At 39.7% G+C, this 144179-nt stretch overlaps 3 protein-coding genes and 1 non-coding gene across 6 annotated transcripts; 2 read left to right on the plus strand and 2 right to left on the minus strand.

Annotated features, from left to right (window-relative positions):
* Nucleotides 1–2177: 2177 nt before the first annotated feature.
* LOC149281365 (testican-2-like) lies at nt 2178–61032 on the plus strand. 3 transcript variants are annotated; one of them, XM_089499383.1, is made up of 10 exons: nt 2178–2363; nt 50042–50087; nt 51616–51730; nt 52519–52633; nt 54083–54200; nt 55318–55440; nt 57025–57243; nt 59286–59348; nt 59941–60078; nt 60887–61032. In XM_089499383.1, the coding sequence occupies exons 1-10, from the start codon at nt 2178–2180 to the stop codon at nt 61030–61032; spliced, it is 1269 nt and encodes a 422-aa protein (XP_089355509.1). The 3 variants fall into 3 exon arrangements, with proteins under 3 accessions (XP_089355509.1, XP_089355508.1, XP_089355510.1); XM_089499382.1 differs by having other exon boundaries at nt 2178–2354; nt 57025–57252; nt 59280–59348; XM_089499384.1 differs by having other exon boundaries at nt 2178–2354.
* A 13113-nt stretch (nt 61033–74145) lies between these two features.
* Nucleotides 74146–74275, plus strand: LOC149281366 (small nucleolar RNA SNORA35). Its single transcript, XR_016278050.1, has one exon. It is a non-coding gene; the product is annotated as a small nucleolar RNA SNORA35 (small nucleolar RNA).
* A 29779-nt stretch (nt 74276–104054) lies between these two features.
* On the minus strand, nt 104055–123118 carry LOC149281367 (peroxisomal leader peptide-processing protease-like). The gene is made up of 7 exons (XM_089499403.1): nt 123086–123118; nt 119384–119995; nt 116922–116992; nt 110357–111340; nt 108871–109001; nt 104933–105118; nt 104055–104272 (listed from the first exon to the last, which is right to left on the minus strand). Exons 1-7 carry the CDS (start codon nt 123116–123118, stop codon nt 104055–104057), a joined length of 2235 nt encoding a protein of 744 aa, XP_089355529.1.
* A 1296-nt stretch (nt 123119–124414) lies between these two features.
* LOC149281368 (small COPII coat GTPase SAR1A-like) lies at nt 124415–126897 on the minus strand. Its single transcript, XM_089499381.1, has 6 exons — nt 126840–126897; nt 126628–126747; nt 125840–125905; nt 125292–125395; nt 124843–124974; nt 124415–124531 (listed from the first exon to the last, which is right to left on the minus strand). Exons 1-6 carry the CDS (start codon nt 126895–126897, stop codon nt 124415–124417), a joined length of 597 nt encoding a protein of 198 aa, XP_089355507.1.
* Between the last annotated feature and the right edge of the window lie 17282 nt (nt 126898–144179).

A 144179-nucleotide genomic window follows, 5' to 3' on the forward strand; every position in this document is an offset into this window, starting at 1 on the left:
CAACTTACCCTGCAGATGCCACTGGTCTCCCTCCCTGTTCAATTATTTAAATGTCCGTAAGAGCGACTTTATTGCCTTACTTTGTCAAAAGATATCAAAATAATTTACTTTACTTTGATTAGTTTTGGGCAAGTCCCATGTCAACATCAGCCAGAAAAGGTTGAGAGTACAGAATGGGTGGACACAAATATGCAGTCGTTCCACGAAAGCTTAAAAAAATAACCGTGCGACAGATCTTTTTATACTCTCTAGACAGAGCAGCAGCGGCACATACTTCTGAGTGAACAGTGGTCCAAGATTCAGCAAGCACCATGGGCAAAACTATGGCTGTAACACTATGGCTGTGTGCCTAGGCACAAGCAAAGCATAGAGAAAGATAAGAACAAATATCCAGGAAGAAGAACAGCTGCATGAGCACTAAAGAGTCATAAAAAAACTCCCATCACACATACATGTGTAGCTGGATTATTATTATTATCTGCCTTTGAGGGAACACTACAAACCAACCCTGATGTGGGATGGGGAGTCTTAAATTCATACGACGTCAATAGAATAGAGGCGGTGGTGTAGGTGCTTAACATATAAACCATAGGGCCAGAATAAGCCAGTATGTTCCAGATTGTTTCTTTCCAAACTTGACTAACCTGACATACGACCTCCCAACATTTCACATGGCCAATAAGGGCATAAATGCTTGTTAGGTGATGTGGTTAAAGATGTGGCTTTGGACAGGGCTTTACCAGGACTTATTATTCTTTAAAACATCTTTATGGAAACACTCCGCCTATCATACGCACCATCGTTTCGGCCACCATGTACGGAAATTTCTTCCATTTATTTCCACTGATTGAACACAGAGAAGGCAAAGAACACAAAGAAGATATAATAAAAATATCATCTAACTTAAAAATTATTGAGAGGCTGAGATGTGGACAATGGTTTGCTTTCGTTATTTCCTTTGCTAAAGATACCCAATCTCATTGTTTCGGTTGTGACGTGGTGATGTCACTATGCTTCTAGTGACATCACTACCTTTTTTTGTAAATGGCCCCCTTAAGGAGAATGCGGCAGTTCCTCTCAGCACAAAGTAATTATGGTGAGTGAACTGGTAAGCTGCGTAGACCTTATTAAACATTTACTTATAAAGCAATAACCAATTCCACTGTTCTGTAACAGAAGCAGGCACAGCATTATTCAGACATGTTGACACAGGCAGAAAGTGAGAATAAAATGTAAGATCTTGCAGTCTAATGCAGTTTCTCTGTACCTGTCTCTGGCGTACCCCCAAAGGAGAGCATTGCAGATAATATGGACTTCCACCGATTCATTTATGGTTTTATCAGTCAGTGGTTACAAAGTAACTATTGTTTGTGGTATTGTCAATGTTTGTGGTATTTATGTTTTACATATCCAATGTGTCATAAATAAAGAGTCATTGTGGCGCCAATTGGTGGAAGTGGTCCATTCAGTATGCACAGGCTATTAGTTGCTATGGAGACTACACCATTTGTTGAACTCATTTTATACCCCTTCTATATTTTACTTTAATAAATAATCAGTACCTTACAAAAAAAAAGAAAATATAGTTCACTATTGGACCAAATTCAGTCTCATTAAAACATTTAAAACCATATTTTCGTTTTAAACAGCAATAAGAAGGAACTGAAAGCATTAAGCTATACCGGCATGTGTGCATATAATATGAATGGTGTCTCCAGCCTATGGGTTTATAGTACGGTAGGTCCCTCCTAGGACCAGAGCTGTTGTATTCCTCTCAGCCGATGCAGTATGGCAAACAGATAATGTTAAGGATAGAACATATACCATGATTATAAAGACACGCACATCATATAGTGTTAGGCTTATGTGTAATGCACATTTCAGATCACAGCCTGTACCATTTCAGCAGGTAGCCCTTCCTCCTTTGCCCCTGCCTCCCCTCCTCCTGTGTAGCGTTCTGGCGCAGACTCCCTGCCCCCCCCCTCTCCTCCAGTCCGTGTGACTGCTGCCAGCTCTAGGTCTTTCTCCAAGGCAGCTGAGCGGCGAGTTTCAGCAGAGAGCAGCAGGTCTCCTCCTCCCTCCATCATCCCTCTATCTGGATCTGAGCATCAGCAGCCAGCCCAGGACCAAGAGCATCCTTTCTGCCGCTCTCCCCGCATCAGCCAGCAATAGCCAGGATGAGGAATCCGGGAGGATCCTGTCTCTTCCTCCTGCCCCTGTTGTTGCCCCTCGCTTGGACTCAGGGAGACGGAAAAGAAGTGGAGAATACAGGCAATTTCATGGAGGATGAGCAGTGGCTGTCCTCCATCAACCAGTACAGCGGCAAGATCAAGCACTGGAACCGCTTCAGAGATGTGAGTCCAGCCTGTGCTAGGGCAGAGGAAAGGGGGGGGGTGAACAAGGGCAGAGGAAAGGGGGGTGGTGAACAAGGGCAGAGCCGGGGTAACTAAACACAATACTGGGGAGGTTAAATGGAGGTAGGGCCAGGTGTGACTTTAGGGGTTCACAAGATGGCTAGTCCTAATTATATATAGGAAATACAAGGGTGTAAGAACTAAGGGCAAGTTGAAATAACATGAATGGTATATGTTTAAAATTCTGAGTGTTTAGGTGTAAGTGGTTGCATGGAATTAGAACCGGTCTTGGAATAAATGCAGAATAAATAAATTGCCTTTAGAATAGAATATCGCTTGAAATATGGAAAACCGGGCTATATGAGATGGAGAGGAGTGCATACAAATCAGAGGGTAATTGCTGGGGTATCTAGTGTAGGAGAGGTAGATGAGGTACAGTGTTGGCGGCGATGAGGTGGAAACAGATTACACGGAAAATAAATGCAGTGAAAAATGGTTGTTGGTCAGGGTGAACTAAGCCCATTTGGTGCATAATAGTTTGATTACTGCCCCCATTTATGCTAATATTGATTAAAGGCGTAAAACTGTGGGATTGGGGGCAATGATTACCCAAGTTATGATAAAATTGTTAACCATAGTAAATACTGAATATATATTCATACAAAGTTGGCAAATATGGTGGCATAGGGAAGGGCAGGTGCAGAGAGGTTTGTGTAAGGCTGCAGTTGATCACTATGCATAACTGTTCTAAGGCCAGGTTGGGTGATAAAGTGGTTTTCTTGAAGGGGTAGACAGAGGGGATACAGGCAAAATTAAACCGGGCAGGTATTTTCCCAAAAAGAGGTCTTGTGCAAATGGCAACACATAAACATTACATAAAACACATAAGTGTTGTGCTAGATGTGAACTACTGGTATGTGGGTCACTTCATGGGTATAATTTATGGAAAGGGCTCGTGGCCCTGACCTAAATAGTGTCCTAGACACTTATTTTCATTTTTCTTTGGATTAGATAAAGCTCAAAAAAAAAGTCTGTATCCAGCATGAGTGGAGTAGTACTGTGCATATCTGTTACATTGCAGAGTATTATATTGTGGTGTTTCTACACAATGTGATTATCAAGAATAGATGAACTATGATTAGGTGGGTAGGAAATACTAGGAGATTTATAACAGAGTTGGAGGTAGAAGAACATGCTACAATATTGCTTAAGACATAATTGCGTGACTACAATAAGCAGCTGTGATGGAGCTTGTATGGAAGACAATGCTGAAAGACACTATATAAAGTACAGTGTTGAGTGGATGGTTAAGGATTGAAAAATAATTCTAGAGCAGTGTAGACAGGATGAGCCGAGTAAGAGTTGTTCACTTTGCAGGGTCCAAAGTCAGGGACAGCTGAAGGTTAGACAAGATGGGGGAATATATGACAGAGAGACAGTGGTGAGAGCTAGAACAGGCTATGGTCAAAGCAAATTGCTGTGTGCTGCTGCGTGATTATTCTTGTGGAGTCTCTATTTTAAATGTCATACTTACAAACACATGCATTATGTTTCATGACAAGAACACAGTCCAGGGTTAGATAACATGAAGATATTTTTTAAGATACAATTCCATCACCCTCAGCCAGAAATCGGTTCGGCCAGACATCAGCCAGAGTGTGTAGTTCAACAAATGCATAAAGGTGGAGGGCTGGTCCCTGGAATAACAAGAATCCCTGTTTTTTTTGTTTTTTTTTTACTTACAGTTATCATGCATTGGTTACTAAAAAAGATCGAATATGAATGGTTAGATATATAGGTGAGATTGGGCCACAATGTGATCACCCCCCGTATGGGTTCACAGAAACACTGCCATTAATGAGTTGGGAGCAGGTAAGCGGGCATGATAGAGAAAACAGGAGTGCAGTTAGAATTGTCTGTCCACAGCCAGTGTAACAGTTTAATTTTATACACCCTCTAACAAATAATTCTATATACGAATACATGTACACACACAATATACAAGTAATAAAACAATAGCATCTATGATGGTAATAAAAACAATGAAGGGTCAATGAAGGGTCAATGGCGTAACAAGAGAAAAACAATATCCATCTCTACTAGCATCGCTAATGAAATCAGTGCAAAATGGAGTTAAGCTCCAGGATGGATATATACAAATTGTTTAGAGAATTGTGCTGGCAAAGTCTTTGGGGATTAAATGATTGCGTCCAGGCTGATTGTGGCATGAGATAGAAAATAGCTTATTATTATTATTTATTTATTTTTATAGCATTATCATATTCCACAAGGTGTCTTACATCATAGCCTTATCCAGGGTGAAATATCAGCGACAGAGCATTCATTTCTTAGCTGCCTGGAGTTCTGAAATCCTTCAGGCGGAATCTTCCCAGTTTATTGACGGCTCCTTTGAATCACTAACACAGGCATCTACTCTCCAGAGACACTTGATTTCAGTCTAAACAGCTGGCACTACATCATCACATATCATTATAATATTACATTGTATCTCATCATTTCCAAGCTGGATGTAAGATCAGAAATACAATCAAAACAGAAGCAAAAGGGGCAGCCTTAGAGAGAAAACTGTTCTGTATCCTCAGCTGCTGTGGACTACAATCATGCCCCTATAACGTTATGCCAAGCTAAAGCCAGAGGGGACTATGACATAAGGCAAATTTAATTAACTCTTTCAGCATGTAACTGATGTGCTATGAACTCGGGCACTCAGAGGATCATTATCTAATTTAAAAAAACAAACAAAACACATTATATATTCTGTATGTGGATTAGTTATAATATGTCAAAATACCATAATACTGTTTTAAACTGCAATGACATGTCTTGATTCGGACAATACAGCCAAACTAATATGTACAGTTACGGATCTCTTTACAACAAGCATGTGTACTTATGGCATTGGCATTAAAAGGGTTATTTATCTACTTAACTGACAACCCACTGTTTCTATTAATAATGATCTGTATTAGATCAATAATTATTTATCAGTTTGCGGAGATTCATGGGTAAGAATGTAGGCAATACCAATGGACAGACCTTTTATGGATTTCAGAGGGGAACATTTGCACATTAACGCAAACAATGTGCTCCTTATTCTACGAGACCCTGAATATTGCATGAGGTTCTTCGGTTGGTTAAATTGCCAAGAAATTGTCCCTTCTGTCTCCTCTGCATAATAAAGAGAGCACTATAGCTGATCAATGCTTCCCTACAGTATAGCTCTAGGAGCTTCAATATATAAACACAGGAGATTGCCTCTTGCCTACATTATTGAGCAGTCCAATTATAATGTGAAAAATGTCAATAAACCCAAAGGAGGAGGAAAAGGCTTGTACTTATGCAGTGTCTTTGCTCATTTGAATCCCATAAAGCATACCATGACATTTTTTCAAATTCCCCTATTTCTATTTATAAGCTACAAACAGGACTGATTCTTGAAAACTACCATTATACTGAATTTGCTGCCATTCAATTCTAGAGAAAAAGGCATGGTTGAGATTTCAGAGGACAATTCAGTATGTCATAAATGCAACATAGTTTTTTTTAGTGAGTTTCCAATATAGTACAATAGTTAAGTAGACAAGACACTACTGTACATAATGGGTTTTCCCAAAAGCAATCATTAAAAGATACCAACAATAAATGCATTTTAACGCCAATGGGTGGATATTAGCCTATTGCATGAATACTAATGATTTTATGTGGGACTAGAATATACCTGAGAATGATAATCTTTGAATATAAAAAACTGTTAAGTAATACAGTTTTGCACCTGCATAAGGTAAAAACAAATGGTGATTGGTCTGTTTTGTAGACTGTACCTCCAAAGGTGGCAATATAGTTTGTTTTATCAAGAAATGTTTTATTGATGTTCCAAGTGAAATTCTGTTAAGCAAACATTTGAATTGAAAATATGATGTATCATATAGTGTAAATAAATCCTATTTGCATAAAGTTTGATTCTTTTGCAATATATCCCACTTTAAACACAGCTACTGTAATTATGGCCTAATGAGACATACATGTTTAAACCAGATATGTGAATATGCTATGGGTTTGACAGTATGCACCAGTAACAGCTGAAGTTTGCAGTATTACAGGAATTCATTTTAAATTGTTTAGCATGATAGGTAGTTACATTACAGTAAATCATATACATTACTTACCGTGAGTTTATATATCCCACATACTGTAACATTGATGTCTTATAATTGGAAAAAGGATTTACTGTAGACCGAAAACTCAACTGAGGGCTATTCTTGAGTTGCAACTGACTGTGCATAGGCCATCTCCCATAGGCAATCGTTGATCGCCTCCTAAACTCTTTTAAAGACATGGCCCGTGATGCCGATCTCAGTGTTGCTGAATGCCTCGACACGTCATTGGTCATTAAGGGGTTACTGTAGACACACATCACTTATTCCTATTGACAGCAATTGGGAGATTGACAAGTACCAACAACAAATTTTCAGTAGTTTGTAGTCAGTCCCCATAAACTAATCTGACGGCATGCTACCGAATTACCATGAGAGGTAAAAACGTGGTTAGTAAATTGCACATGGCATTAGCGGAGATGTATATTCAATCCTAGTGATTATTGGCAGGTCCAGTATTGGTACCAGGGAGCCCAGCCAGCTGCCCACTGCCCGAGCAGCAGTGCCAGTTGGGGGGGGGGGGGATCATGGATCTCCCTCCAACTGGCTCAAAATGAAGGAAGCGCGAGTTCTATTCCTTCAGCCTTCTGCCTTAATTGCTCCCTGGCATTGTGTGCATCATACCCCAACGCTCACCACTGAAGCAGCTCTGAAGAAGCAAATCTTGGGGAGAAAAGGAGAAAGGGGATAGATGAAAGGGAGAAAGGGGATAGATGATAGGGTGAAAGGGGAGTGATAAAGAGAAAGAAAAGGAGCGGAAGAGATAAGAGAAAGGAGAGGATAGGGATAATCAGAAAGGGGATAGGTAATAAAAATAGAGAGATAGGGATAAATAAAGAATAGGAGAGATAAGGAGAACGAAGAGAGAAAGAAAAATGGAAAGGGTAATGAGAAAAGGGAGAGAGAGTGTTTTTGTATTTTGTGTGTGGCAAGTATGCGTTTTTGTATGTCCCAAATTTTACTGTTTTAGACCTAAAGGGAATATAATTATTCACTCCGGCACTTGTTAAATATTGTTTTTAATAAAGAAATGATAGTGTCCTTCGCCTGAGTCCAGCAATTGTGGTAATGTCTGCCACGAATCAATTAGTTGGTGTGTTTGTATGAGGGTGTCATAGTACAGTTTTAGACTTTGTTGGGTGTCAGTGTATTGTGTTAGAGTGTGTGGGGGTGTCAGTATTAGACCTGGCGTCTGCAAACAGCGTGTTAGCCTATTGTTTGAATGTGTGTTTGCATATTGTTTTATAGAGTGTATGAGGCAGGAAGGTGCAGAGTGACATGCAGAAAGCAAACCCACTGTGCAGTTAAAAAAAACTGTACAGAGAGCGGGGCAGAGCAATTACCGGTATTTCCAGTACCTAGGTGTGATGCACCCCGAGTACCAGGCTCAACTGCCGCTGTACAAGAAATAATTGCTCTGCACCCTACTCTGTATAGCTTCTTCACTGATTGATCCAGCTAGGCTTTATAAACATTGCCATCTATGTAAAATAATGGAGGAGTGGAAGAAAATATTCTTGCCTGGGGGGGGGGGCCACTTGGTCAAGTCTACCCCGATTATTGATGGAGCAAACAAAAATGACTGAGCCTACTGGAATAGAGCAACCACATGGCATGGTGATAAAATACCAATTTATTTAATTACTTTCACTTATAAAGAGAGACGCACAGTATTTCTGCCCCAGGGCTCACAATTGTGCCTATTTATAGAGCTTTTGAAAAATGAGCATTGCTGTTTTGATTGGCAGTTGAGATGTTCAGCTAACGACCTGGTTGGTTAAGATATTATGAGGCTGGCTCACTCCTGCGTCTTCTGATTCTGTCGCTGTGATGTATGACTGCTTCTTCCCGTTCTAGTATGTGCACACCTCAGCATGTATACCACCTGTAATAGATATATAGTGTATAGTGAATATAGTAAAATGAAGATCACGTGATAGCGGTCAGTCTAGACCAGCTGAATAAAAGCCATTATATACAAGAACATAGCAGGGCAGAATGTTTTGTTGTAGTGCTGAAATGGAATCTGGTTACAGACAAACATGCTGATAGTTGGCAATAAACCTTATCAAACTGTGTTTTACAATTGTGTGCTGTATTATCCTTTCAAGATGTTTCTCTTATGAGATGCACATGGACAAGCTGTTATTTGTCCACACATCTTTGCTACAATATGCAAAGGATCACAAATGGACCAAATAGAAATGTATCCAAACGAAATGAATGTCCTACATAATCAGTGGGTATGAGCTGGACACTCAGGTTATACGTCCTCTGAATGCTCTGGCAAAGCAGATATCAATGTGTTGTTCATTCGTCAGACACTTAAAGTAGGTGGAAGAAAGACTTCATCGTTCATTCCTGTGTTGAAAATCATGAACATCAAAAATGTTACAGGTATGATTGACATTCGATGAAAGAATGATAGACTCTTAGCTTCCTATACTTGCATAATTCCAATATAAAAGAATCCACTTGTCATAGCTATTGATATGCTGTTTTGAAATTCTCAAAGCTTTATTGTGATGGCTACAAGTATATTTCTTGTTTGTCTTTTATTTATCTTTTAGAAAACAAGTGCTTCTTAGGGAGCAGAGGATTTTCTTTAATTAATAAAAAAGGAAACCTAATTCACATCAAAAGTGTTGATTTGATGGTAGGTTATACTCATAATTCTCCTCCTGGCTCCTAGACGCATGTTTAAAACTCTGGAAAAAAGTAAAGCCATGCACTTGCTCTACTATTAGACCACCAAAGTCAGTGGCCATTCAGCATCCTGAAACAATACATTTGTACAATATATCTTTGCCTCTGGCCCACTAGACTATAATCTGAAATATAACTAGATCACTATGTGTAAATGCCACTGCATATGTACAAAATAGTCATTTGCAAACTACGTGCAAATGCTGAATTCACAAGTTGTAAAAAGTAAACATACCACACCTCACTAAATTCCCACAGTTGGCATTGGCCTGGCTCATCAAGAAAGGAGGAGTAGAAGCTGGAAAAAAAGCAGTCTCAGGCTTTTGGTCCTACATTCATGCACACATACATGTCTTCTGTGGCAGGATAGTCCAGCTTGGCAAGCCATGCACAAGCTGAGCCTAGGGTCAGGCTTTGCCATGGCTCTGCTTTTATTACACATTGGCTAGCTTGTTTCTGTTAGGTTCTTCTACATAATTTGGCATCGACTCTCAGGTATGATGTTTGTTTCTTGTATTATCATTTGATTTAATGTGTAGGCAGCCTTTAGCTCTCAAACTGCCAAACTAAAACTCCCATGATCTGTTGACAGCTATTTGTGGTCCAGTGTTATTGTACCTGACATTAGAATGGGTGAATGTATTTTGTGCTATTAATGGTTTGCTTTTTACTCTTTTGGCTCCTGCCACGATGGTGCTCAGGAGAGTGGAACTTCTTCTGTTCATATGGTCTAGATGGCAGTATTGTCTTCTACTCCTATTTCAATCTCTGCCTGTCTTGGAAGAGCAGGTTGGCTAGCATGCCTTAAATACTTCATAACAAGTGGAAATGGAAGGAAAGCATCTGGTGTGCGTTTCTGCACAGACTGTATGATTTATGCATTCTGAAAAAAACGGAGATGAGTTAGACTATTGGATCATGAACAAGGTTTCAACAATACTTATTCAGAAATTATATATTCCTTCGCCAAGTATACTCTTTAACTACAGGGCAACTGGTGTACTGCGTGTATGCCGAGTTATGGCTCTGCTAAATAAAAATGGGTAGGTGAAAAAATATTTTACACAGATTATCTCACTGTGATATTTATGATATTTTGAAACATCAGGGGATGGAAACAATACATGGAATTATTTACCCTGTTGACAAGGGTTGAGTCAAACATTTTTTTGACAGAATTCTGTCCTCTAAATATATTTTTGTCTCTTGTAACATTGTGATACATGAAAAAGACCCCGATCCAGTAAACTGTAGCCTATGATAATCCTTTCATTACACCCAGTTCTCCAAAAAGAAATTACAAAAAAATGTCCTATGCTTCTTAAATAGAAGAGTGATTTTTTCCATGATGATGTCACAAATCCTGTGCAAGAAGTACACTGTATTTACTTATCACGACTCTTAGAAAGATTACTAAGATTACTCTGACTCAACCTTTATTATAAACCAGAAAAAAATAAAATGTCAAGAGACAGTTACATATTTGTTTTTCTTCCGTCTATCATGCCTCATGGCACATTTGTTTTTCTATTTTTTTCCCTGTACTTCATTGATAAACCCACCACTTGGTTTAAGTGGTGTTACACTACTCTTTAAGGGTGAATGGCACTTTTATTATGCCCAGTCTTATATAAGAGAGCACTGGTCTGATTTATGTGACAACTGAGAGTAATCTCAAAATTACTTAAAATGATCCTGCCATGGAAAAACAACAAGGGAGAATTTTAAAGTTAACTCAAACAAAAGGATGGCATACCTGAAAGAGTTTGGTAGGATCATGCCTTATTCTTGACATATTTCCAGTGATACTGACCCCTTATTTACCAGTTTTGTATGCATAGTTTTTTTAAATAGTTTTTTCAACAATGTTTGAGACTGTAGTATACTCTATATTAGAAATACAGATTTGCTTCTATTTAGAATGAAGGGGATTTTACTTGCTGAGCAAAAAAAAACAAAAAACATGACATTAAAATGAAGTAAAGTACTTTACTGTTAATGAAATATATAAAAAACAAACTTAAAAATACTGCTTTAAGGGATTTAATTTTTCTGGGGGTGGACCAGCTGTCTGTTTGGGATGGAAAGTTTTTGATACTGTTTTTCATCTCATACCAGATATTTAATTTGTGTACGATGGATGACTCAGTACAACAGGATATGATAACAAAAAAGGTACAAAATGAAATACTACTTTTGATAGTGGCTGAAGGTTATCTTTTGGCTTTACATTGTACATGTACACTGGCACTCATATTTTGAAATCAGTGTGTTTACTAGTAAATAGACCCTCTGGTAATCGTATTTAACAAAATGTACAAAAATAACAAGGGTTGTTGATGGGTCAATGTAAGAAAGTCGTACCAACTTCTTTTATTTTGATTAACTCATAAATAACAGGCAGAATATAGGTCCAGAATGGGTAAACAGGCAGTTTTTGTCATTAAATGGGTACTCCTCTCTTAAGTAGTAGTTACCTCAGTACCTCAGAATCGCTGGATGTCGTATATCTTGATTTTTCCAAAGCATTTGATACGGTGCCACATAAAAGGCTGGTACATAAAATGAGAATGCTTGGGCTGGGGGAGAATGTGTGTATGTGGGTAAGTAACTGGCTCAGGGATAGGAAACAGAGAGTGGTTATTAATGGTACATACTCTGAGTGGGTGACTGTTGCTAGTGGGGTACCACAGGGGTCAGTTTTGGGTCCTATTCTTTTTTTGGGTCCTATTCTTTTTAATATACTTATTAATGACCTTGTAGAGGGATTGTATAGTAAAGTATCAATCTTTGCAGACGATACTAAGCTCTGTAACGTGGTTAACACAATAGAGGACAGTGCACGATTACAAATGGATCTGCATAGGTTGGAGGCTTGGGCTGGGATGTGGCAGATGAGGTTCAATACAGATAAATGTAAGGTTATGCACATGGGGAAGAAAAATCCAGGCTGGGAATATGTATTAAATGGGAAAACACTGGGGACGACTGACATGGAAAAGGACTTAGGAGTTTTAGTTAACAGTAAATTTACCTGTAGCGACCAGTGTCAGGCAGCTGCTGCTAAGGCAAATAAAATCATGGGGTGCATCAAAAGGGGCATAGATGCCCACGACAAGGAAATAATTCTACCACTGTACAAGTCACTAGTCAGACCACACATGGAATACTGTGTACAGTACTGGGCACCAGTGTACAAGAAAGATATAGTGGAGCTGGAGAGGGTTCAAAGACAGGCAACCAGAGTAATAAGGGGAATGGGAGGACTACAGTACCCAGAAAGATTATCAGAATTAGGGTTATTTAGTTTGGAAAAAAGACGGTTTAGGGGGGACTTAATAACTATGTATAAATATATAAGGGGGCAGTACAGAGATCACTCCCAGGACCTATTTATACCCAGGACTGTATCTATAACAAGGGGACATCCTCTATGGCTGGAGGAAAGAAAACCTTCTTCTACACCAGCACAGATGGGGGTTCTTTACAGTAAAAGCGGTGAGATTATGGAACTCTCTGCCAGAGGAAGTGGTAATAGTAAACTCAATAAAAGAGTTCAAAAGGAGCCTGGACGTGTTTCTTGAAAGCAATAATATTACAAGTTATGGATATTAGATTAATAGGGACAGAACGTTGATCCAGGGATTTATTCTGATTTCCATATTTGGAGTCGGGAAGGAATTTTCCCCCTGGTATGGGGCAATTGGCATCTGCTTCATAAGGGTTTTTTTGCCTTCCTCTGGATCAACACAATAGGGACACAATATGTATATAGGTTGAACTTGATGGACTTTGGTCTTTTTTCAACCTTATGAACTATGTTACTATGTATTAAGAGCTCCTTTTTCATTGTTATCCAAAGGTGCACAAGAAAGAATGAATCTAGTGGTGCATCTCCATTCAATTTAGAACCATTTCTGTGGGCAGAGTGTGGGAAGGCATTAGGTGAAACTGAAAGGTGGGAGGGGTGGTAGAACCCCTGAAAACTATACTAGAGGATTGTAATGTTACTTAAGTTAGAATAGATGTGCATTTGTATATTGATTCCATCGATACACGTGAAGACCCCAACACTTGTACCTGAATGCTCAGTCTTGTGAGCTAGAATACACAAAGTTCCAACATTTACACATGTTGATAATCCAGATCTGACCACTCTGGTCCTCACCCAGAAATGTCCACATCACCCCAGATCATCCACTCTTTCCACTCAGATCCCCCAAACACAAAATTTAGTTTATTCAATTTTCGTAAACACTACCGAGATCTAGAATTACAACTCAATTTACACCTGAAGATGGACATTATTAGCCCAGTGGTTATGCTTGAAATCATTAATTCTTCCAAATCCAAATAAATATGCTAATATTATCTACCGTCTCAAAAAACATAAATTTTATTGTGGTAACAAGTGCCTACTCTCTATTTTATACCAAAGACATAAGTATGGTAATCTTAAATAAAAAAAGATGTACAGATTTGATTCAAGGATATATCTGAAAATAAATGTTTTACCTTTAGCCAGGATGTTCATAATTTTGAAGGGCCAACCATCTTAATCTCATTCAGCGTGTGTGCAATGTACAGGAAACGCGTTTTCCAAAGTACCTTATTTGCCCTGATTATAAGATGACCCCCCCCCAAAATTTGAATATTAATTTAGGAAAAAAAAAAAGAAAAAGTCTGAATATAAAAAAAAACAAACAATCTGTGTTCCAAGAAAATGAGCACAACAAGGGTGGAGTCAAAATTTTTTTGAGAATTTGGTCATCTAAATATATTTTTCTCTCTTGTAACATTGTGATACATGAAAAAGACCTCAATCCAGTAACCTGTACCCTATGATAATCCTTTCATTACACCCCGTCGTCCAAAAAAAATTATGAAAAATCACACAGAAAAAAAAAGAAAACTGCCTTTGTAACAGATTAGGAAAGAAACTCTGTTTAATCCCATATATGCCACTCTGCCTCCCTGACATGCATTTTAACCCCTATTTGCCACTCCCCCCAGGTATGCCTTATACCCCCTATATGCCACTCTGCCTCCATGATATGCCTTTTAACCCCCATATATGCCTCTCTGCCTCCAGAAAACCATTGAACCCCCCATTTTAACCCCTATTTGCCACTCCCCCAGGTATGCCTTATACCCACTATATGCCATTCTGCCTCCATGATATGCCTTTTAACCCCCATATATGCCTCTCTGCCTCCAGAAAACCATTGAACCCCCCATTTTAACCCCTATTTGCCACTCCCCCCAGGTATGCCTTATACCCACTATATGCCATTCTGCCTCCATGATATGCCTTTTAACCCCCATATATGCCTCTCTGCCTCCAGAAAACCATTGAACCCCCCATGCCACTCTAAACACCCCCCCTCCCGACATACCAGTGCATCCCTTTACTTGTGACCTGTGTTCAGACACCCTGGACGTCTGTGCGATGCAGACCTCCGCTGCTCGTGGCCATAGAAGCCCCGGCGGCGGCGGCGCCGGCAGCAGTGGAGGTTGTCCATGCACATGCCGCAAACATTCACTGTCTTTGGGATGCACACAGACAACCTCCGCTGCTGCCGGCACTTCTGCCGGGGCTTCTATGGTGGAGCATCGGAAGGTCATGTGATGCCAGCGCTCAGTCATAGAAGCCCCCAGAGGAAGTACAGGCAGCAGCAGAGGCTGTCAGAGAGGATGATCCGGGTCCTCTGCAGGGCTGCGGGGGATCCGGATCTTAGTCTTCCAATCAGACCAATATTTGAGCATTTGCTCTGAAAAAACCTTGTCTTATAATAGAGCAAATACTGTATATTCAGACAACCTGGTCAGTGACTGCTATTTGATCACTTTAATCCTCACGTGTGATTGGTGCTTTAGGCCTCAACTATTTATACATTAAATAATAAGATTATGGTGAGTGAAGTAATAATAAGGTACAGCAAAGAATGGAAGCTGTTGGTGGCATTTAAATCTATGTATCTAATCCTCCTCTATGACATTGCAGCAATAAATCTGGAGGCAGAGAGTATGTGTTAAGGGATTGACTGCAAATGAGCTTTCAGAATTTAATACTTCAGTTTAAAACATTAAGCGCTCTACATCTTTATAGCGTTCACATGTTCCATTGCCTAATCTGTAGAAGTAAGGGGTTTCTCTTAGCTAGTTCTCATTTAGAATTTGAAATGAAATGGTACAATTTTAAATTGCATGACACATTGAAGTCATCAACATTTTCTGCCAAGGCACATTAATTCGCAATGGCATGTATTCCAACATTTAATATGGTTAAAGGGAAACACATTGGTTTCAGGGGATATTTGGGTTGATGCCAGAGGAGCCCCCTGCAGGCGACCAATAGAGTAGTTTGCACGACCCTTTAACTACTGATGGCGAACCTACGGATTTCCGCTCCCGTTAACCCCTGCGATGCTACGTACACAGGGCCGGGCTTAGGGGTGTGCGACCTGTGCGACCGCACAGAGCGCCATGGCAACAGGGGCGCCTGCCCGGGACTTAAATTAAAACATAGGTTTTTTTTTTACTTTTTTTAAATCCTCCATGTTAAAGGATGTTAAAGTTAAAACAAAAAAACCCCGATGCATTAATTTAAGTCCCGGGCAGGGGCACCAAGCGGTTGCTCGTGAAGTTTTCACTCTCCCCTCACTCTCCGTGACTCTGTCGCAGTGCCGGCATTTCATGCCGAGCACCGAAATATGATGTCGTATTCCGGCGCTCAGCTGTAAACGCCGGCACCGCAACGGAGTTCTGTAAGTACATAAGGTATGCTAGAAGGGGAAGGGACCAGGGAGATTAGTAAACGAAGACGAAGATTCTTCGTGTTGTGTGTCTGTCTACGTTTTGCCTCCACCATGTTCGTATGTTCGGTATTCGTTCTGAACAACAAAAACGCACACTTCGTGTTCATTTTCATGTTCGCCCGAATACGAATGCACAAGTCTAGTACTTATGTGTCACGCTATACTGCTCTCCAGTCCCTACCCAGCTCCTTAGAATTGCCTTTGCCTGTAGAAAGTTTCCGTGCTTGTGATTGGTAAAAAAAAACAAAAAAAAAAACAGATCACATGGTTAAAAAAACAGGTCACATGCACAGAAGTACATCGATGGCCTGAAGCTGGCCCAAGCAGGTCTGCAGCATGCTTCATTAAAGCCGCTGTAACAAAAGTAATACTGTTTTGTATGTTACATACAAAGAAGACCATATCTTCATATTCAAAGACGACAGTGGCTTATTAAGTATATATATATATTATATATATATAAATTTACACAGGCCAAATACAGGAACAGCAAGGAAGCAAGCTGAATTAAATATAAAGAAAATAGCAGGCTTCCATGTCCTCCTGTTTCATTATTGCTAACCATCTGCAATGCAACTTATTGGAACTGCTCATTAAATTAATATTTCTTAGCAGCTATAAAATTAAAATAGATATTGAAAGAATGTTTTTTTTCCTGTTTAAGGTCAGACTATGGATTCACTGCCAATGTAATAATATATGTGTGAACATAAATAGCAGAATGACTTAGGGAAATAAAGAAGACAAATGGGCCGACCAGTCAATAGTATCCAAAAAAAGACTTGCTGTTTTAAACAAACACTCTTGACCTTGTGTTTTTAGATGTCTTCTACTTACATTTCAATATATAAAATAAATAACAAACCAACCTTCATGTTGCTTTTACATTTTCATGGGGCAAACGGTTATTCCTGTACCTGTATAGGTTTTCTACCTATGAACAGCACTCTTCCATGGTGAGCAGTCTAGTATTGAAAGCATTAAAAGGATATTTTTACTTGACACCCCATTAAAGAAAAACGCTAATTAAAGTACACTGTGACAACATTGTGTTGACATTTGCAGGGATATAGTGGAGTAGTTTGCCACAGCGTTAATGCAAATCCCAAGCTATGAGTATAGGGTTAACTGCACCTTTAGCACAGCAGTCGGCAAAATCTTTCACTTTTGATTGGAGGCATACCTACATACAATACTTTGGCATTAAGTTACCCCAGACACACAGTACCTTAGTCTAAATTAACTTTATATCTAGATTGGCTGAAATTAAAGCAGAAATGCTTAAATGGCCCACATATAAATTATCAGGGACCAGTCGAATCGCTAGGGGGGCAGAGGGGTGTTAATTTATATATGTTTTGCAAATATTTGTGTGCGAGTATGTATTATGTATATATATGTTTTCGAATTGCCCCCCCTTTTTGCTGGAGATACCACTGTTAGGGATTGGAGAAATAAATGTGGTTAACATTACTGTATAACCAAAATACTGTTCTTTTTTACAACACTTTCTGTCTTATCAATAAACAGGTTTTTGTTAACAGATGTCAAGCAGACATTCATCATTTTATACATAAAGGCAAAAAAGACAGATTATCAAAGGAATCTGTCACAGTCCACAATGAGATTGAGTATTCTACCTGTAATACATTGTTGCTAAGTAGCAAATTTAGCACAAACAAGTTATGTTTCACCTATCCTTTGGGAAAAAAGTTTGGATGTGTATAGAAAATAACTACACAAGTCAGATAAATTAGATACTACCAACAGCATGTGCTTAATGTATATTTGCAGTATAAGTTTGAAACTCTTACCCTCAGAGAGAGTTTCACGAGCTGCCCAAATTAATTTGTGAGTATATTTAATCTTTTGATAGAGCTTTACTGAGATCTTTTCACCAATTGGTAGAAACAAATGGAATCCACATATATAAATATAAATAGTTGCAAGTATTTATTTTTATATGACAAAGGAATAATAGGTATAAATGTTATTTAATTATAAATATAAATGTAATTATATAAATTTTTTCTTATTTTCTACCATTAACAAAATGTAGATCGCATCTATCACTTTCATGTGGTCTGCGATTACAGAGATGAATAATTATTGTAGAAACACAATCTACAGAACATGATGTTTTCAAACTGATATATGTACATTGTATACTTGCATGACTGAGTTAAATATGAGTTTAATATGTAAAGAATAGAGAATTTTCAATATGCAATGTATGTTTCAAAAAAAAAAAAAATTTACAGATTAAAAAATACCCCTCCAGTACTTTAATATGCATTCTTCAAAAAGTAATAAAAAATAAGACATAATTGAGACAGAAGCAGTTGCCCTCTTCCCCCCATGGCAGCCAATCATTGGCACGAAACTGCTTCCTTTAAAATCAGTAGGGACCATTTTGCAACCCCCCATATATTCGCAAGGGGACCCCATAAAATTGTAAAGGGATCATACAGCTTTATAGGTATTAAAGTGCATAGGATGGCTGGAGGGTCCCTTTAAATAAAGCCCATACTATGAAGTTTGCATGGAAACATTGGGTAACCATTGAAAATCCACCTGTTATATTTATTATAATGAGTCCTCTTTTACAGTGTTTGCTAGATTTCTAGCCATAGAAATAAATTAGAAGCATTGGTTTGTTACACTTTCTGGATTATCATTTTGTTCACATCTTGCAAAGTCGGCAGTTAAATTATTAGTTACTTATTGTAGAGTTAAACAGTCCATGCCAGTGGTTTTTGGTTGTGATTTCATAAACAGCAGCCATGGAATGCATGCAACTTAATAAAGAATATCTTTTGGTTGCCCGTTTAGTGTGGTTTCAGAATCACTTGAGCTAAATGTTCTTTCCTTCTGAGAAGTAGTGAGTGTATCTCACATATGAGATAATTAAATTAGATTACGAGATAATTTGACATAATTGGAAACAGAATATTACATAACACTCCTGATAATGATACATATAAGCATGACTAAGATATTTCCTCTAAGATAAAAATGATACACCAGCTCATACTTGCACAACTCAACTGCTGAGAACATTGTGTCAACAATCATTTCTGTCTACATCCAATGTTTTTGTTGGCTTTTCATGAAACTATTAGGAAGTTCAAACACTTAGCTTGTTATGCCCTCAAAAGAGGATGGAGAAGAGAGGCCATGCAAGTAGGATACAAATTTATTATAATGTGAAAACAGATGTCAACAAATAAGGCATTTTTTAGACGTGACTGGTGGAGGAATCTTTTCCAAAGCCATATTGACACCATGGATACTATTCATCTTTTTTTCAGAATATTATTGTCACGTACAAGTAGTTAGGAGACACCGTGGTCAGGTAGGACTCCAGGACAGAACAGGTATAACAAGCCGAGGTCAGGATTCCGGAGAGCAGGATAGTCGTATAACAGAGCCGAGGTCAGGATACCGGAGAGCAGGATAGTCGTATAACAGAGCCGAGGTCAGGATTCAGGAAATCAACGAAGTCAGACAAGCCAGGATCATACACAGGAATATGGAATCAGGAAACGCTATCTGGGCACTAGCACAAGGCATAGACAACCAACAGAAGGCAAGGTCAGATAGAACTGAAGAGGTTTAAGTAGAAGCCACAGAGGAAGTTTCAAATCTCCCGCCAAACCTCATGACGTCACTTCCAATGTCCGGGAATCACCACCATGATGAGTGTGGCGCAATCTCCCTTCATATATGCCTGCAGTTCGGGAGTTCACCACCAGAGGGCGCGTGAGTGCCGAAACCGGACACCGTGTTCCAGGAGGTCTGCCTCTCCTGCGCGGCAGTCCAGTAGATGACGGCGGAGGCGGCACTGTGTTGGAGGGAGGTCTCCCTCTCCTCCGTGGCGGCTCCGGTGCCCGTGCGTTGGAGGGGGGTCTCCCTCTCCTCCGTGGCGGCTCCGGAGGTCGTGCGTTGGAGGGGGGTCTCCCTCTCCTCCGTGGCGGCAACGTGGGATCTGGGGGCAGGTAAGTAACAATTATATGGTTTATCAAAGAGATATTTGGGTTTGACCTAGAGATCAGGGTAGACAGCAAACATTCCAAGTCTAAAAGATTAAGACAGCGTGTTAGGACAGGCACCTTAGGATCCAATATAATTTGTTTATATATATATATATATATATATAAAAAAAAAAACAATCACACATAAGGTCAAACTAAGATACTGGATGTCAGTAAACGGACCTGGAGCATCCAATGTAATGCATTTGCATGGGCATTGTTCATATAGTTGAATGTTTCTTAACACGTTGGGGGTTATGAAGAAGCATTTTGCAGAACAGTGTAGTCAGCCTAGCAACAAATTAAATGTTGTGTAGATTACACAACAGTGTTTAACTCACTGAAGGCTTTGTTGCCCCTTTAAAAAGAAGAGGTTACTTCTCCCATAAAGGCTGTTGATATGGTTGCAGACATTGGAATTATTATTAAATCACTGATTCCAGCAGTAAATGGTTTTGTTAGTTCTTCACCAGAGTGTAATTTTGAGCCTTCCTTTCTGGACATACAAATCTTTTTGCTAAAGGCATTTTACAAATCTTACTGGACAGGGTTTGTTTTTGCTGCGTTCATTTTAGGGCAATGAATTTCTATTTGGAATTATATTGGGGGGGGTTCCCAAAGGAGGAGGTCCCTAACATCTTCTGGCCTGGGTAAGCAGGCACTGGCAGATAATAGGCATATGTAGCCCCATGGAGCAGGACTAGAGACCTAGAGTTAGGACGGTCAAAGTGGTGTAGCAGCAGAAGTAGTAGAGCACTAGGCCTGGGCAGGCAGACGCTGATAGATGATAGGCACATGCAGCCCCATGGAGCAGAATTGAATTTTGACAGAGCATAAATCTCCCACCACACGATTATGTAGTCCATATAAGCACATGAACAGGATTTGTCCATTGTACGTAAGAAGCCTTATTTGTGTGGATTAAAATTGTTTCTCTTCTGCAGCAATCTGTTCAATGGGCTGCTCAGAACTCATGAATAAACCATGCTTCTTACTCTTCATAGAAGACATATGGCTTTTACAATCCTAGTAGGCTGAATGAAAATCCTCTACATTTATATCAAATGCCTACATCCAGGATTAACAGTTTATAAGGGCAGAGTAAAACTAGAACTTAAATATGACTGGAATTTAGAATTAGTATTATTTCATTAAGCAAATGTACTCTTAAGCTGATGAGGTACGGATAATAACAATCATGAGACAGCTGCTATTGTTATGAAGGTATCTGCACTTTTTTTCAGCAGACTATAACACTGTAATATATAGAGAAAATGCATTCATCTTTGGTTTCTTAGAGCTGCAAATAACATGCTTCCAGAAAACCGGACTCAGAAGGGAAGCATTTTTATACTATGGTGTGTATGAGTCACAGTCCAAAGTGACTGGCAGAAATAGATACATTCGTACAGCAAGACAATTAACTAATAACTTCACTTTTCTGTGCAGGGAGCAACACAGACCAAGTTTTCTCTCAACAATATATAAATTGTATCTTCAAGCACACTTCCCTGCGTAAAGATCTTTGCTTTAAAGCAGCATAATGAATTGTGAGTATTGTGATTCAACAGTGTCCACGGGATCTCTTGGGGTTTCAGCCGACTCTTATTGCAATCTGAACTGTATTTTTATCATCTATAATCGTTGTTACAAAAGAAATAATCCATGGTACAGTTCCATAAAGCCATAAAATGAGAACCACTCGCGCAATATTAGTACTGGGCAACCCTCAATGTTTCAAAACCCTGAGTTGTAGTCAGGGCTAGGCAAAACATAATTTTGCCACCTCTGGCTCCACCCCTCCCATTTTGCCACACCCACTCATACCTCGCTCCCACTCCTCCCCATAGTGACCGTGAGCCACGGCCGTGCTTACTGAATGACCGCGGCCGGCAGCTCATGGCTGCAGCCTGCACTGCCTGCCTCTCATCAAGTGACTTCTAATGAAACTGGTACAAACACATATTTCAAGAAGGATTTAAGAAATTATAAATCTGATGTTTTAAAACAACTGGGATTGTTATTACTGTATCAGAGGCGAGTCACTGGTAAAATATAGGAAGCTTCAGTTTCATACTGAAAGACTGTTGACAAGTCTAAATCATGTATAATGTACACACTTCTAGGGTGGAGCACAATAAAAATCCATCAAGGGCACCAGGGAGAATGGTGTTAGCAAGTCTGTTTCACTAAGAAGTAAAAGTATGGTGCATTCAGCAAAAAAAACCACAAAATTTCTTTAGTGATTAATGGGGAGGCTAAGAATAAAATTTGCTCTTGATTGGTTAATGCCAGATTAGCCCCCTGCCGGCGACCAATAGAGTTGCTCTTACACACCTTTAAATCCTGGCTCTATTTTACAAATTCTCGTATTAACTCCCAGTTGATTCTTTGCATGCTTATTTTGCTCAGTGCATTGGGAGGGAAAACATGCTATATACCACAGGAGGGCTATAGAATCATCTTAGAATATTAATCTCTGTAGCACAATGTAAACTATATAAAAATCATTTTTAAAATATATTTATTGAAGAGTTTGTGTACTTGCTAAACTTTGAGCTGGCACAATCAACAGATGAAAATATACGTTTACAAAATGGGAATTTAATTGGTCATCTTAAATAATAGCAAGCAACAAATGCTCGAATCCGAAGGGCAAGCAATCACCACTGGCAAGGACACGCATTATTATAGCAAAATAAATGACAGCGTATATTAGTGTAATTTGGAATGGCTGGCATGCAGCATTACTCATAGCTACATAGATTCTATAATATTATATAGAATGTTATTAAGTCTTGTAAGCTTTTGTCTGTGTTAAGTTGACTAGTAGTTTAAGAATATCATATGTACACAAAGTAATAGATCAGCTAACACCGATAACACTGTACTGTTAGCTATGGTCAAGCTTCAAAAAGCCATCCCTTTTAGGTCTTTTTAATATATAAAGCCATTTAGAAGCTTCAAGTTTATTATTATGCCACTGAGGACATCAGTTCTCTTAAATTTGTTTCCATAAGTCATGATTATCAATTTCAAAGTCAGCAATATTAACCATTCAGCGGTAAACGAAAAAAAAATAAAATTGTATATTTATCATCACAAACCTGGTGAGGCAATCCTTTCATCATGCACATAATGGAAGTTTGAGAGATGTTCATAATCTACCATTAGTGTATATTTACTAATTTACTGTAAGAGATTGAATGCCACAAAGGTATACTCTCCTTTGTAATGGAGTCTGCCATGTTCATTTTGGGTGAAAATTAAGACAATTCCACTTCTTCAATCAAGCTGTGTCTCTGCAGAAAGCAGTGACCACAATGCTGCTTAAAATGTGTCAATTTGTTGTCATTTCTGTTTGAACATATATTTTTCTCTGTATTTGTACCTGACTCCAAAGGATCCTTTATGTCCCCAATCCTTCTCATCTGCCCATCTTTCTCCTATCTCCTCTATTCAAGTCAAGCCCCTGTCTTTCATCATCCGTCTTCATTTTCCTATGGTTCTTCTCCTTTTATCTTGTTATTAAAATTACCAGTTGCTGTTTGTCTTTTAAAAGCGAGTGATGGTTTCTTTAGAAACACATGAAGAATTGCATTTAAGAAAATATAGCATTATGAAGATCAAAAATAAATCACTTGGTAGTTTCTGTAAGCTTTACAAATATATTATAGGTTAAATAGTATATTTTTTGGTGAGATACATGTGCAACAATCAGAATAAAAGGACTGCAAGAGATCCAAAATAATATACTATGTAGCATGATACTTGTTCTTCTTCATCTTACCATGTTTGACAGGCCACGGTGTGTCCAGAACTATCTTTAATACAGCTGACTGCAATTGGGTCTTTAGTAACCAAAGATAATTATCCCTGTTTGTCATCAGTCCTGATTCCTACTAGAACTAGGATAGTTATTTTCAGCAGTTGCCTGCAGATAAATTATCTGCTTTATGGGACCTACATTTCATACGCATTGCACTGTTTTATGTTTGTTTGTTGTAGGCTAAACAGTAATGGGGACACCAAGTAATGTGCTCCTATTTACAAACCATGGAGCTGATTCTTGTCTCCAAAATGAGAGAGCTCTTCTATTTCAACCAGAAAGTTTCTTGCTTTCTGAAAACATCCTACTCATGAGGAGTGGCTCTAGATTTTAAGGACTTTGATTGAAAACATTTAGGAAGGAGAAAAATTCCTTTATTTTTTGAAAAAAACAAATAATGCTAATGTGCTGCTACACTTTAATATTTGCTGCTATGCTATAATTACACCGATAAATTTGTGCAAGTACCAATAACACTGCCCTGAACATCTCTTACATGGCAGTTGGCATGGCACAGAGAAGACTATGTGAGAGGTAAACATGAAGGAGCTGTTTGAGAGAGGGTTTGACCCGGTTACCCCTAGTTGCGGTCCATAAGGCCCTCACTATATCTTCAATACTCAATACTACTTTGTCAGATTTGGTATGTACCCAGGTGTGTCTAAAGATCAGCTAGGACCCTGAGCATTTGCCCAACATGCCTATGTGATATATTGTGGGCACTCTGTTTGCTCTTTTTTCTCTCCCTCCGGGTCAAAGTCACCTGAGCTTAAGAGGCAAGAAACGGAAATTATCTCCATTTAACTACCTTGCATTTTGTTTGTGAAAAGCTGGTATTTACAATGATGTTTGTGCCACCCTACAGTGGTAAAAGGCACTGTTTTTTTTAATTTTCCTGGATTACTTTTAAGTTTGATATATGACAAGACCTTTCACCCCCTGTAGGACACCTATAAAGGATAGACCCAGCAGGTTTTAAGATGCCTTCTTGTCATGGATGTCCTAAGCAACTTATGATATAAATCCATATTTTGTTTTATCTGCCCTAAGCCAATGGAAAAGAGATGTTTTTCCCTCTGCTTGATGAATGTTATTGTTTATGCTGTCCAAGGTTCATTTGCAAAATTGCTCATTAGAAATCACAGCATAGTGTACAGCACGACCGCTTTTACAGAATAGAAAATGAAATAATTTAATGCAAACTGCATGGCAAGTGGGCATTAGCTTTCACAATCATTACCCAGGAAATGAATTGTAAATTCCAAAATCAGTGACTGTTTTTTTCTTCATATTTATTCATTGAACTATGTTTTAATATTTTATTTATTTTTATCACATCTTGCCTACCATATCTGTGACAACGCTTGTGGAACTCATTGATGGCTGTGGGTGAATCCACCATTAGTTTATTGGCCAATATCCCATTTTCTGGACTGCTGGAAACTAAAGATTTATATGCACAAAGAAAAAGAAAATACAGCCTTCCATGGGTGAAATGTCAATAAAACCACCTATCTGCAAATGTGGGCAGAATACGATGAGATATCATGGACAAGGGTAGGCTATAGGCTTTGTAGCAGACATTTCACTGGTGTTCATTGTAACTGTCACCGGTGTCCTAATACAGATAATATACTAAAGCATGAATCTATCTAATCTATATATCATGCTAGCCAACAGTGAAGGAATATAAAAAAAAAACAAAAAAAAAACTACAATATGCTTATACATCAAACTTGCAGACATCCAGGTAAACATGAAATTTAAGAAAGATAAGCCTATCATTTGCTTTCATTCCTAAACCTGATATTTAATCTATAATATTAATTTGTACAGTACATGCTCTCCTTGTGTTTAAATTATCCCAAAGACATGACTCCCACTTTATAGACATGACCTAGGTTTTAAGAAATGTTTCATCATACCCTACTCTGTCTTATTCAAATGTTTTCTGGTGAAATATACTTATTCCATACATTCTGAATCCTGATATAACAGAGTTTTTGTATGCCATTATAGAGAGATAAGACTAAGATCCGAGATCGGTACTCGCCAGATGGCACAACATTATTTATGTCTTGGTACAAGGAAAAGTAGAACTTATATTGTGACCTTGATTGGTCTGATCTTCTATGGTTGAAAACATGAGCATCATTGTTGCTGTGGACAGATCTTTCCCCATTTTACATTTTTGGACATCAATTTTTGCTTCACTGCCCCAGTTTAATTGAAATATAAGCAGTATTTCCATGTATTACATGGTGATTGCTAGTCGATGCCCTGAATTCTGTTAAATAAATCATGGGTGCTGGTTATGTGCCTACGCACAGATACCTAGCTTTTCCCTCCTTTAGTGTGGGTTTGCCATATCTGTGCCGGGGAAGACCTACTAGACAGACAAGGCTGATGATGAAAGAAAAGAAATACTATGCAGGACACAGGTATCTTAAACCCAGTGTCCTTCACTGACCACCCAAAATTGGTCACTACAGCCCTTTGAAATGCTGTTAATGTTCTCTACAAAAAAAAAAAAAAAAGTTGAATGCAGAACATCTGCGACAGTTGCTATTTTTGAAACCTTAATAGAAAGAGAAATAATATTTTTTCACTGCCCAGTAAACCAAGAGCCAAGGACTCTTTCCTATAAACCCTCTAGTATTCAGGGCACCCATCTCTCTGTTTTGGCTTTGTGAATGAATGAATGAATGAATGAAATCATCTTTTAGTATGCTTGTTTTGTCCCTGTGTAACATCTGTCCACAGGGTCTGGATGCTGCAGTATTAGTAATCATGACAAGGGGTGAATGATTATTGATTGTGATGAAAATGCCATTTTAGACAGGGATAATTCATTGTTGTATTCTTAGTTCTGACTGCGGCGCTTACCTCTAATTTGTCTTTTCCCAGATGGATGGACCTAGCAACAGAGACAGCCGATGTCTGCTTAGAGACAGGTGTCTGCTTAAAGACACAGTCGCAATGTATTTATTAGACTTGTGCATTCATCTTCGGGCGGACATGAAAACGAACACGAAGAGTGCGTTTTCGTGTTCGTTCCGAAGACACCCCGAAGAGAAGACAGCGGCGGTAAAACGTAAGCGAAGACGAAGACACACAACACGAAGATCTTCGTGATCGTCTTCGTCTACCACTCTCCCCGGTCCCTTCCCCTTCTAACTTACCTTGGCATCGCGGCAGTTCACGGAAGTGGAAATCCGCAGGTTCGCCGTCACGGGTTACAGGGCAGTGCGAATGAGCCTATTGGTCGCCTACAGGGACCAATTGGTTGATGCCAGAGGAAGACCCTGCAGGTGACCAATAGGCTCACTCGCACGGCCTTTGTAACCCCTGACAGCGAACCTATGGACTTCCGCTCCCGTTAACCCCTTCGATGCTGCGTTAGATAACGGGAGCGGAAATCCATAGGTTAAAGGGCCGTGCACGCGACCAATAGGCTCACTCGCACGGCCCCTTAAGGTGCACCAGGAGCCTAAAAGCTTTAAAAAGTTAACCCCTAATGAAGCAACTTGTCCGGCAGATCCCACTGGTATCCCTGTTCTATCATTTATTTATTAGGGTTTTAAAAGTCTGTACGACTCTGTTGGTCGCTCGTACAGACTTTTAAAACCCCAATGCTGCAACTTACCCGGCACATCCCACTGGTCTCCCTGTTCTATCAGTTAATAAATGATAGAACAGGGAGACCAGTGGGATCTGCCGGACAAGTTACGGCACCAGGAGTTTAGCAGTCTGTATGAGCGACCCTATTGGTCACCAGCAGGGGGCTTGTCCGAGCCCCCTGCTGACGACCAATAGAGTTGCTCATATGGACATTTAAACTCCTGGCGCCAGAGCTGCGTTAACCCCGTATTAACCCCTTAACCGGAAAAAACGAAGAAAAACCGAACACGAAGAATGTCCACGAATATTCGCCCGAAGAGAAGACAGGAACAGGCGAATATTCGCGGAATACGAAGATTTTTTTTTTCCTGAAGACGAGCACGAAGACGAACACGAACAGCCCCCTGGTGCCCAAGTCTAGTATTTATATTTTAACACATATCAATGCATTTTACCTTAACATAAATGCAGCTTTAAAGCATTGGTGGGAAAAATGTAATGTCTTCAGCTATACAGCATTAAAGCTGGGCAGTTATTTTCACATTTAAATTGTTTTTTTTTGTGAACTTACAAAAGTCCAAGGGTCGAACGTGTCTGATGTACCAAATTCTATCAAATCAAGCACCTTAATCTCCATTGAAAAGATTAGGAAGAAGTAAGAGATTCATTTTGAGTTAATTCATACTGTTAATAAATTACTTTTTTTTCCCTTCTTTTTTGGTGCATAATTCCCTCAGCTTGCTCTTTCATTTTGATATTTTAGTTTTTTATTGTAGGTTTGCAAAAATCCAAAAGACAAAGGTTTATTCGGTTGACTTAGGGAAAATAAGGATAATTCAATAGGAAATCGACATTTTAAGTGAGTCAGGTTTCTAGTAATGAAAGGGCCATTGAAAAGAGCTTTGCCATTTTACCCTGTGTGGAATTACTTTTCTGGAGATTGAAGGCCTTTTGAGGATCGTTGCTTCAAAACAGTGTGGACCGAATCGGCTTTTAATGCATTTAACGTTTTTTTATGGTTTATTGTAGCCTATATGTTGTAAAATAACCTTTATGGCTACTCAAACCTAATTAAAATTGTATCATTAACTTTGCTTAAGTAGATTTAGGACCTGCATCATTGCAATGTTAGAAATTAAACATCCATGTGGCATTAGCATTCTTATGTTCCAGACTGTGGGTGCAAAGGGCTTATTATTTTAACACCAGTGTAAGTATTTCAAGCACTTTAATGAATAAACTATACATGGTCAGTGGATTTTATAATTTTATTTTACTTTTATCTAAAAAAGGCTGCCATGCAATTTGTTCAGTGTTGCTCTTCCAGCTAGTTATAAACCTGCCTGGTGTAATGAAATAAGTGCTTTGTGGCAGATACGTCCACTAATTTATAATTTTTTTATGCTCTCTGGAAATTGTTTCTTTCCCTTAGTTGACCTTTTCATAGAACTGTTTAAGTCTCTTTAAAAATAATTTAAAGGGAAATTTCCACCATATATTAATATTCCTTACTACAATAGGGCAATAACTGAGGGATATGTACAGTTTATGGTCAACATTATTGGCACCCTTGGATATTTTCTTCTTCAGAAATGTGACTACTTTGTATTACATTTATTTGTATAGTGCCTGGAGATTCCATAGCGCTGTTACAGCAGCCAGTCAGAGTCAGTAAAATATTTTTCAATGACACACAATAGCAAACTGATACAAAAGTAGGAGAGCCTTACTCTTGTGAAACAGTAGGAGATGGCTGCTTGGATAGGGATGAGTTGGCCAAGTCAGGATGATCTGTAGAGGTTGTTGGTCGGTCAGATGGCTTGATCAGGATGCCGGCTAAGTATTACAGAGAAAGATTATACGTTTCTCAAAAAATTGGGTTTTCAGAGTGATGACATTCACCTTATTGAAGGACGCTATGTGTCAGAACTCTGGTAAGTAGGTCAGGTAAGGGGCTCCATGTGTACCCCGAGATGCATAACAACAAACAGGTAAGTACAGAAGAATCTCACACAAGATAAGTCTATATTGCAGTGTTCTAGCTGGATATGAGTACAAACAGGTCTGGTAACACAGCAGGTTAAAGCACAGGCAGAGTACAGGCTGTAGGTAAACACACAGGTTAGAAAGTCTCTGGACAGGGTGCTGTGGCTGGAAAGCTCACAGACTGGACAATGTGGCAAGAACACCACTGGAATATTTCTGGCAGGGTACTAGACAGGAACACGGCAGGAAGCCCTTCAGGCAGGGCACAAAATGTAGTTTGCATGGGTACACTATTCACAGGGAATAATGGTGGAATGACACATGGTAAAAATGGCAAAATAGCTCAAGTATTTGATTTACGAAAAGCCTCTGGTACTGAAGGGGTTAATACACATACAAGGTGGAAACAAAATATTATTAAACCTTGACGCTGCAAGTCAATATAATATTCCAGTCCCAATAACCTTCCTAAAATGTGGGGTCCCGCACCCTTTTAGGGGTCTCATTTAAGTCACCCCTTGGCTACTACTGCAGAAACAAGGAAGCGTTAGCATGTAAGCTTCTGGCACATTCTCAGTAGAATTCCCAGTAAACTCACTTAAGCAGCAGCCCATCTCATGTATGCTAGTAAAACATAAGATGCCGTTATGCCCATCGATTCAAATGGGTGCTCATCTCCCATTGACTGGGATGGTAGTTCTTTTAAGCATGGGCAAGGAATGTAACGTGCCCTGCAGCCTGTTTTCTATAGATGCCTGCACCAATTTTCATGCAATAAAATGGACTAGACCCCCTGCAAATTAGACTCCAATATGCATTTAACACAAAAACAGAAATGTAATGTTCCTTTAGGGTATAAATTCTAAGCTTGTCACAGTTGCTAACTTGCATAGTAAGTAAGTGTACGTGACGGCCGTTTTCTATTGTTTAGTAACACGACATGACTTTTTTGACTTTTATCTATGAAGTCCAGCTGTATAAACTCGGTTATCCCTGACATCCCTTTAAAATGTACAATATTTACTTTAGAAGCTGTCATATTTCACATGACATTTCTGCTTGTTTAACCTTTCAGTATCCAGAGACATTCCCTTGCACAAACCTCTGCCCACCTCCTTCACATTCAGTCGCTCAGTAGTTGGCAGTGCCTCAGTGCTAAAAGGGGCACCTTTATTTTGCAATATGTGGTTAGAGTTGTGGCCAGCAGGCAGGATTTATTATCACTGGGGATGCCAGTGTGTGCTAAATAGATGTTAGGAATACATATAAAACCCATTGAGTTCTCAGGTATGCTGGTTATCCTCTGGCTCGCGTTGCTTTACTTACTCAACATTTGTAAACCTTTACTGCAGAGCATTTCTCAAAATCTACAAAATATAGCCAAAAAACAGCATCAATTCTTCTAGGCACACTAGCACAAAGTAAGGGATTTTGTAGGCATAAACTTAGGTGTATGATTAAACAATTATACCAACCAGATGCTATGGATCATCAGTTTAAGATGTAGGTTGAAAAACAATGATTAACTGAAACAAAAACAGCTGTGTAAAATGAATAAAACTGGATGAGGAACAGCCAAATTCTCTAAAAAGGCGAGTCTGCTGAAGACAGTATATTGTCAAACGTCATACACCATGTCATACTACCAAGACGCAAGGTAGTTTTGCTGCATCAGCAAGGTCTCTCCCAGACAGAAATGTAAAAGTAGACACATGCTTCCAGATGTTCTGGCCTAGCTCTTTTGAAGAAGCACAAAGAAAAGGGCAATGTTGAGGAACGTATACACAGTGGTCGGTCAAGGAAACCTAGCGCATCATGCTTACTTTTTGCAATCGGAAGATTTCCAGCAGTGCCAGCACCTCAGCTTTGACAGAAACCAGCGGGACCCCGATACACCCATCTACTTTTCTGAGAATTCTTCATGGAAGACTTGCAGCCAAAAAGCCATACCTCCTATGTGAAAACACCAAGCGACTTAACTATTAATGAAAACACAGGAACTGGGGTACACGAAAAACGCAGCAGGTGCTCTGGACTGAGGAGTCGAAATTTGAAATAGCTGGCTGTAGCAGAAGGCAGTTTGTTCACTAAAATGAGCGGTACAAGTGTGGGGCTGCATTTCTGCTAATTGAGTTGGGAATTTGGTCAGAAATAATTGTCTCCTCAATGCTGAGGAGTACAGGCAGGTACTTATCCATCAAGCAATACTATCAGGGAGGCATTTGATTGTCCCCATATTTATTCTGCAGCATGACAACAATCCCAAACACAGCCAAAGTCAATAAGAACTTTCTTCAGCATAAAGAACAAGGTGTCCTCGAAGTGATGGTATGGCCCCCATAACATAGTCAGTTATGACTTCTAAACTCAAGATCGTCAAGGCAGGGATTACATGAAGAGAGAGAAGAAACTGAGACTGCCTAAATCCACAGAAGAGGAGTTCTCCACAATGTTTGAAACAACCTACATACAAGTTCCTTAAAATACTGCAAGTGTACCTATAAGAATTGATGCCGTTTCAAAGAGAAAGGCGAGACTGTGTGCAGGTTTATTATGGATTATATATAGCCTTAAATCTAGCTAAAGTAAATAACCCACATCTTGCCATAGATGTACCCCATAGACATACTCTGGATTTCCTATTAGGGGGAATAACCAAGAAAATTCTCACTATACGAATATAATAACATTTACCAAGCAGGTCATGTACACACTTCCCATCAAGCAGTGGATCCTCTACATTCTAATAAGGTTAATTTGTGAGTCAACCCTTCATTGCAATAAGCATTTCTTTAAGGATTAAACCTCCTACTGATGTATTTTTCTTCACATATTTAAGTATTTTTCCCCTTTCATATCCTGATATCTCTCTCTGCCAGGCTATTTAAGAAGCAGTCACTTGTGTCAGATGTAATAGGTTTCCTGTCTTCTCCAGCTAAGTGTGACAGTGTATCTCACAGAGTTTCTCCTTGGAAAATGTCAGAACCATTCAAACCTTAAATTACATTAGCTCTGGGTACCTGTCCTGCTCCAAGCCCATGCTGTCCTGTGCAGTATTAATCCAAGGCACTGTGAGACTTTATGGTGATAAAATTATAATGGCCTGTGGAACATTTTAGTTCTGTTTGTTGTGTCATGCTCACCTAGGCATACCAAATTAAATGTGCTAACTTGATAGAAGCACTGGTTTGTTATAAAAATAATCCCTGATCATTGGTGGGTTCTTTGGGGTTTTCAAGGACACTTGAGGCTGTTATTTTAAAGGTAAGATATGCTGCTGTAGGTTATGTTCATTTCTCAAGTGTACTACACATGCAGGTCAAATGGAGATTAGGAAATAGGCTGGGGAAAAGTCAGGAAATGGTACAAAGTACAGCAACATACTTATATTTTGTGCTTGTTTATAAATAAGTCAACAAGGAGAGTAACATAACAGTTTGGTATCTGTTTTGTTAATGAATCAGTAGCACACATTTTTATTGTAATAAAATATTGAACACTTATTTTCTTGCAAGGAATACTATGTATATGAGAATCACTGTATTTGACTTCATCACCTTGGGATGTCTATCCCATGGCATGGATAAGGCCAGACTGGGTTTCCTCTTAACATAGCCAATATGTTGTATGTGAGTTGCTTGAGCTTTATGTAGGAGCAGGGGATTGGAAGAAAAATGAGACAGAAGGTCAGATTTCCATTGAGTAAAATAAATTGAATGCAAAATGAACTCCAATATGCAAAAAAGAATTTAAAAAAAGTGAAGGGCTAGAGAAAACTGAAAAGCAAGTACAGTACAGTAGGTTGAAATGCATTATTGTAGGTATTTCCAAAATTATTGAATAAAAAAAAATTACAACCTGCATAATGTCATTTATTTCTTAATATGGATTCTTTGTTAATCCAAGAATAAACATTAAGATAGATGTATGTTTATTGTCATAGAAAAAATAGCAAGTAAATGTCAATATCTGAGGAGATAGAAAAGCAAGCGTTGGATCTATCCTTTGAATATCACAATGCTGCATCTAGGTTAGTTTAACATAAATAAGATTATTATAGGTAGTGTTATAATAATAAATGTTATTTTGTATTCTGTATATATATTATGACACTAACAGGCATTTGTTTTGAAATTAACTGTTTATAAACATATTAAAAACACACAGGTACACAAACATACCCATACACATAAGCAGGAACACACCAACTACCCAGACAAAACTAATATACTAACATAGCAGCTGAACACATACAGATTAAAACAAACAAAAAAAAAAAAACACACTAACATATCCAGACATACACACATATGCAGACACATAAGCACTAACATAAAATATCCACACATATTAACATACCCTTGCAAACTCACTCAGACACACACTAATACACCCAGGGGCGGGCTGGGCAGGGGGGCAATTGCCCCCCAGGCGGCCTTGAATCCGGGCCGGCAGGCTGGCCAGGCGGCCGGCAGACGACCATTCATGGCAGCCGCAAAGTTAAAAACTAAGCGGCTGCCACCGGGACTGGCCGCCGTGCCGGTAGCGTACCTGGTGGGGGGCGGTCCGCCTGGAGTGCCGCTCACTGAGGGGTGCCGGCACGCCTCCGAAAACGATGCTCGCGGCAACTGTGGCTGTGCGTCGGGACTTGATGTCAAATCCCGGCGCACAACACTGAAGCCACGCCCACCGTCTTCCGCACACCGGAAGGACAGGACACAGAAGAGGAAGAAGAAGAGGAAGAATGAAGAGGAGGAGGAGGAAGAAAAGTGACAGTGCCAGAGGAAAGGTAGGAAAATATTAGTAAGTGTGTGAGACTGATGGGTGTTATGCTGTAGTTTATGATGAATGTTTGTGAATGAGGGTTTCAGATTGCATGGAAGTGTGGGGGGATAGCATGGCATAGGGAGGCTGTCTAGGCATGATAGGAGTGTGATTGCTGTTATCAATTTTTTTATTTTTTTCGTCCTATAATTCAATAACAGTATTAATAGATATATATGGTTGCAAACAGCAATCAGCCAGTACATGCTAGAACCTGGGCATGATAGGATTGTGATTGCTGTTAATTATATATATATATATAAATATTGTTATTGATTTTTTTTTTTGTCTAATTTTGGTGTTACTTTCAATAAAGTATTTTAAACGTTTTTTTTTCGGTTTTGGCCAAATTAATGCTGAATTTTCAGTTTAGGTCCAGAATTTTAATTTCGGTGCATCCCTACTATATACTAAGCCAGTCACTGAAGTGGTAGGCCTACACCACATCAATGTTTGGCTTAGTATATAGTGATAGGGGTTGTACTGCAGTATTGTCAGTGTCTGGCTCAATGTATAGGCACACATTGACAGTGGTACAGCGTAATCCCTAAGTATATAATGACAACAGTTATGCTGTACCACCGTCAATGTGTGCCTCAGTATATAATGATAACAATTTTGCTGTACCCCTGTCAATGTTTGCCTAACCATAGAAACTATGCCGTTTTCAAGTGTGTGTGTGTGGGGGTGCCACATACAGGATCTGCCACAGGTGCCAAATACTCTAGGTACACCCGTGCATCATGCAGCAGTCAGACCCAATGGCCATTCCTCAGATCTACATCCCACGCCTTAAAAGGGGTGGGATAAAGAGCTGAGGCACGGCTATTGGGCGGAGCGGTGCGTGCACGCCGGCCGCTTTAATTTCATTAGGCGCCGGTGGAGTGACTGCTATCAATGTCACTCGCAGCCGCTTTGGTGGCGCAATGGGCCACTTGACTAGACTTGCCCCCCAGGCCTTAGGCTGCCAGCCCTCCCCTGAATACACCCAAACCACAGCGACACATACACTAACAAACATACAGTCACCACACTAAAATACCTAGACACACACAGTCACCACACTAACATACCCTGATACACAGGCACCTAGTTACCACACTAACATCCCCAGGCATACACACAGTCACCACACTAACATACATACCATTGTGAAGCCGCAGCCTGTCCTTAACTCAGCTCGCAGGATGAGCTGCTGCGCTACTACCATGAGGTCATGCAATGTGATGTGACTCAGTTTAACCCCACCTCTTCCTTAACAGCACCAGAAAGAACAAGGACACCTCCTCAATGGTATGGTGTTTGGTGCTTGGGAGAAAATTGCCCTCATTTAAATCAATGGAAGTGTTTTCTGCACATGTGCCTGCTATATCCTGCATGGCAAATAGCTGAAGGGGTAGCAAAGGGACAAATGCAATGCATCTACAGTAGGGGAATTCTGCAGAATGCACGGACGACCACAAGAAAAATTTAAGGGGACCATACAGCCATCGTATATTTATATCTCTTATAGAAAAATCAACATTCAGTTGTATTAAAGCATACATCAAGAGTGTTCACTGAAGTGCTTAAGGTATAACATAAAATAGTAAAATAAGTTCTTATTATCTGAATGAGACTAGATTGAACCCTTATCATTTGCTTTGTTAGACGACGCTTGGAATTTCAGGCATATTTCTATTTAATTCTGCCAGCCTGAACACAATATCAGTAGAATATATTACGAGGCAGTCTCTAGGCTGTGGGTTGTCATGGGGACTCTAGTTATTAGAATTGCTGTTTAGTGTTTTACCGCAGCCACTGCCATGGACTCTGTAGTGCTTGGTGAGTTAAGAGTCAGAATTTGTAGGGTTCAGAGACAATTAGGCAAAGAAGGTGAAATATATAATCTAAGCTGACCTTAAATTGCTTTATTTACATTTATATCTTGTGTTAGAGGAAAAAAAAAGTCAAGGGAGCTTGGTTGTCCGCAGCCATAGTTTTTTCTGTCTTCAAACAAAGAAAAAACTAATACCTTACTGGTAGATTGATTGACTTTCAGGAGATTTATATTGATTCTTTTGGACACTTTCAATTCATATTTTTATTTTCTGTGCTACATGACTTAATACATTGCAAGACTAGCTGTCTGTAGTGTGGAGAAAAATATAAAAAACACACAGTAGTGTAATATGCCAATGAACCAGTGAATAAATACTATATGCACTCATAAAATAAGGATGCAATATGTGCTCCAAATGAAAAACAATAGGTCACCAAGTCCTTGCAAGATATCATTACAGAAGTATAAAAGACATAAAGCAGCACTATAGCCCAATAAGAGCTACTTACAATGTAGATCGTTCACACATGCCGTGAACAGAAAATGCCCAAAAAGAACCAAAGAGTTCACACAGACTTAGTTCCAAGTAGCCAGTGGGTCCAGGGAAATAATATCTATTACCTCTCAATGAATATCGTCGGGTCCCAGCTTCCTCATAAGAAGCAGATACAATGCTATCCGATTCTCCCAAGGAAGCATCTAGACTCTCCCCAGTCAGACATGAGCTTTTACTCAGCAGTGCCTTTGTAAGCGAAGTGATAAATATTGGCTCCCCCAACTCACACCAAGCTTTGCCCACTTTCAATAATTTCCTGTCATTGTGTTTGTTCCTTGCTCATTTGCTGCTAATGCGTTGTCCCCAAAACAAAAAATTTTTTTATTAAATGAGAACCAACAAAACCAAGCAAATAGAAGTGCCGCTAAATGGGGAATAATGCAAAATCCTTATATAATCAAATATGATGCGAAAAATGTACAAAACAGGACATAATGGGCTTTCAGAGTAAAGTTCTGCCATGTAGTTGTCATCAGTTGAAGGTCTTCCAAACATTATGGTCTTGTTTGAACCTAAGCATTCCTAGGTAAGAACAGAATTCCAAGTTATATATATATATATATATATATATTAGGGTCTTCAAATGTGTATAGTTTTTGATGCCTTTGTAAAGATATTCCGACTGTCTTCTATGAAACAGTATTATCATAATACTGTCGGTTTATCATAAGATTATCTGAATCAATAGATGACTGAATTCTTTTTGCATTTAATTTAATTTGATTTTTAAATGTAGCAGGCCACCAGGAGAGTGTAACATATGGGGGGTTGTTTAATGACTGAAGATATATTGTTAATGCATTTATAGGTGCAGCACACACTATAAACCTTTTAAGAAATGGTTAGCCATCAATAATCCATATCCATTGTTTCAAACATTGGATATCCAGATTCAAATGTAATCAAATGGTACTGAGGAGGTTAATGGCTAGGGACATCTTCACTAACTGAAATCTAAATATGAGTTTTGTAATTTTATGTTTATTATAGATAGAATAATGCTGGAATCCACCTGAAGAAGAAGAGACTTGGCATCCCAAAAGCTTATGTACAGAAACTTTACATTGTTTTCTATCTTGGCCCAATAAAGGAATCAACTCTAACTTAAGACTCCTGTTCCGTCTGGAAGTGTAACGCTAATTTTCAGACTTCAAAAAGGGGTAACGGCCACCCAGAATTTAAGATTTTCCCAGCACACATATTAATATGTTAATCAAATGTAATAACCTGCATAGTGCGATTTATATAGCGTGAGCATTTGATAGCCCTAGAGCACAAGAACAAGGTATGCCTGCTTGAAGACTCAGTGAAGGTCATCTTGTGTAATAATTTATCACGAAGTATGAAAAATCATATCATAGAAAACAAACATTAGAAATATCTACAATTGTACAAAAAAATATATATTGAGCAGGAAATATGATGGCTTAAATAAGCACTTGTCACATTTCAAACATAATCATACATTTTGGAAACTGTTGTTTTAGTAAGCACAGGAGAAAATTATTGCTATCATTAATATCTTATATTTATAGTTACATATTTGACAGTATTATAAACTTGGCCAATTTAATTTTAAACTACATATGTTTTTGGAAGGCTTTGATAATCTTAGTGACTGTAGAGTGGACTGTTTGTTATATATAACAGTGGCAATAATGGAGAATAAAATCATACTTCAGAGTATTTAACATGTTAAGGAAGGAACATCTTAAAATATTGGATTTTTCATTATATTAGTTATTATCTAAAAAAAAAAAAAAAAAAAAAAAAATTGCATTCAATATTTTACCTTGCATTCCAGAAAACTTGCTTTTGTCTAGATCTTTATACACAATAATCATATCTACAAATTGAATCATTCTTCCACATTCCAAAACATTTTTGGACATAAGCCACAAAATGTTGAGAGCTCATATGTATGTGGTCTTCTATCTTGATATAACTACATTGGTCAAAGAGAAGATGGAAGGTTATTTGGCCAGCATTGCATTATTATTATTTATAGCGCCATCATATTTCACAGCACTATACGATTGGTAAGATATAAAGAAAAGAGAATAGTCTTTCTGTGTTGGCCAGATAAAAAGGTATGACCTCCTTTCTTCAGTCATGACTCTGTTCTATCCATTTTACAGATTACTGATGCTCAATGAATCCAGAAATCATTGTTCCAGAATCAAATTAGACTATTTCAAATGCACAGACACAAAAGAGACCCCTATACCATTAAGGCATAATGCAGAAAAGCCATTTATATGTCTCTCTTCTCTCAGTTCTCACTTCATTGCTTCAGGGTTTATTTCTCATCTTATTCTTCCAACGGTCAGCTGAGTGAAAGCATTTAGTGGAAAATTAATATTGCTTTGAATGGAAATTCAGAAACCATGTATTGGAGTCCAATTAGAGTAGCTTGCCCCAGTTCCCCCCTCTAATCAATCATTACGAACACTTAAGAACAGCTTGTGGTACAGGTTAAAAAAAAGGATTCACATTTCAAAGTATGGGCAGCAAAAGAGATTAAACAGCAGATATTTTATTTTCAAAAGAGGAGGTACAGCCAAATATATAAAACGGATTAAAGTGAAAGAACAAATTAGAATCTTTGAATAACTGGAATATTGCAGATTCTACCTTCACTGTGACTTTTAAAAGATAGTATGTTCTCAAACCTCTGAAAATGTGGAGGTACTACCTCCGATATCTCTAATGGTGATTCCGCAGGATGACCATGGTCCAAACAATACAGCTTGGCAAATGGCTTTTCTCTATATTACCGTTTAGATAAACCTCAATAATTGAGGAAGGAAGACTGCAATTCCAATTGTAAGAACATTGGCAATGAAGTCATGGAGAATTATCCCATCACGTTCTGTGTGGGATCATGCAGCAAAACAAGCGTAAAATATCCAGATTTACAATGTTATTAATACACCTGCACTATTAACTAACACATGACCTCATTGAGAATGATGTCATTTAAAACAAGGTCAGTAATATAAAAATAAGTTATATGGATTATTCAATATACTAACAGCCATTGTATTATACATACTGTGATATGCGCCCCTCATAACTGAATATGAGGGTTCGCCAGTGGTGTGTCCAGAGTGTGATCTTGGGAGGAGCATTGACACTAACATATACCCAGACACCCATACTAACAATAACATATGCAAAACACACACACACTTATATACCCTGACACACATACCCACACACTAGCATATCCAGACACAGAGATGATCACATTAGTGTACCCAGACATGCACACTAACATACCCAGGCACACACAAACACATATACACACATTAAACGTACCCAGACATGCACACATATATATAGTACCGTTCAAAAGTTTGGAGTCGCTTCAAAATGTCCTTTTAAAGAAAAGCTTTTAACATCAGTTATCAATCAATAACATGTAGCTGGAAATAGCTGATTTTTACATTTTCCAATGGCATGTTTTTTGTCTAATACAAGTTTAAGTTTAAATCTGTAGAAAAATTATTTTGCTATTATGTCAGCACAGCTAGAAATGTCCTTGTTTCAGTATGTGTGTGTGTGTATAATATATATATATATATATATACACACACACACATATACATACATACACACACATATATATATATATATATACACACATACATACATACACACATACACACACTGGCCACTTTATTAGGTACACCTTGCTAGTACCGGGTTGGACCCCCTTCTGAACTGCCTTCGTTCTTCGTGACATACTTTCTACAAGGTGCTGGAAACATTCCTCAGGTGTTTTAGTCCATATGGACATGATAGCATCACGCAGGTGCACATCCATTATGTAAATTTCCCATTCCACCACATCCCAAAGGTGCTCTATTGGATTGAGTTCTGGTGACTGTGGATTCCATTGGAGTACAGTGAATTCATTGTCATGTTCAAGAAACCAGTGTGAGATGATGTGAGCTTTGTGACATGGTGCATTATGCTGCTGGAAGTAGCCCTCAGAAGATGAACATGGTCAGCAACAATACTCAGGTAGGCTGTCGCGTTTAAACGATGCTCAATTGGTACGAAGGGGACCAAAGTGTGCCAAGAAAATGTCCCCCCACAGCATTACACCATGAGCAGCAGCCCAAACCACTGATACTAAGCAGGATGGATCCATGCTTTCATGTTTACACCAAAGTCTGACCCTGCCAACAGAATGTCACAGTTGGAATTGAGACTTGTCAAACCAGTCCTCTAGGGTGTTAAAAGGCACAGTCTTGGTGAATTAATAAAAAGCCACAATTTATTGTATAATTCACTTCAGCAGTCAGTGACAGAAGCCTAAATCCCAAAATCCCTACAAACAAAATCCTAGCTCATCTGAGCTCTTACTAACATAGATGTCCCTTACTAATCAGGGTATAAACTAAACAAAAACACAGACTGCCACTTTGTTGCCCATCCATCCTTGCTCCTTCCAACAACCTCCTTTTTGCTTCCGTCTACCAGCCAATCTTGTATTGCAGTCACTGCAGCTAACTATTTGCAGCTGAGCAGTGCTTTAGAGTCAGCCTAAACTACTGGCCTGGATTCTATTTCACTCCAGGGTTATGTAAACTGCGGGGTGGAGCAACGGCTCTCTCCGTATGCTCCACCCCAGGGGCCCATATTTAATGATGTTGTTATAGTGCACACAACACAGTCCCCCTGGGGCTAAATATCATACCACTCTCTACAATTCTTAGGGGGGGGGGGGGACCTGCACCTTAACACAATTTATATGAAAAAAATCAAGCAAATCCATTAGCAGATCGGGGGGGGGGTATGTTAGTATGTGTTTATGTCTGTGAACGCTTTAGTGTTTATCCATGTGTCTGGTGTCACGGTAATCCCCCGAGGACACGTGGGGCTAGGTTTAAGCTTGGGAGGGGGGCTGTAACAGGTTCACCAAGAGAGCTGTAGTCACTCCCAGAGATCATCCAGATTGTATCCTCCTTTTGTCCCCGAAATCACTTCCACCACCAGTCAGCATGCACACCTTGCCATGTGTACCCAATAAGTAGACAACTACCTTCAATTTAATACAGCAAGAGTGAACATCTTATTGTTGTAAAATATAGCCTCCTATATCCACATAATTGCATTAACATAGATAACAGATACATATATACTGCCTTTAATTCCCCTGGCAGCAATCCTAAAACGGAAAAAGTAAAGATGTATTTGTATTGATATAAGCTAAATTTCTACCTTTGCACTGCCCTTCACATTTACTAGCAAATGTACAGGGAAATTTAATTTTAGCGCAGCATTTAAAATAATTTTATATTCTGGACCATTTCAATATCACTGTAAAGAGAGGAGCTGCCACAACCACAAGGGATTCTGGGTATGCGCATGTAAACAATGTCCACAACGATCACCTTTTGCCTCTATATCCACTTTATACATGGATCCCTTGAAAGTAATTGCCCTCTGTACAAGACAGCCTTTAGACAAAAACTTGGGAAAGAGGTGCAATAGCCAGATCACCACTCATGGACAGCTGTTTCGTCCTTAATGGGACTCGTCAGCATGAGGTTGTGATACTGGCTTAATACTTGAGGCTTGGGGTAGCACAAAAAATCCCAACAAAAGTTATTGTTGGTATATTTTTTTTGAGACATTGTAAAATGCTGTCTAATGCATTTACACGTAATTTATTGTTCTCTTACTTATTTAGTAGATGTGGAAACCTATTTTGTATGGTTTACAAATTAAAGAAAACAATATATTTGAATTAGAAACCCATCTTATCTTCCTTATACATCATTGTTCCTCTCCAGTAAGTTATCTCGTACCTATGGATATGTTCCTACCTTTTGTAGATTGATTTTGTAAGGCTTTGCATTGCTACATTTTGCTACAAAGCGCAACTTCCCCAGAGTAAAATACATTTGAAAAGCTCTAACAATTTTTCAAAACAACAACAACAACAACAACAACAACAAACTATAGTTAACGTTTATAAATTAGTTACACTAAAAGCTAGAAAGGAAATTGTTATAGTCTAGAGCTATTAATACATTTTCTCAAAGTTCCTGCACCACAAGTTTTAATTACATCTGCTCATGAAGTTTAGATTATTTTGCTGAAGTGTCAAGGTCCCCTTTCATTTTATTCTGCTATCAACACGTTGCTTTTATCCACACTTTCCGGGAAATGGCTGGACACAACGTGGCAAACATAGATAAGGGCCTAAAACTGTGATATGAATAACTATAGGGAATGTGTGTGCAGAGCACTGGCATGTAAAGCCAGGAAAGTGGCTATGGTCATTTGCAGCTACCAAATAGCAAAGGAAAAAAAAAATCTGAATTCATTTTGCATTTTCTCATTCCCCAAGGTGGGCGATTACTTGTGCAGCAAGCAATATTAAGTCATCTGAATACTAATATAGCAAATAGAAGCATCAATATTTGTGTTTTTTTAAGGCCTTTTGGTGACTGGTTGGAGTTTTTCAACTGAAGCAGAGATAGTTGATGCCATAGACTCACCAGATTTTCGGGAAAACAGTCAAACTGTTTATTAATGATCCATGTTAATTATCAGACTATATGGTATGATAAAGGGAGGTAAGGCGATTAACACACACAAAAAAAAATATGAATTGGGACATGCTAGAGCATGGTTATGAAGGGGAAATAATGCTGGGTATAGAGATGGAGGGAGATGATGATAGGGGATGGAAGTGATGATGAGGGTAGGAGGTATGAATATGGTGGTTGGAGGACATATGAATTATGATGTGAGTTGGTGTGATGATGGTCAGGGGCAGCTCTTCAGTTATACATACACACACTCTCTAACACCATACATATGTACCCACAGCCACTCCAACACCATACACTTGAACATACATATGCACAACTACCCCAACAATATATACATACATGCACACACAACCTAAATACTATACTCTTACACGTACATTTTTCTTAATAGATCTTGTTAAAATACATATTTGAAAAATGTTATAGGCATTTTTGTTAATCTGTATATTTCGTATTTGATCTATGCCTGCAATGCAGGCTTTGCATGTGTCTCTCAGTTGATCTCTATGTTTCTATGTGGTTTACATTTGATCTATACCTGTAAATCAGTGTTTGCACATGGTATTCAGTTGATCTGTTTCCATTTGGTTCTCATTTGATCTGTACCCGAAGAGCAGGGCTTGCATGTGTTACTTAGTTGATCTCTAGGTTTCTATGCGTTTCTCATTTGATCTATACCTGCAATGCAGAGTTTGCACGTTACCTTGTTGATCACCATGTTTCTATATGGTTCTCATTTGATCTATACCCAGAATGCACGGCTTGCCCATGATATTCAGTTGATCTCTTTTCGTGTGGTTCTCATTTAATCTAGACCCACAATGCAGAGTTTGCACATTTTATTCAGTTGATCTCCGTTTCCATGTGGTTCTAATTGTGGCTGCTGCTTGCCTGCTACTATAAAAGGTGCAGTGCGCCTGCCTTGGCACTCCCTTGCCAGTGCTGCCCCCATGTTTGAACTAAACAATGACACCATGATTAATCTCATGGCTTCTAAAAGCAGCTTGTTGCAAGGGATATTACTTACTTAAAACTACTGTGTGTGTATATATATATATATATATATATATATATATATATATATATATATATATATACATACACATACACACACACACACACACACCACAGTACTGGCCCATGTTCAAAACTATTATGCCGCTTGCTTGCGAGACACTTACTTTATAGCATGCCGAAGATATTTACATATTTTGACCTATAAATGTTTTTGAACTGTTGCAATACAGCTTAGAAAATGATTTTAAACATAAAAGGGTTATTAGGACTGTTATAAATTAATTATTAACAATTGTTTTGCAAATGTTTATCGCTAAAGAATAATTTGCACTCTTTTGCAGTGTTTATGGCAAATCATTTTGCACATTTTTTGCTCTAATTTTTTTTTTTTTTTTTAGGAGCGCTGCAAGTTTATTATATACTGCAGAAGTGATTTCTGTGTTTTTAAGTTGTTTTCAGTAATTGTTAAAAAAAGTTGAAAAGGGTTAATTTAAATATTAGTTTGCATTAGTTGGACAATACCAGTTGGTCCCCACCTATTACATCGTATCATAGGCAACAGTGATATTAAGAAGTATGTGTTTTCAAATGCATCGTATGTATGCATCAAATATACATTTAAAAATGCATGGTTTGTCCCTATTCTGAACAAAAAAATATTTGGGAAATACCTGGGAAATCTCTGTTTGGCTACCCACAGCCCCCCTGTCAAGATGTGGGTAGGAAGAGGGTGGGGCATCCCACAACGCCAATCTGCAACCTAAAGTGACCTGGAGAAGCCCGAGTTCCCTGGTATGTCCATACATGTACAATTTTGGGATCGTATGAAGATTTTTCAGGGGCTGTTTTTTTATTCCTAGTATGGCCCGGGTGTTAGGAATCTTACTATTTTGTTAATATATGGTGTAGTTGTATATTGAAACTAACATTATGTATATTTTTCCTTTCATGCTTCGTTACTGTCTGGGACCAGGAGGTGGAGGTCTGTATTTAGTTTTTTCTTCATATTGAATGTTATTTACTTTTTTTTTTTTTTTTTTATTCTTTTTACTCTTTTCAAAACTGACTGGATTAGACCGCAATTATATTTTTCATACGCACTCAAATCAGGCCTCCAAAGCTCTCAGAGCTTTGTTATGTTTTGATGACACCAAGTGATCTTTAACCTATTGTCCTTCAGTTAATAATTTCCTAAATACCAAGTAGTAATGAGAAGACCAGAAAATAAGTTTAATGTGCACAAAATATTAAACGAACAAAAATATATATATATAAATAAAAGAGTCTAAAACTGAGTTTCAAAACGGACTGATATGTGAAGGCTTAAACAACAAGTCCTTTGTAAACAAAGTAAGTTTTTAATAGAATTATATCTCAGGCATGGGATACGGTCCCCACTGCACCTACAGATTCAGGGCCCACATAACAGTAGTTTGATTTGGAGCCATGGGTTCATTAAAGGCAATTATCTCATGGTGTTTCCTCTAAGGGATCATTTAAAGCGGCATTTATAGCCAGCTTATTTGATCCTCTGCCTGCATCGAGCCAAAACCTGTGTGAAGGTCGTGGACATTTAGTCCAAAAAGAGCCACAAAGCTGTGAGTTAATTCTTTTGTACAATATAACAAAGGCTATCTATGATAAAGACATCTGCCATTTCACACAGTCGTTTGTGTGGGCATGACAGTTTCTGATAAAATAATCTGATAATTCAATTTATGGAACATTGCCCTTCAAAGGACAGAGTAGGTATTTACAGTACCTTATTTACAGAAGGTATCCATTTCTTGACAGTGTCTTGTGTGCATTTTTTTTCTCTCATCACAATTTGCATGGATCAGGTACCTAAGGAATGATGGGCCATGCTTTCCCTTTAATGTTATAATATATAATGTTTTATGCTCATATACTTACTTTTTCAGTAGGATTAGTAATATGATAAATTATATCACAAAACTCTGTTGGAACATATTGGATGTTCCTTTGGTGTTTAGTCACTAAAGTGGGGTTGCCAGGAAAGTTGTGATCTTGTATAACAACATAATAAGTGTCATGGAGCTGGATAGTCCGACCGACTACCTCCGCTGTCTTGTGCTCCCTTAGCCTGGGACACCACACTTTCCCCGGTTCCCCAGTCACTTGCCGAGACTCAGTGTAGGGTAAAACCAAACAAAGACTGATTTATTTCTCACACACAGGACTGGATATATCCAGCAAAACACACATTTACATAAAAAACAAGATATTGGGACACAAACCACCCCCTTAATCTGCCTCCCAGAGACAACAGGGGCAGTAACGGGATTAACAATACAATAGGGGGGGAGACTGATTTATACAACATTAAACTGAAAGAATGGTGGTCACAACCCGGTGGCAGATCCTGGCTGTCTGCTGGAGATAATCCCCTCAGCCAGTGATGAGATGATACTTCTGGGGGTAGCCACAGAAGCCTTTACAACCCCAGGGCCCATAGTCAATAGGGAGGAGGCTGGCAGTCAGGCCTCCCCAGTGATGGAGGGTTCCGTCACAATAAGCATACTGTTTTGTTGGCCCGTACCCATGACTAGGCAAAAAAAAAAAACATCACGTTGCTTCTTTTGAGCTATTCAGAGGTGGACATGATTGTGTGCTTAAGATTATTGTCCTGCTGCATAACTCAACTGTGATTGAGCTTTAGGTCACAAACGATGACTGGACATTCTTCTTCATGATTTTGTTTTAGGGAGTAGAATTCATAGTTCCATGATTTATGGCAAGTTGCCCAGGTCTTGAAGCCTGAAAGCAGCCCCAGACCATCACACTACCACCATCCTGTTTGACTGTTGGTATGATGTTATCATAGAATGCTGTGTTAACTTTATGCCAGATGTAACAAGACCCATGCCTTCCAAAAGTTTCAGCTTTTGACTCATCAGTCCACAAAATATTTTCCCAAAAGTCATTGGGGTCACCAAGATGTTTTTTGGCAAATGTGGGACAAGACTTTGTAATCGTTTTGGTCATCGGTGGTTTTTGCCTTGCAACTCTCCCATGGATTGCATGGGAGAATCATGAATGCTGGTCTTCACTAAGGCAAGTCCTGCAGATCTTTACATATTATCCTGGGATGAGTCACATGATACGTTCTTGAAGGAATTTTGGTAGGCTTGCCACACCTGGGAAGGTCCACCACTGTTAGAAATGGCTTTGTAACCCTTTCCAGACTGATAGATGTGAATTACTTTGTCTCTCATCTGTTCTTGAATTTTTTTAGATCGCTGAACCATGTGCTGCTTTTTGAGACCTTTTAGCCTACTATAGTTTCTATCAGACAGGTTCTATTTAACTGATGTTACAAATCAACAGGGCTGGCAGTAATCATGCCTTTTTGTGTCTAGCGAAATTTAACTATCAATTACATTTGGTTAATTGATTTATTTAGTAACTAAGGGGGCAATTACTTTTCAGGTAGGGTTGAATATCTTTTTTCCCTTCTATTCATGAAATCATTATTTAAAAATTACATTTTGTGTTTGCTATGGTCACCTTTGTCTAATAGTAAATTTAGTTTGATGATCTGAAACATTTAAGCGCGACATATGCAGAAGCAGAAGCAATTAGAAAGGGGCAAAATATTAATGATGCAGTGGTAAGCAAAGCAAAACAGAATTTGAAAGCACCAAATAGTAATTCAGTCCACGTAATCTTTTGATTTGAAAGCCTCTCCTATACTTTATTTAAAACCTCTATATATTTCAATATTCCAATCACATGAGTGTTCTTTTAACATTAATAAAGTGCCATAAGGAAAAAAAAAAAAATTGTAGCACTTGTAAAGAAATTTCTTGAAAAGTTAACATGAGCGATGACACAGTATGTTTAGAATTATTTTGATGCACCTGACAAAACACCTGAAGTTTCATTTCAGAAATAAAATCCAGCTTGTATCTACAAGTCCCTAGTGACAGCAAAAACAATATTTTGTGTATGAATGGGTTGACACTAACAGCTGTACTGTGGCAAATCAATAACCTATCATACTTGAAAAGATGTTTTTAGGGTTTAAGTATGTTGCTACAGCAATAACAGGCTTGAGCAGGTGGTAACCATTGTGTGGACTGCCATAGCATTGATACAACAACAAGGGGTGTTTACTTTAACCAAAGTGCAAAGCTAACATCAGGGGTTTTCAAAGTTTCTCTTCACAATAGCATTTGTACACAATTATTATTATTGTTTTTCTTTTATTTATATAGCACGAGCTGTTTACCAGCACTTAATACAACACATAAATTCAAGGGGTATGACAAGACAAGAATTGACAGACTAAGACAAACCGATACATTTGGTGGAGAGAGCCCTGCTCACAAGCTTACAATCTAGAGGGAAACACAAACATCACTCCACTTGTTGCATTAGCGGACGTGGTCTCACAAAGTAGGTAGATGTAACAATAGCTAAGTATCTTATGTCAACACCTTAATGGCCTTTGGACTATAATTTGAGAAGCAAGAAAAACTCAATATAAGCTTTCAATATGCACAATCCACTTTTATTCTATTGTAGTAAAGTAACTTTTAGGACACTTCTAGAGCAGCAGAGACAGCGGGAGACCCAATATGTTTCCAGGATTTTATTGCACCAACGCATACAAAGAAAAACCTACTCCTATTTAGGAGGCTTACTAAACAGTAGCCTTCCCTGACTAACACAGAACTGACCAGCTAAGCTGGTTTCCAGTATAAAAGAAAACAGAATATACTTCCCAAAAGTCATCTCTCCTACCAGCCCACCTTGTAGGACCCTGAAGCTCAGGTACACCTCCTGTTCCTTCTAAGATGTGGACAAATTGCAGTAGGCTGTTCACAGTCAGAGAGAGAGGCTGTTTCCTCCACCCTGCATTTATCTCAGTGCAGATTTAAACCTGGGGCACCTGTGTTAATTGGACCAGCAGTTAACCCCTTAGTCACTGGGATAAACTGCTCTTTCCAATCTCCTGCTTACATAGAAGCCATCTTTCACCCTGTCACGTTACGTACATTTGCCAAAAGGACTGTAAGGACTGTTGAGAAATAAAAGAACATTTTATTGGACAAGGGCGCACTAAGGTGGGTGTTGTGGGTGCACAACATTAATAATTAAACTTCTTGCCTTTGTAAGACATTATATTATATTTGAATAATATTTTCTCAGACTTTTCCGGCAACAACTTCTTGTCCTCTCCAAGGCAGCAGTTTACCACAGTGGACAGCATCTAGGCATTGGAGAAGATGCCTCAAAATTAATTATTCCCCAGCTAGGTTCAGGTTAGGATACAGATACAAGTATTATAAATTATTTATGGCAGTTTATTCTGCTATAAGAACAAAGTATTTTTTTTTGTATTTTATTTTTTCAGATGTCTGCTGTCTCAGGCATTCTCAAGCACACACAACCTCAAACAAAGAGGAATCATTGAACTCAAACTCCCAAAAAGTTTACCTTGTAAGGCTTCATTGGAAGAAGTTGAAATTATTGTTCTGTCATGATATGGCAGCAAACTCAGATCGCTGCTCTTCTATATTGGTTTAAAATATACATGTCATCATGCGCCAACCAGTAACCATTCCACTATATGGGCTCCAACACTCTTCACAAGCTACAAATATGAAATGTCCCATCTATCTGATCATCTATATGATTTTATTTTTTTTTGAAGTAATGGAAAGAAATAATTATTGTGGCTTTTGCTTTTACTTTTAGGATGATTATATCAAGAGTTGGGAGGATAATCAGCCAGGAGACGAAGGTAGTTAAGTATTTGCATTAATCTTCAAAAATCTAATTTGCACCATTTTAAGGACATTTTTATGCCTCCGTCTTTTTCGCTCTTTCTTTTCTTTCTGATCTATAGCATATTTCTCCCCTGATTTATCTGCCCTTCCCTTGTCACTTTCCTCCAATCTGGTTTAACAGCAAACGTGTTCTATGTTGAATTGAATTAGGCTGTTCATGAGCTACACTGGAATAGACAAACCTGACCATGCAACCGTAGCAGAAAGTTAATGTGATAAAATACCTGGTTATTAACATCTCCTTATTTCATTATTAATTCTGATTCAGGTTTTCCAGTCTAACCCATAGAATTCACATTTCAATATGATTGTTAAATCGAAACAATTCAAGCTCTGATTGTACTGCGACTTGGCCTTTCCTTAGGGATAGACAGAAGTATAGATTGATAGAAGTATCCATTCACAAACACTTATTTAGTAAGTCATTAGTGCCAGAGGGGATTTTAGTCAAATCTCTGTCCTGAAGCCTGGAGGTGTTTACCCTTGCTTTTCCCATACTTTATAACACAGGCTATTTCTGGTAATTTGACATTTTCAGTAGCTCTTACTGATGTTGAGTCTGTTACGTTTTCCCACTGGCAGGCTAGGTACACGTAAAGGAACGGGGTTGTTGTTATGCAACACTTATCAAGACTGTGATGGGAACTAAAGACCTCAATTTATTCCTGATCAGAGATTGCCTCTATAAAATTATCTTAAAATTATCTTAAACAGGTTTACCAATGTCTCTCTACCTAATAGAGTACAGCAAAAAATAAATAGAAAGAAAAAGAAAGCCATTTAAATGATTGATGTTATATCTACAACAGCTACCTTTGTCTTCATAAACTCTTTGTAGTTTTTTTGTTTTTTTTAAGAAGCCTTGTTGTTTAACCAAATTCTTACTTCTAAATAAAACTTTCTATATTTAAGCTTTTTCTATATCATGAAACTTCATCCATCCATAACACTATGGTCATCTCCTATATAACAGTTGGTCCTTCACATGTGCTTGATTAATAATGCCAGCGCCTGTCTGATATTTACTTAATAAAAGAGCACTTCAGCTCTATTTTCATGTAAATTGGAATACATTTTTCATGGACTACATTCTCTGATTTGGACTACATGCAAAATTGACATTAAAGATAAAGACACATGTTTTAGTATATTAGAGAAGATCTCAAAACTCAGTCACTCATTAGTAACTCAGAGATTAGTAGGAGAGATTTAGGTCTGTTTAAAGGAAGTGTTGTAGAAGATGACAGTGGCTATATTTCCAAATAAATTCATTTTGAGTCTTCAAAACACTAAGAAAGTGAATAAGCTAATAAGGAAGCAGAGCTTGTAGACGGTGGAGCCTGTAGTAAATATTATCATGCAATATTAATTGAAAGAGTCAAATTAAAGTCCAAATTGATGTTTCCATTGTTGCCTTGTTTTACATACAACTTTTTTATTTTATCAATAAACCTTTTCTAACTTTGTATGTTCTGTTTTCAGCTCTTGACACCACAAAGGACCCCTGCCAAAAAGTGAAATGTAGCAGACACAAGGTTTGTGTTGCCCATGGTTACCAGAAAGCCATGTGCGTCAGTCGCAAGAAGTTAGAGCACAGGTGAGAGGCAGTGTATATTGATGATGTTCTTTTGTGAGAGGATGTGTCGAGCATATACATAAAGTAGAGCTATGCGATTTTACAGCTGGAGGATTAGAGTGATTGATTTTATTGTTCTTATTATTTGTGTTACATGTACTATACTCTTTCAATAAATTTAAATTTAATAATATACTCCGAATTCAGGGAAAAGCAGGGCGGCACTAGCAATGACAGGGCAACTTAAAGCCCAGCGTCTACACACCGCAGGACCTGTTCTGCCAATGGAGCAGAATATGGGGTTAGTGTGTTGCGCTGTCAGGCAGCGTCCCACTGCGCATTTGCCTGGTGTGCCATATGGCCAGTCCGGGGAGAAGTAACATTGGGGTACATGTACACAGATAACTCAGTTGCTACCAGTTCTTAAGATGGATGTTGCTGAGGGATCCAATATGTTGCAAAGGCTTTGAGGACAGAAACAAAAGCTAATATGTTTATTACTCTTTGCCTTTCATATACTACTATCCTTGGTTTTATTAAGTTGCAATATGTTATGTTTGTGTAAAGCACATAAATAGCCTTGTCATTTCTTCGTATATATATCCTGTATGGGGAGAAAAAACTTTGAGAACTTTCAGAACTGAAGAAAGTAACAGGTCTAAGGACCATCTATTGGCTTAGAAAACTGACTTTTATGTTATTTTTTCTCATGCCTATTAAAAAACAAAAGGTACATGAAATCTTTTCTGGACGCCTTTCACAGAGATGATGTTCTCCCTACTTAACTCTCTAATGCATTCCTTGAACAGAATCAAGCAACCTAATGTGAAACTCCATGGAAACAAAGAGACCCTTTGCAAGCCCTGTGTCGTGACCCAGCCTGCATCTGTCTGTGGCTCTGATGGCCACACATACAGCTCTGTGGTTAGTAAACATTGTCATATACAAAATGTATAGCCTAAGCTTGCTCTGCATAAAAAGTAGCAAATGTATCATGATTATGCTACATGATTCACAAATATATTTATATAAATAAATTGCACGTTTATGTAACAGTTTAGTGATTGTATCTCATAATTTGTCGTTGGTTTAGGGTGTTTTTGCCTTTCCATGCATGCACATGGTATTTATTTCAGGAGCTTGCTGTGTGTTTTGTTTTCTTAGTATAAATATATATTTTTAGTTTGTAATGTACGGGTAACAATGTATCTATTTAAGTTACACATAAGTGCAGCACACTCCATTGATGTTGCTTTACACTGATTTCACTAAATTTTATTTAGTTGGGTGTTGGATTACAAACAAGCATTTACAATCAGTTTTAATACCAGTTAAGGATTAGACAGGTCACTGAAGCACTTATCTTCTATATTTTTATTGAAAGTTATTGAAAGTGGCAATAATTAAATTAATAATTTTCGATAAAAATATAGAAGATAAGTGCTTATATATATATATACCGTATTGGCTCGGATATAGGCCGCCCCCGTATATAGGCCGCACCCTAAAAGTTTGGTGCTTTTTTAAAGAAAAAGTTTTTTTCTTTAAAAAAGCACCAAAAAAACATGCTGCCACTCTGCCCCCCCCCGAGATATGCTGCCACTGTCCTCCCTGCCCGAGATATGCTACCACTGTCCGTCCCCCCCCCCCGAGATATGCTGCCACTGTCCTCCTCCCTCCCCGAGATATGCTGCCACTGTCCTCCTCTGCCCCCCGACTTACCGGAGCTGACTCCCGGGTGTCTTGCGGGGCCGGCGGGGGACATCTACGCAATACGCGTATACAACTTCCGGTGCCGGATGTGCCGGCACCGGAAGTTGTATACGCGTATTGCGTAGATGTCCCCCGCCGGCCCCGCAAGACACCCGGGAGTCTGCTCCGGTAAGTCAGGCGGGGGGCCAGAGGTAAAACGCATCGTGCGGTTAGACAACCGCACGATGCGCTTAGACAACCTCCCGTGCCGGCACCCCCCCCGTGGGAAGTGCTGGCAGGGGAGGCTGTCTGAGCGTATCGGGGAGTAGGATGCAGGTCCCCTGCACCGCTGCGGGGGATCTGTATCCTAACCCCGCTGCCTGCCCGGCGCCCGGGACTGCATGTCCCGGGCGTCGGGCGCTAGACCCCGAATATAGGCCGCACCCCCACTTTAAAGACTTAAAGTGGGGGGAAAAAGTGCGGCCTATATTCGAGCCAATACGGTATATATATATATATATATATATATATATATATATTATAAATTCTTACCTCATTATTTCAAAACTAATCCAGCATCTTCTACATCTATGGTTAAAAATGTAAATATTAACATTTTTGAAACCCTTTGTTTGGGGTCAAGGACTTTCTAACTGCATACTGTTATTCCTCCTGAATCAGTGCAAGCTAGAGCAACAGGCATGTCTTAGCAGTAAACAGCTGACTGTAAGGTGCCATGGTTCCTGTCCATGCCCGACTGAACAGGCTACTACCACCACGGCAGACGGTGCCAAACAAGGTAAGAAAGTTGGTATAGGAACATTCATGTTTCATTGGTTACTATCTGGTACTGAGGTTATAATAAGAGCAGAGGTTCCCAACCCAGTTCTCAAATCATAGTAACAGTGCTAAAATTATCACATTATCAAAAATGATTAAAAAAATTGATCTAATCCCCTAGATAATGCTATATTTTTTTACGACTGCAGTTTTAAGGAATTCTGCATGTTCTCACTAAGTAAGATTTTATGGAGGTTGTGAGGTTTCAAAAACCCCTTGTGAAATATCTGTAGAAAGTGTACCCTCAAATATTATTCCTACTTCTCCATATGCTTTTTTTATAGTGCAGCATACATCAATTTAAGAGTATAATACTGAATATATTAATCTGTCAATGTTTGCAGGTCTGAGGTTACATTATATTAAGGGGTTTTGGGTAGGTTTTGAGCTGGTAAAAGTGATGGTGCTGGGTTCACAAATGACCAGGTAGAGTAAATGTTAGGGCAGATGTAGTTTAATGGAGTGGTTAGGAAGATAAACACAATGGTGCAAATAAAGTTATATATTAGGGTTGCAATAGAAACATCAGTAGAATAATGTAATGTTTAATAAATGCATTAAATAATATATTGAATTTGTGGCAAAACACAATTCTTCTCATTTCCTTTGTTTTGTCTTTGTTTAATGCAATAAGTTTTTATTGAGATTTTCAGAAAACATTATTTTACATAGGTACAGTAGAAAAAGTATAATACAATTATTATTTAATATTGTAATAATAATAAGATTGTTTTGTCTTTGTTAATCCCTAATTGGTTTTATCTTCCTTTTGAAAAGTTCAGAAAGTCAAACATGTAATTTGTCATTCCTCTGCCCTGTGGATCACAGATCCAGCATTACCTTTCTTATTTGTTTGCATACAGTAAAGACTACATATTTTGTACACGTGTAGTAAGATACAGCTAGTTATTGCAGAATCTGTATACAAGCTTTCTTAAATCCTGAAGTTCTACTGTGCTGTCACCCGGCTCCCAAATTTGACAACATTTCTTGATATTGTCTTGTAAGGTAGCAGTGAAATCCATGTCTATTTGTGTGTATTTGGAAATGCATTAACTCATCTTTACTTTTTACAGGTGAAACATGCACTGGTCAAGACTTAGCTGATCTGGGCGACCGTCTGCGAGACTGGTTCCAGCTCTTACATGAGAACGCCAAACAGAACAGCTCCTCCAATACAGGAGCAAAATCCATAAATGGTACTAAAAAACAATTGCTTACTCTTTGATCAGTTGTGTGATGTCAACGCTGCTACTCAATCTGTCAAGGTGTATGTATGAATATTGAATCTTGGTACTAACTTTCAAAACTGGTATTATCTCCATAACAAATTAAAGGCATGGTCCAGTCAGCTGAAATATTTCTTTGGTTTGCTATGATCAACTTTTTAAGCTTTACACAGGAATAATGTTTTAACACATATTGCAGTTACTTGTGCTATAACCACAGTGAAAACTGAAACAAATACTATCTTACTCAAACCAGCATCTGTTAGCATACGCCATATACAAATATGTACAAAATATGAAGTGCACTACATGCCACAAAGCACTGATTTGGGCTCTTTAATCAATTCACCAAATCAACCCAAGCTTTTTGCTGTTTAAAGTATTCAAATATTGTAGTCTGTACTGTAGCCAGAACGATGTATTGAACCCTTTACATAGCCGGGTTAATAGCACTTAATGCTAAATGTAAAAACCTTTTTCTCTCTGTTCAAATCCCAATGATTCATTCTATAACAGAATACATTTTTAGACTGCATTATGTGAGTTATCCATTATTGCTATAATCCAAACCATAATCGATTAACTTAAATGTTTAGTTTTGCGTTTCAAACATGCTGTACCATTGTTTTTTGTTTTTTTCTGTAAGACAACCTAGGTCCTTATGTTCGTGTCTCCATTCATGAGCATGGTTCAGACATATGTAGCTAGAACTGAGGGTGTCTATACGGAGACTTAGATGAAGCATCTGGTCTGGAAAGCAGTTCTCTATTAAACTGGGCCAATAAGTTATTGGAACATCTCACAATCCAAATAAAACAACTTTGGAGAAATGATTCATTACTTAATTAGTACCTCGTTAGTAAGGCAAAACATTTCAGAAGTTAATTATCAAAATCTCATTGCATGACAGTGGCACAGTACTACAGCCAAGTTACTTTAATAAACATTATGTATTGGGTCTGTCCATAAAATGTGAATGTAATCTGTAAACATCCTATGCTTCCAAAATGAAATTTCAAAGATGTCACTAGGCTGTGAGAAAATTTCCAATAATCCTGGGAAAAATGATAATCTTCTGCAAATTAAGCGCACAAATATTTGACGTGAAATGTATTTATTGTATTCTGTTTTAATTGTAATCTTTGTGCTTGTTGACCCACTTTAGCCTAGTCACAAGGTTAAGTTATCTATTTAAATATAAAGGAAAGCTCTTAACATGAAGAATGTTCTTAAGTAGCTTTAGCCAATAACAGTGTCTCAAAAGTAGCCTTGTATAACCCCTGTCTAAATCAATTGTAAGAGGTTTCCCAGTTCACAATTAATACATTTAATAAATTAACAAGCGACCTGTCCCATTGCGTCATTGGTAATTAGCACAGGGAATCATAATGGAAAAGTCAGCTGGATTGTACCTCTAGCCAACTTTTCTTATCAGTGTTAGGTTACTCAATAAATCATAATATGGTTTTATACCATAGTATGAGTTTATTTGTGTAAAAAAAACTTGAATATGAAGTGAAATTAGACTTTTGTAACTTTTTCCCCTCTAAACAGTGCTGGATAAGACTCTAGTGGCCAGCTGCAAAGACTCCATCGGATGGATGTTTTCCAAGCTTGATTCCAACAATGACCTTTTCCTGGACCAGGCGGAGCTGGCAGCTATCAACCTGGACAAGTATGAGATATGCATCCGGCCCTTCTTCAATTCATGTGACACCTACAAGGATGGACGAGTCTCCACTGCTGAATGGTGCTTCTGCTTCTGGAGAGAGAGTAAGTCAAAAAACCTCACAAACCTGGGAAGTGTTTTCTTTGGTTAACTTTTGGATTGCTAGTGGGGTGAACAACACATTAACTGACCCCTGAGTAGCTCTTTCACACAAACGAATAAAAACCTAGCCAGAAAACACATTTCTCAGAATTTTTAATGTATTTCTCTGTGAACTACCGAAAGTTATGGCTGACTGGCAGGTAAAGCATTTCAAACACCCTGTGCATTGGTACCGATTCCTAAAGTAAAAAAAATGTCAAATGAGGGTTGTGCTGCCTAACATGTAAACCATGTTATAAACAATTAATATATTAATACATTATTTGGTATAGTACGGTGCTGATACTTTGTAGTTTTGTTCTTGCGCTATATGATACATTGGTCACTGAGCAGCTTAAAGGTAAGAAAACCGAAGCAAAACATTAGAATTACTGATTATCCTTGAACAATGCATTTTTAATTCAGATTTGTACTTCGTTCCCTATAGTTTTCATATTAAATTGATTATTGCTGTGTTCTTGGAATAGTTTTCCCTGTGCAATGGTTTTACGGAGTTGTAAAAGTGTAATATATCTGGAGGGATTATAGAGTACTGGGTGTGACGGGACGACCTGTACCCCGACTGGGTACATCCGCCATATCGTACTTCCTTCTGCAGAGACACCAGTGGCTAACCCCTTCAGCTCTGGACGAAACTAGCGCTGGCGAAATGAAGAGGGACAGCAATCTAATGGAGCCGTGCCGGCACTGTGGCTAGGCAGAGCTTAGCTGCTCAGTGCTAATATTGTCCTGAAAAAGGACAATAAGTTGTCATAGCAGCCAACCCCAATCATTAGACAGAACTAATATTGAGTTGGAAAACATGAACTGAGTTTATTTGGAACAGCACAGCTATTTATACACATAAACATAATTAGATAGTATAATCCCATCACTACCAGACACCCTGGCGTCTTTTTTGTGGTGATCCAGAGGGAGCGGCGTCAACCTGGGGGTACCAATGTTATGTTCCAGAAAGCGATCCTGAACATCAGGATCCTGAGCAACAGCGCTGGAAGTGTCCCCGGGAATAGTCCGTGCAATAGCCGAGCCAGAGTTCCAGAGCTGCGCCTGGGTAACCCCAAAGATGGGTAATAAACCCAGGTTTCCAAAATGAGCTACTCTGTAACCACATCTGATTGTAGCCCACCACGAGTTTAGTGTAACCCCAAAAAAGTGGGACAACGGATACCCGTAACAAGTCTGCTTAGGGCAGACCAGGCAGTGTTTTCCGGTCACCCTGTGCCCCCAATGAGCACAGGGTGACTTAGACATAAGAGGAGATGGGGCAGGCAGCTAAGGAGTCACTCCATGATTCCATCTTGGCCCCCCTCCCAAACTCAAACCTACCCCCATGTGTCCTCAGCTTTAGGGGGTTACCGTGACACCTGATACTACATATGCTAAAAATGAACGGACCCATAGATTATATAAATAAAAATGCAACATACAAGAATGTAAGTGCAGAGTGTGCATTAAAGGGTGGCAGATTTATGTCCTTAGTTAAACAAATTGTGTGTGTAGAGGTACTGACAATTCTGCCAAAGCTAGTAAAAAGGCAAAATTAGAAAAAAATTATACATTTACAGATGAAGGCACTAAGGTCATGCTGGATTGAGGTTATGGTTCATTTTAGGGACTGGTTGGCTAAGGTTGCATTAAATGGATTTTCCTATCTTTCCTTGTGAGCCAGTTAGGCAAACATATCAGGTAACTTCATTTTTGGCCATTAGTCAACAATACATTCCCTTCTTCCTTACCGATATCCTATGAAGTCTAATGCATGTACTGCAACCTTTGCCAACAAAAAAGTAACCACATTTCCAGTCCAGTGTGACCCTTGAAATTTCCCCATGGTGTTTCATTTTACAGGACTTGAAACACCTTGACTCATAATATTTCTTGTAGCCGCAGACAGACTATAGTCTTACAATTTATTTATACTTATTGATACAGTAAGTTACCAATTTAAGTTAACACCATTGTTAATATGTACTTGTTGTAGAGCCACCATGCCTTGCAGAACTTGAAAAAGTTCAAATCCAAGAGGCTGCTAAGAAAAAACCAGGTGAGTGAGCTTGTATGATTCATATGTCAATGTTACAGAATGTCAAATGCAACTCTACTTTTTTTTTTGTTTAATAATCGGTTTATTTTCCATTTGAAATACAAGTTTAGTGAGAAAAGGGCATTGCATATTTAGGTTGTCACTGTGCCTTTCTTTCCACAAGGTTCCTAAATGATTCAACAGTATGATTTTGTGTTTTGTCTTAATACACATACTTCACTTTTTATGTATAAAATATAGTCATGTCTGGTGGTTTCTGGTCTGATCCACTTTTATAAAATAAATTTAAGAAAACTTTACTACAGTTTTACTCCATCTCTACATCAATATCTAAAATTGTTAGATATGTACTTTCCTGTGATTTAGCATATTGTGGCTACTTTTTCCCAAAACTTCAGAACCAGGGGGCATGACCAGAAACTGTAAAACAAGTCATCTTGTACCCCTCAGCATTTGTTGCAAGTAACTGCTATTTTATAATCTATGAGATCATACAAAGGCCCCATGAACTATATTTCTATATAGATATGGGGTCTGTCTTGCACAGAGCCTACTTAAGAAATGTTAAAGAAATGTGACATCTCTGTTACAGGTGTGTTCATTCCCAGCTGTGATGAAGATGGGTATTATAGGAAGATGCAGTGTGATCAGACAAGTAAGGAATGCTGGTGCGTGGATCAACATGGCGTGGAACTGACAGGAACAAGAATACACGGAAACCCAGATTGTGGTAAGACAAGCACTAAACTTGGAGCTTAATTATGTGACCATCTAAACCTAGTGGTTGAAAATGTACGGTTTTTGGTTTGAGTCCCTCAATAAACACAAAGTAGCCAATGTGGAAGGTGCACTGAAAATAACAAAAAACAACTTCTACAAGGTAATGTGTACATTAAGACCAATACCTCTATTGTTATGGAGTTTTTAAAGCAAGTATTTGTATTGGATTTGACATTTTACCATAGCTCTTCAAATAAGCTCTTCTATAAGTTAAGCTCAAGTGAAACTAGACAGAAACAGGAGAATTGACACTGGAACAAGAATTTGGAATTTTGTTTTGAAATGCAGACAGGAGGTCTTTTTTTCAGTTTAGTCATTTTTAGCAACATGCTCTGGCCATAAAGAGATAAATCCCGATCTCTTCATTCCACTTACTACAAGGAGACAGGGTTGAGAAGGGTCACATTCATTTACACTCTCACTGTTGCTTAATAATTTAGTGTTTGCATCATTTGCCCATATTATGGTTAGTCAAAAAGTCAACTGTGGCAAAATAATGTATCTAACACAAATAAGCCATTTCTAGTTAATACATGTTCAGTGGTTTGTTTTGGCAAACAGGCCTAAACAGTTACATTTTAAGGAGTAATGTTGCAAACAGTTTTATAATGGCCTTGGATGAAATTTGAGAGATTTGTATATTACACACAAATAGGTAATGTTTTGTTTAGTTCTGGGAATTTTGGTAGCTCTACCATAGACTAAATAAAATTAGTAGGCTTAAAAAATATATTTCTTTTTTCCGTCTCATGTGGCAGATGACATGGTTGGATTCTCTGGGGATTTTGGGAGCGGTGTTGGATGGGAAGATGAGGAAGAAAAAGAGACAGAAGATGCTGGGGAAGAAGCAGAAGAAGAAGAAGGAGAAACAGGCGAGGCAGATGATGGAGGCTATATCTGGTAGAAACATACTAGTAAAGTCCTGCCTGGGTCTTGCAGCCAATTTGGAAGACTGCAGTTAATAGTAATCAGACACCACAGTGATCAGGAAAAACAGCTGAATGTACATTATATTTCAACAGAAATTGTGTGTGTGAGCATGCAAGTGTGCCTGTTGATCGATTGCTTTGAGATTGCAGCTCATGCCCCCTCCTCATACTAATCTAGATGAACTGTTCTTCTGCAGAAATTCAAACATGTTTGTTATTTTCCTTACAAAAACCTTAGGGGTGTTGGTGTTTTTACATTCCATCACATTATTTCTAACTCCAGATTTAAGCACACAGTAGACGATTCATAGACAATGAAGACAGGAAGGTTAAATAAAAAGTTAATTAAAGAAAAAAAAATACCAGTATAAAAAATCAGTGTTAACAATGCAAATAGGGAAGGCTTTGTTATTTATTACACTAATGTACTAAAGGTACATCAGGTGTGAATTAGTAAACTATAAAAACCTAGAACAAGTAGTGGTGGAAATCTACTCCGGTTTATCCCAGTGTGGCTTCCTCTGGTTTACGGAGTACACAGAACTACATACTGACATATAAACGACTGGAAATAGGGTTTTAATATATCCAAACATTACGCATCTGTGCATATTGTGAGTGTCTGTGTGTATCAGCACAAATGTATCATCCATTTTAATATTGCTATTGGTGACCTCTGGGCACTTGATTAAAGTTTATTGCTCTTTTTTGCATAATGCACAACTTTATGATACAAGTCTTATTAAGTTATAGGTGTGCTCTGTTCTGCATGTAATTATTCAGTCATAAGGAATGGTACTTCCTTTTCAACCATGTTGCATAGGATCCTTTCTGAAAGGTAAAATCCTAATCTTTACATGTGACTTATTTACTTGCTATATTCAGCTATTCTAACTCATCCTGATGTCTCTGCAAACTCTATATTGTTTGATTGGGAAATTTACTCTTCAGGGATTCTAGAACTAGGTTGTTAAATTCAGACCTCAAAGATCATGATTTTGTAAAGGTCTTATGTAGTAATCTTATGGAGACCTTAAATTAATCCCAAACAGAGTTCTTAAAACCTGTTGTGTTGGCAGTCATTAAGGCCTGACGTTTAGCATCCCTGGTAAACATCAGACATTTTTGGAAATATTTCAAGCGACATTTATTTTACCCTTTTTACGCCAACCCACTTTGAATAAGAACCTGCATAATATATATATATATATCTGCATTCCTAATCTTGCCATATAAAACATATGATTTAAAATTAAACATCTAGGCAAAGTGAATTATTCGGGAAGCAAGACGAATGTATGTGATATCCAGAAATAAAAGTCACATTGTGATCGATGTATGTACACTCTTTATTGATTTTGTTAACATTTGCCATAATTTTTTATTTACATAGCTTGAATGTTGTAATTACACATTGAAACTAAAACTAAAAATAAAATCTGGGTTTAGGACTACTTTAATATTCTGTGCTCCTTGGCATTAACAATATAATCTTGTTGTATAATCATTGTGTAGTCGGCCATTCTGCTCCATACAACCACTTCTTCCTCATAGGGGCAATCATGAAAGTGTAGCAGTTGAAGGATTTTAGGCTTTTTATCTTTAGCCCAGCTGAAGATTCAAGGATTAGTCCTTAGTGCCCAGTAAGCAGGCTGTGAACTTACTTTACAACTACTAAACGTTGAGTAACAGGTTACCTGGTGCTTGGCATCTTATTGAATGTGCATTACAAATGTTTCTAACAGTAACCCATTGATTGTGGGGCTGCCACATTAATTACAAAAATACACTTTCATCCAAATTATAGGACTTTACAAATTACCTTCATATTTATAGTATGTGACCAAAACTGAAAACTCCCAATCCATATAGGGCAAGTGTTGGAGTAAATGTGGGGAAATCACATGAGTTTATAGTATAGCCATGGCAAAACTGGGGCATTCCTAAAACAAAATGGTAAATTCAGAGCTATCATCAGAAAAATACCAAACCACAGTTTTTGTTGATGCATATACCCAACATTCTTCTTTAACACATCTCACATTTGTTCTCACTAGAACCTACAACAGTTGTTTTCTGTAGTTGGTGCTATTGCAGATTCTAGCACATGCTTTTCACTCTTTTATGGTCATACTAGTCAAGATCCCAGGTGAAACTTTGGACTTGCATCATTTTAAATTGCATAAATCACCAAGCAGAACGTACATATGATCCTAAATTTATTGATTATACTACTGTGTTGAGAATGGATAAAAATAAAACCATGAATTGAAGAGTGTCACTGGATTAGCCACTCAAAGAAAAAACTAATTGAAGAAATTGCATGATTAGCTTACATAAAAAATACATGTTAAAATACTGCATGAAATACAAATTAGCCCCTGTCTAATTCTGTGACTAAACAGAATATTAATCCATGTTAATCACCAAAGAAATTGAGGAATAAACCACAACCAGCTGGCGACCAAGTTAGCACATCAGGCAAATACAACCATCATATTCACCAAGAGGGCCACCACTGTTGTGGAAAAAACAATATTAGTCTTCTTAGCAATCTATTCCGGGCGGGAGGGTGGGAAAGTTCCAGATCTTCTCCCTGCCTGATCCTGGTTGAAAAGGAAGTAAGGAAGAGCCTGTTTATATACCTGCTTGATACAAAGTTGTAAACATGACCAATGAATAAGAGGGACACAAGGCATTCCTGCATAGGCCAGCAGTCATATCCCCCTTCCCCATTGGTTCAGGGGGGCCATTGTTATCAGACTTTTGAACAATACAACCTAAAGCATGTGGTAGAGTTTAGCCATTATGTTTTCACTATACTAAGTTTAAAAAAGACAAAGTACTTTTTTCCCATTACGGATACCTTTTAAAAGGATATTTCCAAACGTGGCCATCCAGCTGCTCATGAACCTTAAACTCCCAAGTTGTGTGGCCAACCAGCAGAATTTATAGAAATGTTTGCAACGTTCACCTGCATAATACTGTAAAACTCTATAGTGAAAAAAGTTCATAGACCACAGCTAAACATCATTGCATTTGGTGGTTTCTCCTAACTCTACCAAAGTTAAATGTTGTTTGTGGATATCTGCTCTAAGGTTGTTGTTCAGCCCTTTGCTTTTTTCAGCTTTTTTTAGCTTTGTATTTGATTTATAGATGATCAAAGCATTGTTGTGGCTATCACTGAACTACAAAAAATAGAATTTGTAATTGAAATAGTTATGGTTTCCATTTATTCTGTACAGAAATAGTGTTATCCTCTCTATATTTTTAAGGAAGAAACCCATATTGTGACTGTCCATGAAAAAAATATTGTAATCAGACTAAAATGATTAGAAAAAATGCTATTGGATCAGGAATTCACACAAGTTAAACAATCAGAATGTTTCTATATGAAGCAGGTGATATTTATATATTTAAAACATCATCTTGTTTTGAAATGATTTCATAAACTCCATGTAAAAGGTAAATGGATAGGTATAGAAAATAACTTCAGATAACTTCAGATAAGATGTACTTAAGGGCAATGGCCGCATATGTGTAGATCTTGATAGGATTATTTGTGAAACATGTTGCAGGCATTTTATATGGCTGCCTGAATCAAATGTAAGGATTTTTATATGCCATATTCTACTGTGCATGGATGAAAGTGAGACCAAAACATTCGTAAATTCAGGGAGCGTCTCTAATATAAATCCTGGTGTTTGAGATGGCACAATTTAGAATATTGGTAACATCTCCTAACCAAAATGCTAAATTTCAGTTTTCAGTTTCCACACATTCTCTCTTCACAATACAGGATCAAGCCAGGGGTCGAGTCAAAGCTGTGTCTCCTAGGTATAATACTGAGTAACAGAGTATCTAATTTCAAATATAAGGTGACCATTAACATCATTTTATTTGGAAGTACAGGTACATAAGTAACTTCTGTAAGGCCAGCTATAACGTCCATGCAAAATATTTTCCCCTGAAAGCCTGATCATATTTGAGGAAAATGCATTATATGAAAAAAATGATATTCAATAAAGACCCTCCAACATTTATGGAAATGTACGTTTGGTCACTGGAGTTTTTAAATGGCACTCTTATTTACCATAACCTTATGTATTATTGTTTTTTTTGTTTTTTTTACACAAAACCATTCAATTAATATTTTGGCTAAGAAATTTCCTTTTTTGGAAAATGAACCAAGCTTTGACTGTCAAGTTTTCTGTATGTAATATAATGCTGGCACAAGAAAAAAAATTATAGCAGAAATAGAATGCATAACATTCTTTTTATGGTAAAAAATGAATATATGAAAAAACATATCATGTCTGTTTGCGTTATATTTTAATGTGTGTTGACTTATTGGGATAAGAGGTATGTCTTCTTACAGTCACAGAAAAATTGCATGCATATATTTGTATAAGCCTTTAATATACCTATTTATTTTGAAGGCTGTGAATTGAATTTATTTGATTATGTGCTTAAACCTTACACAAGTCCTAACTGGAACAAACTGCTTAGTCAGAAATACAATGTATTATCTTGTGCAATAACTAAGTTAGATTATAAACTAAGTGCAAGTGCTAGAACTTCAGTTTGTATGATTATTAAGTGCTAACATCTATACTGTATCTATACTGTATCTCTCAGTACATTTTGATGTTAAAAATGTTAGAACGTACAAACAGGGCGCCAAGCTGAAGCTTTCAACAAATCCAGATTGCAAATGTCGTTCACCAAATTTCTGGCGACCCTCCCTGTGTCTTTTACTGCCTATTACTTATGATCCAGTGAAACAAATATACACATGCAAAAGGTTAAACATATTTTTAAGAAAAAGGAAATAAAACACCATAAAAATTGTTGTGTTGTGGTTGACATTGCCTTTGTTTTCTCTTTTTAGATGTGTAGAGAGTGAATAAAATGTGCTTTTTAAAGAAGGAATTAGAGATCAATTATAGCAACGTCCGGTAGATGGTCTTATCACTGTATGATTAGATGCCGGGGTCCCCATCTTGCAATCTGTTCAGACGTATGCCCCAATCACTGGGGTGCAGTCCTCTCATAGGCATGCACTGGTACAATTCATTTTCCGTTTTATCTTTTATCTTTATTATTTTTTTCTTCAAGCAATGGCTATTTTCACTCTTTTTTAAGGTTGCAGGTTGCGAGTAAAAGGAAATAGAAACAAGAAATGCATTTTTCTCAATCATAGTTTTTATTAAATATGAAAAAAATAGTTTACATGTGAATTAATATTTACTAGTAAAACATTTTTCCTATAGTGTAGTCTTATATTCAGGCTTCCCCCCCCCCTAAATTAATATTCAAATTTTGGGGCGTCGTCTTATAATCAGAGTCATCTTATAATCGAGTAAATACAGTAATATTGGGGAAATTCTGTCCTGCTCTACGGGGCTGCATATGCCTGTTATCTGCTAGTGTCTGCTTGCCCAGGCCCAATACTCTACTACTACTACTGCTGCTGCACCTTTTTGACTGTCCTTACTCTGAGGGAACCTTTTTGAGGAATTCCAGTCCTGCTTCACGGGCTGCATGTGCCTATGATGTGCCTGTGTCTGCTCAGGCCCAGTTCTCTTCCGCTACTGCTGCACCTCTTTCACTGTCCTTTCTCTGGGGCAACCTTTTTTAAAAATGTCTATAATATTGGAAAAATTCAGTTCTGTTCCACGGGCTGCATGCCTTTCCGAAAAAAAATAGACCTCCGAATTTAATCCGAAATGAATGGGCGTAAAATTATATTCTTTGTCCAAAAAGAAACAACATTTTTGAAGCAATTTTGCTCGCATGTCTAGTATTTAAGGTGAAAACAATAGAAGACTACTCAGCTAGACATAGAAGTACTTATAAAGTGATTCTAGTTGAACATTACATTTATCTATTTTAGGATTATTGTAATTTTTATGCATTACCTTAGTATTCATGAATCATATCCTCAGATGATTGACCGAGAAACCACTTTAAAGTGATAACGAAGAATTCGATAGTGTTATTGTAGGAGGGAGCTATAGTTTATGTAATTTACAAAGGTTAGTAATTTACATAGGCTAGGTCTTTCTATGTTAGCAAAAGCAGGTGAGTTATAACGAACTGTCCCATTCACTTCTGTACTATGGCTTGGTAACCTGCGTTCTATTTTAAGTAAGGATCCAATGCTTCATGGTAGTACCATGTCCTATTTCTCTGTTGATCTGGCAACTTGTATTTCTACTTTGTATTTAAGCTGTGGGTCCTGTTTTCCCTCTATGTATTGCACTGGATCAATGCTAATCTGACAGACTCACAAAGAAACCTTTATCATTAACCTTAGACAATCAGGTGATGCAAAATAAACACGCATCATAGTAGGTCCTCTGGGAGTTGTGAGAATGATCTGTTGTTTTGGTGATTCACTTTTATTAAGTTAAGCAACCTATGGAATAAGGCTTCCTTACCAACATTAGTAAGTAGCCTTGCAGAAAAAAATGTATTGTATCCACCGTTTTACTCATATTGCTGTACATTTCACATTCCCTGTTCATGGTGCTGAATAGACATGCAGCAATGACACAAGTATACATGACCCTTGCACTCCCCATACCCAGGATGTTCCCCATTTCCCAAGCTCGAAATAAAAGACAGACACCAGCAGGATTGGATTTAGAAAAGGCCGATACATTTATTTAACAAATGTCTCGACATAACTTTATTGAACATCTTATAAATTATTGTAAAAAACACTTTAATAATAACTTCTGTATAAATACTATACAGTCTTCTGTACATCTGTGTACATACAGCTGAGGGTTCAAAACCTAAACACAGAACTTAGAAGAAACCCTTAAGATGTTCGGTATGAATGATGTTTTCCTATATAACATTCTGGCTCTTTATAAAAATCCTCAAGCCAAAATTATAGGTATGAATTTAGACTCCGATTTCTTTAACATCAATAACGGGACAAGACAAGGTTGCCCGTTAGCCCCATTATTATATATTCTCTCCATAGAACCTCTTGCGGCTATCATCCGTCGCTCGTCTAAAATTAAAGGGGTATCAACGGGTCCAATTGAACACAAAATAGCACTATATGCAGACGATATCTTGCTTACTTTAACTGAGCCAGAGACCTCAATTTTGGAAACCTTGGAACGTATTAAAGAATATGGTCAATATTCAAACTATAAACTAAACATAGACAAAACACAAACAATTGTTTTTAATTTGGATATCCCCAAATTACTGACTTTAAAGGATAAGTTCTCCTTCCTAGAGAGAGGAGAATTTATTGATTACTTAGGTATTAAAATTTATAATAATTTAGAAGACATAATAACCTATAACTATATGACTTTATTAGAGAGTTTGAAGACCCAACTGGAAGAGTGGCAACGACTAGAAATTTCCTGGTTGGGAAGGTTAAACATACTTAAATCATATATAATACCTAAACTAATTTACTTATTTAGAACTATCCCATTATTTGTACCTTCTAAGATCTTAAATCAATTTGATAGCATATTTTCATCATTTGTTTGGCTAAACAAGAAGGCAAGAGTATCACGCTCTATACTGAGTAATAGCTATGCTCGGGCTGGGGTGAATTTCCCCAATACTCAAAATCTACATAAAATCTGTATGCTCAGTCATTTCTTAGCCTGGGATATCAAACGCGACCAGGATCTACCTTGGTATAATTACGAAATATGGAAATGTAATGGTTTTGATCCATCCCACCTTTTTTGGCATAATCCAAAAGTTCTAAAGCACTTAAATATTATTAATCCTTTAATTTTAAACATTTTAAAAAATATGTTTAAATTTAAAGAAAAATTTGGTTTTGCAGAATCTTGGTCATTGGATATGCCCATAGAAGCGTTACATCTATGTATCAAAGATATAGATTTTAAATCTTGGAAGGCTTATGGGATAATAAAAATAGTAGATATTTATTCTTCAGGGGCTATCAAATCCTTTTCAGAAATACAAGAGAAGTTCTCTCTTCCAGCTAGGGAACAATTCTCCTTTTTAAGATTTATAAGTTTTATTAAAGCTAAACCCTTGAAATCAGCAACTACTTTAGATGCATTTGTGGAAGCTCATTTTAAAAAAAATCTAATATCCAAAATAGGTACATTACTAGAAAAGCAATTATTAACAGAAAAATCCAACACTATTTTGAAATGGGAGGCTGAATTAGACATTTCTTACTCACCAGAAGAATGGCATTCTGCCTGGATTAAAACAAGGAAAGCCATCCATTGTATAAATCTCCAGGAACAATACCTTAAGATCCTCCATAGATGGTGTTACACTCCCACAATCTTACATAAAATGTTGGGATCAATTCCAAATGTATGTTGGAGGTGTAATCACGAACTGGGCTCTATGGCTCACATTTGGTGGGAGTGTAGTAGTTTAATTGATTTAAAGAGTAAAATTATGGACCTGTTCCAAAAGATGTTTGGTATGCAATGGGAATTAACTCCTCAAGCTTTCCTCTTTCATATTGATGTACCTTACAAAATCAAATTGAATTTGGATTTAATTATTAATATTTTAGCAGCAATAAAAATTTGTATGGCCCGATGTTGGAAATCAGAAGTTGTACCAGCATGGTCACACATCATAAATCAAATCGAATACCAACATCGGATGGAGAAACATTTTTACAGAACACATAATAATTTAATAAAATATGAGAAGATCTGGTTACCCTGGCGAAATATATCACTGCCTATGGTTTAATGATGCCTTTCTTCCTCTCCTCTTATTTTTCTTCTATCTCTTTCTTACCTTGGCAATTTATATTTCTAGTCATACTTACTCTGCAGAGCATATCCCTCGAAAGCCTTTCGCTCTGATTAAATCTAGGGCAGTTGTTGTTGCCGTCCAGGTTTTGAATGTTGACAGTTTGCTTCCATACATGTATTATCCTCACTATGTTACTCATTTGTGTGGAAATTTCCTGTGTGTATAGGATGAAGAACCTTATTCTTTATTTTTAGCTGAAAGAAATACTGTCTGTAATGAACGTACAAAAATTTATTAAAAAATTTATAAAAAAAAAAAAAAAAAAAAAACCTAAACACAGACAATGGCACAGTACCCCCTTCCGCCGGATACCAACACCAAACGACCGATAGGGGAGCGCCACCTTCAGTTTTTGGTTAATCCTGTACAGGTAGGGCATTAACTCTAACCTCTAACCAAAACAATCAACTCACCACTCCCATTATCCTTCAAACTTCTCCAGGGAACTCCTCCGCCATCAGCAAAGAAAAAGTATCCTGCAAAAGAAGCAGAAAAAGAGGGAAAAGGGGAAAGAAAACACCAGCCAACGTGGAAACACATGGCCAAAAAACAAGGGGGAGGGCAGGTGGGAAACTGCTCCTGTGGTGTTTAGTAATTGCCCCCTGCACGTGTGCTTGGAGGGGCTTTATAGCCCTGTCGCCTTCCCCCTAGAGTCATGTTCCTTGTGACTTCCTCCCTCGTTCCCTGTGCATTCTATCCTCGTGCTAACCCTTGCTGGGTTAACCCTTTCCTGCTCTAATACCATGTGCACCGTCCTGTAGTGCTGGCAGGATCATGTTCCCCTTAGGCCTAGTACTCCAGGGTTTCTTTCAGCCCCAGCTGAAAGAACCAGCGATTGTTAGATGGTGGTTGTCACTGAAACCCGTACTCGAACTGAGTAGCTCCACCGTAGAGATCTTCCTTGCCACTGAAAGCTCAATTGGTCAAGGGAATAACCCTTCATATTCCTCCCAAGCACCAGCCAAGACTTAGTGTAGGCACAAACAGAACTCTATTGAGGACAGCGCAGATTGTTATGCACAAAACATAATAGGATTAGCGGTATAATCTCATCAACTACCAGACAGCCAAGTGCCTCCATACAGCTATATGGCCAGCAATGCCCACCCGACAAAGAGTCACTATTTCGGGGTGATCCGAGTGGCGTCAATCCCTGGTTACCAATGGAAAATTCAGGGTCCGAGGATGTTATGTTCCAAAAAGTAACGTGATCCATCGTCGGGACCCTGAGCAACAGTGTCAGGAACTTCCCAGGGAATAGTCCGCGCAGTAGCCGGGCCAGTGTTTCATAGCTACAGCTGGGTAAGCTACGGTCCTAATGACTGGTAATAAACGGGGTTTCCAATTCACTCTGTGCCCCAATAAACACAAGGTGACTTAGACGTAAGAGGGGACTGGGCAGGCAGGTAAGGAGTCACCCCAGGAATCCACCAGTACCCTCTCCCAAAGGCAAAGATACCCCCATGTGTCCTCAGCCTCCAAGGGTTACCGTGGTTACAAGGGAGAAAATCTGCTAATTATAGTCCAAATAACATTGTCCCTCTCTGATCATGGCCTTAAAGGGACTCCCATTTTATTATTTTTAAATAATTATAGATATAGAATATATAATTAACCCCTTGATGACAATTGCCGGTCCGGGCACGTCACGGAAAATCGTGACGATTATGACAATTGACGTGCCAGGACCGGCACGTCTTTAAACGGGTGAAAAAATCGATCCGTGATCGATTTTTTCACTCAAACGGTGTTGCTCTAATGCCTCGACATCGAGGCATTGAGCAACACCAAAAAAAACATTCCCGGCCCCCCCCGATCGCTCCTAGGAGCAAATAAAAAAACATGTTTGAAAGACTGCACGTCTTTCAAACATGGCGGCGCCCGCCCCCGAAAAACGGGTTTAGGAAGCGATCGCGAGTCGCTTCCTTTGCTTAGCTGGTGTTGCTAAGATGCCTCAGTATCGAGGCATCTTTGCAACACCTGTTTAGCAAAGGAAGCGACTCGCGATCGCTTCCTAAATGCTCAACTTACCTTCCCGGTGCCGGCGTCTTCGAAACACACGCGGTGTTTCAAGATGGCGGCGCCCATCAAGCCGGGGGGTGGAGCCTGCTGTCATCATCGGGGGGGGTGTTGCTGGATGTCATGGACATCCAGTGAATAACACCCCTAGTGGTCAGATCACTCATAAGAGTGATCATGATTTGCTAAATCAAAGGCAATGTTTTCTAAACATTGCCTTTGATCAGTATTGGATCTGCCTCCCTCCTTCACTTGTTTCTAGTGAGGGAGAGAGACAGATCGGTGTGTTTTCTGGTATTTCAGGTATTCTCTAATAAAAAAATATATATATATTGATCCAAAGGCTCTTATAAGAGCCACCCATATAATATTAACCCCTTCATTGCCATTGATCACTGCATAAACAGTGATCTTGCATAGTGGCAATTGTTTTTGGGTTTGTTTTTTTTTTTACATTTTTTTTTACTTTTTTTAGTTTTTTTTTTAGTTTTTATTATAGCCATTAACCCTTTCCTTCCCCACTATTTTTGCTGCAATTGTTACCATGCAGCGGTATACGGCTGAGGAGGCGTATGCCTTTTTGGCCACAGATTCTGAGGCCACTGATACAGCGTCAGATTTTGACGTTGGTCAGTTCACAGATACATCTAGTGATGTATCTGTGGCTGTTAGGACGCCTGCCACACGTAGTCGTGGCAGTGCACCAGAGGCATGGGTAGCGCCTAATAGGTACAAGCCAGCTATCCCTCCTTTTTCTGGAATTCCTGGCATCAATATTGATGTTACAGGATTCACTCCACTGCAATTTGTGCAGGTTTTTTTGGGAGACGATGTCTTGGGAGACATTGTCACACAAACAAACATTTATGCCCAGCAGCACCGTGCTGCTAGCCCTAATTCTTTTTGGGCAAAACAGCCATGGACTCCCATTGACGTGCCAGAATTTCTTAAATTCTGGGCACTCACAATGTTAATGGGCATTATAAAAAAGCCCTCCATCCGCTCCTACTGGAGCACCAGCCCCATCTTTAGTACCCCCATTTATGCCCAAACTATAACTAGGCAAAGGTATGAAATGATTCTTCGTTTCATGCACTTTAGCGACAACAGCCTGTGCCCCCCTAAGGAGCACCCCCAGTTTGATAGGCTCTACAAAATCCGCCCCCTGATTACCCATCTCGCTGCCAGGTTTCCAGAGGTTTATACACCTGGAAGGGATATCTGCGTGGATGAATCCCTGATGAAATATAAAGGAAGGTTGGGATTCAAGCAGTATATTCCTTCCAAGCGCTCTAGGTATGGAGTGAAGGTGTATAAGCTCTGCGAGAGCGAGACAGGATATACTCATGCCTTCCGGGTATACGAGGGTAAGGATAGCTACCTTGACCCTCCAGGTTGCCCAGACCATCTGGGCACCAGTGCCAAGATTGTTTGGGACCTAATATTCCCCCTTATGAACAAAGGCTACCACTTGTATGTAGATAACTTCTATACAAGCGTCCCTTTGTTCAAGCTGCTGTATTGTTTCGATACGGTAGCTTGCGGAACCCGCCTAGGAAAGGGGGAGACCTCAGCTCTACGCCAAGAGGAGCTTTTGGCATTGAAGTTCAGGGACAGAAAAGAGGTGTGCATGCTGAGCACCATCCACGATGAAAGAACCGTGGAGGTTTCTGTCCGTGGCAGAGCTGGGGTCACTACAAAGCCAGTGTGCATCAGGGCCTATAACAAGCACATGGGTGGAGTTGATCTGTCAGATCAACTCCTACAGCCCTACCTCATTATGAGGAAGACAAAGGCCTGGTACAAGAAGGTTGCAATTTACCTAATGCAAATTGCAACCTATAACGCTTTTTTGCTGCACAAAAAAGCAGACACTGGGCTGAAGCTGTCTTTTTTGCAGTTTCAGCTCGAAGTAATTTCAGGTATCTTGTACCGTGATGCACCTGGTCCCCAAGTAGTGATGGGAACCAACAGAATTGGGGCTACCCATTTTATTTTTAAAATCCCCCCTACAGCAAAGAAGCAGAATCCCCAAAAGAGATGCAGGGTATGCTACAGCAGGGGGCAAAGAAAGGACACCACATTTTACTGTCCAGATTGCCCTGGAAAACCTGCATTCTGTGTCGGTGACTGCTTCAAGCTGTATCACACAGTTTCCCATTTTTTATTTTTTTTTGTTCCTGCTCCATTTTTGTATTTTTTTTTTTTTTTGTTACATTTACAGTTTTTTAGCTTTTATTTGCTCCTCCATTTTTAAGCGTTTTTATTTGCACTGTCAAGTGAACCCTGTGTCATTTCCGTGGCATGAGGGACCACTTAAGGTGCTAGATCAAATCCCTTCTTGGAGATAGGCCAGGCTTTCTTGTAACCTTTCCCTACTGATAGTTGGGTACAAGCATTTTTCTTTACCCAGATGTAAAATTCCTACTGAATTTGAATTGCTCATGTTCCAAATGTGGCCCTTTTGCCCAAAAACAATCTGACAAACCCATGCATGTGGGGTATCAATGTACTCAGGAGATGTTGCTGAACACATATCGGGGTGTTGTGTGACAGCAACATATACCAGGAGCTGTAATTTCACACCTGAAGTACAAAGTATGTGAAAAAAACACCAAAAACAATTACTATCACAAACTTTGACAAGGGTTGGTGGTAGGATTTGTGCATGGAAAGGGTTAAACTATCAGCATCTAAAATACCCTGGGGTGTCTAGTTTTCAAAAATATATGGTTTGGTGGGGTAAATTTAATTTGCTGGCTTCAAAGATGCCCCAAATACCACATAGAGACAGAATTACCAGATTCAGAGAAAAATGGTTTTGAATTAGCAAAACTCTACTTGTACTTATTGCCCCATAACGTGTAGAAGAAAGCAAAAAAACATAAAAACATTGGGTATTTCTAAACTCGGGACAAATAGTAGAATCTATTTAGCAGGTTTTTTCAGTAGTTTTTTATGATGAATAAAAGATTTTTCAAATAAAAGTGAGAAAATGTGTTTTTTTTTCAATTTTTCTTCATATTTTATTATTTTTATTATAGGAAATTACATCATATGAAAAAAATTATGGCGTCTGAAGAAAGCCCTTCTTGTCCTGAAAAAAACAATATATAACTTGTGTGGGTTTAGTAAATGGGTTAAGAGAAAACTACAGCTAAACACAAACACCGCAGAAACGACAAAACAGCCATTGTCACGAAGGGTACAAAAAATAGAATCAGCCTTTGTCACGAAGGGGTTAAATAATTTTATTATTAGCATCACAAGCTACCTCTCACATTTTACGGTTTAAAAAATTATACCATTGTTCATTAACAATATTTATGTGCATACAAGTGTTTGCCACAATTAAAGCAGATTGAGAGTAGGAAATAAAAGGAAATGAATATAAAATATGAAAAAAGAGTATCAACATGGTAAATGAATTCCTTTGTAGGGTACAATGGGGTTTTGAGGTTACAAGACTTAATCTAAGATAAGATTAAAAAAGTCCCTGCAGTTCCACATTTGGAAATCTGACAAAAATCTTACTATATTACAACTAAAATTATATTTTTTAATGAATGATATTGGATAATATTGTAGTCTTGGTTGTTTTAATCATAAGAAAATCAAAAAAGCATTACCAATCATAATTTTGAAAGTTTCCGATGGATAACATTATAGGATTTACCAGACAGGATTTTCGCTAACATGACACAGCATGTGTGACACTAAATACGGCAGGGAGTTCTCAAATCAAGTTCGTTTCAGGTGCATTAGCCAAGTGGAGGTTTTAGGACTTGTATAACACAACAGGAACATCATGGTAGGGAATTAGGTGAATTGAAAGAACTATCTATGAGTAAGGCTTTCAATGCTGTCTGTCAGTATTAAGCAACAGGGAACTAGCTTCTTCCAGGAGCAGAGTTCGATCAAAAGCTATTTAACACAAAGATGTACAGTGAGATTCTAAAGCTGTTATTAAATATGGTTTAATATCTCATTAGCTTATCTACTGAGCAGACTTGGGTGTTCTCAGAGAAACAAATAATTACCCTTAAAGCTGCTGTTCCACTAAGGCTAATTTTGCACTCTAGTGTGTTGAGCAAAGAACAGATGTACCATTTTCTTCTTTCATCAGTAGGTTTGTTCACATAAAACAACAACACAGAACTTTAAAAAGCATTTTCAATTTTTATGGGAACAACCTTTCAATGACTACATTTTTATGTCTTGGCAAGTAAGTGTTTCTGGGAAAACTGATATATGTAACATGATTCTGGGAAGGGTTTGAGCATTCAGCAGTACTAGGAATGATGTTTCTAATGTGCATTTAATTACAATAGCTATATCCACAAGAGTATGTGGGCAAGCATATTTAATGATGTTGCATGCTTGTGCATGCTTGTGCTATGTGTGTATGTAGTACAATATGCATATAATATATTTTTCTTCATACATACATACTTTCAGGTAGAGAAAAACACAATTAATTCAAATGAATATTGGTCAACTGGATATGGTAATTGAGGTTTCCATAGTAACTTCAGCTATCCACCAATGATAATGCAAACAAACCCCAAGTACATAATTTATCCTTCTATATGTCATCAGGCAAGATGTTTACCTCAAACCTCAATGTTGGAATGATTTCAACACCTTTAGTCTGAGACCACTTAGTTTGGAATCAATACCGGTCTGTAGGAGGAAGGAGTGACATGTCAACATACTGCATCATGTAGCCTGTGTCTTAAAATCAAGGCCCCACAACTGTCCCAATTTAGGTGGGACAGTTCCGATTTTGGGGCTCTGTCCCTAACTCTGTCCCAATTTGCTGCCCCATGGGCGGGCCGGTGGAGCACAGAAACTGCGCAATTTGATAAGCAGCCGGTAAAGGTAATAGTTACAGTTCTAAACAAATAGGGGCAACAATACACAATGAGAAGAAGGCTGCTGGCTAAAGGGGCTGCTGGCTGGGGGCATACATACACAGTGGGGAGAAGGCAAGGGACACAAGGTTGTGGGGGCATTAATAAACAAGGGGGGCTGGCTAGGGGCATAACATCTATACTAAAAGGGGGCCGGCTGGTGGTATAAATACACAATGAGGGCTGGCTGTGGGCAACACACAAGGGGGCTAGGGGTATCACATAAAGGGTGGCTGGTAGGGGGCATGAAAACATAATAGAGGCCTGACTGGGGCAATGCACAAGGTTGTGGGGTCACCAATACACAGGAGGTCAGCTGGGGCCATTACATGATAAAGCAATACTAAAGGGATTAATATAATTTTAAAGAATTTAAGAATGGGAGGGAGGCTAACATTAGAATTTTTTGTAATTCTAAAAAAAAATCTCTTCTGCTGTGGACTACTCTTCCAATGATGCTTAGCCAGAATCATGGTGGATACCTGGCTGGCTGAGCATCATGGGAATTGTTATTCACAGCTAACATCTGCAGCTTTATCAACTGTTAACAGCATTTCACATGATGCTCAGCCAGCTTGGGTGTGCTACATAGGTGCTGGTTGGGGCATTGCCTGGATGGGCAATCTGGATGTTTGGCAAGGCCTGTGGGTGCAAAGTGGTGCTTTGGAAAGTTTTGTTGTTGCAATCAGGTACTGTGGGTGTAAGGGGCAATAATGTAAGGAGGGCAGGAGAAATCAAGTGTTACTGTGCAATATTACCTGGCTAGGGCTCTGATATAGATAATGCATGTTACTGTGTGATATTACCTGGCTGGGGCTCTGAAATATGAGAATGCATGTTACTGTGTGATAGTACCTGGCTGGGGCTCTGATATAGAAAATGCATGTTAATGTGTGACATTACCTGGCTGGGGCTCTGATATAGAAAATGTATGTTAATGTGTGACATTACCTGGCTAGGGCTCTGATATATGATAATGCATGTTACTATGTGATATTACATGGCTGGGGCTCTGATATACGATAATGCATGTTACTGTGAGATATTACCTGGCTAGGGCTCTGATATAGATGTATCCTTTGAAGGAATAATGAAGATGATTTGAAGATGCGTGAAGAAGCATAATTGCCTGTCAACCAGTGCTACCCATTTCCAAAAGCTGCAGCAGAACACAACAGTGAAGAAGTGGGTGCATGTGGGTGTTATTGCCTAATTTAGGCATTTCTAGACAAGCCTGAATACATAGCTGCACCATTTTGGAAGCAAAGCTAATTGTAATTTTCACCTGATTTCACCTATACCACTATGAGTTAAGGTCGGCCTCTCAGTCCCAAAAAATGTAATTAATATAAAAAAACCTGTATAAGTTGTGTTACTATTTTAAAACAAACCATATGATAGATTTGGAGATAGCTGTATACACAATTTTAGACTACCTGTTGTGAAACTCATTACGAGCTTCTTGGAGACCCATCTAAATCTCATGGAAAAAAAAAGTTACAAACTTGTAAAACTGTATTAAACAAGCAGTGTGAAGGGTAGGTCAGTAGCATTTCAGTGTAAAAAAACAAGCAAATACCAACTAAATGGGACTGATGCCTTATCCTTAGCAGCATTGGGGAAAAGTCAAGGGTGTTACTTTAGATGTCTCCATCTCAATAAATGACTGATTTGTCTTAGCTGTGAGCCAAAGTACCAGCGCTAGCTAAAACACTGCCAAGTTCCAGCTGTATGCCTAAAACCGTAAATATGCTCAATGGAATGTGAGAAACCAGCATGAAAAAATAAGCTGGTCACAGCTTCTGCAGCCCTAAGGCAATGACAGCTTATCAGCTCCTGAATTCTCTGTTTATATGACATGAGTGGTAATTCTTAAGGCTGCACGTCTGCTGCTTGGCAACAGCAAGACTGGATGCAAAGAAAATCCCCATATGATTCTTTTGCCTACAAGACAAATACACAGCACTCACAAAATACTTGGCACTTATAAGTGATGATGTAGCCTGTGCCATTCTCAGCACTTCATACACACAGATTTTCAAAGATGAAAATGTAGAAGCCAATTGTAAGTTCTCGTGCAAAATCACCAAATAAAGTTTCCCTTTTCCTCACCCCAAGTTAAATGCCCTACAGGAGAGAATACATGTACCTGCACCTCCCAGGAATCTGTTTAGAGTCCTTCCATTGATTTCAATGGCATAATTTTCCTCACACAGCGTAAGCCGTGTGGCTGTTAGGCGGCCATCTGGCCACATGCGAGGACCCAGTGCTACTCTACCAGCCCTGAACCAATGAAATCTGCAAGTGAGGTAAGGGGGGTGCGGGAGGGTGAATGAATGAATGAGTGAGTGAATGTATATTATAAGTGCTTAGGGGCAGGAGTGCACATGCAGGCTAGTTAAGGGGCATAGGTGGCAGAAGCAGGCTACTTGAGAAACAGGGGTGGCACAGGCAGGCTGCTTAAGGGACAGAGGTGACACAGGCAGGCTGCTTAAGGGGCAAGGATGGCACAGGCAGGCTATTTAAGGGGCAGGGGTGGCACAGGCAGGCTACTTAAAGGGGCATTGGTGGCACATGCATGCTACTTAAAGAGGCATTGGTGGCACAGACAGACTACTTTGATGGCACAGGCAGACTGCTTAAGGGGCAGTGGTGGTACAAGAAGGCTGCCTGCTCCAGAAGCAGAGGTGGCACAGGCAGGCTGCCTTTTTCAGGTGCAAAGGTGGCAAGAAGAAACAAGAACAGTACGCAGAGCAGGGAGTGTTGGCAATTCACTCCAACATCAGGCAACACCAATGTAGAGTCAATTGCCAACACTCCTGGCTCTGCGTGCTGTTCTTGATTCTCCATCCTACACTAAGTCTTGACTAGTGATTTGAGTGAAAGGTGGTGACATGAACCATGTTCCTTAGCTCCTTCAAAAGCTGGTAAGTGAGGAAGCAAGGTTCTGATGGAGGTAGCAGGGGCTTCTGTCACATTGGTGGCAGAAGTGGGATGCTTCCTTCCAATGGGAATGTCCAAACCACCACCGAGACTAACAGACCTAATGACAGCGGAGATGTGACACCATCGGCGGCAGCTATGGTAGAAAAAATGAACCAGTGTCCGGAACAGCTAGTAGAAAAGTTCCTATTTTACCTCAATACGAGTTCTGTCTTGTTATTGGGGTGAGTAAAGCACTGTATTGCTGTGTTACAGTGTCATTGATGCTCCTGAGGAGTTGCTTTTCATGCTGTCTTTGACGCTAGCTCCATCTGACGATCAAAGTCTTGTATTCCTGGTGGCCAGGCCTGGACTGGGACAAAAAATAGGCCCGGGCATTTCAAACTGAGCAGCCCATTTTTATGAAAAAACATATATGTACATACACATACATAATACTTGGTCATTCAACATGGGAAACCTGAAGCCACAATTTAGTGTGACTAATCCTTGAAATAAATATTAGAGAGTAAATAACAAAATACCTTATCTTTTCCACTAAATGATTTCAGGGCCTTGAATGTTTTGTCCCCTGAAGTCACTACAAATTCAGGAGGGCGTTTTATCTCTGGATAAGTAAAAATGAAATAGTTCCTACTGTAAATTAAGGAAACACATAACCAAACATACACACCAGGACAGGCTTTTCCACACCGACACCTAGACACACACCCCAGGACAGGCTCTGCCACACCGACACCCAAATACACACCAGGACAGGCTCTGCCACACCGACATCCAAACACACACACACCAGGACAGGCTCTGCCACACCAACACCAGACACACACACACACACCAGGACTGTTAAAAAGGAAAAAATGGTTCAGCACTCAACTCCCAGGAAGCTGGGTGTTAGCAGGAAAAAAGGGACAGCATAAACCCTCTTGAAGTATACGAACACAGAAAAGAATCCCAGCACTCCAATCCGTAGGTTACTTTATTCAGAGAAATCAAAACAAAAAAAGCAACGTTTCGGCCAAACAGGGCCTGTTGAGCTTGATTGGAGTGATGGGGTTCTTTTCTGTGTTCGTACACACACCAGGACAGGCTCTGCCACACCAACACCCAAACACACACCCCAGGACAGGCTCTGACACACAAACATACACACTAGGACATGCTCTGCCACACTGACACCCGAACACACACACTAGGACAGGTTCTGCCACACTGACACCCAGACACACACACACACACACACACCAGGACAGGCTCTGCCACACCGACACCCAAACACACACACACCAGGGCAGGCTCTGCCACACAGACACCCAAACATACACACTAGGACATGCTCTGCCACACTGACACCCGAACACACACACAGGGACAGGTTCTGCCACACTGACACCCAGACAAACACACCAGGACAGGCTCTGCCACACCGACACCCAAACACACACACACACACACACACCAGGGCAGGCTCTGCCACACAGACACCCGCATCCTGAGGGTTTCCACAGACGGTTTCACTTTGATTTATGTGATGGTCGCTGCCTCCAAAACAGCCTGTCTGTGGCATCTTTGCCCTCAAAACAGCTTGTCTGTGGCATCTTTGCCACCAAAACAGGCTGCCTGTGGCATCTTTGCCACCAAAACAGCCTGCCTGTGGCATCTTTGCCACCAAAACAGCCTGCCGGTGGCATCTTTGCCCCCCCCTTACACATCCATGCTATCACACACACAGATAATCATTCACTCATTCAGATATTCATTCATACATTGATACTCATTAATTCCCTCATTCAGATACTAATTTACATATACTCATTCACAAACATTAATTCACTAACTCCTTCACAGATACTCATTAAATCACTCACTCACTCAATCTCACATACTCCTTCATACAGCCTCCCTCACCCCCTTACCTGAACTGATGATGTACGCGCGGCTCGCGGACTTCCGCGGACAACCTGTCCTACTGCAAAGGGGAAGCAGACGCACAGCAGGGTCATGTGACGTACGTGACGTACGTAATGTGACGTGACTTTGTTGGATTCCTGCGTCCCCCTGGTGGTAGGATAGACGCTGCTCGCGCGCGTCTGCCAGGTAAGTAGCGGGTCTGGTCTCAGTTGCTGCGGGCTTAAGGGGAAGGTGCAGACACTAGACACCCCAGGGTATTTCAAATGCTAGTATTGTAACTCATTCCATGCACCATATCTACCACCAGTCTTTGTCAAACTTTGTGGTAGTCATTTTTTTGCATTTTTTTTCACACACATTTTACTTCAGGTAGGAATGAACAGTTTCTGGTATATGTCATAAAACATATATGTGTTCAGCAGCATCTCCTGAGTAAAGTGATACCCCACATGAATGGTTTTGCCTGGCTGTTTTGGGGGGAAAAGGGCCACATTTGGGGCATGCGCATTTTTCAATGTTGAACTTTGACATTTGGTGATCCACAGCCCATGCCCTATTTGGTACATCTTTGAGCCGGGTCATTTCAGTGTGCCCAATAAAACCATATATTTTTGAAAACTAGACACCCCAGGGTATTTTAAATGCGGGTATTTTAACTCTTTGCATGCACACATTTTACTACCACCATTTTGGAATTTGCAGTAGTATTTGTGTGTGTATTTTCCCCACACACCCACTTTATGTATGAATTTACAGCTCCTGGTATATGTCGATGTCACACAACACCCCAATATGTGTTCAGCAACATCTCCTGAGTACAGTGATACCCCACATGCATGTGTTTGTCATTTTTTGGGGGAACTAAAATGCCACATTTGGAACATGTGCATTTTTCTAATTGGAAATTAGATGTGTGGCCATCCTTCCCCTTGTGTTAATTGGGACATTGTTGAACCCGGCCAATTCAATTTGCCCCATCAAATCATACATTTTTTAAAAGTAGACACCCCATGGGCATTTAATATGCCAGTATTTTAACTCTTTCCATGCGAGAATTGTTTTAAGCTAATGTGCTAATTTTAGGACTTGCTCACAAAAATATTTTTTTTATATATATATTATATTATATATATATATATTTTTGGAACTTGAAGGTTCCCCTGATAGTGACATCAGTGGGAAATTATTTTTACAATTTACTGTTTTTTTTAACAATTTTTTTCTAATTATTATTATTTTTATTTTATTTTTTTATTTATTTTTACTAATCACACTGTGATTAGAAAGCTGGGCTCCATTGACTTGCATGGTTGAATGGAGTACCTGTATTCAACCTGCAAGTGGAGCCAGAGTTCTCTAGAGGGTCTGGAGACCATGTAGCGAACTTTTTCAACTTCATTGTTTTTTTACAGGACAGCCCCATCTTGTGGTTGATAAAAACCCACTCGCAGTGGCGGTTGTGACCGCTCTCCAGAGCGGTCACAGCCCGTCCTGGGGTAAGTGTTTGGTGTCGCTGAATGCCTTCTGATCGAGGCATTTCAGCAACACCATTGAAGTTTAGGAGGTGATCGTTGATCACCTCCTAAACACTTTTAAAAGAGCGTCCGCCACCAGACCATGTATGGTGGACGTTGACGCCCCGGGGAGGGGCCAGACACGGCCCCTAGTGCCGATCACGGTATTGCTGAATGCCTCGAGGTCAAGGCGTTACAGCAACACGGTTTAAAGGCATGACGGTCCTGGCACATCAATTGTCGCTAACCCTTCGTTTTCAGGTGACGTGCCTGGACCGTCAATTGTCATTAAGGGGTTAAATATTGAGGGTCTGCACCTTGTGAGGCAGGCAGGACCGAGATAAGGGTTCAAGTCAGGGAACCAGAGAGCAGGAACGCCGTAGAGCAAGCCGAGGTCAGTATACCAGAAATCAGGAGTAACAAATAAACAAGCCGGATCAGCAACAGGAAAACAACCAGAAACGCATACTGAGGAATAGGCACTATAGGAATATGCACGACCATCAGAAAGTCTGAGGGTTCCTGAGTGTCTTAAATAGGCAGGAAGGTCTTGGCACCAATTTCAAATGTCCTGTTACGTCACTTCCTTCCCGCGGCCATCTTGAGTGTGGTGTGCACGCAGCCTCCCTATATAAGGCGAGGTAATTTCCACCAGCGCCACTAGAGGGCGTGAGGAGGACCGCGTCTGGATGGAGGAGCCAGACCTGTCTCCAGCTCGCGGCAGCGGCTGCTGAGTGGAGCCGGAGGGTCTCCCCTTCTCTGCTGAGGCTGCTGTGTGGAGGCAGGGGGGTCTCGCCCTTCTTTGCAGCGGCTGAGGCTGTTGTGGAATGGAGACGGGAGGTCTACCCCTTCTTCGCAGTGGCTGAGGCTGTTTTGGAACGGAGGTGGGGGGTCTCCCCCTTCTTCGCAGCAGCTGACGGTCTTATCATTGTGATGCCATAATGCTATCATCCTCTTAAAATTATGACATCCTAAATGGATGTTTTGGTTGTGATATCATAATGTAATTATTATCATATCATTATGAGATCCTAAATAGGTGTTTAGTTGTGAAATCATAATGCTATTATTGTCTTATTGATATATCATAAAAGAGTTTTTGATTGTGACATCATAATGTTTTAATTGTCTTATGAGATCGTAAGGAGGTCTTTTGATTATGATGTCATAATGCTATCATTCTCTTATCATTATGAGATCCTAAATAGGTCTTTTGATTGTGACATCATAATGCTATCAATGCTGTTATTGATATATCATAAAATTATTTTTGATGATGGCATCTTAATACTTTAATTGTCTTATAATTATGACATCATAAATGGATCTTAAGATTGTGCTCTCATAATGTTATCATCATCTCAACATTATGACATCGTAAATGGGTGTTTTGATTGTGATATCATAATGTAATTATCTTATCTTTATGACATCATAAAGGGGTGTTTTAATTGTGAAATCATAATACTATTATTGTCTTATCGATATGATATCATAAAAGGTTTTTGATTGTGACATCATAATGTTTTAATTGTTTTATCATTATGAGATCCTTACGCGGTCTTTTGATTGTGACATCATTCTCTTATTGATATGATATCATAAAAGGATTTTTGATAATGGCATCTTAATACTTTAATTGTCTTATAATTAGGACATCATAAAGGAGTCTTATGATTGTGATGTCATAATGCTATCATCATCTTAATATTATGACATCCTAAATGGGTTGTTTTGATTGTGATATCTTAATGCTTTAATTGTCTTATCATTATGAGATGATTAAGAGGTGTTTTACTTGTGACATGATAATGCTATAATTTTCTTATTATGACATCATAAAAATGGTGTTCTGAATATTACATCATAATGCTTTAATTGTTTTGCAATTATGACATCAGAAAGGGTTCTTATGAATGTAATGTCATAATGCTATCATCGTCTTAACATTATGACATCAACAGGCAGAATATTCGCCTGTTCCTGTCTTCTCTTCGGGCGAATATTCGTGGACATTCTTCGTGTTCGTTTTTTCTTCGTTTTTTCCGGTTAAGGGGTTAATACGGGGTTAACGCGTACCGCAGCAGCTCTGGCGCCAGGAGTTTAAATGTCCGTATGAGCAACTCTATTGGTCGTCAGCAGGGGGCTCATCTGCCAATGGTTGATGGCAGACGAGCCCCCTGCTGATGGCGACCAATAGGGTAATGCTCGTACAGACTGTTAAACTCCTGGTGCCGTAACTTGTCCGGCAGATACCATTGGTCTCACTGTTCTATCAGTTATTAACTGATAGAACAGGGAGACCAGTGGGATCTGCTGGGTAAGTTGCTGCATTAGGGTTTTAAAAGTCTGTACTAGCGACTCTGTTGGTCGCTCATACAGACTTTTAGGCTCCTGGTGCTGTAACTTGTCAGGCAGATGCCATTGGTCTCCCTGTTCTATCAGTTAAATGTCCATACGAACGACCAATAAAGTCGCTTGTACGGACATTTAGCTGATAGAACAGGGAAACCAGTGGGATCTGCAGGGTAAGTTGCAGCATTGGGGTTTTAAAAGTCTGTATGAGCGACTCTGTTGGTCAAACATTATCTTACCATTATTATATCATGAAATTTTTGATTGTGACGTCATAAAGTTCTAATTGTCATTAGATGTCATAAAGGGATCTTATGATTGTGCTGTCATAATGTTATAATCTCAGCATTATGACATTGTAAACGGGTGTTTTGATTATGACATAATGGTTTCACTGTTTAATAATTATGACACCATGAAAGTGTCTTATCATTGCGATGCCATAATGCTATCATCATCTTAAAATTATGACATCATAAATGGGTTGTCTTGATTGTGATATCATAATGTAATTATTATCTTATTTTTATGACATCATAAAGGGGTGTTTTGGTTGTGATATCATAATGTAATTGTTATCTTATCATTATGAGATCCTAAATAGGTGTTTTAATTGTGAAGTCATAATGCTATTAATCTCTTATAGGTATGATTTCATAAAAGGGGTTTTGATTGTGACGTCATAATGCTATCATTCTATTATCGATATGATATCATAAAAGGATTTGTGATGATGGCATCTTAATGCTTTCATTGTTCTATAATTATGACATCATAAATGGGTCTTATGATTGTGATGTCATAATGCTATCATCATCTTAAAATTATGACCTCCTAAATGGGTTGTTTTGATTGTGATATCATAATACTTTAATTGTCTTATCATTATGAGATGATTAAGAGGTGTTTTACTTGTGATATCATAATGCTATCATTTTCTTATTATGACATCATAAAATTGTGTTCTGAATATGACATCATAATGCTTTAATTGTTTTGCAATTATGAAATCAGAAAGGGTTCTTATGAATGTAATGTCATAATGCTATCATCGTCTTAACATTATGACATCATAAATGGGTGTTTTGGTTGTGATATCATAATGTAATTATTATCTTATCAATATTATATCATAAAATGATTTTTGATAGTGACATCATAAAGTTCTAATTGTCTTATAATTATGACATCATAAAGGAATCTTATGATTGTGCTGTCATAATGTTATCATCATCTCAACATTATGACATTGTAAACAGGTGTTTTGATTATGACATCATAATGGTTTAATTGTTTAATAATTATGATGTCATGAAAAGGTCTTACCATTGTGATGCTATAATGCTATCATCATCTTAAAATTATGACATCCTAAATGGGTGTTTTGGTTGTGATATCACAATGTAATTATTATTTTATCATTAAGAGATCCTAAATAGGTGTTTTAATTGTGAAATCATAATGCTATTATTGTCTTATCGATATGATATCATAACAGGGTTTTTGATTGTGACATCATAATGTTTTAATTGTCTTATCATTATGAGATGCTTACGAGGTCTTTTAAATGTGACATCATAATGCTATCATTCTCTTATCGATATGATATCATAAAAGGATTTTTGATAATAGCATCTTAATGCTTTAATTGTCTTTTAATTATGACATCATAAAGGGATCTTATTATTGTGCTGTCATAATGATTTATCATCATCTCAACATTATGACATTGTCACTTCTTCGCAGTGGCTGAGGCTGCTTTGGAACGGAGGCGCGTGGTCTGTCCCTTCTTCGCAGCAGTTGCTGCTGTGAGTTGGAGCTGGGAGGTCTCCCCCTTCTCCTCAGGTAGCTAACAAAGTTGCTTTCATTACTTTTGCCCTACTGTTTGTGTGGATCTGTAAGGTTTGTCTTTTATTAACTTAATTCATTTATTTATCACAGTGGTGTTTATTTAGCTCTGTACACTATTATATTTGGTAAACAGCCAAAATAAAACTTGTGTCAGTGTCCAAACATTTACGGATCTAACTGTATATTGTCACGTGAATCCCTTTCTCTTATAGTCTGAGCTATGTGTATTCTTCTTAGTGTTATATAGGGCTATTAGCATTTGCATATTGTTTCATGGCCCCACCCACACCTGGTTGTGGTAAATTGTCTTTGTGATCTCCATAAACAAAGCAGAAAGGTTTAGGTGGGCATTCATAGAGTCCTTCCTTCCCTCCCACAGTTAACCCCTGCGACATGGGCGTAGGAACCCCTAAAAATCTGGGGGGGACAGCATTTTCCCCCATGAGATCCCCACTTTCTCACACTATCTACCCCCTCTCCCCCCTCTCACACTTTCTTACTATCTACCCCCCTCCCTACCCTCCCTTCTCACACTATCTACCCTCTCCCTACCCCCCCTTCTCACTAGCTACCCTCTCCCTACCCTCCCTTCTCACTAGCTACCCTCTCCCTATCGCCCCCTTCTCACTAGCTACCCTCTCCCTACCACAACCTTCACACTAGCTACTAGAGCCCTGTGCGGGACTACTTTTTTAATCCCGCTCCCGCCCGCTCCCGTGGTTTTTAATCCCGCTCCCGCCCGCTCCCGCAATGTGGGTGTGCCGCTCCCGCCCGCTCCCGCCACATTTGTGGCCAATCCCGCCCGCTCCCGCCACATTTGTGGCCAATCATGCCCGCCTCCTTACCTGATTTCCCGCGCTGCCCTCGAGTTGTTCCCTCACGGCGTCTCTTCTCTTGCTCCGCCCAGGGCGGAACAAGGCGGAGTCACAGGAAGTGACGCCACATCACGTGACTCCGTTTTGTTCCTGGGCGGAGCAAGCTAGGAGACACTGTAAGGGAGCAGCAAGAAGGCAGCCTTGCGGGACTGCGCGGGATTACCGGGACCCGCAGGTACAGTGCCTGACCGCCCGCAGCCCCAGCAAGACCGCCCGCAAGTTTTTTGGCGGGTCCCGCGGGACCCGCAGGACCCACCTCCCAGTGCAGTCCTCTACTAGCTACCCTCTCCCTACCCCCCCTTCTCACTAGCTACCCTCTCCCTACCCCCCTTCTCACTAGCTACCCTCTTCCTACCACCCCTTCTCACTGTCTACCCCAGGGGTGTCCAAGTTTTTTCTGCAGTGGGCCACTTCATCAGAATTGTATACGTGTGTGGGCCGCACTCATTTTTCACTGTGAGAAAATATGGCCTTTAATAAAATATGCAGATTAAAATAAAGTAAATGACACAAAACGTTTACTTTTTCAATCACACTCCTATCATACCCAGGCAGCCAGTACATGCTGGTACAGGATGGCTGTAAGTGATGTGCAGACCCCATACTGCTGGCAGCATCAATACACAAGGGGGGCAGCTAGCTATGTTTCAGCATGTACTGGCTGACTTGGCATGATAGGAGTGTGATTGCTAACAGCAATCACAGTCCCATCATGCCTAGGTTCCAGCACTTACACATCCAACCAGTAAATGCTGTAACCTAGGCATGATGGGACTGTGATTGCTGTTACCAATCACACTCCTATCATGCCAAGTCAGCCAGTAATGCTGGTACAGGGTGGCTGTAAGTGATGTGCAGACCCCATACTGCTGGCAGCATCAATACACAAGGGGGGCAGCTAGCTATGTTTCAGCATGTACTGGCTGACTTGGCATGATAGGAGTGTGATTGCTAACATCAATCACAGTCCCATCATGCCTAGGTTCCAGCACTTACACATCCATGCTATCACACACACACTCATTCATTCATATACTAATTCATTCACAGATTCATTCCCTCAATCACGCACACTCATTCAAACACCCTCCCCACCCCCTTACCTGCACTGCAGCTCCTCGATGCCGCTCACAGGCTTCAGCAGAGGGCGCGGCCTCCCTCTGCGTTCTCTGGTACTGCACAGAGGAAGCAGGATGTGATGTAATGTCACGTGAACTCTGCTGGGTTCCGGTTCCTCTGTGCAGTACAGAAGACCCTCCCATGGGTAAGTAGCAGGGCTCGAGGTGCGGACCGCGTAAGATCTGTTGCCCTGGCTGCCGATCTTACGCGGGCCGCACCTTGAGGTCTCGCGGGCCGCATTTGTAGCATTTCTATTGGGGGGGATTCCTACGGCCCTGGGGGGTATTTCTTAATTATCGGTCCCCCCCGCATTAGTTACTGGAGTAAAATTACAATAAACTATATACAATTATCAGGGTTGATACACCTCCACACAAAACATTGAGGAAACTGGTAAGACACACTAGACCCCTCAAAAACTGTGCTGGGAGCATGTAATGAAAAAAATCGTATCCCTAACGAATCCCTAAACGAAAAATCTGCCATATTTATGATTTGAAATAAAAATCCATTTTGTCAGAGTTGTGTCAGTTTGTGTCACAATTTAATAAATCTATACCAATCTGCATACCTTAACCCCTTAATGACAAAGCCCATACATGTACGGGCTCAAAATGCATTGTTTTCAATGGGTTTAGGGACCACCCATTGTCCTTAAGGGGTTACTAGCAAATACTATGCAAGTACAATTCTGCTATGTTAGATACAGGGCTGGACTGGGAATGAAAAGCAGCACTGGAAACATTTGGAGACCAGCCCCATACTATTTGCCATCCGAATAATTATAAATCTTTCTTTATTTTATCACATTATTTGTATTAAAATCCCAGAAACCAAAAGCATTAAAAGGCCCAAATAAATTACAGAGATTAGACATAATGGAAACAAAACATTTGCTACTGCAAAAACTTTTAGATTAAAAGATCCAGTTCTGCCAGTGTGAATTTAAAAGGTTCTCTTTTAAGGGGGAAGGATTATGAAACCAAAAGGGAATTGTCATGTAGAGCATAATGAAATCAGGCTTTACAATTAAATTGGATTTCACAAACTCAGAAGAACCACCGTCTAAATTTCTGCAAGTAATCCTTTGTGATAAGAACTGCTTATTAAAATAGAGTAAACAACACATACCTTTAGTTTTCCTCTCACTGATTTCTGGGCCTAGAATGTTTTGTCCTCTGAAGTGTTCTACAAATTCAGGACAGTGTAAGTAAAAATTAAATATTTCAATTTATTGCTACAGAAGGTTAAGTGCCAGGAAACAGATGACCAAACACACACACACCAGGACAGGCTCTGCCACACCGACACCTAAACACACACACACACACACACACACCAGGACAGGCTCTGCCACACTGGCACCCAAGCAGCAGCAGAGGTTGTCTGTGCGCATGTGCTCTGAAAAAAAACTTTTCTTATATTCGAGCAAATACGGTATATCGGACTAATTGCTTCCCTATACATCCCACATACTGCAGGGTAGCATTTTATCTGGGCTGGTCAGCAATATGTAAAAACTATCTGTCCTGTAAAACATGGCCGATGTGGTCACCCTAATGCCCACAAACCCTTGTGTATTGCATCCAGCCAGCCCCACATTGTATAGTTATCCCACTACCCAGCCCCTTCTTTAGTGTTGATTTATGTGAGGCCCCCAGCCAGCACCCCTTTGTGCCTAATGCCTTTACACCCTTGAGTATTGCAGGGTATCACGTCAGCCCTGGCACCCAGATTGCATCCACAAGACCTGCCTAAGACCCAGATTGAAAGCATATGACTTATTTCCTGCCAAAAAGGCTCCCTGTGCTATCACACACATTAATTCATTTATTCATTCCCTCATTCACAGATACTCATTCATGAATATTCATTCCCTCAATCACACATACTCATTCCTATACCCCCTTACCTGAATTGCAGATCTCTCTTTGCCGCTCACAGACCTCCACAGGGGCTGTTGCATCCCTCTGTGTTGCTCACAACATCTTTTGTACCGCCCAGGGAAAGCAGACACAGCAGTGTCATGCAACATGTCATGCTCGCATGTATACAGTATTTCCACCACTAGCACCAAACCAGTTAACTTTTTCCAATTTACTCAGCAACAGGAAAACAGTCTCAGATTGGAATTGAAAACTCACAGAACGCATTCTGTATTAATTAGCATAGTAACAAAAATCAGTATGCCTTACTGTGCCAGTCTGTTGCAAAATTACTATTAACAACAATTTCAAAAGTACGACTTCAACAAGTACTCAAATAGTTTGGCAACTTTTGTAACCGCAATTGTGCAAATTTTACGGATTATCAGTGAGATTTTCAATAGATGAAAATAATGTCCTACAATTAAAGGATTAATGCATTGTTTCCATATTTTTGGATTATAAGATCCAGTTCTCATAAAGTGTTATAAACAATAAAAAATATTGTTTCCCAAAAAGGGATACATTTATTCTAAGTGTTGATGAAGAGAAAATTCACCTCTATTCAAAAATGTAAAACTAAAATTATATTTACCACCAATTGATCTCAACTGATAAGGAATTATCAGTCCAGTTATAGTGGAAATTTTTTTCTTTAACCCCTTCTAGACTGGACTGTTTTTGAACCCTTCATGATAATGGCTATTTTAACATTTCTGCAGTGCTCTTATTTAGCTGTAATTTTTTTCTCTCTCATTTACCATATCCAGATGAAAAAAATTTTATTTCAGAAGAAGGTACCACTATTTTGATATCATATAATGTATTATAAAAACATTAATAAAATGTGATGGAAAATAAAAAAAACTTTTGTGACTTTTATTTTAAAAATCTTTTACTACAAACTAATAATATGAAAGGCCATGCCGTATTAGTGAAAAGACTGATTTTGGAGTCTTGAAAGCGTCTAGAATACCCCATCTATCTAAGCACAAATAACAGAGAAAGAAAAAAAACTATATATATAGAAACATATAATTAAAAATTAACTTTAAAAACCTTAAATAGTTAATAGTAAATTCCCCTACCTAACAAATTTAGAAAAACAAATTTTACCATAAAGATTGGTCACAACTATAAAACATAGTACTATAGTACATAGTACTCCTACAGTTACTACACACTTCACATCCCTTATGGTACACCTATAATGAATCAGCCAGCAAATCCGTGCCTGGTTGTTATGGTGTTATGAACTAGAAAGGTTTGTGACAAGATCATTCCTCAGTACAAGTTACCTAATCTACTGGGGCAAAGATGAGAGACCTCTGTTGGCTCACCTGATGTGCGTTTGGCCAAGAGGGCTTCGTCAGGGTTTTTTGAATATTCGGTACCTAACACAAAATGGAAACAATGACCAATCACAAATCATGCTAGTTCATGACGCCATTCACAACCAGGCATGGATGTGCCGGCTGAAGTCCGGTATAGGAACAGACACTTTAGTACTTGGGGCAAATAGTATACATTGAGCAATTTTTATAGTGAAATTAGTTTTTCAATAACTATTAGGTTGGGGGATTAACTATTAACTATTTGAGGGCTTTTAACCTCAAAAGTTCATTATCAATTATATTTTCTATATATATATATATATATAGCTTTTTTCTTTTTTATTTCTCTGTTATTTGTACTCATCTACAAAAGCTAATGAATAAAACGTGTTATACAGACTCTAGTATTTGTCCCAAGTTTTTAAATAGCTAATGTCTTTTTTTGTGTGAGTTATAAGGAAATCAGTACAAATAGCAAATGGCTATTTAAAAAAATTAGCAATAATGACATCGTAACATTAATATGGCTCACAAATCCCTGAATTACCCTCAGCATGTAAATATTTTGGATCCTCCTGCCCCCCCCCAACTTACCGGTACTTCTGAGTCCCCGGTGCTTAGTCCGGGCAGCGTGTAGAGCTCTACTCGATTTGCGTAGAGCTCTACATGCTGCCCGGACTAAGCACCAGGCAGCATGTTGAGCTCTACCCGATTCGCGTACACAACTTTCGCTGCAGCCCCGTGATCTCTGACAGCCAGGGAAGGTCTGCGCGATGGACGCAGACAACCCCCGCTGCTAACCGCACCTCCTCCCGGCTGCAGCTGAAGCTCAACACGCTGCCCGGACTACGCATCGAGGACTCAGAAGCTCCGGTAAGTTTGGAGGAGGGAGTGGGAGGAAGTGTTAAATGGGGGGCATAAGGCATTTCTGGAGGCAGAGTGCTCTGTGAAATGCCTTTTAACCCCCCTAATGCCACTCTGCCTCCAGAAACTAGCCTTTTAACTAGACTTGTGCATTCGTCTTCGGGCGAACATGGAAACGAATACGAAGAGTGCGTTTTCGTGTTTGTTCCGAAGACACGCCGAAGAGAAGACGGTGGCGGTAAAACGTAGGCGAAGACGAAGACACACACCACGAAGATCTTCGTGATTGTCTTCGTCTTCGTCTACCATTCTCCCCCCCTCTTCTAACTTACCTTGTCTTCGCGGCTTCGCGGCAGTTCCCGGAAGTGGAAATCCGCAGGTTCGCCGTCACGGGTTACATGGCAGTGCGAATGAGCTTATTGGTCGCCTACAGGGACCTCCTCTGGCATCAACCAATTGGTTGATGCCAGAGGAAGACCCTGCAGGTGACCAATAGGCTCACTCGCACGGTCTTTGTAACCCCTGACAGCGAACCTATGGATTTCCGCTCCCGTTAACCCCTTCGATGCTGCGTTATCTAACACAGCATCGAAGGGGTTAACGGGAGCGGAAATCCATAGGTTAAAGGGCCGTGCAAGCGACCAATAGGCTCACTTGCACGGCCCCTTAACCCTTTAAAAAACAAAGTTAACCCCTAACTAATTGAACGGGGAGGGAGACCAGTGGGATCTGCCGGGTAAGTTGCAGCATTGAGGTTTTAAAACCCCAATGCTGCAACTTACCCTGCCGATGCCACTGATATATGTTCAGACAGAATGCTGCCCTCTGTTGGTTTTACATTAAGTAGCATTGTTCCATATGCTTGAAAGAAATCCAAAGTTATTATGCAACTTAATGTAAAACCAACAGAGGGCAGCATTCTGTCCGAACATATATTAGCCATCTGTGGCAGTGAGCTCATTTGCATTTATTCAAATAAAATACATTCCCATGATGCTTTCGTCTAACAGTTTAATACAAAAAAAACCCAAAATAAATAGAAAAAAAGAGTTTGCAAGTTCGACAGAATTAATGTCCGCGAGTGCGGACATTTAACTCTTGCAGCGGGGAGACCAGCGGATCATGGGGATATATTTTATTTAAATAATTAATAAATGAAAATGAACACACTGCCACATATGGCTAATATATCTTCGGACAGAATGCTGCCCTCTGTTGGTTTTACACCGAGTAGCATAATAACTTTGGATTTCAAGCATATGCTACTTAATTTAAAACCAACAGAGGGCAGCATTGTGTCCGAAGTTATAGTAAGTTATTTATTCTAAGTTAAATGTCCGTACCGGCGACTTTGTTGGTCGCTGGCACTGATATTTAACTGACACAGCGGGGAGACCACTGGTGTCTCTGCTGTGTCAGTTAAATGTCCGTACCGGCGACTTTGTTGGTCGCTGGCACGGACTTTTAACTGTTGCAGCAGGGTCCCAGGTTGATTTTTTTTTCTGCCTAGCAACTAGTGGTAAGGGGCCGTGCGAGTGAGCCTATTGGTCGCTTGCACAGCCCTTTACCCTACGGATTTCTGCTCCCGTTATCCAACGCAGCATCGCAGGGGTTAACGGGAGCGGAAATCCCGCGATGCTGTGAAGATAAGGTAAGTTAGATGGGGAAGGGACCGGGGAGAATAGTAGACGAAGGCGAAGATTCTTCGTGTGTGAGTCTTCGTCTTCGCCTACGTTTTACCGGCACTGTCTTCTCTTCTTCATGCCTTCGGAACGAACACGAAAACGCACTCTTCGTGTTCGTTTTCATGTTCGCCCGAAGACGAATGCACAAGTCTATTGAATAGTGCTGGGGGTTTAAATAGTCCACCAAAACCTGGCTCCCCCCCCCAGACCCTGGAGACCCTCCTCTTCTAATAATAGTAAGCTTGTCTCCGCCTTCTGTGTCCTCAGTACTAAGGAGCCAATACTCGCCTTACACAGTGCAAGTCGTACTAGAGGCCTAGTACGTGACCAGGAGGTCCGCGGACAGAGGTGCACGCAACCAGTTGGGTCCCCACCGGGCTTTAGACCTTCGAGAAAGATGCGGTAGGTCCCTCACACTGCATGTTTTTGTCTTTAGCCCAAGTATGTGAGACGTTATGGTTTGCATCCAGCCAATTACAAACCTATTAAAGAAAAAAGAATAATCAAATAGTCTTCACCATTATCTACTTGCCTTCCCATCTTTTAAAGAATATGGACTTATACACTTAATTGTGAGCTGAGAGTTGATATGAAGCACTTATCTGCTGACAGCTATAAAAGGTAAAATATCAGGTTCATGCTAAATCAGGCTTTTGCATCACTCTATGATTTAGGCCTTGCTTTCTAAACATGCAGCCTGGAGGAGGTTGACTTCAAACTTGCATACACATGACATGCACACTAACAATTTGGACACATTTTTCAGTTTGTTTTTGGCCCATTCATTTTTGTGCAACAAAATCAGGGAAGAGGATGTCACCAAAAGTGTCAACTGAGGGCAATATGGTGACGTCCTTTCAAACAATCCTCCATTCGAGGGAGAGGACGTTAAATCAAGGACCATCATTCTGCCATCACATGAACTGAAGTCAATACGCAGTGATGTCATCTCCTTGATCCTCCAATGGTGAGGAGAGTGTGAAAGTGAATGAGAACTCGAGTGTCAAAAGTGAATGAGAATGCTAGTGTTAGAGAGTGAGAGAAAGCATGAGTGAATGTGGATCCACTAATTCTTATGAATCGCTGCATTTACCAAAATTCTGTAAATTTACAATTCATACAAATCCGAATGCAGAAGTCTAACACATACCATCTCACTTACCCTAAGAAGGAATTTACAAATTATACAGTATACACTGAATGTGGAATGCCTGGAAAGACGCCATTTGAAGCTGTTCATGAGACCAAATGGTGAGGTTGCTGCTCTTTTTTAATCTAAGCTCTGGTTTAAACATATTGTACCATCATGATTGTTAAAACTGCAGAGATTGTAGACTTTACCTGCTTGGTTTTTAATTTAAGGCTGACACATCTGTACACCGGAGATAGATGAGACTGTTTAAAGATATTAATCCTGCTGTTTTGGCAAGCACTGTTTGACATTTGGATCTATAACCAGCCTGGAGGTTGGGACTAAATATGGTCTTTCACATGTCTTTCATTATTCTAAATGTGGCTACATTGGGTGTAAATATTTCTCATATTTTCGAGTACCCAATATCTCTATAAGCGTTTATACAATATAAAGGGCCACACATCCTGTGGGTTAACTCCTGCAAGTCCAGCGGAGTTGTTCTTGCATAAAAGATAAATTGAAGAGATTTTCTCTGGAATATGACTTCCCCTGTACTTTCTTAAACACATTAGCGTTTGCTTTAAAATGTAGTATCATTTCTTTCTTATAAACTTTAATTTATAAGAAAGAAATGTAATGGATACTTTCCTTGTAATATTGATTTATGCAAGTGTCACGTCCTACCCAGGCTGTGGAGCTGCATATCTTGCTCTTACTTCAGTTTCCCTGTTTTGCTTCGATCCATTCCTGGATTTCCTTTTGCTCTGTTCTGATCTTCCATTCCTTGCTTCTGCTTCAGCTCTTTGCTTCCGCTCTGTTTCCTTTATTAGGTGTGCCCCACCTGTGTGTTCTGTTTGTCTCAGTCTGCAGTCTAAGGTATGTCTCAGTGCTATGTGTTTGGATTACATGTTTGGTTTGTTTCGTACCACTGTCAGCAGGGATTAGCGTTAGGACCCACCGTCATTGGAGTACTTTGGTGTAGTGGTGGGCTAAGCATACTATGGCCATAAGATGTGACGGAATCTCCAATAGTTATCAAATAGTCCTAAGCTAGTTTGTGTATTTATGTGTTTCAGTCTGGTATGTAACCTGTGGGGTGTCCTGACCTGTCCTGTATCCCCGGTAGAGGGGTGTCCTGTCTTGTTCATGTCTTGCTCCATGTAGTGCCCTGTATTATGCATATCTTGTCTGCTTATGGTAATTCCTTGTCTTGTGCCCTGTGACATGTATGTCTTGTCTGTTATGTTTCTTGCCTGGTCTCCCTATCCCTTGCTTGTTATGTTTCAGCTATAAACTCTGCTTAGCTTCCACTCTCCCAGCCTGTAGCATCCAGCACATGAGTCTTGTGCAATGTCTCATGCCTGTTTCAGGGTGCCTGCAGGATTTAACTTCATTCTGGTCTACATCCGCTGCTATATTAGGGCGCTGGTATCTGGCTGCACAACCCTGGCTGCACAACCAGATTCATAAAAAGCAGCCTGTCTTTATAGTTAGATCTCTATTCCTATCCCCATTTTTTCTAGAGTCTCTACTCTCTTGTTAATTTTAAAAGGGGTTGTTTACCCTCATAATTAAATCCATTATTGAAACTAACTGTAGCTTATGATTACTTTTCCAAGCTAGTTCGCCTTATGATCTAATGGTGGTAATTATTGTTAATGTCGCAACACACCCTAAAGGTTCATTGTTGCTGTAAAAGTCATAAAACTACTAAACTTAATAGCTTGTGCATTTTGTCTCTCAATCAGTGTAATTGTTTTGAAACTATTTTATTAGAGGGAACATTTTTAATGGTTCCCTGGTGCGGACTAGATTGCACCCTTTTTGGTACCCTTGGATGGGTATGGGCAGAGCCGGCCTTAGGCGTTGTGGCGCCCTGTGCGGACTACTCCTCTGGCGCCCCCCCTCACTACCCCCCCTCTCTGCCCCTTCAAACTACCCGCCCTCTCTGCCCCTTCAAACTACCCCCCCCATGCCCCTTCAAACTACACCCCCCCCTCTGCCCCTTCAAACTACACCCCCCCCACTTACCTTATTGCCGGAGTCCTGCGGTGAGAGCGGGAGGCATCCGTCTTCTCGCTCTGCCGCGGTGCCGAAATTTCATGTTGAGAGCCGGAATAGTCCGGCGCTCAACATAAGATGCCGGCACAGCGACGGAGTCACGGAGAGTAAGGGGCGCCGAGCGGTTGCCGAGAACTTCACGAGCAGCCGCTCGGCGCCCCTGACCGGGACTTAGATTTAAGCATCGTTTTTTTTTTAAAACTTTATTTAACATGAATGATGTTAAATAAAGTTTTTAAAAAAAAACACAAAAAAAAAACCGATGCTTTAATCTAAGTCCCGGTCAGGCGCCCCTGCAACCATGGCGCCCTGTGCGGTCGCACAGGTCGCACACCCCTAAGGCCGGCCCTGGGTATGGGCCCTCCAGCTGTTTGAGGCTATTTCTACAAGTTTTAAACCTTGTATTGCTGCTGCTTCCATGGCTTGGGCGCTTAAAACATTGATGCAGCATCAAGATGTAGCTAGGAATATGGCTGTAGTTGCTTTAGCTGTTGAATTCCTCTGTGATAAAACTATTGAAAATCTAAAGATTGGCAACCTTCACAGTCTTATGGCAGAGAAGCCGGTCTGCAGATAGAGCTAACAAGAAATCTGTTTGCTATGCTCTGCGGAGACACTGTAGAAATGTAGTTATGGCTGTCCCAGAAGAGAAAGTTTCCCAAAATAAATATTTTTTTTGAAGGCTTTAAGGGTCAAGAGAAGCCCTGTAGCTTGAAGGTATCAAGAGATAAGTCTTACTCTTTATAGTGTGTCAAGCGCCCCCTCGAAGAAAAATATGTGAAGGGTGGCAAGTCACCTTTTGTAAGCTCTGATGCTAGGCTTATCCTGGTTGTAAATCACAACATAAGGCAGATCTGTTTCATGATAGAAACAAGCAGGTATACTCTAGGAATGTTGTTCCCATGACACTCAAGGCCAGTCAGATTACTACTTGTGCATTGCCATTCAACTCGAACATCAGACCTCGGAGTAGCTATTCCAGGATATTAAATATTTTCAATTAAGAACCCTGCCTTTTCTCAGCAGCCAAAGTCTTTACGAAGGTGTTTGTAGTAATGGCAGCCTATCTTCCTTCTAGAAGATCATATCTCCCTGGTACTGAACATCTAGGTTAGCTAGTGAAGTCTTCATTGGTGCCTCACGAGAGGCAGGAGTTCCTGTGACTTCCCCTGGACTCATCTCTAGAAAAAGTTGTGTCTTTAGTTTTAAAAATAAGAAAAAGGTGATAATCCAGATAATGAGATCCCACGGAAGATAAGTGGATTCCTTGCAATTAGTCTCTGTGTTTTCCCTGCCATTAGGGACCCACTCTTCTTCCATCCAGGCTCACATTACGTTTGTGACAAATATAAGCATATGTTCAGATAATAAGGCCATGGTGGCCTATATAAACAGGCAAACAGCCACCTAGAATCATATGCTTCACCTTGCCAAGCTACCTCTTGAGAATTTGACAGTAAAGTTGTGGCCAAAAGTTTTGAGAAATACACAAATATTACCGTATTTGCTCGATTATAAGACGAGGTTTTTTCAGAGCAAATGCATAGAAGCTCCAGCGGAAGTGCCCAGCGAAAGCAGAAGTTGTGTCCGCACAGACATTTACCGGCTGCCAGAGAAGAGGATCTCCCACAGCGCTGCAGGGGACCTGTATCCTCCTCTCTGGCAGCCGGTGAGTGTCTGTGTGATGCGTGCAGACAACCTCCACTTCTGCTGGGACTTCTATAATGTAGTACATGACCTTCCGGTGCTCAGTCAAAGAAGCCCTAGCGGAAGCGCTGGGTAGCAACGGAGGTTGTCTACGCGCAGACGTTTACTGGCTGCCTCCACTAGACACCACTTGTCTGACAGTGGACAAGTCTCTGGATGCACTGGTAAGTCTCTGGGGCAGAGTGACATATAGGGGGTATAAGGCATTTCTGGGTAGCAGAGTGGCATATAGGGGTATAAGGAATATCAGGGGGGAGTGGCATACAGGGGGGTATAAGGCATGTCAGGGGGCAGGGTGGCATATAGAGGGGTATAAGGCATGTCAGGGGGCAGGGTGGCATATAGGGGGTATAAGGCATATCTGGGAGGCAGAATGGCATATAGGGGCTATAAGGCATATCTGGGGGGCAGAGTGGAATATAGGGGGTATAAGGCATTTATGGGGGCAGAGTGGCATATAAAGGGTATAAGGCATATCTGGGGGCAGATGTGCTTAACTATGGGCAGATGTGCATAACGGGTGCAGGTTGGCAAATAAGAGGAAATAAATACAAATGCATTTTTCTCAATCATAGTTTTTATTAAATATGAAAAAATACTTTACATGTAAATTAGTGTTTACTAGTAAAACATTTTTCCTATAGGGTAGTCTTATATTCAGTTTTTCTTTTTTTCAAATTTTGGGGGTCGTTTCATAATCAGGGTCGTCTTATAATCACAGGCCACTTTATTAGGTACACCTGTTCAATTGCTTGCTAACACAAATAGCTAATCAGCAAATCACATGGCAGCAACGCAATGCATTTAGACATGCAGGCGTGGTAAAGATAACTTGCTGAAGTTCAAACCAAGCATCATCATGGGGATGAAAGGGGATTTAAGTGACTTCGAACGTGGCATGGTTGTTGGTGCCAGACAGGCTGGTCTGAGTATTTCAGAAACTGCTAATCTACTGGGATTTTCACTTACAACCATTGCTAGGGTTTACAGAGAATGGTCCGAAAATGAGAAAATATCCAATGAGCGGCAGTTGCATGGAGGATGTTGATGTCAGAGGAGAATAGGCAGACAGGTTCGAGATGATAGAAAGGCAACAGTAACTCAAATAACCACTCATTACAACCAAGGTATGCAGAATACCATCTCTGAACGCACAACAATCGAACCTTGAAGCAGATGGGCTACAGCAGCATTAGATCACACCGGGTGGCACTCCTGTCAGCTAAGAACAGAAAAATGAGGCTACAATTTGCACAGGCTCACCAAAATGGAAGACTGAAAGAATGGATCCATCCTGCCTTGTATCAACGGATCAGGCTGGTGGTGGTGTAATGGTGTGGGGGACATTTTCTTGGCACACTTTGGTACCAATTGAGAATCATTTAAATAGCGACAGCCTACCTGAGTATTGTTGCTGACCATGTCCATCCCTACATCCCAGCAGGATAATGCACCATGTCACAAAGCTCACATCATCTCAAACTGGTTTACTGAACATGACAATGAGTTCACTGTACTCTAATGGCCTCCACAGCCACCAGATCTCAATCCAATAGAGCACCTTTGGGATGTGGTGAAATGGGAGATTCGCATCATGAGAATGGTGAAGGTTGACTGAAGCAATGGATGCTTTAATAAAATTTGCCCACCATCTATAAAATAAGACAAAGAAAACTTTGTCTCGAGCTGGACAATGTGCTGGGAAACACCAATGGATATCATATCAGATGTCAAGTACAAGCCATTCTATGTATTGTATCAACAAGACAGAAGCTTACTAGATGCTCCTTTGTGTGTACAGTTGAATAATATTTTAACAAGAAAACAAGGTAAAGAAATACAAAAGCAACACAGCCATAAGCTCAAGACAAAGAGAAGATATGTTTGTCAAAAGGACGTGTTAATGTGTGGTTTATATTAAGATTTTTGATTATATGAATGGTCTCTACCTAGTGCAATGATGCAGGATATGTTAGAACATAATATAGAATTATAATACAGTTTATTGTTCCCATAAACAGGCTTGTACAGATTGTTTTGATAAACTTTTAAGACTGTAGACAGTTTGATGAAAATAAGGATAAATACTGGTATAAGGTAAAATACTGTAGCCTAATCAATTTATTGTACTATTCATTTAGCCGGGAGACAGGGTGGCTTAATAAAACTGTACAACACAGCTTCTCTGCTACCTGCAGTTCTACGTTCCAGTTGCCATAGGAACTAGATACTATCTTAACCCTTGATGTGACAACCAGACCAACATGAAATTTCTAGCAAGGTGTTGAATTCAATTGCATCCGTCATTATTTATTTTTAGCAATCAACCATCAATAATAACCATTATTAACAATGCTAATTGCTGTTCAGCTGACATTTTAGCAGTTATGCCTGGAAGTTTTGAGTGATAAAAGTTATAACAGAATTGGAACCATAGTACAGATGCTACAGAGAGGTACTGTAGTGCTGACAATTCAGTTTCATTAGATCAATTACCTTAATTTAAGGTTTTATGTGTTCATTGTGCAGTTTTAATTTAGTATGAATTTATTTTGCATGGCTAATTCTGCTTTATATAATTTTTAATAAATTATAGGACTTAGGTTTAAAGAGTAGAACAAATGTGCCCCCTAGTGGTCTATACCTTACAATTTAAATAGATGATTTTTTATACATATAAAAGTATACAAGTATACATATTTATATTAGCTATAAAAAGATTTTGAGTCACTTAACTATCTTAACTAAATATTTGTTAATGGTGGTAGAAAACACATGTTTCACGATACACCTCATTTTGAAAACTCAAATGCTGATGCAGATCCTAGACTGCAACTGTTTAAAAAAAAATGTGACATTGAAGGCAATCAAAAGACACCTCTAAACAATCCAATGTTCAGATTAGTGCAAAATTAAATAAATAGATCTTACATGTGCATTCTAGATCATAAAAAAATAATACATTTCGTCTAGAATCCACAAAGACACATCTAAAGAAATTTAATGCACTGAAATAAACATTGATATACTTGATTGAAGGCAGGTGACTCAATTGAGGGTATTTTCAAATAAAGACTAGGCAATGTTTCCTCGAGGACCAATATTACAGCCTTTGTCAATCTTAGGGTTAACATTTCAAGGGTCGGCTCATTTAGAAAGTCCCCAGGTAAGGTAATGAGACATACAGCCTCCTCAGCAAATAATGCACCTTTGTAAGTCTGCACGATAATTAAGTATTTTATTAAGCATTTATTTTACTTGAAATGCCTGCAGTTGGCACTAATCAGTGGCAGGAAAGTGCTCCCATTAAAATCACACAACATAGCTGGTGCTGGCAAATACATAGACTGTGATTCTGCTGAAAAAAAAGGTTAATGTAAAGATAACACCCGGCTATCACATTCATGACGGCTGGAGTGCCCCTTTAATAGGGCTGTAAAAATGTATATGCTATTTCAAATACATATAACTTGGTGGGTTAACAGTTTATCCTTAATAGTCCTTTTTTAAAATAAGAATTTACAAATTAAATTAGATAACTCACATTCTCAATCAAGCATGTCCCAACGGTTTAAAGCTATCACAATGCAATGCACAGAAAAAACTACAAAAGATTTTCGAGGATGCATACTTTACAACGCCACAACTGACAGTGAAAGAGAAACAAAATGTTTGACAGCGTTAGAGAGGTAACAGTTTTCTTTGAATTAAAAACTAAACATATGTCTAAACATTGGAATCTTATTGACTGATACAGAATGTTCTGATGTCCTGACTTTGGTTACGTAGATATAAAAATGAATCAATTCAATACATCCTTGCTCAAGCAATAACACACTAAGACCTGAACGGGCAATGATCATTAAAGCGTAAGGTTCTGGAAGTCTGATGTACATAGTATAAAAGCCACATGGGAGCCAGGTTTTAGATATTATGTGTCACTGAATATTTCAACAGAGTGAGGAATGACTCACATTTGGCTACTTAAAGTTTGCTCTGTATAGATTTTTCAGGTTTTCTCTGCAGTCGCCAGGCATTTCTTACAGAGTGACTGGCTTTATTAAGCTCCTGGAAGGCACGTAAATCTCCATGTTCGGTGTATTTGTGTAATGCATCTTGGAAAACACTGACTGGGATGCAGAAGTTAAGATGCGGATACGTGGCTCCAGTGCTGTTATCCCTTGTGTTGCTAGCAACAATCCCTGGAAAAAGGAAAAAAAATCATATATGAACACATCTGTATTCCTTACAGATTAACTAAGTACTCTGTTGAGTTGACTGTATGCTTTCAAAACTCCCCAGTGATGGGCACAAAATGCATTGCTTACCCCAATCCCCAAAGAGATTGCGACCCCAATCATATAGCTGTGACCCGACTCATCAAGACATGACAGTCGGTTAAGTACATTTTTTTTTATTGATAGATGTGTAAAAAACATTAGAACAACAAATATGATGATAATTTATATTGAACCTGAAGCTGAGCTAGCCACCCACACATTTGTGGATGAAAAATGGTTTGTATTTAAAAAATGACCTACAGAGTAACAACTCCAGGTTTTTGCACAGGCCTGCCCAGTACCGAGTAAGAGGAATGGAGTTATAGATAAGTTACATGGCATTGTTCAGATCAGCATACACCCAAACCCTAAATCTGTGCCCATGTGGGCACCTAACTTAAGGAAGTATTATGCCAGGCTTTAATGTGTATGCCACAGCTTCCAAAGTGGAAACTTCTACATGAAAATGTGAAAATTCTGCAAAAAAAAAAATTCAAAACATAAGGGCAGGTTTGTACATGTTATAAGTACGTGCAGTTGTTCTGAGTGTGTAACCATCATACCCAGCCATGGTTCTGTTACCTAGAAGTTCTCCAGACTGAGCAGTAAAGAGGGGGCCACCACTGGACCCTCCGTGAACTGCACAGGTTGTCTGAAGCATCACTGGGGTATCTCCCACAGATATAATTCCGGAAAGGATCCCAGAAGTCACCGATGGACCAGACCTCTCGCCAAACGCTCCATACCCTATGATAAAGACATCCTCACCTGCTTAAAGAAAAGAGTAAATCATCGCATCATACATTTTTCATCCCAAGCAAGCATTAGGTTGCTACAGGGTGCCTTCAGCATAATGAACTTGAAAATAACAAATTCAGAATTTATTTGACAAAATTAACTTTAAAGTTAACTAAGAGCATTATAATATAAAATACAATATAACCTATTTTTAAAACTAACTTGCATAAAATGAAGTGAAGACCATGAGATTTACCATCTTTCCCTAACAGTAAGTTGCTGTTAAATATAAAGTCCCCTATAAAGATCAAGTAGCATTAATACTATAATAAAATCTGTCACAAACAAAACCTGGTGAACAGATTACGATCAACAGAAATCAGTCCTATATAAAAGAATAAATAGCTAAAAAATGATCTATAAGCTATTTGTTACAATGTAACATACTGTTGCTCATTGATCACCGGTTGAAAACAGGCAGTTGTTACTTTAGCTACTAGTTCACAGGCAAAGTATTAACAAACGCGTTAGTGAAACAATAAACTGCTGCTGAAAGGTTGTAAAAGCAACATCTTTTAAGACCTGGTTATTGGCATCAAGGGATTTTGTTGTCAAAAAACAAAGCCACGCTAACAGACCTACATTTTCCTTTAAAACTCAAACTTGTTGTTTGTATAATTAGGGGCAGAGTAGATCTATACTTTAAAATGTTGCAGAAGCAGCAGGGGAATCCTGAAGGAATTATGTTTTGCCCCAATCTTTTAGAATTTGAAACACAAATTATTTGTGGAGACCTTTTAATCACCTCTAAAGGTTTGTTGCCGACAATGTCTAAGGCTATCAAACAAATGCATTTATTTGTGCGTGCTTGTATCGGTGTTAACAAGTAACCTATGGCTCCCAGTGTTTTTCAATTACTATTAAATGATTGCTCACCCTAACCATCCAAAACAGCCATCATTTATCACTCCATCTAAACACTTTTTCATTGGCCAGACGGTTTTTACATTTTAACAGTTTGCTAAGGCTACTCCAAGCTATTTACTGTTTACAGTAAATAATTAATACAAACAATATTGTTTACAATTATTTTACAAAACGCTAAAACCAAGTCAACTTTAAATCTGAATAAGATGTTATGCTTTACAGTCTTTATGACTGTGGTGGCTTTCATAAAACTTTTCACTATTATGGCACCAGTCGTTAAAGTCTACTAAATTTGCACAGACCTTACAAAACCAATCTATACTTTCCTTGGGTAACAAACCATAAATATTGAGATTCACTACTTGGCACCATCTGTAAATGTTACCCCTTTCTATAATGTAATGTCTTCTTCTGGTGCCCTATTTTACATTCCATTCTAACCCGCTCCCAACAGTATAGACAAAAATGCACAAATCATAAGAACAAAAGGTTAGGTGCTGCTGCGCAGGTGCACAATTTCACCTACACATTACTTTGAGTGGAACTTTTCACAGGTCCTTTATATCTACAGCGTAGCTTGTTTATGTGTAAAAGGTCCACTCAACACGCGTAAAGAAAGAAAAATGACATTGTCTACTCAGTTAGCGAATGCAGGTATCATATTCAGTCTTGATTCCTTTAGGTTGAATAGATTGTAAGTAGGGCTGCAACTAACGATTATTTTCATAATCGATTAGTTGGCCGATTATTTTTTCGATTAATCGATTAATCGGATAAAAAAAATGAATGTAAATTTTTCATTTATTTAAAATAATTTAATAAACAAATTGTTAAATACAAACGCAGAATAAAAAAAAAACTTTGATAAAATAAATTTCTTGTCTTTATTTCCCAACCAGCCCCCCCCAATTTATGCACGTTTGAGCCCAGGCTTGCCACGCTGCCTCCCACATATGCCACTCCACGCTGCCTCCCACATATGCCACTCCACGCTGCTTCCCACATATTCCACTCCACGCTGCCTCCCACATATACCACTCCACGCTGCCTCCCACATATACCACGCCGCCTCCCACATATGCCACGCCACGCTGCCTCCCACATATGCCACTCCACGCTGCCTCCCACATATGCCACTCCACGCTGCCTCCCATATATGCCACGCTGCCTCCCACATATACCATTCCACGCTGCCTCCCACATATACCATTCCACGCTGCCTCCCACATATGCCACTCCACACTGCCTCCCACATATGCCATTCCACGCTGCATCCCACATATGCCACTCCACGCTGCCTCCCACATATACCACTCCACGCTGCCTCCCACATATACCACTCCACACTGCCTCCCACATATGCCACTCCACCCCCACATATGCCACTGTGCCTGATACGCCTTATACCCCCTGATACACCACTCCATCCTCCCCAGACATGCCACACTACCTCCCAGACATGCCACGCTGCCCTCCCCACATATGCCACTCCAGTCTACCCCCAGATATGCCACTGTGGCCCCAGATATGCCTTATACACCCTGATACACCACTCCGTCCTCCCCAGACATGCCACACTGCCCTCCCCACATATGCCTTATATACCGTATATGCCTTATACCCCCGGATATGTCTCTCCGTCCTCCCCTGATATGCCTTATACCCCCCAGATATCTCATAGTCCCCTCATAGAGTCACAGACCCGTTCACAGCACACTGACATCATACTTTTTTAAATAAGTACTGGGTTAATCTTCACTGCCCCCAGGATTTAGATTCCCCTTCGTTTGGCCCCCCTTTATCTCTAACTGCACCTTAAGTTAACTTTATTAAATTAATCAAATTAACCCTCAGTCCTCATCATTAAATTAACCCTAAACACCCCATTAACCATAACTGCCCCTAAATTAACTCTAAATACTCCATCAAAACAACTACCCTAAATTAACCCTAAACACCCCATTAACCACAGCATCCCCTAAATTAACTCTAAATACCCCATCAAAACAACTACCCTAAATTAACCCTAAACACCCCATTAACCATAACTGCCCCTAAATTAACCCTAAACACCCCATTAACCATAACTGCCCCTAAATTAACCCTAAACACCCCATTAACCACAGAATCCCCTAAATTAACCCTAAAGACCCTGTCAACCACAACAGCCCCTAAATTAACCCTAAACATACCATTAACCACAACTGCCTCAAATTAACCCCAAACACCCCATTAACCACAGCTGCTCCTAAATTAACCCTAAACACCCCATTAACCATAGCTGCCCCTAAACACCCCATTAACCATAACTTCCCCTAAATTAACCCTAAACACCCCATTAATCATAACTGCCCCTAAATTAACCCCCACCTCCCCTAACTTTCAGCAGCCCAAATATTAATGTTATACTTACAGTTAGATGAGTGTCACAGCCATGTGGTTCTGGCCTGGAGAAGGAAGGGGCGGGGCCAGTTGTCACAGTGATTACAGGGAGGGGCTGGTAAGTAGGAGCTGCTGCTGTGAGTCACTAAAACGGATTATATAATGAGGGGTATTTTTCAGAGCGTTTGCTCTGAAAAAACCCTCATTTTATAATCGATAATAATCGATTCAACTAATCGATAATGAAATTCGTTGGCAACGAATTTCATTATCGATTATTATCGATTTTAATCGATTAGTTGTTGCAGCCCTAATTGTAAGCCCACAAAAGAAGAGCCCTCTTCTCCTTTTGTACCAGTTTCCTATTGTTTCTGATTTAAAAACATTAAAAGGCTCACTGGAATAATGGGATAACCACAATATGCCCTGGATTGAGTATATTTAGCAGAAACCTTTGATATGAGTGTACATACCTACGCAACAACCAGATGCCAGAACTGGTTGTGGATTTTTCGTGAAAAATTCTTCCAGTTCTACGATGGCAATGTCATATGGAGAAGCTTCCTCACTTGAAAACACCACTTGTGCTTTGATTGCCCGATACCTGCAAATAATACAATTATTTTCATTAATCACACACTACACAGGATCAGGCTTAATAAAAGATGGTCTGATGGCTGCAAAATGAATAAGAAACGTTTTGTATCATATGTAATTCCATGCGTAAAACTAGAATAATCACATTTTTCAAAAGCAGCTGTCACATACCAACTTAATATGCTTCAGATCACACGTGAAATAAATTACAAACATGGCTGTGGTCATGGAATTAAATTCAAGAACAGTCCCATGCTTTGCAAACCACTTTTCACTGCAGTTGCTACAGACTATAACCTGAATCAATATTGTATAGATAAACTATTGATCTTGTGTCATTCTATTAACACACACAGTTTTTTTGTGGCAAACAATATTACCAGCAGGTGGAAGCAAAGCACGTCTACTGTCCTAAGCCATGGGGTGTTTTGAGGGTTACAAATAAAAAGTGTCTAATGTAAAATATCACATGAGATGTTATTACCTTAAGTAACTAATGGAATAAGCAAGTACATTCAATTGGTAACGATGTAACAATGTGACTATTTTACTTCATACCTGAAGTAAAATGTGTGTGGGAAAAAAATGCAAAAAAAAAAATGACTACCACAAAGTCTGACAAAGTCTGGTGGCAGAATTAGTGCATGGAATGAATTAAGATACTAGCACTTGAAATACCCTGGGGTGTCAAGGCTTCAAAAATATATGGTTTGATGGGGTAAATTGCATTGGCCGACTTCAAAGATGCCCAAAATAGCACATGGGGAAGAATTGCTAGATTTGGAAAAATGCTACTTGTACTTATTGCCCCATAACATGCCGAAAAAAAGCAAAAAAACATTGGATGTTTCAAAACTCCGGACAAATAGTAGAATATATTAAGCAGGTTTTTTCATTAGCTTTTATAGATGAGTAAAAGATTTTTTAAGTCAGAAAAAATTCATTTTTTCTCAATTTTTCACAGTAAATGATATGATGCAATCAAAATAATCATCTAAAGAAAGCCCTTATTGTCCTGAAAAATACAATATATAACTTGTGTGGGTTCAGTTAACGGGAAAGAAGAAAATTACAGCTAAACACGAGCAGCACCGAAATGTTAAAACAGCCATTGTCACAAAGGGTACATAAAATCAAATCACGAAAGGGTTAAAAGCCCATGCTCCTTCTATCATCTCTACGACTGCTCTTGTAGAAATCAGAAATGGGTATAAAGACATTATGTTTGACCAAAATATTTGGTGTAGGGTTAAAGGAGAAGGTTACTTTCTGAAAGTTATATGTAAAGTGTTGAACATGTGCCATTATAAAAAATGTATTGTATGCTTACAATTCTTAAGCAATGATTCTTAAGCAACATACTTCTCATTTGTAGAAGACCTGATCTTCACAGTGACCTTAGATGCACCTCTTATAACATGACGACAGGTCAATACTATGTTTTCGGTCAGCAGTACACCAGATCCCCAAACTGGGCCAGAGTCTACCAAAACAACTGAAGCTGCCAATCCTTCTGCCGGTCCTGGACTTGTTTTGAGATCAGTTACACAATTTTCCATCGGAATCAATGGTTTTAAATCACTTTGGAAGGACATACTAGTTTCACCGAAAGCCTTAATAATGTTATGCATAATGTGGCTAACAGAACAAGCTAATGTTAGTCCTACCCATTCATTAGATTTCCAGCAAAGTGGGGCCACTATAATGCCTACTAAGCATGAAACACCTTGTTCAACAGAATATATTCCACCTCCTTCTGATCCTGGCAAGCAGCGGGCATCAGTAAGAAGAACAACATTTTGGTCTCCTGATACATTACTGAGGACTCCTTTACTTATAGCGTTCAGAAAAATATCAGGATAGAAAGAACCGAAAGGGGATCCACAAGCATACACTGTACTGCCTTTAAGAAGGTTTGATGCATTTGTGAAGCTGACATTATCATGTTTTTCAGCTAGAGGACCTAGCATCTTCAGGACTGCAAACCATTGCAGGTATACAAGATCCTTCTGCAATTCACCATATTCTTTTTTCTCTTCTTCACTCGAAAATACCCAACCTTCAGCTTTGCTATAAAGATTGGAAAATGCCTTCTGAAACTCTGGACAGGCAACAAGCATGAGAAGCTGACCCTCAAGCTGTTTTTGGCCCATCCTTGGTATGGTTTTATTTGACATGGGAATGAGTCCAAGTCCTGGTCTGCCATCTAAAGACTCATTGTTGAATGATCCTTCTGTTTTTGCTGTGGCTCTTGGTCCAACAGAACATTCCACTTGTATTACAAGATCCTCTTGAAACTCGTCTGCTAAAAGAACATCCCGATCGGTCCATGAGACACATTGTGTTCTTTTTTTCAAGAATGGAAGAAATATAGAGCCATGGCAAAGTACTATCCCTAGTTGCCTGTTTAGGATGACTCCACTGCAGCTCCATCTCCCATCACATTCTGTTTTAGTTGCATTGTGGTACAGAGGTGGATTTTGTTTCTCTTTAGTGTTGGAATTTATTTCCCTAAAACATGTCCCATTTTGCTTTTTAGTACCTCCTGTATTTTGGAAAGTGGTTATAACACAGCCATTAAACTCTGCTTGAAATAGCTTTGACTGAATCATATCTCCAGTAAATGCGATTGTCTCTTGTGATTAAAGCCTCAATAAGTAATAATCATCTCTTGCATTGTCTTTCAATCATAAAGCATTTTGTCTGCATTACTAGAAATCAGCCATACACTTATATAAACCTATATATTATTCTCTGATTGGCATGTACGCAATTATCATTTTAATACATATCTGCGTAACGCTGTCCACTTGTCCCTAGTCGAATAACACTTGGATTTCACCTATGGGGGCTGTACAGGAGGAGCTTGATAACGTAACGCGCTAAAGCATTCTTGCTTTTACCCCACATGCACCACCGCTGCAAAGTTCACTCCAAGGAACAACCCGGAAGCGTTCACCGGCAGATACGCGATGTGATTGGTTGAAATAGATCAGAAGCTTCGTCGATTTCTGGTGTGGGAACAGGTCATTGGATACAACCAGTGACATATTATCGCACGTGCGTAGAACTCGTTTTCTGATTGGATACTGGATCTGCGTTATTGACTTCTGTGCATGGAAATGAAAAGATATGTGTACGTGGGGGAGGAGAAGCCGGGCGTGTTAGTACAGCATGTCTGTCAAACCTTTGATCTGTTTGCATGTTTACACATGTTAGGGCCAAAAGGTTCAGCAATAGTATTGCAATGCCTTCTGTGTGCCCTTATTCACCAAATGTCCCTCATTCTTAACTAATGTACTGTAGAGGCTTCTGGATGTTTCCTGGATATGAGTGCATCACAATATCGAGCATCCCTAAATGTTACATATGTGTAACCAAACAGAGCATGTTTATAAATGAATCAAGAAAAATATAAAACCAGCATTGTTTTATATACAGTGTTGTTTGTATAAAATGCATTGTTTTCATTCTATATTGCTTAATTGTTTACATTAATCAATTGGTCATAAAGAAACATAGATCTGCCCCTTCTAGCAACACCTCTCACAACAGCCCCTAAAAAGTAACCCTCTAGGCCAACTGAAGTGGCGGATGAGGGCGAAGTGGGAATGAAAAGCTGGATATATTCGGACACCAGCCCCATATATTTTATTGTGTAGTCGAGCTCATGTGCCTAGTAAGGTGACCACATGTCCCAGATTGCCCGGGACAGTCCCGCAATGGCACTTTAAGTCCCGGGTCCCAGGCAGCCTCAGTCTGGGACAATGCATTGTCCTGGAATTGAAATGCCTTTTTTTGTGTTTTCAGCAACCGCTCGCCAGTCCTCAGTCTCCTCTGCGAGGCCTCTAACTCGGTCGCAGTGAAGCAGTGAGCACTGTGGCAGAGCAGGGAGACAGAGGCCTTGCGCTCCCACCGCGGGACTTCTGGAAGCTAAGTGAACTACAAAGGGAGGAGAGGGTAGATAATGAGAAGGACAGGATAGGGGGTAGGAAAGCCAGTACATGTAGGCCAAAACCCTGACACTTCCCTACAGACCCCCTACTGAACCGTGTGCAAAGGAGGGCCTGATTGAGAGCTGTGTGTATATGAATAGTTTTTGTGGTATTTAGATGTTACAGTTTTATGAATTGAAACATGTTTGCTTACAATGTTTGTGTAGGTTATGTGCCAATTCAAAATATCCCCAAATCTTCCCCCTTTTGATGGTAGCACACTACCAATTAGCATGTACCCCAGAATAGTATATATATTTGAAAGTAAACCATATATTTTTAAACTTTTTAAAAACTGTTTAAAGCTTTTAAAACTGTATAGTGTGAGTGTATTGCAGCACTTGTGACATATTTTTTTTGTTTCAGGGAACATAAATAACAAATAAGAAAAAACCCCTAATATTCCAACTGTGGGGGTAAGCCCTCTCTATGTTTATACACAGTGCCATAGGCCAAGGTCTGAAATAGGTAGAAATTCATAAATAGCTGTATATAATGCTGGTATAATAGTTGTCCAATAGTTATTTTATTTAGTAAGGGCAAAATTAGGTCCCACAAATGATTTTGTCATTTGTGTCTATAGAGTCAAGGCAAAAATGGCCCTTCCCCCAATATATGCAAAATTACATACTGCTTTCACATAATTTATAAAATTTCACCCCAAAACCTGTTTTTTTATGGGATGTACTGCTTGAAGCTAAGTCTCCCCTTAAATGCCAGTGATTGATCAATACAGATGGTTTGCTCTGAGGAGTATAGAACCTTTTTGACAGGTTATGAGGGGTCTAATTTATGTGGTGTAATGCACGCTGACACTGGACGCTGGAGCAGTGGAAACGTGTTCTTTAGATTGACGAATCACTTCTCTGTTCGGTAGCGTGATGGGGGAGTCTGGGTTTGGCCGATGCCAGGAGAATGTTACCTGCATAAATGCAACTGTGAAGTTTGGTGGAGGACGGATAATGGCATGGGGCTGTTTTCCAGGAGTTGAGCTAGTCCCCTTACTTACACTGAAGGGAAATCTTAATTCTTCAGCATACTGATACATTTTAGACAATACTATGTTTCCAATTTTGTGGAAACAGTTTGGGGAATGCCATTTTCTATTCCAGCATGACTGTGGCCCAGTGCGCAAAGCAAAGTCCATTAAGTTGGATGAGTTTGGTTCACACAGAACCCTGACCTTAACCCAATCGAAGACTTTGGTATGAACTGGAATGGAGATTGCGAGCTAGGCAACATCCATGCCTGCACTCACAAATGCTGTCCACTCCAAAATCCCTCCCAGATGAGTGGACGCTGTGATAGCTGCAAGGGGGGACGACCTACATATTATTGTCTATTTATTTAGAATTCAATGTCATAAAAGTCCCTGTTGGTGCAATGGTTAGGTGTCTCAATAAATTTGTCCATATAGTGTATGTACTAAATTAATTGTAACAGCAAGTTTTCTACACTTGTAAAAGTAGTGTAGGTATATAGAAATATACATCTCCAAACCTGCAGCTCTTGTGGGGTGTTCCTTGCAGTACCTGAGAGGTGGTCCAAGGAAGGAAAAGCAGTGAACGGCGACAAGGTCATGGCAGCCAAGGCTCATTGATGCAGGTGGGGTGCGATGGTTGGCCTGTGTGGTCAAATAGAACAGACAAGCTACTGTAGCTCAAATTGCTGAAAAAGTTAATTCTGGTGCTGATAGAAAGGTGTCGGAACACGCAGTGAATCGCAGTTTGTTCTGTATGGGGCTGGTTAGTCACAGACGAGTTAGGGTGCCCATTCTGACCCCTGTCCACTGCTGAAAGCGGCTACAATGGGCATGGGAGCATTGAAAGAAGGTGGCCTGGTCTGATGAATCACATTTTTTCTTTTACATCACGTGGATTGCCGGGTACATATGCGTCGCTTACCTGGAGAACACATGGCACCAGGATGCATCCATGGAGGCACAACCTTCAGGACTTAAAGGATCTGCTGCTAACGTCTTGGTGCCAGATACCACAGCATACCTTCAGAGGTTTAGTGGAGTCCATGCCTCAACGAGTCAAGACTGTTTTGGAGGCAAAAGGAGGACCTACACCGTATTAGGCAGGTGGTCATAATGTTATGGCTGATCGGTGTATATATACATACATACATACATACACACACACTACTGAAAATAAAATTGCTTACTGATTCCTGAACCATGCCATTTCATTACAACTGACTTTGCATAACTGACTTCTGAAAGTAATATAAACAGACCCATAGTAGAGAAGAAAACATTACATTGATACACAATAAGATAAATGATGACAATGTAAAAATAGGTTACAAGAATTTTAGATTATAATTAAGACGCAGGTGCTTGGAAAATAATTACTTTAATTACCACCACCAGGACGACATTCCTATTTTTAGCAGCTGTAAACATTAGACAAATAAAGTGCTGTCATAGGGAAAAAAAACCTTTATTATTTTCAGCTTGGACATTTTGTCTAAAGAGAATTACACAAGGGGTACATTTTAGCAAAATGATGTTGTAGGATGACCAAATTGACATTTTTTCAGACAACACACAAGGTTTACTATGTGTTGCTGTGCTGCAGTAAGTTGTTTATGACATAAAATCAGTGGCCAGCAGATAAGAACTATTTGGCCTATTTAGACTGTTCATTGTTTTCTTTCTTTAAAAAACATAAACATTCATTGATCCTTTGCCTTGTGTTATATCTAGTATAGCTTTATGTGGATCCATTTTTAAATTCTTACTGTACTAATCTCTACCGCTTCTTCTCAAAGGATATTTTACTTATCTACCACTGTCTCTGTGATGTTAAGCTTCCTTACATTAAAGCCTCTAACACTTTAGTTTTGTATCATGGCTTCTTTCCCTGAGGTTTCTCCTCCTCTGAGAAACACTGCATGGACCTGCTTAAGTGAAAAAATACAAAAGAAGAAAGGGAGGAAGAGAAAAGAAGAAAGGGAGGAAGATACATAGAGAAAAAGAAAACTAAGCTGCTGTAATCACCAAGGAGAATGCCATTCTCAATGACTTTAGAAGGGTTCAGTAAACATAGGTGGTTTTGCCAAAAACAAGTACTTTTTATTTTATGTATTATGGATGTTAATACTTTGTTTGTTTTCTTTAGATATTACATTAAGACTGCATTTTATGTCAATTTAATTCCAGTCTCTTAGCCCACTACTTTTAATAGTACTATGCTCAGTTTGTCTATTTCTCTTCTTCTGAAATATCAAACTTGCATGTATCATCTCAGAGAAGGGAAATAGTATATTATATATATTAAACATACACACACACACATTTATTGCAGTTCAAAGCTACAGCAGCATTAATATATTATGTGATTTTTATTATCAGGCGATAAGAAGTCCCAACATTAATCATGTTTCATGTGCCTTAGTACTCCAAAGTTTCAGTAGCTGTAATTAAAAATTCAGATCTCATTAAACTTCAAAAGAACCTTTGGACTAAATATTAAGCTTTCTGTTTGGTATTATGTAGGATGACCCACATGAAGCCAGGATATTATAGTTCATATTAAGGATCCAGGGACTGGATTCTGTGAAGGAAACATCTGATATTTTGTTCCTCAGTGTGATTCATTCCTGTGTGAAGCACCAATGTTGTTCTTATGAATACATAGTACATGCTTTTAAACAGCTACATTGTGGTACTTGCACTTTTGTACTGCACATACATTGCGTCAATCACAACTCTTTAATGACCTATTGACGCAGAGCGCCGTGGTATGATGCCATATCCCAGAGGTCTGCTTTAACAGGTCACAACGTGGCTGCAAATGGAAACTGGGTTACTGGTCATGCCCCCAACAAAAGTGCCTCGCTTTGGGCACCTGAAACATTGGAGGGGGGTTATGTATATTCTCACATACAAACACAAACATGGAATGGTCTTGAGCGCGACATACTTTATACCAGTTTCATCGATACTACTGTATATATTTGACCCTCTCTCATATTTCATTGTCTTCTCATTAATCTAAAATGGAATGTAAATAAAACTGAAAAAGCAAATAGCATTGTGTAATTGCTTGATAACTTTTTACACAGAAGCTATTTCTTATTGACAAATTCTCTCTTACAATACATACACAATATACATACATACATTTGACACATACACCTTAATAAATGAGGCTTTAAAATTGCTCACGCCCAACAACAGTTCCTCATCATCATTACACAGCCTTCTATTCAGAAAGGGAATCCTTATGTCCCTGAAATAAAGCTTCCCAGGGCAGGAGTCAATACTGCATGACTGCTGCTTATCCTAGTTGTGGATGTATTTTAGAATGAAGTTATCTGCTACTAAAGAAAGTATTGGGAGGGTACAAAGGGTAACGTAAACATAGGCCTCACTTGTTTAGCTAAAAGAATAAATTCATGGGGTGAAGACTCATTGGCCCCAGAGAACGGGGGCTTCCCTTTGAGGAACATTATTAGAACATTTAAATTGATGGTATGGTAGACTCACCTGCATCAAAACCAGAAATTACAACGAATTAGCAATTTTCTGAGCAGTTTTTCAAATTTTCCAAGATGAGACCTAGTTGACTTAAATGATGGCCAGGCAATGGAAATTAGATGGAAACTGCCACGCCAAAGATCCCATCTGACATTTAGAAAAAAAATAGAAATTTTACTTACCGTAAATTCTTTTTTCCTTAGTATAGTGTCAGTACCACGGGGTGTCGCTCTTTTTAGGGACAAGGACCTAGAATTGAAGAGGTTAAGATTACCTCCTAACCCCTCCTACTCCTTCCCTATAAGAGCTCCGTCAGCCCAAATACCTCCAGAAAGTACCAAGAACACAAGATAGCTTGCAAAAAATAATTTTAATACAAAAATGTACAGGGAGGGATATATGTACTGACACTATACTAAGGAAAAAAGAATTTACGGTAAGTAAAATTTCTATTTTTCCTGTCATATAGTGTCAGTACCACGGGGATATAGCAAGATGCCCCCTCTGGGTGGGGAATATAGTCACGAGGTAACTGACTGGAGCACCTTCTGACTGCATGGCCTGCAGATCTACCAAAATAATTAACAAACAATTGATCCATAGAGCGGAAAGGAGCAGTGCGGTCTATATAAATCCGTAGAGCTCTGCGGACGTCTAGAGTGTGCCAGAGCGTTTCCTCTGGAGTAGCAGGTGATGGGAAGAAGGAGGGTAAAATCAACGGCTGATTGATATTAAATTCAGAGATGACCTTAGGCAAAAAAGAAGGCTTAATGTACAAAACGACTTTATCTTGGTGAAAAATCGTAAACTCTGGAGCCGCGGAAAGAGCCTGAAGCTCACTGACCCTCCTTGTCGAGGTAATGGCTACTAAAAATGCCGTCTTGAGAGACAAAAACTTGAGACACATCTTCCAAAGGTTCGAACGGTTCGGAGCAGAGTGCTTGAAGGACCAATGTCAAATCCCAGGAAGGAAAATGCAAACGTCTGGGTGGTCGTTGAATGGTAACTGCCTTAAAGAAACGCCTGATGAGAACTTGTGAAGCCAATTCAGACAGGAGAAAATGACTCAGGGCTGAAATCTGTCCTTTAAGGGTCGAGCCAGTGAGACCCGCTGAAAAACCCTCCTGTAAAAAGTCCAGAATGGAACTTGTTGAGGGCGAGGAAAAATCCAAACCTTTTGTAACACACCAGTGAAGAAATTTATTCCAGACTCGTAGATAAATAGCAGACGTAGATCTTCGTACTGAATTCAGGAGGACCTCTGTCATAGAATTGGAAAGGCCTCTGCCCTGGAGGATCATCCTTGCAGCAGCCAGGCCATCAATCTGAATTGTAGAAGAACATCCTTGGAAAGGTTCTTGTTTTCCAGAAGACGGGAGGACACTGGTAGTTCCCACACTGAAATCGCCATACTGAGTAGCTCCGAAAACCAACTTCGATTTGGCCAATAAGGGAGAATAGCTAAAACCCTGGCTTTGTCTACCCGAATCTTGAGGAGGATCCGAGGAATCATGGCCACTGGAGGAAACACATAAGCCATCTTGAAAGACCAAACCACCGACATTCCGTCTAGCAGGGGAGGATTGTCCTGCCTGTAAAGGGAGGTGAAAATTGGTAATTTGCTGTTTTGTCTGACGTGGCAGAAAAGATCGCCCTCGGGAGAGGTGCCCCTTCGCTTTCCACCAATTCAGCCGGAGTAAGACGTGCTTGGACACCGTGAAGACGACGTCCAGATCCTCCAGTCTCCTGGACCACTGTTGCAGGATGTCCCATTGAAGGGGGTCTCAACTGTGCCTTGGACCAGCTTACTGCCGGAATACAAGCTGTAAGACTGCCCAGGATACTCATAGTCATCCTGAAGGGAAGGGTTGGATTTTGTTGTAAAAAGGAAACCTGTTTCCTTACTCTTTTGATCTTTGAACGTGGGAGATATAGTCTCGATGAGACGGAATCCACTATGAGTCCCAGAAACTGGATCTTCGTGGTTGGAATAAGGTTGGATTTTTTGTGGTTTATGATCCAGCTGTGATCCTCCAAGCATCGGGTCATAAACTTGAGATGTGCCAGGAGCTTCTGAGAAGAACTTGCTTTCAGAAGCCAATCGTCCAGATAAGGGACGACTGTGACTCCCTCTTTCCGCAAAGCTGCTGCAATAGGGGTTAAAAGTTTTGTGAAAATCCGAGGAGCTGACGAAAGGCCAAAAGGGAGAGAAGTGAACTGAAAATGATGAACTCTTGTCCCGACTCTTATGGCAAACCTGAGATGCTTCCTGGAAGCTGTGGCGATTGGCACATGGAGATAAGCATCTTTTAGGTCTAGTGTAACCATAATGTCATAATTGACTCTCTTTAGATCCAAAATTGGACGAAAGGACCCATCTGGTTTTGAGACCAGGAAGAGACGAGAATAGACTCCCTGAAACTCCTGATTCTTTGGAACAGGCTCTATGACACCTTTTTTGAGAAGGATAAGGCTTTCGGCAAACAGTGCTGAGTTCTTCACTTGAGAAGGGTAAAACTAAATCAGGAACAGAGGACGTGGAATTCTGAAAAAATTTATCCTGTACCCGACCGCAATGATCCTGAGGACCCAGGAGTTGTTTGTGGTTTGTCTCCATTTTGGTAGGAACCATTGCAAACGACCTCCAACACCGTCAGAACTTGCCCTCTGGTTTCTTAGGATGTTCCTGAAACTTCCTCTCGTGTTGTTTACGAAAAGTTTGTGCCTTGAACACTGGTTGAAAAAGCCTGGAAGGTCTATACTGGTATCGTTTGTTCCATCTGCTTTTCCTATCCTGAGGAAGTGCCTTTTTAGTATCTGACATGTGTCTGATCAGTTCCTCAAGGGAGAACCGAATAGTTTGGTTCTTTCAAAGGGTAAATCGCATAGTGTAGATTTGGAAGCAGTATCTGCTGCCCAAGAGCGTAGCCATAAGGCTCTTCTAGCCACGGAAGACAAACCCATGTTATGGGCTGATAGCTTAAGGCACCAGGAAGCTATTAGCCAGCCTAAGGTTTTTAAATAGCTTAGACAAACCTTCATCCACAGAGTCTGACAGACTGCCTTCTAAGGACTGCAACCAGATACCTTGAGCTTTAGCCACAGATGCGCTAGATAACGCCACTTTGCACTGGAAACCAGATGACTGGAACACCCGTCTAAGGGACGTTTCTGCCCTCTTATCCATAGGGTCTTTGAGACCAGCCACTTCACTAATGGGAATGGTAGTACGCTTAGAAAGCTGGGCTATTTGGACGTCTACTTTAGGGATATCTTCCCATTTCTCATCACCCTGAAGGTGAAAGAGCTGCTTAAAGTGCTTTGAGATAAAGGCTCTTTTGCCTGGATTATTCCATTCTCTATACATGAGAGTCTGCATGTTAGGTAACATAGGCAACCCTTTAGGGTGCGCCGACAGGTCGGAATCTTGAAAAAGCCGTGAGACCTCCTTAACAAATTTACGCAATTCCTGTGGAGGGAAATTGGTCTCATCCTCTGACTCTTCGCTAGATGAAGCCGTATCGGATGAGCTAGAGACCTCTCCAGAGGACCAGTCAGAATGAGGGGAAGCTGATGCCCTTTTACGTTTGTGGGATTTAATCCTTACGGGTTCCACAGGCTTAACTGCTGCTGCCTTAAATGTTTCAAACGTTTGTGCCAGGTTGTCCTGGAACCAACCTAAGAAAGACTGCATGTCTTTTTGTTTCTCTTTTGCCAAACTCTCAGCGGAGCAGGCATTGCAATATTTCTTTTTACAACCATCCGGCCAAGGACTGCCACATTCAGTGCACGATAAATGTTTAGTCTTAACCGGACCAGACATCTAATAATATAAAAAGAAAAAATGATTTAGTAGAAAATACAGGGCAGAGGATTTGAAGGGTAAAGATTAACCAAATCCTACTTTACAACTCCTCAATCCGTGTGGGGGGGCTGGTGACATGGAAATCCCAGTGCTGACAAGCTACTCTGCTGTCAGACTGGGTAGCACAGCTTTATATATGCGAAAACAATTTAGTTTTCGCGCCCTGAACAAGAGAAACTGCTTCACGCATGCTCAGTAGCATGCTCAGTGCTCTTGGTGGAACGCAGCACCCTCTGGCGTGCGTTCCACCGCTGTGCGCATGCTCCAAACTTTGCCGGTATAAGAGCGCGGCGTCTATGCAGCTCCATAACGTCCGCCGATGCGGACGGTACGCCTCGCTCTGCTCACCACCTGGGGAGCAATCGGAGGGATCCCCCGTGTGTCCCACCAAAGAAAAAAAGAAAAGGTCCGTCCCTGACAAGGGACAAGGAAGAACTGGAGGTATTTGGGCTGACGGGGCTCTTATAGGGGAGGAGTAGGAGGGGTTAGGAGGTAATCTTAACCTCTTCAATTCTAGGTCCTTGTCCCTAGGGAGAGCGACACCCCGTGGTACTGACACTATATGACAGGAAAAATAAGTATGCGAAGACTAAATTAATTAAGTTTTTAAGTTGATTTTCGTGAAATTTCCACAGAAGTTGAATGTGGCCGAATTCTGCCTCACTGAACAGACTCAGCAGGTAATACGATGAGGATGTAAGGGAACGAATATTACCATAAACTACAAGAAACAAAGCTGACCGAATATTAATAGCACATTTAAAAACCGTTAAGCTCTCAGCAAACAAGCTGGCTTAGCTCAGTGATTGTCTGGCGTCCACGTCTCCAAAAAGCACTTACAGACAGACCTCAACGGGCTGTGAGTCACACTGGGCAAATTTATTAGGGAATCATTGCCAGATAATATCTCAAACTCCCTAGTTTGTTTGCATGGAATATTGGCTCTTGGGCTTATATAAAAGTGAAGTGTGTTCAGGTGTATCCAGCAGGAGGCCACACACTTGTGATAGATCACCAGGCCTGATTTTTACTGCCAGTCCTGTCGTTTTTTGAGGATCACATCACAAATACTCAGATCTATCAGAAAGACCAAGTGATTGATTAAACTGCCTGGGCTGCATCAAAGACTTGGAAAGCAAGTACATTGCTTGGCACTCCTGTATGAAAAGAACTGTCACAATCCATATTATTCCTAATCCCAACGCTTATAATCATCTACATGTTTATATTACAAATAATTTATTTTCTGCTATACTGTATTTGGGGGACATTAAATAAATCTAACATCATAAGTGAGCTGTTTGTCAGTGCGGCATTCAATGATTTTCTATCAGATTAAATTGATCACTTCAGAAAGTATGGGGGTTAACCATCACCATCTGGTACCACTACATTTTCTCATAGATCACTAGAGTATCCATGAAAGGTTCAGTCAGGCATGAAAAAAAAATTGCATGGCATGGTGGAATCCTGTAATTAACTTTATCACACATTACAAGGGACAGTATAATGTTTTAGATGGCGTCAGCAGAAAAATAATGTATATTTAAAGGTAAATAAAGCACGTACTTCGGGGAAAATTGCAGCTTCCCTCCTCTGCTCTCCTACGATTCTCGACACTGATTGGCAGCTTAAAGCAGATGTCCTGTTGGCTACCCCATAACTTTATTTTTATTTTTTACTTAAAACTATTGTGGAATAAACAAAATTAAAAATCTGCTTAGTTAAAGTGTTATACTTACATTATCTAGGCACCGATTAAAAGGTTTATCCATGTTGAAAAACATTCCCAATGCCTATGTTTTATAGTTCAGTAAGTAAACTATAAAATAAGCAACATATAGCTGCCTTTTTTCTGTATAACAGGAACAGTCATCTTCTCAATACCAGCATAATGTATCTCATCTACTGGTTAAGTTGCTGGTTGTGAGACCCTCCTGTCAATCTCCCCTAGGTAAGGGTCCTTTTTGTACCATATCTGTCTAAACCAATTGAACGATTAAATACAAAAAAAGAACGAGCTATACATAGTTTTGATAAACGAATTTAATTAGGCTATAAGCTTTGACGGCAACAATTCCCCTTCAAGCTCCCACATTTCTTAAGGATCACTGGAACCCTTTACCTAAGAATGAAATAATTAAAAAGTGCTTTGTACACACATTTAGGTTATTGACCATCCTTTCCACTACGAAATAAGCACCAAAAAACATCACAATATATTATGTCTGATTGTTTTTACTTTATTGAAAACTCTATAGGCTGCAGAGTGGGGCTGGGCAATCCAGTTGTTTTAAAAAGCAACTAAAACAGTGAGTAGGGGCAACACAAAATAAGATGAAATCCATATCTTCAAATGTATTGTCTCACTATTGTTAGTATAACCTTGTACCACATATGGGTTGATCCTTAACAATTTTCCTAACAATCAGATCTCTTTAGGAAAAAGAAAAAAGTAAGAATGACTCTACAGTTTGCACTCAAATATTCATGTGAGGGAGAAAATAAAAAAAGTATTAAAAAGAGCAGCTTAGAACAGCATGTTTGAAACAAACAGCAGTGACCGGTCATCTTCAGATATTTCCACCCAACTATGTAAAAATAAAAGGCAAGCACATAGTGGTCTCCCACCCCGATCAGACAGCAGGGGTAAATTCATTAATGTAGAACAGGCCGGCCCAAAACTATGTTTATTGCAGATAACTAATGCCAAGATAATCAGATCAATATTTTGTGATATATGTAAATACCATTAAATAGTGTAAAGAAAAATAAAGCCTAATACAAACACTACACAAAACAAAATGATAAAAAAGGGGGTGGGCAGGGAGGGACAGATAACATTGCCACATTTTAAAATAGAACTGATTTCTTTTGAATCCATTTAACTCTGGGTCAGAAGGAGGTGCCTCACAAGACTCCTGGTTGTTGTGTTGAGTTAATCACTGCCTATGCGAGTTTGCCTCACACTGATAGAGTCAATCAGGATCAAGTTCGGAGAAGTTTTTTTTTTTCTTGCCGTTCAAAACGAGGGATGGGTGAGGAAAACAAAACAAAAAAATAATAGTGTTTCAGTCAATGTACTGAGAGAGCCAACGGAATCCTTCGCCATAACCCTGCCTCTTGAGCACGCTGCACATAAACACTTCCATTGGACGAGCATTCAGATCTTTCAGTGGCACGTTACCCTAGGGAGAGTGATGGAAACAAGAAGCACTTAGAAATCACATCTGTGCAAACTCTCTGTTATGGACGTACAGATACATTCACACAAAAGGTTGCAAGACGCCCCCAAGGAAGCACCTGTATGTCCAGACCATTTCACAGCGGCAAGGCCATCTCCTTAATCCACTTGCCAACTATCCCACACTTGCCCCCCCAAGAAAATGGTAGGCACTTCTACTTTTTCTCTAGGGCATTTTTTTTTTTTTTTTAACGTACCAAAACAAAACCAAAAAAAACCCCAAAAAATAAAAATAAAAAAAGATTTGGAGCTTACTTTTCCTGTCGTCTGTCCATAGAGCCCAAAGACTTCTCTTAGTCTCTCCTCACTGATTGCTTCGGGTCGGTCAATTTTATTCCCCAAAATAAGAATTGGCACGTTAGATATCGTTTCATCTGTCATAAGCGCCTACAGGAAGAAAAAAAGTCAAGAAAATGCAGCAATTATCAATTCATAACATTTTAACACACATACACACTTTATACTTCTTGCAAGTTTTTCTATGAGAAGCAAAAAATAGTGTACAAACTTAATCAGCAGTGTTATAATTATGTTATAATACACAATGTCAATATGAACTCAATTCATATATAACTGTTAAAGTAGTATTGGGAACATACCTATCATTGCTAGCTATTTAACAGACATTTGTAAGCAGAACTCATGTTTTTATAAGGCACATTTTTTATTTGTTTCTCTAACATTCACAGAAAAAGGATTCTTACGTTCAGTTCAATTTTTGACTCCATAAAACGTAAATGGTCTACACAATCCACAAGGAAAACAATCCCATTGATAGCTGGTAGGTAATTCTTCCACACACGACGAGCTGCACGCAAAATAGCAAAATTATCAAATGTGAAAACAAATGCATCAAAAATCTGCATGACAGAAAATCAAACTGTTGCCACAATGCCATTTGAGCCTGGCTACAAAAAAATATATAGAGATGGACATTTCTAGGTGAAGAAAAAGTACAGAAAAGCACACAAATAGTGTAAAGTAAAACTTTACTTAAAAGCAAATTGGAACTTGTTTTGTCAGTTATGCTCAAATAATAACATAAAAGATGTATTTTTTGCTATTACAGTGGCATGAATGACACTTCCTATTTTTTTTATTATATGGCACAGAGTGGGTACTAAGGATGGTACAGTAGGTTAGTTTAAAGAGAGATCAGGGTATTCTTGTAATGTGGATAACACTAGATTGACAAGCGCACTGTATAAATATGAAGCAAAAAAAAAAAAATAAAAAAAAAAAAAGACTTCACCTTGCTCATGTCCCCCAAGGTCAAAGGTTGTGAATGTCATTCCAGCAATCGTCAACTCTTCTGCAGCTAGACATGGGGGGGGAAAAAAAAAAAAAGTTATATTTTTACTTATATAGCGCCAACAATTTACACAGTGCTTCAAAGACAAATTTATAAAAGAGGGCTCTGCTTGCAAGCTTACACTACTAAGATGATCAAAACAATGTGAAAGACTTCTTTTGTTAACCAACAGGTTGCTTGTAAGGTCTATAGCCTTTAAACCGATGCTACAAGCACGTAGACACGTATGGAGTCCTAACAGAGTCTTGCAATTGCTTTTCCAACTTGTGGCCTGTTGTAAGATCTCTGGTGCACACGCATCTCTGGTGCACGCGCATCTCTGGTGCACGCGCATCTCTGGTGCACACGCATCTCTGGTGCACACGCATCTCTGGTGCACACGCATCTCTGGTGCACACGCATCTCTGGTGCACTACAGGTGCTCTTATAATGCGCTGCTTGAGCACCATATAACAAATGGAATTTAGTGTTTGTGGGAAACTGCTCACGTGGGATTGTGTCTTCTATTGGACATTACCCTAGTACCATTATTAAAGGCTGTTGTAAACATTTTCAATCATGAATGGGGCAACTGGTGAAAGCAGTCTGGGTTGAGCGCCTCTGCCTTACTGATATGATAGCTGGTTACATAGCCAAAGGTTAAGACCAGTAAATGGTAAATGCGTTTCTTTTTAATAGCTCTATATGTATGTCATCATTTCACTTTTAATTGCAAACAAATCACTTACTGGGGTGTAGTGTGGGAACGTGCTGTCCAAGCCGGTCATCCTTAAGCATGTGTAGAAGTGTGGTTTTTCCTGCATTGTCCAAGCCTAAAAACACTAGCTTTCCAGACTTTTTGTATAACCCTGCAAAACAGAATGATCCCATATTAGCACGTACAGGTCGACTGTCATCTGCTTAGCGAGCCAACGTTATATTAAACAAAACAAAAATTTACCTAAAAATTGCAGCACACTGCTGAAGCCGTTATAAATCCACTCAAAAATGAAAGACATTTCTGTATCTGTCCTACAAAGAGATAAGGCAGAAGAAAACCATTAGCAACATGAACAAAGTTTGCAAGAAAATAATAATAAAAAAAAGGTTAGCATGAAATGTGTTATTCTGTACACTAACTGTATAGAAAGTAACACAAGCACACAAAGGCTTGTATGTGTATTTGTATATGGCATTTTACCACCCTCGCCAACTCTCCGCTCAACACAGAACATATAACTATGCGGGCAAACTAGTCAACAGGAGAAGTTATATCAGGGCAAACAAAATGTTGCAACAGATAATAAAGGCAATAAACTGCTGCCAAATTAGCAGTGGCGTCGCTACAGGGGGGGCAATTGCCCCCCCTAGGTTATTCCTTGCCCCCCCTGTTGCCCCCCCGCCGAATTTGTAACCACCCAGGACAGTCCTTGACTGCTAACGACGGCATGGTGCCGTCGCTAGCAGTCCCAGTCAGGTGCTAACGACGGCACCATGCCGTCACTAGCACTATCTTACCTTTATGGAGGTCTGTGGACCTCCATCACCACCTACCCCAGCGATCTGCCCCTCACACTGAAGGGCATAACCGGGGCCACCCGATCTGCCCGATGACGTCACCGCGCAACTTTATTAACAACTGACAATTGTCAGTTAAAGAGGTATGGGGGCATGCTGCTTAGATGCCTGTATCTCAGGCATCTAAGCAGCTACATACCCCCAACATATACTGTTGGAAAGGTAATCACCTCACCTTTCCAACGGTATATAGATTGTAAAATAATAAAAAAAAAATATTAAGTTAAAAAATTTTTTTTAAAAAAAAAATGGATTTGGGGGTTTCTAAAGGCAGATAAAAAAAGATAAAAATTGCCTAGAGACCCCCAAATTAAATTATTTAAACAAAGTAGTTTAACTTTAAAAAAAAAAAATAAGTTTAAGTATTCTAGCTAAATGATCACTGTGGTAGCCAATGTTACCGGTGATCATATAGCTATAAAAAGTCACATTCCCTTTTTAAAAATGGCCGATACTAATTTTTAATCCTATGATCCCTTTGATCATGGTGTTAAATTTAGCCAACGGTAAAGGGAGGCAATTTTTGAAATCCTGATGAACTGCAAATATTATTAAAATCAGCCATTTAGCCCGTGCGGTACGTGAGTAACCATCTTATCCCTGGAGCGCCTTGCATTTTTACTGCAAAACTTATTTTTGCTGTAAAAGTGATTTTTTTTTCTCCCTTTACCATCATTTCTTTGGGATTGTAAGGGGAAAGAATGGTGTGTGCTTCTGTGAGTGAATGTAGATATGAAAGGCGTGTGAATGATCAGTAATTAGGGTTGAAGCCTTGACGTGGCATTACTGCTCACGTAGGAAGTTCAATTATGGCACAAAAAGTACACATTTGCAAAAACGACATCCCTTGGCGCATCAAATGAGGGGCTGCATGTGTTTCTAGTACAAACCTGGAGTGCGCAAGACACAAATGAACATGTCGCTATGGTTAGAAAAAACATTTTCAAGCCAAAGCGACATATTCCATAATTATTTGTGCACTCAACTTTTGTCCTAGAAATACATGTAGCCCCTCATTTGAAGCTCCAAGGGTGTAGTTTCTTAAAATGGATGAGTTGTCTGAATGAGGGAGAGCATGAGTTAATATGTGGATGAACTGTCTGAATGAGGGAGAGCATGAGTTAATGTGATTGTGTGTATCATAGATGTATAATTGTGGAAGGGCAAAGATGGCACTAGCAGGATGTTTGAGCCTTGGGGAACAAGATGGCACAGGCAGGGTGTATATGGGACAAAGACGGCAAGTCTTATGTGTGTTATCTGGGTGCTGGCCAGGTTCTATGTGGGCAGTGTGGTTGGGGTGTGCAACCTGTGATCTATCCCTGTAATTTAGGGGGTTTTAAATATACCTTTAATGCTGTGTTTTTATGTGAATTCCAATTGATCTGTACCCGCAAAGCTGGGTTTGTGTGTTCTTCTGTAGATCCATATCTGCTATGCTATGTTTCCATACATTATTTATGTATACCTGCAAATACAGGGTTTGTATGTCTTGTTCAATTGATTAATACCTGCAATGCTGTTTCCATGTATTGATTTGATCTATACCTGCAATGCTACATTTCATATATTATTATTGTATACCTGCAAATACAGGATTTGTATGTCTGATTCTGTTTATTTGATATATACCTTCAGTGCTGAGATCACAAGTGAATTTCAATTGATCTATACATGCAAAGCTGGGTTTGTGTGTTAATGTGTTGATCTAATATCTAATATTAGGCCCTGAAATCATTTAGTGGAAAAGTTAAGGTATTGTGTTGTTTAAAGGATTTCAAGGATTAGTCGTACTAAATTGTGGCTTCAGGCTTCCCATGTTGAATGATCAAGTATTGTATTGTCCAATAACAAAAGTATCATTCCATAGCACATTACTTTTGGATATATATATAGATAGATAGATAGATAGATAGATAGATAGATAGATAGATAGATAGATAGATAGATAGATAGATAGATAGATAGATAGATATATCTATGTGTGTCTGTGTTTTTTCAGTGGTATGATTTAATGGTGGAAATTATTAATGCCCCCCCAGTTTGACTGTGGTATCTTGTGTGCCCCCTCTATATATTGTTTCTAGAGTCGCCACTGCAAATTAGGAACAGTTAAGTACCCCAAACTGTATTTACGGGAGGAAATGGGAGTGTTCTATATTACATTTTATGGTATACAAAGTTACATCTTACTTTTGTTTAGTTATCTGGTAAGAAGATGATACTTACCTCAGAGCCAAACAGGTTAATGCACGGAAACCCGGTATGTATATAAAAATATGAGAACTATAACTTAATTAACAATCAATAAGTCATCTCATAATTCAGGCTCTAAACATTATGTGGATGGTAAATACCATACACATACGCATACACACGGGCAAAAGCATTATTGGGGAAGGGCCTATTAATGGGGCACTGACAATTTTGCATTGACAAAGTCCAATACACCCAGGGGTAGAGAAGTGATGCAGCATAACATTTGTACTTACACGTACACACGTGCGTACACATCTAAAAGAAATAGTTCTTGAAACTATGAATAGTTTCACTTGAGATCTGGTTACAAGAACTGACCTTTCCCTAGGTTTAACCCATTGTGACCTGACAGATGTTTATCTGATTAGGCATTTAGATGTAGATTAATGGATTTTAACTAGAAGCACACTTTCTGACAATTGTATACGCCAAGGTCTGTATACGCACATGCCCAGCAAAAACTCCTAGGAAGAAAATGACATCACTGTGATGAGGTACAGAGGTTTTTGAGGCTTTGATGGTTATTTAAAAAAAAAAAAAATTGGAGCCTGGAAGAAATCTTATGTGCAAATTCACTCCTGTCAACATAAAAATATATAAATCCCCTACAGTTATAGACCTAAAGAGAGGGTAAAAAAAAATGCCTAAGACGACTGAGAAATCTACCACTGCTACATCAATATCACCAAACTACATTGATAAAGTAAACAGCCTGCATACATTCCCTGCACATATACATTTCATGTCCTTATAAATGAAGGCTACAATTATCTTCAAGGCAGTTAAAAACATCTGATGAGTAAACGATCAACAGGATTTAGTATCCTGTTACACTAGCACTATGAAAAGTTGTTTATGCGTTCTGGAATACACACACAAAGAATTCTTACAAGGCTCGGTCACTTGCTTTTTCTATCTTGGTCACACAAGCTTTTGAGCAATACTTCCAAGTATCTGCTATCCTCAGGGGTTTTCTTAAAGGGACACCATCAAAAATAAAAGGAAACTATTTAAATGGCAAGTAGAATAGTTTTTATTGTGGCATATCTTTTCTACTGAGCTTGGATAGAGTTAATGCTAAACAAAGTTGTGTTGGAGATAATTCAATATTCAAGATAGCTCTCACATGTTTCATAAATGCCAATGTAAAAAAGTGTTTCTGGCAGTGCTAAGAATTAAAATAATATTTCAGCCATCGTATGTAAATTAAAGTGAAACTCCAACCATCAAAGTAACCGTAACGCATATGCTAGCTGAAAGGTCCCTTTAAAATGTTGTGGCTCCCCTGCAAAAACTACCCAATCCAACTATGAGGAAAGGGCTCCCACTGATTTCACTGGAGCATTTTCCTGCCACTGATTGGTTGCTTAAGGCAGCCAATCGGCACCACATAATGCAAGACCATGGATGGGCATTCTGCTTCGGCCTCGCCCTAAAAAAATCTCTTTATTAGCAGGTTAAATAAATGCATATAGATGCACGTACAATGTACTTTCATATGCAATCATTTTTCAGCGCCCCCCCAGGACACCGGTGCCCCTGTGTCCTTTTATCTTTTCTATTTTAAATACTTGATACAACAAAGCTAATGCCAACAGATTAGATTTTTTTAGCTAACCACAACCTGGTGTTACACAAATTCAGACCCAGAAACGGCACTCTGAGTATTTTGTGAGCAATGCGCCAATCTTCTTCTTTTCAAATCTTCCCACTAGCGCCGTGCACAATAAGAGCAGGTTCTAGAAATACTTCATGTGACAAACTGATAACTTGCATTATCTTTCAAAACTTGTGAACTATGAGATGGCAGGTTAGCAAGTTTAGCTCAAACAAGTGAAAAGTACATAGGTCAAGGTAGCCTTCAGGCAAATAAGCCGTCGTTGAACTTTAATTCCAATGATGCTCAACGATGATGCCATCTTAGTAAAGTAATCTGTCTATGGTTAGGTGTTTCGCCCAACAGAAGGCTTCCTCCATTCATTCTCTTCTGTTGATCCAATGTGTAAGGACTTTAGACATGCATATCATCAAACATATTTTTACCCCACACAACAGTGGTCCACAAAGCACACAACAGTGCATGATTTAGTAACCGCCATATTCTACTAAAATAGGGAGATTCAGAAAAATGGCATATTTGCCACAAAGCACTAACGACGCTGCAATCTAGACTTATCATGCAAGAGCAAAAAACTTAATATAATTAGATTTTCTTATATGGAATTTCAATGGATCAGATCGGGAATCTCAGACTATATACCGTATTTGCTCGATTATAAGATGAGGTTTTTTTTCAGAGCAAAATAATCGAGGTCGTCTTCTAATGAGACCTCAAAATGTCCGCTGGGGCCATGCTGCTTACCAGGCTTTGGTCGCGAGCAGCAGGAGAACAGGAAGCTAGAAGAGTGTCACATAACTCTGCCTCCCCCCTCCTTCCTCTGGGGGCGGGGCCTGAGAAGTTGCTCGCACAGCCGGGCCCCTGCAGAAGTCTTCGAGTGAGAGATCTGCAGTTCAGGTAAGGGGGTGGGGGAGGGTTTTTGAGCAAGTATGTGTGATTAATGGAATGAATGAGTATTTAAATGTTTGTGAATGAGTGTGTGTTAGTATGGATGTGTAAGGGGGGTGGTGGTGGTAGCATGGCATAGGGAGGCTGTACTCACACTCCTATCATCCCCAGGTTCCAGCATGTACTGGCTGCCTTGGCTTGATAGGAGTGTGATTGCTGTTAGCAGTTATATATATATACACATACATACAAACATACACACACACCTCCAGAAATGCCTTTTAACCCCCTATATGCCACGCTGCCCCATGATATGCCTTTTAACCCCCTATATGCCACTCTGGCATATAGGGGATTAAAAGGCATATCATGGGGCAGAGTGGCATATAGGAGGGTATAAGACATTTCTGGAGGCAGAGTGGCATATAGAGGGTTAAAAGGCACATCATGGGGCAGAGTGGCAAATAGGGGGTATACGGCATTTCTGGGGGCAGAGTGGCAACCCTGGGGGGCAGGTTGGCAAATAAAAAAATATAACTTTCTCAATCATAGCTTTTATTAAATATGAAAATATTGTTTACATGAATTAATATTTACTAGTAAAACTTTTTTTCCTATAGGGTAGTCTTATATTCAGGCTTTTTGTTTTTTTCCTAAATTAATATTTAGATTTTGGGGGGGTCGTCTTATAATCGAGCAAATACGGTATATATCTGATCTCTGTCTAAGTGTCTAATGACAAAGAATGCAGAGTAAATTGTTTCATTTCACAACAATGTTAGTCCTTTAATGGGAAAATAACATAAGACTTAAGTTGCACATAGAAACTGAGATCTTGGGGAAAAAATGCAAGAATGCAGTTACTAGTTGAACAAAGCACAATGGATTCTGTGATCCAGTATTACATAAAAGAGTAGGAAACAGTACTTTAACACTTAGAGGGACAATCCACCAGAGGAAATATACTCAAATATTTTTGGAATGGCGCCTCTCAGTGTTCAGTTTGAGATTTTGGTTTGCATGATAACGCATGCAGGCCACTTACATAATCAAGGCACCTCCTTACTCCCTGGTGTTTAAATGCTAACTAAGATCCAGGTAGGTTTTAATCAATGTGATATTATGATTTTATACGCAAACAATGACTAGACTGAGGTAATTCAACAGAGGTGTCCAACCTGCAGCCCTCCAGCTGCTGCAGGACTACATCTCCCATAATGCTCTTTCAGCTAAGGGGCCGGCCGAGGAGTATGGGAGGGCCGCAGGTTGGACACCCTGCATTAGGGTATGTTCGGTAAGGCATTTTGACCAAGGCATCTAGATTTAAAAGGTTTTACTAACAAAATCAAAGAGAATATATCGTCTAAAACATAACCTTTATAAATTCAAAACTAAAACCCTCTATTGTGGGTAGAATAAAACTAGAATATCAATCCATTCTAGATAGCCAAACTCAAGGATCTTACTGCCTCCGTTAGGTGGAATGATACTATGTCGCTTTTTTTCTCTTCCCACAGTAGAGGGGTTTAGTTTGGAATTAATTCATTTTATACTATGTATTCTCTTTGGTTTGTTAAGGTATTTGGGTTTAATTTCTGTTCTGTTGCTATTTCAGATGTGGTTAAGTTTTTGGATACTTGAAAAGATAAACAAAAAGCTGTACCGGTGAAGGGGCTTCCAGGAACATAATCTTGCAACTCTTAACTTTTTGGCTAAACAACAAATGCGACTGGATGTTGTCACCTTATATGAACTCAGCGTTCTACAGATCAGTAAATTTGCAGCTAAAAGGAAGGGACGTTGACATGTACTTCTCAGGCACTTGTAGGACTACAATCTAATACATAGCAGGGGAGCATGAGAGTTGTAGTTCCAGAGAAGCTGGACAGCTACCTGTGCAAAACACATTGTGGTGACAACATTTGCCATCATTTAGTGATTCACATCTGGGGGGAAACATTGTTGGAACTCTCCCTGACTCACACAACTTGTGTAAACACAGCATGTGTCTCATTACTTTAGTGAAGTAGTTCATCCACGGAGGCATTTAACACGGTCATGCTAACATCGCCGTTCGACGTTTTGCGATTACTGATCTGTGTAATGTGAAAAGCCACCACGAGAAAAGTCACAATTAGATGAGTGTACAACGGGTGCTGCGGACTAGGGATATTACATAAAGAGGCAGCCCTGATCCTGACTCGTACATTCACTGAATCCGCTTGCGTGTCACTTCTCGGAGGCCTCTCCCTCTCACTCTACTGGATCCCTCCTCCCTAACTGCATCGATCACACTGCTCCCCTCCAAGTACCCCAACATCAAGGGGGTGATCAGGTGCCCAGTATCTGCTCCAACCCCAAATAATGACTCTCCCAGCGGAACCCCACTCCAGACTCACTGGCGGGATCAAACTACGGTCACCAGGCTCTATCCGGCGACTAGAATCTCACCGTGCGGGTTGCTGCCACTTTCAAATATTGATGTGTCTAAAATTATCAATCCTTATCTTTACCTTCTCCCGTCTCTCCACTTCTCCTCGTTCGATTCCCGGTGGCGGCTCCTCCTCTTCACCCGGCCCGGGGCCTTGGTCACTCTACACAGTAAGTGAGCGAGCAGACACCGCACACCGGAAATACGTAGTGAAAAGGGCAACCTACTGTGACAGCAGGCGTGAGACAGCTTCAAACACCCAAACTGCGCATGTGCTGAGGGGGGTCAGCGAACGCGAACTGCGCAACTGCGCATGCTTGGTGAGTGTAGACTTGCGTGTCACCTGCAGACGCATGCGTACTAGCGTAAGCCCAATAAACGCGAGCTATCCGGCTGCGTGGCTTTTCTTAGTCATATGACATGATATGTGTGACGTTTCATTCGGGATATTACTGGAAGTTCCGGTCTTGCATGTTGTTTACCGGTCGATGGTGTAATAAATACTGTTGCATTAGACTGTAGTGTCGGGGACTTTCTGTTAACTAAAATGTCTCTCTCTATATCTATCTATCTATCTATCAATTTTGTCACAGAATTCTACAAGTCCATTTACCCTTTGAGTGACTATACATTCGTACTTATGGGTCTCTTTCATAAAAAAATGCTATGCTTCGGATTGCACCATGGTCCTTTATCAAGATCTTGATATAAATATAAAAAATATGAAACAATAAATTTAAGTCAAACTATAATGTTGTAATAAATACAATGTATTGGTATCATCACGTTAACATTTCTCATGCTGTCCTGAAGTACACGTGATGTATAAACGCACGGAAATGCATCAGTTACTGTTATTAATACCGAATACTGGAGGGTAGCAATTTCCATGGGCTGGTCAGCAATATGTTAAATGTATACAGATGGGCTCCAATATAGCGCTTACATAAGTAGGTAAGTAGAATGATAGCGAGGCATTCAGCGACACTGAACACCCACCCCTCCAGAGAAGGGTCACAACTGCCACTGTGAGGAATTTTGCCACTCGAGATGGTGCCATCCTTTAATAAAATAAACGAGTTTCCTGAGAACTCTGGTTCTCCTTGCAGGTTGAATACAGGCACTGCATTCAACCATGCAAGTCAATGGAGCCCGGGTTTTTTAATCATAATGTGATTACTAAAATATATATATTTTTAAATGTAATAAGTAAAAATAGCTTAAAAAATAAAATGTGGTGTGGGGATCAAGGTACTTATATCCACATGTGGTGGCCGTGCCCTCTGGTTGTGGATATGTGGAAATGGGGTTTTCACCTCATCAGATAAAATAAAATGTGGTAACATTTAAAAATAATTATGCAGTGATGTCACTGTCAGGGGGAGCCATCCGGTTCCAGCAAAATATAAAAAAGTCCAGAAATACTAATAAAAAAAACCCGTTTATTATTATGGAAAGAGTTAAAATACTAGCATTTCAAATACCCAAGGGGCGTCTACTTAAAAGAAAAAAAAGAATGGTTTGATGGGGTAAATTAGAGTGGCCTGGTTCAAATTTAGGGCATAGGCACAGACTGATCACAATGGGAAAAAAGCGCACTTCCCAAATGTGGCTTTTTATCCCCAAACAACCAGACAAACCCACGCATGGGTGTTATCACGGCGCTCAAGAGATGTTGCTGGGGTGTTGGTCTATCTGGGTGTTGTTTGACAGTAACATATACCAGGAGTGGTAAATTCATACCTGAAATACAATGTGTAATTTTGGCTGGTGATAAAATTAGTGCACGGAAAGGGTTAAAATACAGACATCTGAAATACCCTGGGGTGTCTAGTTTTCAAAAATATTTGATGGAGTAAATTTAATTTAAAGAAGAAACGAGGTGGTACACATCCAGGAGGAACCGGAAATGAAAGCAACCATCAACGTGATAAAATAAAAAATGTAAAACTTTATCCACATCTGTAGCAGGGAAAAGTGACAGAGGAAAGGTAGGAACACATTCAGTGAGAGTGAATGTTTGTGAATGAGTGTGTGTTAAGGTGACCACCAGTGGTGACTCTAGAAACAATATATAGGGGGGGCACACAAGATACCACAGTCAAACTGGGAGGGCATTCATAATTTCCACCATTAAATCATACCACTGAAAAAACTGTGTGTGTATATATATATATATATATAAGTAGCCAAAAGTAATGTGCTATGGAATTATACTTTTGTTATTGGGCTAAAATAATACTTGATCATTCAACATGGGAAGCCTGAAGCCACAATTGAGTGCGACTAATCTTTGAAATAAATATTATAACACAATAAATAACTTTTCCACTAAATGATTTCAGGGCCTTGAACGTTTTGTCCCCTGAAGTCACTACAACTTCAGGAGGGCATTTTATCTCTGGATAAATATAAATTAAATAATTCCTAGCTAGCATTCCTCCCTTATCACCCCTTATTACAGGGGTGTCCACGTTTTTTCTGCAGTGGGCCGCTTCATCAGAATTGTATACGTGCGAGGACCGCACTAATTTTTCACTGTGAGAAAATATGGCCTTTAATAAAATATGCAGATTAAAATAAAGTAAATGATACAAAACCTTTACTTTTCACTGATTTCTGGGCCTAGAAAGGTTTGTGACTACAAATTCAGGATAATTTAAAATGAAATACTTCTATTTTTTCTAGGGATGCACCAAAATTCTGGACCAAAGCATTCACAGTTCACTTAGCCAAAAGCAAAAATGAACCCCCACCTTTATAAATAATAATAAAAACTCACATTTTTAATAAAAGTAGGTAACACCACAAAATTGCTATATGACTTGGCATGATAGGAGTGTGATTTCTAACAGCAATCACACTCCTATCATACCCAAGCAACCAGTAAATGCTGGTACCTAGGCATGATGGGACTGTGCTTGCTGTGATTACTGTTAGCAATCACACTCCTATCATGCCAAGTCAGCCAGTACATGCTGGTACAGGGTGACTGTAAGTGATGTGTAGACCCCATACTGCTGGCAGCATCAATACACAAGGGGGGCAGCTAGCTAGGTTTCAGCATGTACTGGCTGACTTGGCATGATAGGAGTGTGATTGCTAACAGCAATCACAGTGCCATCATGCCTAGGATCCAGCAGTTACACATCCAACCAGTAAATGCTGGAACCTAGGCATGATGGTACTGTGATTGCTGTTAGCAATCACACTCCTATCATGCCAAGTCAGCCAGTACATGCTGGTACAGGGTGACTGTAAGTGATGTGTAGACCCCATACTGCTGGCAGCATCAATACACAAGGGGGGCAGCTAGCTAGGTTTCAGCATGTACTGGCTGACTTGGCATGATAGGAGTGTGATTGCTAACAACAATTACAGTGCCATCATGCCTAGGTTCCAGCACTTACACATCCATGCTATCACACACACACTCATTCATTCATATACTCATTCATTCACAGATTAATTCCCTCAATCACGCATACTCATTCAAACACCCTCCCCACCCCCTTACCTGCACTGCTGCTCCTCAATGCTGCTCACAGACTTCAGCAGAGGGCGCGGCCTCCCTCTGTGTTCTCTGGTACTGCACAGAGGAAGCAGGACTGGAGCAGAGTCATGTGATGTCACGTGAACTCTGCTAGGTTCCGCTTCCTCTATGCAGTACAGAAGACCCTCCCACAGGTAAGTAGCAGGGCTCGAGGTGCGGCCCGCGTAAGATCGGTTGCCCTGGCTGCCGATCTTACGCGGGCCACACCTCGAGGTCTCTCGGGCCGCATCTTGGACACCCTTGCCTTATTACTTTCTACCCCCTCTCCCTTCCTTATCACTTTCTAACCCCTCTCCCTACTCACTATCTACCCTCCCCCTTTGTAGTTCTCTCACCTTTAGGTCCAGCGACGGGAGCACGAGGCTTCTGTCTTCCTTCTCTGCTGCGGTGGCCGCTGCTTCACTGCTGAGCGCTGAAATATGACGTCATATTTCGGCACTCAGCATGAAATGCCGGCACCGCGACGGAGGTAGAGGCCTCGTGGAGGAGAATGGGGGGTGCCGAGCAGTTTCTAGGCGCCCCTCTCTCTCCTCCGCATTAAAAAAAAAAGACGGGATTTAAAGTCGCATTGCGACTTTATTCGAAATTCGGCAGGGGGGCAACAGGGGGGGCAAGGATTAACCCCCTTACCCCCCTGTAGAGACGCCACTGGTGACCACGTCCTGGATTGCCCGGGACAGTCCCAGATTGGGACTTTAAATCCCGGGCAGCCTCACTCCGGGACAATGTATTGTCCGGGAATTAAAGTGCCGTTTTCAGCAACCGATTGGCGCCCCTCTGTCTCCTTCACGAGGCCTCTATCTCGGTTGAGGGAGAGAATAAATGATTGTGTGAATTAGTGAGTAAAAAAGTGTTTGTGTGTAGATGTATCATTAATTTGTGGCAAGGCAAAGATGGCACAAGCAGGGTACTTGAGCCTTGGGGACCAAGTTGGCATAGGCAGGGTGCTTAGGGGACAAACATGGCATGGGACGGACTGTTTGGGGACAAAGTTGACTCATGCTGGTCTGTTTGGGGACAAAGATGGCAAGTCTTATGTGTGTTATCTGGGTGCTGGTCAAGTTCTATGTGGGCAGTGTGGATGCCAGGGCTGGCTTTGGGTTGTACAACCTGTTATCTCTGCCTGTAATTTAGGGGGTATAGATGTGTTCAAACAGTGATGGGGTAGACAGATGAACCTTGTAATGAAAATAGTTTATTGCTGTTACCCTTCATGAATCCTACTCCCTTCCTTCTAGTTTTTACACTCTTGTTCTTCTCCACTTCCTACTTCCTGTCTCCACCCCCATGTCTCCACACATCTCTGTATACATGCAACATACACATTCTACATCCTTCCCCTTTTAAAGAAAACATATATATAAAATATAACATTAACCAAAGAAGAGTACAGTCTAGCAATGAACAATAACACCATGCCACATAAGACACAAAATGCTGTGAAAAATCAGCGTGTGATAAAGTCGTTGAACTTTGGATTAGGCATGCTCACTCCTCCAGATCGGGTAACAACCAGTGGAGCTTGTGAATCTGAAACCTCTTGCCGGAAACTGTCAGTATTTGGTGGTAGAGATGTATTACATCCATTGTTTGAAGTGTTATTTGGCAACACGGCAGATGGCGGTGCTTGGGGTTCCGAAGAAGTCATGGGCACCAATGAGGCTGTGGTATGGCAGGGAGGCTCAGGTACCTGTAGAAGGTGACGGCGGTTCCTCACATAGGTCTTACCATCAGAGTGGACCACAAAACTGTTGGGTTGTGGAGCCTTTCCATAAACCGTAGCCAGTTTGTCAAAGCCACTGGTTGTTTCCATCCTTACTACCTGACTAGACTCCAAAGGTGATAGGCGTCTGGCAGATTTGTCATGGCTCATTTTTCCTTTTTGTCTGAGCATAAATAAAGCGGCCTGAACATCAGTTTCAACTCTTGGCAGGAGCTGAGAAGGGACCATGGGGATCAGGGTCCTGGTGCGTCGTGACAATAAACGTTGTGCTGGAGAAGGCATACCATCCCTGGGCGTATTGCGCAGATTGAGTACGGCTGCATAAATGTCAGAACCATCACGTGCACATTTCTCTAGGAGGTGCTTGGCTGACCGGACACCACGCTCTGCCAAACCATTGGATCTAGGCTAATGAGGACTGCTGGTGACATGCTGAAAATCCCATTGGTGAGCAAAGTTCTTATACTCCCTACTGGAGAATTATGTTGCATTGTCAGTCATCAATTGATGGGGAATCCCATGTGTAGAAAATTGTCTCTTTAACAGCTTGATCACAGTGTTACTGGAAAGGTTTGGGAGATCATCAAATTCCCACCAGCCAGAGTATGAGTCCACCAAGACCAGGTAATTCTTGCCTGCCCACTCAAATATGTCAGCTGCTGTGATGGACCATGGTCTGTCAGGCACTTGGTGAAGTTGTAAGGGTTCTCTCATATGGTGCGGTTTTACGGGATTGCACAGGGCACATCTGGAGACTGGTTTTATCTATACCTTTTTTGCTGAGTTCTGCAGTGCTGTTCCCATGTGTTTTTTGAACAATACCATCAGTGCTGAGTTTACATGTGATTTCTAGTTGATCTATACCTGCAATGCTGGCTTGTGTGTTTTGTTGATCTATAACTGCAATGCTATGTTTCCATACATTATTATTTTATACCTGCAAATACAAGATTTGTTTGATTATATGCCTTCAGTCTTGAGTTCAATTGATCTATACATGCAAAGCTGGGTTTGTGTGTTAATGTGTTGATCTATCCCTGCTATGCGATGTTTCCATACATTATTTATGTATCTAGTTATGTAGGTTTGGATGGCTTAGTCAGTTGATTTATACATGCAAGTTGATTTATACATGGATGTGTTGTTTATTTGATCTATACCTATTTTGTGGTGCAGGACCGGAGGAAGTTATTGCATACTAGGGAGTGCGGCCCAAGGAAATGCAATTTTTTTTAACATAAATGTATTGGCAGCAGAGTCTTATATTTATATATATTGACAGCAGGGGCTTATTTTAATAAATATCGGCAGCAGGGGCTAATATATATATATATATATATATTGGCAGCAGGGGGTAATATTAAAGAAACTGCCATTATTTCATATTTCAATCATAGTCACATATATATATATATATATATATATATATATATATATATATATGTGTGTGTGTGTGTGTGTGATCTCATGGGCTTCATAGTGTGTCCCTGAATGGCAGGAATAAAATGTGGTCACCCTAGAGTGTGTGGGGGGGAAGCATGGCATAGGGAGGCTGTAATAACACTCCTATCATTCCCAGGTTCCAGCATGTACTGGCTGCCTGGGCCTGATAGGAGTGTGATTGCTATTAGCAATTATATGTATATATATATATATATATATATATATATATATATATATTATTGTTATTGATTTTTTTTGTCCAATTTTGGCGTGTTACTTACGTTTAATAAAAGTGTGGTTAACACACCAAAATTGGACAAAAAAATCAATTACAATATTATATATATATGATTATTAACAGCAATCACACTCCTGTCATGCCCAGGCAACCAGTACATGCTAGAACCTGGGTATGCCTGAGCATGATAGGATTGTGATTGCTGTTAACAATCATATATATATATATATATATATATATATGTATATTAATATTGTTATTTACATTTTTTGTCCAATTTTGGTGTTAATAAAAGTGTGTTTTTTTTTTTTTTTTAAAGGTGGGGGGTCATTTTTGTTTTAAGCCGAGTGAACGATGAATTTTCGGTTTCGGTCCAGAATTTTCATTTCGGTGCATCCCTACTACATACTAAGACACTGAAGTGGTAGTCCGACACCACATCAATGTTTGGCTTAGTATATAGTGATAGGGGTTATGCTGGATTATTGTCAATGTTTGCCTCAGTGTATAGTGATAGGTGTTATGCTGTACCACCGTCAATGTGTGCCTCAGTATATAGTGATAGGTGTTATGCTGTACCACCGTCAATGTTTGCCTCAGGATATAAGGATAACAGTTATGCTGTACCCCCGTCAATGTGTGCCTCAGTTTATAATGATAACAGTTATGCTGTACCCCCAATGTCAATGTCTGTGCCAGTATATTATGATAGAAACTATGCAGTTTTGAACTGTGTGGGGGGGTGCCACATACAGGATCCGCCCCAGGTGCCAAATACTCTAGGTACCCCTGTATTTTTTTATTATAATGAATAAATAAACACTAGAGCTCATCCAGTGTAACATGACACATCATATTGAGTATTAAGCCCATTGGGAGATCTAGTGCACAAATTAAATCCAAAAGACATCACATTAATTCAGACGGGTACGTATATTTCCACCCCTAGAGGGGTTACAAATTTTCTCTATCCCCATAAAGGAAAATATCTTTCTTCTACATGACTACAAGTTACAAAATGCCTGGATATCGGTGATGTAATATCTCTGTTCATAATGTGTAACAAATGCTCTCTTACTCTAGCCTTGAGCTAGAGTTTAGTTTGACCAACATATTGAATTAGACATTTCTGACAAGTGACTATGTAAATAATATTTTTAGTAGAGCAATTGATATACCCCTTAATGTTATATTCCTTACCTGTCACTGTAGACTTAAACACATTACTTTTAGTAACTTGACTGCATGATTTACACACTCTATGACCACACGGGAACATACCGACTGGTGTTGTTCTCCCAAAATTTCCAGAACTTCCTGACGGTCGGCCATATTGTTAAAAAAGGGGTAAATTGAACTGACCGGCTTCAAAGATGTCTCAAATAGGACAAGGTAGCAGAAGGACCATATGTCAAAGCTCCAAGTTAAAAAATGCGAACTTCCCAAATGTGGCGTTTTACCTCCCAAACAACCTGACAAACCCATGCACGGGAGATGTTGCTGGACACATATTGGGGTGTTTGACAGTGATGTATACCAGGAGTTATAAATTCCTACCTGAAGTGTTAAATTTGTGTTAAAAAATTAAAAAAAATGACTACCAAAAAACTTGGGCAAGGGCTGGTGGTAGAATCTCTTGTGTGGAAAGGTTTAAAATACTAGTATTTGAAATAACTTAGGGTGTCTAGTTTTCAAAAATATTTGGCTTTAAAGAAGGCACACTTAGAACATGGGGGCAGTAGGGCCAGATGTCAAAATTCCAAGTTAAAAAATGCACAGGGGGGCGTGGCCTGCAGCTGAAGAGAGAGGATGCACGGCTGAGCTCCTCTCCAAATAACCCTGACGTTATCGGCACAAACCGGCTTCATACGCGGTTAAACCACCGGCAAGCTGGGTCCCAGGCTACCGTTATCCCTGGAGCCCGTACCGGATGCGATTCGCGCCGCGGATTTTGGTGTTTCTACAGAAAACAAAGCGGCTCTGCAGAAAACCGCGCGAAACCGCCGCCATCTTACCTCCTCGCTCCCTACTCACCTTCAGCTGCACGGCACAGGAACAGCTCTATCGCATCCTGACAGCGGCCACACGGATCCCGTCGCTTCGGCAGTCGACACGACACTCCAGCACCGACACGCGGCGAGACACGGACAGGGTAAGGGACGTTTTCTCCCCAGCCCTCCGCCATTTTCTTGTCACCGGCCCTTACACGCTACGGGGAGGGAGAGCTCCTGGCCGAGACACACGCCTATCCCTGCTATACTGCACACGCTGTCTGCATTTAATTCTTTGAGAATAGCACTGGGCTACCTGGTTACTGGGCATTTTAGTGTCCGAATTTTGGAGGAGGAAAGGGACAAGGAGGACAAAGTATAATAATTAAAAAAGAGGAAAAAGGGAGAAGAAAAAGAAAAAAAAAAAAAGGGAAAAAAGAAAAAAAAAAAAAAAGAAGAAGGCTCTTTTCCACTATACTACAAAATTTACCTACTATCACTGGTGAGCAGTATTACATGATCCCTGCCTCTATATCATCACATTTATATCTTTGATTGCTGAAGGGTATGTGAAAGCGT

This window comes from Sceloporus occidentalis, unplaced genomic scaffold, assembly GCF_023333645.1.
Source record: "Sceloporus occidentalis isolate IW3139 unplaced genomic scaffold, rSceOcc1.0.p SCAF_134, whole genome shotgun sequence".
Taxonomy (NCBI): domain Eukaryota; kingdom Metazoa; phylum Chordata; class Lepidosauria; order Squamata; family Phrynosomatidae; genus Sceloporus; species Sceloporus occidentalis.

Coding starts and splice junctions, on each gene's coding strand:
- LOC149281368 (XM_089499381.1), bottom strand. CDS start 126,897: ATGTCTTTCATTTTTGAGTGGATTTATAACGGCTTCAGCAGTGTGCTG. Junction 124,975..125,291: donor AGTCAAAAATTGAACTGAAC/GTAAGAATCCTT, acceptor TTCTTCCTGTAG/GCGCTTATGACAGATGAAAC. Junction 124,532..124,842: donor ATGGACAGACGACAGGAAAA/GTAAGCTCCAAA, acceptor CACTCTCCCTAG/GGTAACGTGCCACTGAAAGA.
- LOC149281367 (XM_089499403.1), bottom strand. CDS start 123,118: ATGGATAAACCTTTTAATCGGTGCCTAGATAAT. Junction 119,996..123,085: donor TTAATCGGTGCCTAGATAAT/GTAAGTATAACA, acceptor TTCCTGATTTAG/TTTTACCCTTCTCAAGTGAA. Junction 111,341..116,921: donor ATCGATGAAACTGGTATAAA/GTATGTCGCGCT, acceptor CTTGAAAAAAAG/AACACAATGTGTCTCATGGA.
- LOC149281365 (XM_089499382.1), top strand. CDS start 2,178: ATGAGGAATCCGGGAGGATCCTGTCTCTTCCTCCTGCCCCTGTTGTTG. Junction 52,634..54,082: donor GCCACACATACAGCTCTGTG/GTTAGTAAACAT, acceptor CTCCTGAATCAG/TGCAAGCTAGAGCAACAGGC. Junction 55,441..57,024: donor AGGAGCAAAATCCATAAATG/GTACTAAAAAAC, acceptor CCCTCTAAACAG/TGCTGGATAAGACTCTAGTG.